This window comes from Xyrauchen texanus, chromosome 4 (assembly GCF_025860055.1).
Source record: "Xyrauchen texanus isolate HMW12.3.18 chromosome 4, RBS_HiC_50CHRs, whole genome shotgun sequence".
NCBI classification, from domain to species: Eukaryota; Metazoa; Chordata; class Actinopteri; order Cypriniformes; family Catostomidae; genus Xyrauchen; species Xyrauchen texanus.
The window spans coordinates 49,526,220-49,670,398 of NC_068279.1; the positions used below are offsets into that span (position 1 = coordinate 49,526,220).

At 39.8% G+C, this 144,179-nt stretch overlaps 1 protein-coding gene across 1 annotated transcript; it reads left to right on the forward strand.

The window, feature by feature from the left end:
• The first annotated feature begins 6,213 nt into the window (after positions 1-6,213).
• Positions 6,214-117,869, forward strand: LOC127638438 (disks large homolog 4-like). The gene is made up of 3 exons (XM_052119971.1): positions 6,214-6,328; positions 105,612-105,773; positions 117,659-117,869. The coding sequence occupies exons 1-3, from the start codon at positions 6,299-6,301 to the stop codon at positions 117,767-117,769; spliced, it is 303 nt and encodes a 100-aa protein (XP_051975931.1). The 5' UTR covers positions 6,214-6,298; the 3' UTR covers positions 117,770-117,869.
• Positions 117,870-144,179: the final 26,310 nt, after the last annotated feature.

A 144,179-nucleotide genomic window follows, 5' to 3' on the forward strand; every position in this document is an offset into this window, starting at 1 on the left:
AGTGTAACTGTTTGATGCTAAGGACCCACAAATATGATGAGACCCCTTTCCTAAAATATACAGGCAGCTATATGTATATTTGTATGTACAGTATAAAGACTCATTTATACTGTGTGAGAAACATATAATGTGTGACATTATATTGTAGACATTGTAGATGCAAAATCATTGGATTTGTTTAAATTATTATTGTACTAAATCTAAAAGAAAGTATTAAATATGATCTGAAATGGACCTTATTCACAGTATTTTACATTTTTTATGGGAATGACAATGAGGCTGTGAGGGATAGATATATAGTTCAATGTGTTGTGCTGTTGTTATAGCATTTTGTATCATTCTGCTAAAGAAACATTGAAATAAAAAATATCTGTTGTCCTTTTTCTTATTCTTTAGTTAAATTTTTCAGAAAGCAGAATGAATTTCTAATATTTTAATTATTATTATTATTATTATTTTGTTTCCTTTTTCAGTGGAAGACCTTCTAGCACCCTCTTGCTGTTCCTGAACCCCAGTTTGCTCGACAGACAGATAGGCCCAATTGCAATATCTCAAATGACCAGCAGATAGAGCAATTTCACCATAAAATGTATGTACCTACTCAAGGAAAATTGCCATCTCCTGCTGTTCTACAGCACACACATTTTATATATCTAAGTATGTATACTTATATAAATATTGTAACATATTTTAATGAATGTAGCACCTCAGTGTGTCATTTAATATGCAGACACCAATAGCCCTTTAAGATTGTAATTACATTACAATGTGAGTGTATAAATGTACAGTAGGCTACTGTGCGTGTGTGTGCGTGAAAATGCTTTTGAATGAATGTATGTGTTTTGGTATGTTCATGGCTGAGTTTGCATAGTTTTAATTATTAATGCCCCAAGCCCATCCAACAATTGTGTTTGTGCATGCATTTATGTATATGTCATTTTATTATTATAACTTGTGTAGTGCTGAGCTACTCACTCTTTTCATATAAAACTTCATACGTTAAAATCCAACTGAGACTCAACATCACTGCTCCACTCTAAAGCCACTGTATGTGTGTCTTTCTTTTATACACAGCCCCAAACACACACTATTGCATAGCCTACAAACAATTAGAACCACACATCAATGCATATGTTTATGCACAATCAAGCAAACGAATATACATATGTGCACATCGGAGCATACACAATTCAACAGACACACACACAGCCTTATGTAAGAGTGATGTAGGAGTGAAAATTTAAACAGGTCAACCTATTTATGGGTAGATTCCGACTAAACGAATAAAATAATTTCGTATTCCTTATTCATTGTCTCATTGCTTTTTTATTAACACCTGTTGTAATGAAAGCACACATCCTCTCTCCTAGCTCACTGCCAGCTTTCTCCCATCCCTTTCTTTTCTAGAATACACCCATTTCCCATTGTGTGCTCTTGCAACATGCATGAAAGTCATAGCCGCTCTACACGACACACTACTCTACAACTATAACTTGAGTACTTCATTAAATTCATGCTGTGTGGCAGACACAGATGGTTTGGCTTACAGTCAGTTCAGGAACACAAAAACTTGACATATCTTCTCCTCTACCACCCATCCACCCACTTATCCATTCATCTATCCACCCATCCATCATCCATCCATCAACCCACACACACCAACCCATCCGTCCATTCGTCCATCCGTCTCTCAGCTCTCACTGCAAACACAAACTGATGTTAGAGATAATTTCCCACAGGTGTCAATCATTACCGTTCTTCCTCTCGTGGCCTCGCTCTCCACAGATATCGCTCGGCCACGCCCCATCACCACATACCCCCATCGCCCAATTTAGGCCAGGGGAGCCTTACTTAACACCCATTTCTAGAGGGGACAGCCATCTGCGCCCCTGGCCTGTAGACCAAATCGAACTTAAAAGGCTGGAGAGCTACCGAAGGGTGAGGAGCACCCACTTGATGGTCAAACACTCCTTCTCTATCGTGCTGTACTTAAGTCTCCCTCAGTGAGAGTTTGTGACTAATGTACAGCACAGGGCACACCTCCCCCTCCACCACATGGGACAGTATCACTCCCAAACCCCTGTCCGATGTGTCTATCTTCAAGATAATAGGGAGAGAGAAGTCAGGAGAGTTCAATAACAGCCTGCCACAAAGTACAGCTTTCACCTGCGTGAACGCCTGTCCACTGGACCTGATCTGGTGCCCCCTTTTTAGTAAGATCAGTCAGTGGGCTGGTGATGGTTGAATAGTTAGGCACAAACCTATGATAATATCCAGCTAGCCCCAGGAACTATCTCACCTCCTTTTTGGTCTTAGGTCTCGGGCAGGCTGCAATTGCTGTGGTCTTATCAATTTGGGTCTGCACCAGTTCATGACCCAAGTGGAAGCCCAGATTCCATATTTCCACCCATCCAATTGCACAATTCTTAGGGTTTGCCATGAGTCCCACCCATCTCAACAACTTCAGGACAGCCCTCAGATGCTGCAGGTGCCGCTGCGGTGTAAGCAGCATGTGGTCTGAGGATTCTGCCCATGAGCCACTGAAACGTAGCCAGGGCCCTGAATAAACCGAAAGGAAGGTTACAAATTGGTGTGACAAATTGGTGTGAGCTAAACGGTGTGGAAAATGCAATTTTTTCATGGGACATGAGAGTTAAGGGGATCTTCCAACATCCCTTTATCAAATCCAGTGTCGAATAAAAGCGAGCGTACCTAATTGATCGCGCAGTTCATCAATCCAAGGCATTGGATACGCATCAAATTTAGACACTGTATTGACTTTTCTATAATCCACACAACTGGATCAAGCCATCACTCTTCGGAACCAGCACCACTGGGCTGGGTCCATCACTGTGGGATTCTTATATTACCCCCCATATTTAGCATGGCCTTTAATTCCTCCCGAACCACTTTTTTGTGTTTGGGTAATCGGTAGGAATGACTGCGTACTAATACCCCTGGGATGGTTTTGATATGGTGCTCTATATGATTCGAATGACCAGGAAGAGGCGAGAACACATCAGGTAATTCTCCTTGCAACCTGGCAACCTCCGTAATTTGTGACCGTGAGAGGTGGTCTCCGCAAGTGACCAGGGTGACTCGATCGGTGGCTTTTAAGTTCACCTCCTGTCCTTTGTGACCTCAAAGGGCCCTTGCCAATTGGCGAGTAATTTATAGCTCGATGTGGGGAGTAATAAAAGGTATTTATCTCCCGGAGCAAATTCCCATAGCCGAGGACCCCTATTATACAGCCGGCTTTGACGTTCTTGAGCCTGGAGCAAAATCTTCTGTGTTAATTGCTCCAGTGTGTTGAGTTTTGCTCTCAGGTCAAGAACGTATTGAATTTCATTTTTGCTGTTCACAATTTTCCTATAAGACGACAAGCACACTGTGTTGTCGATGCCCGTGCAATAATTCAAATGGGGAGAACCCAGTGGAGGCTTGCGGTACCTCTTGCTCTGCAAATAATAGGGGCTCGAGCCACTTGTCCCAATTCTGAGAGTCTTCATGCACGAACTTACGAATCATATTCTTTAGTGTCTGATGAAATAGTTTGACCAAGCCATCTGTTTGGGGGTGGTAAAAGCTGACATAAACATTGTGCCCTGATCAGTGAGGATTTCTTTCGGAATCCCCACTTGGGAGATTATTCTGAAGAGTGCGTCCTTAACACTATGTACTGAGATGTTGCATAGAGATACTGCTTTTGGATATCTCGTTGCGTTTCTGAAAGCGAACATCCCTGTGAATGCCTGGCCAATGGAAACGGGCCATCAGAGAGTCTAGTGTTTTTCCTTTCCCTAAATGACCCGCCATTTGGTACTAACAATTGGGTTGTATCCTCCTTTGTCTGAGCATCCTGCGTCACTCGATACATCCGTTCCTTAATAATTGAAAAATACAGATATGCGAGTGTAACGTCTGGCTGGAGGCACTGACCATCAAAGACCTTCACTTGATCAAAGGTGTGCCATAGGGTCTCGGCTCTTATCTGCTCCAGAGGGAAATCTACAACAGGGAATCCTCTAAGGGCTAGGAAAGATGAGAAATCCCCCACCCTTACATCCCACTGACGTGGATCCAGGCTTGAAATAGCAATAACACACTATTTGAGTAACATAACCCTATTTGTCAAATGTGTACTTTTGTGAGTTGCATGCTCACAGAGAATATTTAATCTGTGTTTGTGTACAAATATACAAACATGTACACAGCAGGCTGGTTGCTTGCCTGTTCTCTCCACCCTATGGAATGGGATTGCGTGCATCAATGAAAACAGCTTTATTGCAACACCACTGAATCCTGGTTGAGTGGAGTAACAGATTGCAGGGGTTGGGGTGGGGGTGTGTCCAGTCACAGCACTCCTGAATAAAACACTTTAAAAGCTTGGAAACACCCGTTAGCTGACTTTAATGGTACAGTCCACAGTTTTAAAGGCAAAAGCTGAGTTCGGATTGGCATACTACCATACGATGGCAGAATGCCATCCTGAACTCAGCAAAAGAGATTTGTTGTACACCTAAAATTACCAAAGTTTTAAAACACACTCAGTGTGCTTTTTGCTTATAAAATGAAATTAATTTGTACCTCATCCCACCATTTTCTATCCAACTTTGTGAGGATTTTAATGTATGCCTATTTGGACCATACTGTGTTAATAATAATAATAAGTGATAACAATACAAAGGCTTAAAAAGAAGCAAATAAGACGACAGCTTCACTAAAAATAGACTACTCTACTGAGTCTTTCACATTCCCTTTATCTTTCAATGCCTCTCTCTTTTTCCTCTTCTTTTAGTTCAGAGGAATGAAAATGAATGGACTGCCGTTTTCCTGACAGCCTTCCTGCTGTCTTACAATGGGTATGCTCAAAATGGCATCCATGATCTTTGCTAAATTATATTACTTGGTTGATTACAAGTATCAAGGCAGTTCCGATTTTAAATGACCACTGTGTGAGTTGAAGCAAGTCAAATATTCTCCCAAACAGATAAGGTTTCTCATAAAACTCAATCGTGTTTTACATCAACAAAACCTACCTACCTACCCTAAACATTAATACTAAAACCTAACCGATAGTGTCATATACTGTAAAGCAAATGGGTGATGTAAAACATGATTGCTGAAGCAACCACATAATGTAATGGCGCTTCTCTGACACTTTCGGCTCACATGTCGGTTTGCATGCTCTTCTGGACTAAACTGCATAAACTGATCCACGTAAAAATCATTTAGCAAAAAAAATATAGTATAGTAATGTGATTCTGTGAGATCAGGTTGATTTCTGCAGTACGTGGTATATGTATGCTGTGCCGATTTTCTGTATGCATGGAATACTACATTTGCCAAAATGTGCTGTATATAACCAAAGCACACTGTGTGAGATATTGCGTCAGATGTACACTATCCCACTACTGTGTAGTGTGCAGTACACAGTACATACTGTGTAGAAGTATGCTAGTATTCCATTCCGAACACAGCCTCTTGGCTCACTGATTTCACTGCTCTCTACAAAGCCACGTCCACATGACAACAGCCCGGCTATTTACACAGAAACAACTCTGCAGCATTGCCAAGGCAACGGTTACTGAAAGCCATGATATCCAGAGTACCCTTGTTATCATATTACACATCCTTCCTTTGTATGTCCATCTTTCATTCTTCTGTTTTTGTTTATTCCTATTAATTCACCAGTTCAGTCACTATCATTTAAACTGTTGATGACATTTAGTGAGTAATTTTGCTCTTTAGCTTGCATACTCCCTCTCTCTCTCTCTCTCTCTCTCTCTCTCTCACATCTTCACCTCGCCTTCCATCTTTTTATGTCCCCTCCCTCTGCATGCTCTCTCTCTTTCCACATCTTCTGCCGATTCAGTCATTCCCTCTTTCTTTCTCCCCCTCTTTGTCACCTCTCTTCTCTGCACTCATCCTTCCCTGCCCATCTCCTTATATTTGCTCATACACTCTCTTCCATCTCTCCGTTCCTTTTTTTGTATCTCCCATAGGTCTCTCTCTCCTCGTCCTTTCCAGGTTTGCTAAATCTTAAAGCCAGACCTCTCTTATTTTCTCTCTCTCTTCCTGTCTGTCCCTCCCCCTTCCTCTTTACGTTTCCCCCTCCCTCCATACTCTATGTTCCTCAATGCTTAAGTCAGTCAAAAGAGATACTCTGAAGAAACAAGGGGCTAACGGCGGGTGCTAAGAGAGTGATAGGAGAGGAGAGAAGGAGAAAAGCTGGAGGGAGAGAGGGGAGAGGGGGGAACGGGGGTTTGGATACATCTCCACCTGTCTTCACTCTGCCATGGACTGCCTCTGCATAGTGACCACAAAGGTAAGACTATTCAGCCAGGAAATATGTGGTTTGGATGCAAGGGAAAAAGTTTGTTCCTATCTATCGCTCGCTGACAGGCTTTTGTTTGCTAGTTAACCTCCTCCTGCCAGTTTGATGCATTAATGTGAAGGGAGCACGTTGTTCTAAGCCCCCTTTGGAGGGATATCTATTGGCTCAGCATTTATTTGCTCTTTTAACTGATTGTCAGAGCTCAGGTTGAAATTCCAGGTTGAAGAAGCAGCATGCATTTCAATCCCCTTCCCTCCCTGTGTGTTTTCTGTCAGTGTGAAACTGCAATTTGCATTTGTGTGTGCTGCGGTGCAGTGTCAGAAATGTACTTTTTTAAATGAGGATAAATATTTACCCCCTGCAATTTATAGCATATTGTTTTTCTAACCAAATCAACAAAAAACAAGTTGTTATTTCAAATAGTTCAATTCAATCAAATCAATGTCAAATACAAGTATCTTTATAAAGTGATAACTCTGACCTTGAATCCTGACTGGACGAGTTGCGTTCGAAGCCTTTGTAAAATACCAATTTCCTCACACTTGTGACCACACATTCTATTTTAATGTGCAAAGTTGCATACTTGGCAACCATAAACAGCCTACATTTAAAGAGCAGGCTAATGAACTGTATTACCTGGTGAAAGAATTGTTCATTATGATCATTGTTAATAATAAATTAGATGATGAAAAGCATTGAATAGCCAATAGGTGGCTTTAGAAATCTAAATATTGTTTGTTTTATATCCACATCATTGAATATATGTCTATCACTGGTCTGCAATCTATTTTATAATTGAGTTTGCCAATCTGGGTAGCTCAGTGGTAAAAGACGCTGGCTACCACCACTGGGGTTTGCTAGTTCGCTAGTTCAAATCCCAGGGCATGCTGGGTGACTCCAGCCAGGTCTCCTAAGCAACCAAATTAGCCCGGTTGCTAGGGAGGGTAGATTCACATGTGGTAACCTCCTCGTGATCTCTATAATGTGGTTCGTTATCAGTAGGGCGTGTGGTGAGTTGAGTGTGGATGGCATGAAGCTATGTGCTATGTCTCCATGGCAATGTGCTCAACAAGCTACGTGATAAGATGCGCAGGTTGACGGTCTCAGACACGGAGGCAACTGGGATTCGTCCTCCGCCACCTTGATCGAGGTGAATCACTACGCTACCACGAGGACTTAGAAGCACATTGGGAGAAAAAGGTAAAATAAATAAATAAATAAAATTAAAAAAAGGTTTGCCAATCTGTCAGCTGTTCTCACAGGATGTGTTTTTGCATTCCTATCACCACTATTTTTGTTGGTCTGTGTACACATGTATCAGATGGACACTTTTTCTCAATTTGTTTGCATCGCATCTCATTAATATTAATTGTCTTGCACAATTACTCCGCATTTTAGGATGCTATGACAAATTAAATGTAGAAAAACATGTCTCGAGAACCCACCCTTTAATTACGCTCTTACTTAAAGCTGTATGTGAACACAAGAATGCGTCCCGTGTCCTGAGGTTCCTCATTGTGCCTGTAGAGCTGGAGTTGTACAGACTGTCCCCTGCTGCTTGCTATTTGCAAAAACATAAAAGTGGTATTTCAAGCTTGAATTGCTCCAATGGTAGGGAAATTCCTTTTTATGCATAGTCAGGGGGCATGAGCACGGTGGCCCAGGGGCGCACAACAAAACCAAATAATAAAAGGAAATAAAAGCTGAAACCACAATGGAAATAAACCACAGCATTTTGTAAATACTGTGCTTCTTTTCAATCAATTTTGTTATGTTGTGCCTTAATTTAGTTGTGAAATGGCTTAATTTCATTGTGGTTAATTTCTGACCTTGCTGGCGGTTCAAAGTCCAGTGGTGCTGAAGGAAGAGAATAAGGAAGGGCTGAAAGAAATGAGAAGCAAAGGAGAGTAAAGAATAAGACAGATCTGTTAAATTATAGAGGGGAGGAATTGTACAGTATATGTGTGGGAGAGAGTGTTTAAGAGGTTGGCTAAGCTAAAGCTTTCATTAATAAACGTTCACATGCTTGTGTGATTTGTCATCTGAATGCAAAGCCTTGAGGGCAGTCTGTGTGTGTGTGTGTGTGTGTGGGTGTGTGGAGGTAAGACACATCCCACTGCTCCTGACGGTATGTGCCTCTTTGCCCATTTCATGTTGCTGGCACTCCGAATGGTTTATGTAACGTTGGCTGGTGCTTTCTCCCCTGCGCTGGTGTCTATTCTCTCACTTTTTCTCTCGCTCGACGTCTTCAGATTGGATTGACTCCCGCCTCGCATGCTCCTTCTCAACACTACTATGACCTCACTCCCAATAGACCAACTGCACAGAATGTATGAGTGAGACTTTGAGAGCTACAGGAAGACAAAGATGAGAAGAGAGAAATTAGCGCAGTGGCTTATGTGTGGGCTGAGATAGAAAAGCTGCACTGATCTTTGGATGTACGGTTAATAATGAGGAAAAGGATCATTTTTGGAAGTGTTTAAGCAAAAACTGGAACTCAGGAACTCACTGATCAGGAGAATTAATGTAGTTCTATGTTATTTTTGTCTATGGATCAACTTCCTTGGAAGTCCTTGGAAGAAATAAAATATACACAGTTGAGACTTTCAGTTAGAGTACATTAACGTGGACAGTATATATCTATGATTTGGTCTTGGAAGAATATGATGAAATGTGACTTCATCTTCATGCTGAAAATACCAGTTTCAAAACAGCCTACATTGGTTTGCTGGATTGGCATGTTTTGGCAGGTCTGGTTGGTTTTTGTTGGTCAAACTGGTATAGCTAAGTCTGTCCAGCTGACAAGTGCCTAACCCCCAGTCAAAACAGACCAGGTTTTGTCAATAGCGTCTGGCTGCAGACTTGCACTCTCAGACTTGCACGCTCAGACACGAGCGCTTCCGCTGCAAGTGACGTCACTTGCACGCTCAGACACTAGCGCTTCCGCTTCAGCGTAAACTATTGACTTCTTAAAAGTTTAAATAATGTAACTCTGTTTACTTTAAACGAAGCCTGGCTGTGTCGGATTGAGAACAGATCATTCAAAAATCGTTTAGTAAACATTATATATATATATATATATATATATATATATATATATATATATATATATATATATATATATGCTTTTCCGTTACATGATAAGATTTTTACATTTTACCTTAATATACGCTATTTTTTATCTCTGATACAAATAAAAATAAATTAATGTTATGCCTAACAACCACTCACGGTATTAAATACATAAAGGAAACTATTTAATAGAGTGCTATTACATGGTTTGCACGTTGAACCCAGTGTAGTTCAATAGCGTTTGGACCGTCCCGTCCTGTTTTAATGTCTACATTTTTCGTAAAATACGTACTGTAAAATACATGCAATATTCGGTCATTCGACCTTGCATCTCAGTTCAGTTCAGCACAGCTCATTACATTAGCGGAAGCGCTTGTGTCTGAGCGTGCAAGTCTGAGCGTGCAAGTCTGAGAGTGCAAGTCTGCAGCCAGACCCTTCTCGGTTTTGTTGCATTCTAACATTTCATTGCTAAATTTGGTATCATAAAATCTGAAGCTCTAGAGGAGACTTGATTACTCTGAGCCGTTTTTTCTCAGAAGAAAAATGAGAGAAGCTGGAGACTTAAGCAAAAGTAAATTTGCACCACTGAATCTCACTGCAGTCTATGCTTTCAGTGTCTGTGAAATGCTGTCCAAAAGCAATCAAACACTGTTAACATTATTATTATTATTATTATTATTATTATGCTATTCCCTCTTAAAGTTTTTCTAATGACTAATCTTCCCTCCTGGCTACACATTAAAGATGTCATGAAATCAAAGTTTTGTGGCTTTTAGTTCATGTCTGTTAGCTCTGAGCAATCTACTGTATATGCTAATGTAATCGTAAATGTTGCCTAAACTTACTTTTAGCCGATTTACTCATTTAAAAATAACAGTCTATCTCTTCCGGAAATACTGACCGTAAATATTGATGACTTAAGGCTACGATTTACTCAAGGCAGTTTTGCATTCTTCACTCAGAGCTAGAAAGATGGTCAAAACAGCTGAGCAATGGTATAGGGTAAAATGGGGCTAAAGTTACCCCTTTAGGAAATTTAGCTTTTTTTCTGGTCACAAATCAAGGTAAAACAAATATTTTTTTATTTTTTATTTTATATACTGTATTTGATGGAGCAACAGAATTTGTGTGACAAGAAATAATAATGGAAGTTTGTTTTGATTAAAATTCAGTTTGAAAAAAAAGGTGGAGAGGGAGCCTTTTACCCCATACCTTGGGTAAAAGGCTCCCTCACTTGGGGTAAAAGGCCCCTAGCAGGTTTAAAGTGATATTGTGTAGATACAGGGGCAATAGTTATTGTGCAAAATGTGTTAACTATTCCAAATAATTGAGACAGCAAGATGCTTTTTTGAGTAAGAAATTCTGATGATGCTCATTCAAAATAACTAAAACAAAATCAACCATTTCCTGTTAATTTCAAACATATAAGGCATATTAATATATCTCAAGTATTCTATAAACAAACTAATCTCTATTATGATTGGATAGTCAATGTGAGACCACTTTGAAAATGGTTCATAACAAATCTGTTCCCCCACTAAAGAAAAACAATGTGTAATAGGGACCTTTAGCCCCAGCAACAGGGGGTCTTTTTACCCCAAACATTATCCTTTCACTTATTGAACACTTAAGTTTTTGTTGCTATTTTGTGATTTGGGAGAAAATAAAATCAATGGAGCCTTTTACCAGATGGAGCCTTTAGTCCCGTTGTACCCTACTGTTTGTAAACATTTGGACACTGCCTACATTGCTAGCGCCAACATTTAAAGGAGCATTGAAATACGAGACACGCACAGTCAACAAACTATTTATAAAACATTATCCAATGCAACATCAAATGTGTTATCCGTGACTCAAAAAGTTTTATGTTAAAAGATGCTGTTTTAACCATTCGGTAATGATTTAAATATATGCAGTAGATTATGTTTAATTTGTCATGTTTACATTCTGCATTCATAGCACAAATGCTAATGCTAACATGCTCTAGTATGCACTGGTTACTATTTTTGTATTTTATAGAAATTCGTTTTACAGTGTTTAACAGTAAAATTCAATTTTTGGCCTAATGTCATTCGAAATGATGTCCCCCTGTTTTTTTTATTTTCCTAGAAGTATATTGGTCCCTTCACACTTCACTCACTCATTTTGTCCCATCAAATGCTCTCAAGAATGAGAATGGTCCTCCCCTACTATCTACTACTTCTGACTAGCAAGTAGCTAATGTTTGAAGTAAACTAAATGATATTGACTATTAAAAAAAGATGAACTGTTCTATATGTCCCACATGTTTCTGGATAAATAGGAAATATGTCAACAAAGGAAAGACATCTGTGCTCATCAAGCCAATTCACAGGGACTTTGCCAATTGAACTCAGTCTAACAAACTTACCAAACAAACTAACCAAATCTTATTTTCTTTATTATTCTATTTGTACACTTATTAGCATGCTACTAAACTCAACACTAATAATTGGCATACATGTCAAGCCATTTTTATTTGTATAGCGACTTTCACCACACACATTGTTTCAAAGCAGCTTTACAGAAAATCATGCATTAACAGAAGATAAAACTGTAATATCTATAAAGTCTATGAGTCATGATTGTGTAGTTTCATTGTGAAGTGTGTTTAAAAATATGTAATTACATAGTAATTGTGTTTATAACCCCAGTGAGTAGGCAAGTGGACTATGGCAAGGAACACAAAACTCCATAAGATGTTTGTTAATGGAGAAAAATAACCTTGGGAGAAACCAGACTCATTGTGTGGGCCAGTTCCTCTCTGGCTAACATCATGAATATAATGCCAACATGACTTATGTATAGGGCAAGTCTTGGTTTAAAATGATTAAACTAAATAAGTGTTTAAAACAAAGATTTTGTATGAACTAAGATTAATATCTATTGTCTTTGAAGTCCATCCTGGATTAGATGCAGAAGTTCACATAGATGCAATTGTCCTTTTTAGTTGGCTGATGAAGGGTTTTGTTGGCAATTAATTGATAGCCGATGTATTCTAGTTCAAGAGTGTAGTCCATTATCAGACCGAGTTGATGCAGGCAGAGATCAGTGAGGTGCATCGCAGTTCAACCTGGCCAGTAATTTCTGTGAGGTCTGTCCTAAGTCCAAGGTTCAGGCAATGGCATATGAAGTATCCCATGTCTTATGGTTGGAGTTGGCATCAGTTCATCCTCTGAATTCCATTGTAATAGACTGAAGTGATGTTTGGCTGGCACCGGCTTCTATTAGTCATCACCACACAGCGACACATAGCAGTGGAGTTCAACACAATGCAGGAATGGAGCTGGATCCAGCTGGTTCAGGAGTCCTAAGGTTGAGACAGGTAAACAAATAGAATGATATTAGCATAGATGCCATTCAATTTATTGCAGAGTTATAGATCATGATCAATGTTTATGGTTTCTGGTTCCGGCAGACCTAACTAAAGCAGCCTACTTGTGAGTTGATGGATAATTTAGGTGTATGCCTGGCTAAATAGATGAGTCTTTAGTCTAGACTTAAACTGAGTGAGTGTGTCTGTGTCCCGAACAGTGTTTGGGAGACTATTCCATAGTTTAGGAGCTAAATATGAAAATGATCTACCTCCTTTTGTGGATTTTAATATTCTGCGATCTAGAATTTTTGCAATGGACTATAGCATGGTAGAAGGTCACTTAAGTACTGCAGAGCTAGACCCTTCAAAGTTTTGTACGTAGTAAACAGATTAAAAAAATAATAAAAAATTTACCAGGTAGCCAATGTAATGATGATAAAATGGGACTAATATGATCAAATTTCTTGGTTCTCGTTAGCACTCTATAATCTAGTCTAGAGGTCATGAACGCATTAATTAGTTTTTCGGCATCAGCAACAGAGAGCATGTGCCGTAATTTAGCAATATTTCTTAGGTGGAAGAATGCTGTTCTACAAACACTGACAATTTGATTTTCAAAGGACAGATCGGTATATAACACCTAAGTTCTTCACTGTTGAAGATGATGTAACAGTACATCCATTGAGAGTCAGATTATATTTTAGCGGCTTATTTTTAGAGGTTTTTGGTCCAATAATTAGTACCTCTGTTTTGTCAGAATTGAGTAGAAGGAAATTTCTGGCCATTCAATCTTTTATTTCATTGATACACACTGCTAATTTGGAGAATTTTGAAATCTCATCAGGTTTTGAAGAAATATAAATTTGGGTATCATCGGTATAACAGTGGAAACATATTCCACAATTCTTGATAATGTCTCCCAGGGGAAGCATATATCAGTAGAAAAGCAGAGGCCCTAAAACTGATCCCTGTGGCACTCCATACTTTACTTTTGTTTGGTTTGATAATTCTTTATTTACAAAGACAAAGTGGTAGCAGTCTGCTAAATATGACTTAAACCATGCTAATGCAACTCCACAAATGCCAACATAATTCTCTAGCCTATTCAAGAGAATGTTGTGATCTGTCATGTCGAATGCAACACTAAGATCTAAAAGCTCTAGAAGTTAAATGCAGCTGCGATCAGATGATAAGAGCAAGTCATTTGTAACTCTGATAAGTGCAGTCTCTGTACTGTGATATATTTGGGAGGATACTACTTTTTCCTAGTATTTTCAACATAAACCGGGAGATTTGAAATCAGTCTATAATTAGCCAGTTCTTCAGGATCAAGTTATGGCTTCTTAATAAGCTGTTTGATATCTGCCATTTTAAAGTTTCTTGGGACATGTCCTAAGGATAGCGAGGAGTTAATAATATTAAGAAGAGGTTCTGAGATTACAGAGAATTCCTATTTTAAGAGCTTGGTTGGTCTTGGATCTAACAAATATGTTGTGGCTTTTGATGTATTGATAAGTTTTGTTAGCTCTTCATGACCTGTGACAGTGAAGGATTGAAGTTGCATATGAAGAAAATTATTAGACACCGTTTTCTGAGGTACTGTTACAGATGATTGCATAATTCCAATTTTATTTCTGATTATTTCAATTTTATCAGTAAAAATATTCATGGTCATTACTCTTGTGCTGTGATGGAATATCTGGTTCTGTTGAGGCTTTATTTCTAACCAATTCAGCCACAGTCCTAAAAATGTTTTGCTAAAATATGCTGACCTGGCAGCTTTTAGTGCAGACACTATCCTTCCTATACTTCATATCATTCCTATACACTATACATTTGATATATTGTATGGTACTGAATGATTAATTGCCACATATTCATAATGTAAAGGCTGAAAGAATACAGTGAAATTACCACAATACGTCTCCAAAAAACTTTGCTTTAGCATGGCACTTTTTTATTTTTAGTACAATAGCCCTGTGTCTTTCTGTAGGACTTAACACATGCTCTACACAACTGTTGCGAGGCGATGTGATTACTTTTTGTTGTATCTTTTTTTTGTGTTACACCTAGTTTGTAGTACGCTATGTTCCTGTGTTCTTGCCGAGTTATATTCTAGATGAGTTATGTCTTGTGGTTTAAATATAGGCATATTTTACGTTTCGTCAGCATGCATGCCTTATTTTATTGTGTTTTTTTGTTTTTGTGTGTATTAACTCATCTGCGGCCACAGATGTATGTGAATGTCACTCAGTTCTTGTTGGCTTTATTTGATTTAAGCCTGTTCCCTTGGCAACAGATGCGTGCGCCTGTTCGTCAGTTGACAGAAGCAGACAATATGAAGTGGGTGGAGAGATGAGCGAAAAGAAGGTTTTTACGTATTTGTAGAGGTATATACAGTGTGTGATAACTGATAATCTGTGTGTCTGTGTATAATTGCTTGTGAATGCTTTTGTTTGTTGGTGCGTATGAAGATGGCCCATTTGTGTGTGTGTGTTCACAGAAGTACTGTAGAGGTTTGCCCTTTGAAAGCCTCTTCAGTTGTACTGAAACTGGATCTCTCCCAGAGCCAAATCTGGCTCCACAGACACACAGTGACTAATAAATGTTCTCTTGCTGTATTAAAATGGTTACTTTTTGTTGCAAATGGAGTTTTACATGTATATATTTGGCAGACACTGTTAAAAGCAACTTGCAGTTGCAGAATTCCAACAAATCTGACTTCTTTAGATTCTGTAAGCAGAAATTTCTAGATCCCACAGTTAGTTTATTGTATGAATGAAAACAAACCTTTTCTATGTGGATTGTTCACCAATTTTGCACCGATATGATTATGCAAAGGTACTGCGAAGTCTGCTTTCTTAAACAAACATTTTTATCAAAGATTATTTGACATTATTATTATAAATTGTCAACCAAATCTAGAAACGAACACTGAGAAAATAAAGAATAAATTAAAATAAAATAAAATAAATAGCTAAATAAACATCAGTACTGTATGTTCAGTATCAGTCAGTTGCTGACTATTTTATACTGCCAGTCAATTCTGGGCAGGTTGTAAAACAAGAAGCATTTACACCTGCCGAGTCAAGAGATAAACAGCGGCAGCGGTGTTACACTTTATTCTGCTATACAAGTTCAGGGGAAACTTACAACAGTGGAAAACCAGACTTTTAAAAATGACTTTTTGTAAATGACTAGAATTGTTTGGTTGAAGGGAAACCAAACTGTGAATCCTGAACTAAACAGTTTGATGAATACATGTTTACACATTAGCTTCCACTCAGCTGACAAGCAATGGAAGTAGCTACGTTATTAGCTAGTTAGCTATAAGCTCATTGTCATGGAGAGTAATAAAGACTTTTATTTACTTTCCAAGATTGCATCTCATCAAATAGGTAAGAATGTAGTGTGAAATCAACACTCAACAGACACTATTCACCACTGCACCGTTGTCTGCTGAGGTGCAAAAATATGCTCTGATGTTTACCTTTCAATATGCAACGTTACTGACTGCACTGACAAACTATAGCTGGCTAACATTGCAAACAGATGTGATAAACATGAGTGACATGGTTGTCACTATATAACTATATACTAGTTATATTGAAAATGGAAAATGATGGGGTCATTGTTTAATAATTTTCCAGTATGTATTTCACGAACTAGTAAACAACTTACCATGAAGACACTGCTTAACTCTGCACCGCTTAACACAGCACCACTCCACACTGTCAGCAGAGCCATCGTCAACTCAGCTATCAGTCAGCGCGTGCTCTGCTGGACAAACTACATTATGACACCAACTCTAAATCAGCCCAAACATTGTTTTCAGCATTATGTTCTGAAAAAAAGTTTTCATATCTGCGCATATCGGAAAACCTATATGCTGTAGAGTATCCAGGTCAGGTTTGGGGAATGTACAATTAATTTTAAATGATCGTAATCAATGATTAATCATACGGTTTGAACCAGATAACAATACATACAAAAACGCCCCAAAAAGAGCTTATGTAGTCCAAGAGTCTGCTTCAAATATATATAGATCATTAAACACAACAAATTATAATTAATTAGGAATATACATTATATGCAGACAGGCTATATTAATTTTAATAACACCTTAATGGAATTGACCCGTAGGCTACCGCAATCAGTCAGTTCGTCCAGCGAACTGCTTTGCTAAATACTCCTGATCAATTCTCTTGAAGGTTTATTCTTAGTTATAAGCCTACTCATCAAAGCACGTTAACTTACTTTGATAATATCAGCTCATAGCTTTAGATCGCACATTAAAGAGGCTTTGTTTTATGACCAACAAACACAGACAATCACGCGTATAATTGGGTTTAATACAAGGAACTAGGATATATCACTACATTTAACATAGAATAAACATAAAATAAACAGAGTAAACACAGTAAGGGAAAATAAAGAATTATTAGAAGTATGGCAAACTTATTTCAGCAATTAACCCTTTGGAGCCAGCACGGAAATTACACACTGTAACGCCTTTGAATGTCAATGAAATAATACTTGCACAATGGACCTTTGTGTGTCTGAGCAAGACTGCGCTTATGTTGTGTCCTCGTGGCGTCCTTGAGATGGCTTGTGTTTCCAGAGCGTGGGTGGTTCGCGGAAAGTTCGACGCGTCTTAGAGGGTAACTGTTGAAGAGTCGACGGGTGTTCCGGAGGGTTGCAGAGGAGTCCAAGGGAGGAGAGTTGAAGGGTTGTTCCGAAGAGGTCCAGAAGAGGAAGAGGAGATGATAGAGGTGAAGTGGGGGCAGCAAAAGAGAGTGAGTCAAAGTTGGAGCTTGACTTTTAAGGCAGGGAGGTCACACCTCCTTTGGGAGAAGTGACCCAATGAGACCCCTCCGTTTTGGGCGCGAGTTGGTTTCTTTGTTCTGCCAAGGCTCTTCATTTGCATACTTATGACAGAGTCCTGGATGTGGTTTGAATCACTCAAACGATGGTAACACATAGCAGAATACGTTTTAATTGACCATATAGATATATTCAGCTAGGACAAGTAGTAAGGTTTAATTTGATACCAAGAAACGTGTATTTAGTACACTTAAAAGTGGATATACACTCTTAGGCTATTAAATATAAGGCCTCAGAGTTTAAACTACACAACTAAGCAGTCTTACTAGTTTGATCTAACAGCAGACATACACAAACATACGGGATTGAACATATTTACTTAAAAATAAACCTTTCTGGGTTTTACTTGAAAGACACACATTCTGTTGCCAACCTTTCACATGCCTGGCTCATATGGTACAGCCCGAGGATTTGGAGTGTAGATTTGAGTCACATGGAAAAGGGGGTTTGTCAATAGCGCATTATACTCCACAGACTAGCGGGCGCCATTTCAGTGATCTTACAAAGGGGTTCTTTGAATTCAGAATCGATGAGTTAATGATTATCCCTCATACTCTACAATGCCGATACGATATATCTGTGAAAGGCTAATATTGAAAAAAAAATCGGTCAGGCACTAATATATATAATTTAATATATAATTTGTTAAGGTGATTATTTTTATTGATAACCTACAGTATCTACATTTTCATATTGATTAACTTCATTCATTGATTAAATTGAAGTATTTGACCTAAAAGTATGACACTGTCATTTTTTAAGGTTACGGGAAAAATATTTTTCAGGGGACAATATTGCACCCTAATGGAGTTCATTCCTCCCAGTCTTGGTGAAAAAGCTTAATAATAAGGAAGTAGGATTAACAGTATTATTCCTAAACATCAGAACTAACAATAACAGTAAAATGTGTGAATGTTTCTCAACCCTTATGTTGTTCCTGGCTGTGTGAACTGGCTGTGTGATATCATTCTTAAGAATCCCAACATTAGGAAAAAGTGGCTAAAGCTTTTTTTAAAATATCCCTACTCATATCAGGATTAATTTAACAGTCGGAGCAGCACATTGCACTGCATATTGTTTTGTGAGCCTGTCACAATCTAATGCAGGCTTTGCAAAGAGGCTGTCATTGAAGGATGAGCCTTTGACACCTATGTGGGACCCGGCAGTAAACCTGCAGCTTGTGTGAGCGCAGTAATGTGCCATTTCTCATTATCACATGCAGTCATAGCAGCAAAAAAGCAAAACAAAAACAGCCATTTAATTTTAAGGGAATAAGATAGAGAGTGGAAAACTGTCAATGAAAAAATTAACTATGGCTGTTTGTGATTACATATAAAAAGACAGAGAAAATTATGAAAATATAAAAAAAACATTTGAACACAGCATGCTCCCTTTCAAGGAAAATAAAACACTTTTTATTATTAATATGTGTGAACAGGGCTGTCAAAATTATGAAATGATGATTAATTGTCAAACAAATAATTGCTATTATGTTCATTTTCTGTTTTAGGGCTGTGATGATTAATTGTCTCGTTAAGGGCTTTCACGATTAATTGTCATGTAAATTATAATATATTTTAAGGTGTAGTTTTTTTCTGCATGTGTGCTTCATGCACCTTAAGAAGTCATTTTTACATTTTTAAATCAAATATTAAAATAGGAATAAACTACAATTTCCTTTTAAGGCTTTAAATTCATGAATGAGATAAAATATATCAAAATATTCCTAAATACTTAAAATATGTCTCTCTATCTGGTAAAATTTAGTTTTTTTAATTTTACATTTACAGTAGTTTTTTTTAAATAAAAAATAAAATCTAATTTTTTTTAGATATTTTATTCGATTTAAATTATATATGTTTATTAAATTATGCAATATTAAAACATCTCTTCCCTAATTTCTCACTTTCACATGTTATTTTAATGGTCTGATTAACCCCTCAAACTCTTATTTGTCATAAAGCAAAACCTATGAGATTTCGTTCACTCCACAGACATGGTAAATCGTCTGCACTTACACTCACCTAAAGGATTATTAGGAACATCAGCCTTCAGAACTGCCTTAATTCTACGTGGCATTGATTCAACAAGGTGCTGAAAGCATTCTTTAGAAATGTTGGCCCATATTGATAGGATAGCATCTTGCAGTTGATGGAGATTTGTGGGATGCACATCCAGGGCACGAAGCTCCCGTTCCACCACATCCCAAAGATGCTCTGTTGGGTTGAGATCTAGTGATTGTGGGGGCCATTTTAGTACAGTGAACTCATTGTCATGTTCAAGAAACCAATTTGAAATGATTCAATCTTTGTGACATGGTGCATTATCCTGCTGGAAGTAGCCATCAGAGGATGGGTACATGGTGGCCATAAAGGGATGGACATGGTCAGAAACAATGCTCAGGTAGGCCGTGGCATTTAAACGATGCCCAATTGGCACTAAGGGGCCTAAAGTGTGCCAAGAAAACATCCCCCACACCATTACACCACCACCACCAGCCTGCACAGTGGTAACAAGGCATGATGGATCCATGTTCTCATTCTGTTTATGCCAAATTCTGACTCTACCATCTGAATGTCTCAACAGAAATTGAGACTCATCAGACCAGGCAACATTTTTCCAGTCTTCAACTGTCCAATTTTGGTGAGCTCTTGCAAATTGTAGCCTCTTTTTCCTATTTGTAGTGGAGATGAGTGGTACCCGGTGGGGTCTTCTGCTGTTGTAGCCCATCTGCCTCAAGGTTGTGCATGTTGTGGCTTCACAAATGCTTTGCTGCATACCTCGGTTGTAACGAGTGGTTATTTCAGGCAAAGTTGCTCTTCTATCAGCTTGAATCAGTCAGCCCATTCTCCTCTGACCTCTAGCATCAACAAGGCATTTTCAGCCCACAGGACTGCCGCATACTGGATGTTTTTCCCTTTTCACACCATTCTTTGTAAACCCTAGAAATGGTTGTGCGTGAAAATCCCAGTAACTGAGCAGATTGTGAAATACTCAGACCGGCCCGTCTGGCACCAACAACCATGCCACGCTCAAAATTGCTTAAATCACCTTTCTTTCCCATTCTGACATTCAGTTTGGAGTTCAGGAGATTGTCTTGACCAGGACCACACCCCTAAATGCATTGAAGCAACTGCCATGTGATTGGTTGATTAGATAATTGCATTAATGAGAAACTGAACAGGTGTTCCTAATAATCCTTTAGGTGAGTGTATATAGCGCCTTTTTTAACCATAGCAGCTACCAAAGCACTTTACACTGTGTCCCTCTTAGCTGTCCATCGTGTACGATGATGACGCTTGCTCTGGGGGTGGGGGTGGGAGGGGGGGTGGGTTTAGCGACCTTGTCGCTGGTGCCACTTCTCGTGGGCGTGGAGTCCGATCCTTGAGCCGCACACTCGTCCGCAGATGGAGCAAGGGAAACCAGATGCCAGGGGGGTACCAGCCGCCCACTGGTGTCTCTTGATGCGCCTCTCGGATCGTCGATCTTGGTTGGTTTGGTGTATTTGAGAGACTGCAGAGGCACAGGTGACCTGCCAGGCAGATCTGTCGAGTGCCAGTGATTCAAGCTGTGTGAGGGGGATGTTCGCTCGCTTTAGGATGTCCCTGGTGTAGTCCTTAAAGCGCCGCTTTTGCCCTCCAGCAGACCGTTTTGCGCCCATTAGTTGACTGTAGAGGACTTGGCGGGGCAGGCGGTGTTCAGGCATGCGTATGGTGTGCCCTATCCAGCGCAGATGTTTTTTGGCCACAGCTGCTTCCATACAGATTGAGTCAGTGTTGCTGAGGATGACTGTATGGGGAATTCGATCTTCCCAGGACAAACTGAGGATCTTCTGTAAGCAGCGGATATGGAAGGCCTCTAGGTTGATGATGTGCTGACGGTATGGGGTCCATGACTCTGCCCCATAAAGCAGAGTAGAGACACATACCGCGTTATAAACAGCGACCTTAGTACTGACCTTCAGGTTACGGTTTTCAAAAACCCTGCTGCGTAGGCGTCCAAAAGATGATGAGGCTTTATTTATCCGGCTGTGTATTTCTTTGTCGAGGGAGCAGAATGAGGACAAAATGGAGCCAAGATAGGTGAAGTGGTCCACTGTTTTAAGTGGAACACCGTTTATATGAAAACTGGGGGGTGTGAGGGCAGGGGTAGTGAGATGAGACATGACCTCGGTTTTTTGAATGTTGACCTGTAGGCCAAAGGATTGGTACAGACTGGATATTGTGTTAAGGGCGTGCTGCATAGAGTCCGGGCTGTGAGCTAAGATGGCACAGTCATCAGCATACTGAAGCTCACAGATTTGGCGGGTCCACATGGACACCGACTTCATGTCCCATGACACGGTGGAAGAGGCAGGTGATGGCAGAGAGAAGGATGTTAAAGAGCACCGGAGCCAAGACACAGCCTTGCTTCACCCCAGCTTTTACCTCGAAGGACTCTGACTGGAGTTCTCCCGTGAGTACTCTGGTGTGCATCCCATCATGCAGCTGCTGTAGGATGCAGAGAAACTTGGGTGGTACCCCAAGTTTGGAGAGGTGTTTCCAGAGCAGTTCACGGTTGATGGTATCAAAAGCTTTGCTGAGGTCGACGAAGGCAACGTAAAGGTCTTTGTGGTGTTCTCGGCTCTTCTCCATCAGCTGCCTCAAGACAAAAACCATATCTGTCGTGGATCTAGTCTTCCGGAAGCCACACTGCGTTTCCGGAAGCACAGCTTCCGAGATGTGCTCAACCAGTCTGTTGAGCATGATCTTGGCCAGGACTTTCCCTGCGATGGAGAGGAGAGATATCCCGCGGCTGTTGCCACAGGCTGCTCGGTCTCCTTTCTGTTTGTAAATGACCACGATGTTAGCATCCTTCCAGTCCTGTAGGAGGGTCCCATGTTCCCAGATGTTTTGGATCAGGAGGTGCAGGCGACGCGTGAGGATGTATCCTCCGTGTTTGAAAACCTCTGCAGGGATTCAATCGGGTCCAGCGCTTTTGTTGTTCTTCAGCCCCGCAATGGCTTGCCGGAGTTCTGAGTAAAGTGGTGGGGTGTCCAGGTGCATGGTAGGTGGCAGGTCTGGGAGATTATCCAGAATATGTGTGTCGACAGGGTTGATGTGGTTGAGGAGACTCTCAAAATGATTTGCCCAACGGGCAAGAATCTCGTGGCGGTCCTTGAAAAGGATGGCGCCGTCAGCTGATCGGACTGGGGCAATCACCTGCTTCCTGGGGCCATACAATGCTTTTATGGCATCGTAAAAGCCTTGAATGTTATTGCAGTCTGCCATGTTCTGGATTTCTTGCACCTTTTGCACCCACCAGGTGTCCTCCATAATTCTGAGGGCTCGCTGGGTTGCTGTTCTTGCAGCAAGGAAGGTAGTTTTAAGGGTGGGAGATCCTGGGCAGGACAGGAGAGCTTTGTGGGCCTCATGCTTGATTTTTAAAAGTGACTGTATCTCAGCTGAGTTACAGTCAAACAGTGTGTGTGTGTGTGTGACTTGGCACACAGGGCATGTGATGCGTCAGTGCAGCAGTGTTGGAGTAGTAGTGCTTGTAGCTAGTGCATGCTGCATGCTGCATGCTGCTTCTGCTTGTCACTCTCTGCTTTCAGCTACTGCCACCGGATAGCCTTCTGTTTTCAGGGGTGAAAAGTGGAGCCGAGTGTGTAAGCCTCCTCAGCCGGTACATAGCCTCTCCATTGCCAAGATCTCGTACACGCCTCCCCGTGGCACACATGGTAACTGGTCCCTTGAGGTTCCAGGCTAAGTTGTACGGGCTCTCGGAGCAGCAGTGGGCCCCAGAGATGCGGCATGCAGGCCCATCGGTGAGTGGAAATGCCCTGATGCCCGTCAACCTCTGTCCCAGTTGTGGGTAAATAGCCCCAGCTATGGGTAAATAGTGAAGACCCCAACGGTGATGCAGGCGGAAGATGGTGTTGTGAGAACCACCACAACGGCTGGCAAGGTGGAAGAGGGCAACCCCAGGCCACGTGGGTTAACTCGGGAGGGTACAGTGGCTAGGGGAGCAAACCCCGAAGACAAACCTGCACCTGGGGACAGGCACAGGCGGAGTCCAACTGACCGGACCACCGGCAGCCCCCTGCAACTCCTGCCAGACGAAGGTCATCATGGGTTCCCTCATGCCACTGGAGGTCATCTGGTTAGGAGTGAAGATGGTGGGAGTGAGGTCTGCGCAACCACACCCTCACCTTAATCCACACTTATGCGCAAGCTTCTTGCCCCCCAAAAAAGTCCTGTGGTGATGTGGAATGGTGGTGGGCACAGGCCAAGGATGTGGCTGGAAGTGTCTAGCCAAACCATGCACACAGGCGGCAATGGAGTGATGGTCGCTAGGACTGCGGGATGGAGCAGCGCGTCTTTTCGGCAGCTTCCACTGTGACTGAGCAGCCCCACACTGCTCACATCTGTGATGGGGAAGGACCTGGAAAAGGTGGTCCAAAAATTGTCTGCTTCCCACACTCCGGACGGTAAGCCGCAACCGTCGGAGCATCCCCCCTTGCGGTCGAAAAATCAAAGTGAAAAATAAGCTAAGCATTGCTTCGTGGAACGTTCGCACACTGCTGGACCTGGTCGAAACTCCTGGCAGGCCCCATCGCAGGACAGCACTGGTGGCCCTGGAGCTCGCCAAATATAATATCGATATAGCAGCTCTCAGCGAGACCAGATTACATGGGGAGGACTCCCTGGCAGAGGTTGGTGCTGGGTACACCTTCTTCTGGAAGGGGGTCCCCGAAGGCACTCGTCGTAACCATGGAGTTGGCTTTGCTGTAAAGTCCAAACTGCTGCAGCACATTCCGGAATCCCCCATCGGCATCAATGAAAGACTGATGACATGGCGCATTCCCCTGGCAAAGGAACGCTTTGCCACTCTCATCAGTGCATACGCTCCAACTCTTGATGCCGAGCACAACATCAAAGAGGATTTCTACAGAGCTCTTGATGCCATCTTACAGAAAACCCCGGCTACAGACAGGCTCATACTCATGGGAGATTTCAATGCTAGAGTGGGCACGGAGCACCTGGTATGGAATAAAGTCATTGGCCAGCATGGTGTGGGGAAAATTAACCACAACGGGCTCAGACTCCTCTCCCTCTGTGCAGAGCACCAGCTGGTCATTACTAACACCGTCTTCCAGATGAAAAACAGGCTTAAGACCACCTGGCAGCACCCCCGCTCAAAACACTGGCATCTTCTTGACTACGTGATTGTCCGTCAAAAGGACCGTCAAGATGTCCTCACCACCCGTGTTATGCGCAGAGCTGAGTGCTGGACTGACCACCTCATGATCAGATCCAAACTACTCATGAGCATTCAACCCCGTGGCCCGAGGACAGCTCCAAACAAGAAACTCAATTGTACAGCGCTGAATAGCCTCACCACCAAAGACAACCTCCGACGGCTGCTTGCTAAAAACCTCAACAAGATCCCGGAGGAATCAACCGACTGGCCAGCACTGCGCCAGGCTATTCATAGCGCAGCCTCAGAGGCACTCGGCCAATTAAGGAAACACCATCAGGACACTGTGTCCCATTCACACACACACACACACACACACACACACACACACACACACACACACACCAATGATGACAGAGCTGCCATGCAAGGCGCTAGCCTGTCATTGGGAGCAACTTGGGGTTCCTTGTCTTGCTCAAGGATATGGGGCCAGAATCGAACCGCCAACCCGCTCTACCACCTGAGCCACATCCACGTGCATCTCCTCCTCTTTGTCACTGCGTGTCATTAACACAGCGTGTATGAACCAGGAACATTTGACATTACACAATCCTTTAAACACCGGAGCACTTTGCGTTTACTATCAAAGTTTATACTTGCTAGTTTATATTTTTGCGGGAGTTTGGCACAAGCCTGTGCTAACAGCACGCGCATCAGAGCAATTCACAAGCTCTTCCGGACAGGAGCTATTTGACGTCTGCGGTGCGGCTCAGTGACGTTCGGACTGAGTTCAACTGAAAGGCACAAGAACGTGCTGTTCATGGCATTTATACAGTATATTCGCTTAAAATTTCCTTGTTTGGGCATTTAAATGATTGAAATTTGAATGGCCAATAACCGCGTTTATTTGAGACAACCGAGATTATTGGTTATTTAATAATCTTGACAGGCCTACTTGTGAATATGGTTGTAGGTGTTTGTTAGAACCATAATTTGCCCACCACTGAATAAACCTCAGCTTTTGAAGCAGAACACATTTTACTCAGCACCACCAAATTTCTGTTTAACAACTATTTTGAATCAGATTTCTTTACGTTTTCTTAAACAAGCGCCATTCTAACTGTTGCCTGAAGATTTTTATGCAAACAGGAGCAAAAAAAAGAGTAGACAGTGTGATTTGTTCACAGATTTTGTTGTTGGTAATGAAAGAGATTGTTTAAACAAGTGCTGCTTGTAATGGTGGCGGTTGGCTCTGTCTCTCATCCACAGCTGATTTGGTGCAAACAGCGAAATCCTGTTTTTTTCCTTAGCCATCACAAGGCAGATTTATTTCATGCTAATGACTGTGAGTGAGATTTGCTTGTTTTGAAACTAAATGATCGGTTCAGTTTGATTAACCCTGTGAAAGATAATTTAATGTATATTTCATGTAGCTCTCCATGTGTGTTCAAAATACACGCAAGAACATCTTTCCATAGTAAGGAAAAAATCACAAATGAGATCTCAACTGTAATATCTCAATTGTTTCTCCTAGACAGAAATGGTTCAATGGAGATTAAATGGGTAGCAAAGACAGACTTTTGCTTATGTTATCCTGCCTCCACAAAGACCCTAGTAGTCTCAGACGTCTCAGAGTTTCAGAATAGATCTCATCAATGTCTCAGAATATCTCAGATTTGCCAGATTTGTAGAATGGGTTCTTACCTTATGGGACACTGCATGCCTTACAAAGTATGTGAGGGTCCACAACCTAATGAGAGTCTCATTGGAGATGGTCAAACCCTTTGCTCTATCAGTCTGAACCATTTAGTCTTCATGGAAAAGCAGACATATTTACAGAAAAACTTTCCCCAGCTTTAAGCTTCCCAAGAATTGGAAACTATACTGAGTGCGTTCGTCGAATGATGTAGCGACATGTCCATCGAGTCATGCAGTGTATGATGAATCACAGTGGGGTTTAGAAATAAGTTATATTGCAAGTCTGTATGAGCATGTTATACAAGGGGTAGCAAATTAGTTGGAACATGACAACAACAACACAAACAGAAACACTGTCTGGAACATCTTCACAATCCCAGCAATCAGCGGCAGGGAGAGCGAGGAAAAATCTGTGAGGACACAGAGAGACATGATTGGGGCCTCCTTTGGAGTGAACAGTTCTGTGGAATCTAGTCCCCACTTCAAGGTGCCAACATCATCAGGAGCTCTTGCTCGGCTGAGAAGGAGCCTTTCCATTGGGAAAGAAGACTGAAAGCACAACTTTAAGCCACGGGCATGGGCGTTGAGGCCTGATTGCTGGCTCAATCTCTACTTCCAAGGGAGCCAGAGCGGACTGAGCAGACCTTGACAGGATGCTGCCCTGAGAAACAGTGTGAGCAAGTGGGATACTTAACAGAAAATTGTGTTTGAATGCTTGTGACTGCTTCTTAGCTGCCTGGAACCTCTCGGTGAAAGCTTCAATGGCATCATTGAAGAGGCCATGCTGTGACACTGGGGCATCAGGTAAAGTAGCTTTGTTCTTGTCATATATCTTGGTGAGGTTGAGCCTGAGATGGTGCTCTAAGGACACCAGGTGACCCATGGACCTGCTGATGGACTGGGCAGTTACCTTGGTTACGCATGAGCGCTCGTGCCCATCGGAGTTTGGGATATAATGCTTGCATGGTGCAAAAACATTTGCAAAATGCCATATTTAAAACGTTCTTGTGTAAACAGTTAAGAAGAAAATTATGGTGAAATGGCACTGTGCTCCCACTTCTGTGCCTGTAATGCGTGCATTGGGGGCAGAGCGCCAAGCGCCATCTGCCGCTGCATTAAAGTAACTGATTTGAAAGGGAACAAAATTTATTCACAGATATTGTTTTCTCAAAATAAAGTGTTATATAGGAGTGTAGATAATATGTGATGCCTGTGCTGTATGAATGAGAATAAAAATATTAGGAGAGGAGGTGTAACGCTTGAGTAACGAGGCAGACGAGGAGATGCGGATCCAAACGCAGTTTAAACTTTATTTAATTAACAAACAGGTAAACACAAAAGAACAACCCACAATGGGGAAATCAAACATAAAAACTGTTAACTAAACACCAGGCTAACATCAAACAACAATAGACAAGGACTGAACAAAGAAACAGGGTATAAATACATAAACATGGGAAAAAGGGGCCAATGAACGAACAGAACTCAAACAAGATAACAAGGTGATTAACAGAAGCAAAAGGCAAACTAATGAGGACAGGTGAAAACAATGACAGAAAACACGAACGCTAACAAGGGGACTATGGAGTTACATAAGGGACTACAAAAGTGACAAAAATGGCAAACAAAATGGCAACAGTGAAACAAGACAGGGTATACATAACAGGAGGGTAAGAATATCTTATTCTCTTGATCTTATTAAAGTGACTCAATTTAATTTATATCTTTATATCTTTATAGACATGACATGAGTGAATTCACTCAACCTGACTACATTGGCATATGCCTGAATTCTTTAGCTTTTATCAAGTGACATATGAAATTGTGCCAATATACCATAGAGTTTGATGCCAAAATATCATAGCGTTTGAATGGACACACAGCTTTTGATGTCATCAAATGATATGGGATGCATTTTCTCTTACCTTTTTAAAAGCTGACAAGGCTATTTACTTTGTTATCTTAACTACGCACGATTAAATGGTTAGTTTAATGTTATCATTTATATTAAGCTATGATTTTCCTGCTGTCCGTGACCCAATCAGAACAGACCTGCAACCCATTTTTGGGACGCAACAAACCAGGTGAGAACCATTATAGTAGATTTCAGGAAGACCTGGAAATCCTCTCATTCTGCCCTCTACATAAATGGAGAGGAGATGGGAAGGGAGTATCAAATTCCTGGGAATCTACATCACACAAGATATAACATGGTCCCTGAATACATCACGTTTAGTGAAGAGGGCCCAACAAAGACCGTTTTTCCTATGGAATTTAAGATGGGCCCACTTGCTGACCAAGTTACTCAGGAATTTTATTGCAGTACAATGGAGAGTACTGCATTCTTTCATACTGCATGACAGTGCGGTATACCAGCTACACTGCTTCCGACCGACGGGTAGTGACACGCGTAGTGAAGGCAGCACAGCAGGTCATTGGATCAGAGCTCACAAGCCTGGATGAGTTACATTCAAACAGACTCCTTAAGAAGACTTGGAGCATTAGAAGATCCAACTCATCCGGGACACCAACTGTTTGAGCTGTTGCCATTGGGAAGGCGGTTCAAAACAGTGGCAACACGGACTGAAAAACAGCTTTTTTTTTACAGGCTGTAAATTCCTTAATCTCCTGTAGATCTGTTATTGGGGGGAGCACCTCCACCTGTGCTGCTATAGATCAACCCCACCCATCACCATATATACTAGGACTGATCTATGATCTATGGGCACTTATTATTCTTTGCACTTTCCTAGGTGTAGGCACTTTGTGTGAGCTATTTGGAGGAGATGATGCTACTCAACATTTCATTGTAAAAGCAATATCAATCAATCAATCAATCAATCAATCAATCAATCAATCAACCAACCAATTACTCAAAAGCTCTCTTGAATTTCTTCTAGATCATCAGATGTGGCATTATGATGCCTTGGAGGCTGGCCTAAAACTATTTTACTGAAAAGGTACCTTCTGTTAAGCCAGTGACTGACAGCATTGTGATAGAGAGGCAGCCGGCTTCTGTTCCGGATGAATCCATTGGCATACCCAACTATGAAGAGGAGGATGTATGCAGTTCTGTGATGTGCTGCGGTAACAGAACTTTAAAATGATCTGAGACAGACTGAAGTGCGTTTCCATGAATATTCACCAGCGTTTTTTAAAAACTGTTAACATGTCTGTGAGAGTCAGAAAAGGCTGGAGATTGGCACAGAGTGTAATTTCATAGATAAAAATACCTGTGTGTGTTTGTCAGAAGACTGGCTGTGACAAGGCCAGTTTAGCTAACATACAAGAGGTAGATGCCCTATTTAAAATGGAATGGACTTTACCTTCTGGCTAAGTAAACTGATTTTCATCCTCCATTATTAGGTTCTAAAAACAGCCCATCAGATCCACACCCAGGATATCACATTTCACACACTAATATTAACATTTTGCCGAAACATTAGGGAATTTTGAAAATTGTGTTTTCCAGGCCAATAACATGTTAAAAGTCATGGAAATTTCTATAAAGAATAAAATAAAATCTAGTTATGCTCAGCTCTAAAATACTTCAGCTAAAAATAGCTTTTGGAATCAAGTTTTTTTACATACCTGGGGTATTCAGCAACCGGGCTTATATATCTAATATAAATGGTTCTACATAATGTCCAGATAGTGTAAAATTTTCAAATCATATTCAAGACAATTAGAAAAATATATAGGATAGTATATACAATACCATATTCTGTTATATTTTGCTGTATTATATTTCATAAATTAAGAGACTAAGATTCAACTTTATTGTCATTGTGCAGAGTACAGGTACAGGGCCAATGAAATGCAGTTGTTTTCGCATATCCCAACTAAGCTAGGGTCAGAGCGCAGGGTCAGCCATAAAACAGTGCCCCTGGAGCAGATAGGGTCAAGGGCCTTGCCCAAGGGCCCAACAGGGGTATCTTGGCGGTGCTGGGGCTTGAACCCCCGCCCTTTCGGTCAGTAACCCAGAGCCTTAACCGTTGTTCCCAAACAGCCACCACTGTTCCCAAATCAAAGAGATGATGGAATAAATGCAAGAACGGGATTCATTACTTCCATGCTGAAATTTTATGAGATGCAACTGGCTATCAAACACATGCTGAGCTACACTTAATTTACACTTATGTATTTTCACAGGCACAAATTGAGTCTAAATAGATGTACAATTTACAGAATTTCAGTAGTACACCCACATGGCAATAGGTCTATGGTTGACCCTTAATGGGATCAAGTACAAGAACTTACTAAATTATATCACCAAAAATAGAACGTATATGAATTTACATGACAAATACATTAATTGTTATCATTAAAACACATTTCACCTTGTCATCTGATTCTGGTCCCCATCCCCCACTGTTATTGGTATGGGGGGGCCCAATTTGGAAAATGTTGTTCCCCTGTCCATAAATCCTGATGGCGGCCCTGTGTGATAGTAAACTTATAAAGATATGAAACAATTATGAGGTGGTGGTCTAAAATATAACAAACCAGACTTTCTGGTCATCTGGCCTAATCAGTTTGGTTTCTGGTTTTAGAGGATTTGGACAATTGTCAGCTGGTCAGGCCAGGCTTTGAGACCAGCTAGCCAGCCAGCTAAACCAGCTACAGTAAACCAGCTTATACAAGCAAAGTAGCATAAGCTTGGTTTTTTAAACAATGTTATAATAAACATTTCTCTTGCTTCATCCACCATCATGAATGGATTTTTATTCCATGGAGTTTTTTGCAATGCATTCTGAGATTGACTTCTCTGTGAAATATTTAAGTGATGCTGCCTTTGGTTGGTTGTGTTCCCGGAGTATGGCAATTCTGCCTTGCACTTTTTACACACTGTTTTTGATTTATCCATGTATTGGCCAGGTCCATCAACCCAGAATCCAAAATGACTCCAAACAGTGCTTCCTTTGCCCTTTCCCCTAAGCTGTCCAATTTCGAAACACCATGCAAAACACCAGCTGCACAAATGTAGGGATGCCAGAGGTGACGATAACTTAATATTAAGTTGAGTAAATACTATATCACCCCCTTGTGGTCTCCCAAAGCAATTATGCCAGACTTCATTAAACGGAAGGCCAACTGACTGTGAGTGGGAAAGCATACAACTTTGTCTTTAATGGCAGCCAGTAATTCGATCAGCAATAGATTTATCGACATTTTATGATGTTCCTTAAAATGCAACCTCTGTCTAAATATTTCCCCCCTTTTTTTTCCATTAATATTCTTGCTACTCTCTCTTAGCATGCTCTCTCCCCCTCCCTTTCTCTCTCATTATAGCATGTTTAGATGAATAATACATGTTAGAGATGTAGTCGGTGAATGTCAGCATTTGTGCTGATCTGTGCTGTGTCCGCTCATATATTAGACAGCTTCGTTTAACCACTAAGCCAACTTGCACGCACAAAATTAGCCTACACTACATACCAATCCCAGTTTTGTTAGAATGAGAAGTATGGGTACATACTAAATCAAAATTTCTTAGGTACTGTAGCATACTGTAGCATGGTATATTTAGCTACCACCTCCAGTGTGTGAGTGTGTGTGTGTGTGTGTGTGTGTGTGTGTGTGTGTGTGTGTGTGTGTGTGTGTGTGTGTGTGTGTATGGTTATGTTCAGAATGTTAGCTTAATACTTACTGAATACTCAAAGTAAACTCTTTACTGCCAATATTTTTTATTGTATATTTATTGTGTTTTTTATCAATATTTAAATTGTAAAAGACTGCATTATATAATGATGCATGTTGCATGTGAATGGCACCCAGTTATCATATTATAAATCATCATAAATACAGCTATTTGGCATTTAGTTTTGTAATGTTTAGCAGTCCTATTGCATGCAGTGTGCTCTCTAATATACTGCACATTTTAGCAAATGTAATAGAACAGGTCATCAGGGTATTCCATGCACAGAGAAAATTTGCATACTGTGCACAGTACTATATTCTGCAGAAATAGTAGGATTACAATGTTAGTATGCTATTCTAAATATAGCCTGTATGTGTAAGAATGGGTACTGGAGCATAACATCTAACAGATACAATCACATAAGGACTGCAGCAAATCTTAGCCTTTCATCACACACACACACACACACACACACACACACACACAGTTGTGTTTCCATGTTTTATGGGGACTTTCCATAGACATAATGGTTTTTATACTGTACAAACTTTATATTCTATCCCCTAAACCTAACCCTACCCCTAAACCTAACCCTCACAGAAAACTTTCTGCATTTTTACATTTTCAAAAAACATAATTTAGTATGATTTATAAGCTGTTTTCCTCATGGGGACCGACAAAATGTCCCCACAAGGTCAAAAATTTCGGGTTTTACTATCCTTATGGGGACATTTGGTACCCACAAAGTGATAAATACACACACACACACACACACACACACACACACACACACACACACACACACACACACACACACACAATTAAATTGCATGGGCTAATTATTCATCTATACCTCCACAGCTCTCAGCTCAGTTTAGGTTTGCATGTGTGTCATGGAATACTGTGTCAGAGTTTTTCCACATGTGCGTATACTGTATAATAGGGCTTGTTTAAGTAGTATGTGTGTGGGTGAATGTGTGCGTGTGCTCGTGTGCATGCACTTGTAGGCAACATGGCCAAGTCTGTAGGCAGCAGTGTGTTGATTCACAGAGGAAAGTGTGTGCACGTTGAGATGGGCTTGCTGCTGCGTTTAGGGCGTAGTGAAATTGTAAAAAGGATCGAACATTAGCTCATGTATCAGGACACATGATATGGCTGTGAGTCAGATTGTGTGTGTTTGTTTGCATGTGTGACAGTAAGGCCTTCTTTTGTGCAAGATGTTTTCAGATGTGAGAAACCGACTCGTAACATTGGACAGCAGGGCAGTCAAAAGAGTTTTTTTACTTAAATATTACCAAAATTTGAATTCTATTTGTATTATATTATTATAGACATTATTGTAGTAAAAGCTGCAGAATATCAGTGATGACAAGGTATTTAAATAAACGTTGTCTACTAAGTCCACATGATGGTGCAATGAATACATTTGGGCACCATGCTATGTTGTACTATTGCAAAGAACATATTTAATAATAATGTTTTCTATTTTAAAAAACGTATATTAAGTAAAATGATAAAATCAAAGGACTTCTAACCAGTAGCCTACATATGCTCAAATTATAACCTGTTCACATGGCCCCGTTTTCTGGGCTCAGGCCTGAATTAGACATACTCAATAGTAATGGCTGTAGTTCATCACCTCTTTGTATTACAGTCATTATTGTGGTCTGTTTGTTGCCCAGATGCCAGAATTGATTAAAATTACAAAGAAAAACAGTTATAAAAGCTAAAATATATAGGAATTGACCTGGAAATTGTTTTCATAAATACATTTTATGAAAATATAAATGACACTGGCCTTATAAGCACCAAGAGACACAATGCAGTGCAAGCCACAAGTCTGATAATGTTGTATTCCATATCTGATTATGATAACTTTAAAACTCAAGAGTTTTATTAAACGTTGTTGTGCTTACTATGGTGATGGTTAGCATGCTAGTATTAGCTTAGCTCCATGACAGCAGCATGTGAACAATACAAATTAAACATAACATAAAGGCATATATCTTAGTTTCCATTATCATTGACTGGTTATAACAGCTTCTTTTACTGATCAGAATCAGATTTTATTGGCAAGTTACACACAAAAGGAATTTGTCATGTTGACAGAAGCTTCCAGTGCAAGAGAGTGCAACATATATACATACGTAGGTTCCATTATATGGCCGTGTCTCGTTTGGAAGTCTGCATCCTCCGGAGGTCACATTTGTCGGTCGCATACGTCAGAGGCTGTCTCGTTTCATAAAAGCGAGTAGGACACTTTGAATGCAGCCTTCGAATATGACCTTCTTTCACGGGAATTCGGAGGATTCATGAGGTGTATCCTTTGGGGCCACTCACAACCCACAATTCTTTACTTCAACAGAAAGGTCTAAAAAAATTACGCCAATTTTCCCGTAAATATGATGATCAAACGCAAGTAATGTTAATTACCAAGTTAAAGTACCTCAGTAGACGGGTTCAGAGAATATAATATGTATAATTATATTAATATAATTAAAATAAAGTCTCTTTACATCATTATAATTCTCCTAAAATTGACCTCATACATTCCCTTTCTAAAAGGATTTTTCTCCCTTCTCACTCAATGTGCTCGTGCTTATTAAAGAGTGGTGTGCTGTCATAGCAACCATGTTACGTTCCGCTTGTTCTACAAAGGCTGTCTCGTTTAACAAGGCTTGTTTAAAGGAGGACGCTCAGTATACTGCAGCCTTCAAAGGACGCATCCTACCTAGCACGCAGCTTTCCAAATGAGACACAAATATAGAATGAAACAAATATCAAAATATTTCTAGTAAAAGCAGCCTATAGCAAACAGCAGGTTCAGTGACAGATGCAGAATTCTTCAAGTATACAAAAATCCATAATCAAATTAAAATGCCAGTGAAAATATAGGCAAACCATATATTTTCATAATCTTCTATATATTTACGACTTATTTCACAAGTCTAAATATTATTATGATTTATACAGAGTTTTAATCCTACTATGGTGAGGGATGAGGGGCACCTGTCAAGTGATCTATGAGGTAGTAAATTATCTTCTTCTACACTCCATATATGGATCATATATTGCTTGCAGCTCTCTCTGTCTTCCTCGTTCAATAGAACACACACTATATAAGAATATTAGAGTGCTGTTGTGCTTCAAATTGCATAATTTTGGTAGAAAATGTACATGAATTGTGTTTTTTGGCTAAAGAAAAATTAGGAAAACATAAAAATCCATCATCATTTCTTCAAATGTGCACACTATTGTACTAAAAGATTTAATGGAGGTTGTTTAGTGAAGCCATAAAATGAAAGTACTATATACTGGATCTTACATGATTGGAGATGTGTTTGCAGAATTATTACATAATGTGGGATGTATCATACAAATGTTTTGATTTTCACTCTTTACTTAAATTATGGAAATATATTAGTTATAACCAGTGTTGGAGAGTAATGGAATACATGTAACGGGATTACGTATTTAAAATACAAAATTTAACTAACTGTATTCCTCTACAGTTACAATTCAAATCATTGGTAATTAGAATACTGTTGCATTCAAAAAGTAGTTTGATTACTGAAGAGATTACTTTGCATTTTATTGTCATTCATAATGCGAATCAAAGTGCATTTGAACAGCGGTGAAACACTTTCTAATGATGTTACATTCATACGAGCAGACAGAGAAGTAAGTTTGAAGAAAGTTTGGAGCAGAAGAATAGAAATAAAACTTGTGTAAATTGTCAGCTTTACGCCAAGCTGAAATGCTATCTCTAGCCATTTTACATACATAAGTTGTATAAACGGTAGTAATATTTCCAGGTAGTACAACTGACTTTACTCAGACCCTGCCTAACCAGGGTAACAGCATGCATTTGAGCCCAGTGCTGTAATGGGGGGTTTTCAAATATGATGCTAGGGAGAGCACAACAGAAAATCTCAGGGATGTCGGGACATGAGACAAGACAAATAAACGGTTTAGAACATTCTCTTCGACGCATCCAGTGTAGACAACCTCAAGCTGTTGCATCATGTTGCAGCAACGGACGCACCCGGTGTAGAGAGGCGTTATTGGACAGCATGCACATTTGTGTTTGGTGTAGGAGGAATCAAAAAAAGATTCAAAGATGCATCATGAGTTAGATCAATGATCCTGGAATCGCTCCTCAAATTTTTTTTATAGGATTTTTAAAATATTTTTTTGTACCTAAAGCAAAATCAGAGAGAGAACTGGTGTGTGATGCCATGTCGAAGAAAATCTGATAAAAATTGTGGTGTTTTTATTGTAGTGATTCAAAACATTTTGCCAGCGCAACCCTTCATGAAAACTTTTTTACCGCCTGTTTACTGTCATTGATGAGCATCCTATTTCCTGTCCAGTGAATGTGAATGTGAATGAACAATCAAAATTCATGTATGATTGTTTATTCACGTGCAGTTGCAGTAGTTTGTCGGTGTATGACACATTTAGTCATATCAGTTCCTTCCCTGGGATCTGAAGGAATTCTCTATTCTAGAACTTCTGCTGTGAATCGCTTCCCTCTCATTTATTTCACAGCAAATGTTTACTGATTTGGGGTAGGCCACTGTGTGCAAAAACGGCATGGGTGGCACATCTGCAGTGGTGTTAATGCCGTGAAAACACACGCTTACATTGTGCAAACAAACATAATTGGGATTCAGAGCAATTCACATAAATTTAACAGCCTAGGACAAAACGACTGAATATGCTTTTTTTGACTACATCTTGAGAAAACAGCCAACCAACCCTGTGCATCTTAAATATATGCGTCAAATTAATATCATTAGAACTTAAATTTGAATTCATGGTCTTGGAAAGTAAATATAATTCAATGTCATTATTCAACTGGTGGATTTCAGGTTGTGAAATTTAGGTCGCAATATTTAGACTGCTATATTTTTTCAAGAATGTCATCAAAGAATTCAACAGTGCACCATCTTAATTTGCCAAAGAGTTGTCGAAAATTTTAGATGCATGGAGAATTGTTTTAGAATTGGATTGTGACTCCCTAAATTAGAATCGATTCATGTGCTTGGGTATGAGTGAATGCAGCATATTCTTATAAGGTCTGTTCCAAAACCTTGTGAGCTTCCAATGGAGACAGCATTTCAAAGGCATCAAAGGAGCTCTCGAGATAAGTACTGTACGCTGTTACAAAAGGTAGGCTACTTAACTATGCTGCCTTCTAAGACACCTTGCTTTGGCCAAATTCTAAGAAAGCATAGCATGAATTTTTTTGTGACAAGCTCGGTAAATAAATAAATTCAAAGATGGCGGATGAGGCAAGAATATACATCATTCAATACCAAAACTATCAATGTAAAATAGTTCTGTTTGATCAAATATTGATTATTTAACCTAAAATGTGTGTGTGCTATGTACAGTATTGTTATTAGAGCTGTGGAAATTAACACGCTAAAGCACGCATTTGGTATATTTATTTATCATGAAAAAAAAAAAATAACGCGTTTAACATTTTACATTTACATTTTATGAGTGCTGAACACTGATTGGAATAGGATGGAAACTTTGTAATGTGTCCAGGGTCAATTACACTGACACACACACCACAAACACACACAATAGTCAACCATGTCAATGATCAAGTGATGAAGAAAGGACCCCTAACCATAAGGTTTGTTTAAAACAAAGCAGGATGGAACTTGTTGACTAGCCATATTCACATGACCCGCTGGTGTGAAGCATCATCATTTCACCAAGCAAGCGGTTTTCATGTCAAGTTCAAAGTGGAAAATCATGTAAATGAAGCTTCACGATTGCTGTAGCAAAGTGGATAGCCACTATTAATATTGTGGAGGATGAGGGTTTAAGAGATTTAATGCCCCAATAGTTTAACGCAAACTATTGGGACTAGATATTTCAATTAGTGAACCTCCCTCCCAAATTAAACAAAATCCTATGATTAATTGCAATTAAATATTTTATTCAACTAATAGCATAATTTTGGATGCTTATTAGATAATAGCATCAATTCCAAAATTCTTCTTTGTGCCTGCAACATGATCACAAGAAAAATAATTCAACCTCCTGTTACCAATTTTTTTGTGTGATTTGTCTAGTAACATGCTAATGGTAAATTCTATTGGAGCCAAGGTTTTGAAACAGACCCCATAATGTGTCTCTGATGTCAGCAGATAAAGTAGAGAGGTCATACAGTATTTGATCTCCACTCAAGGACACCTTTCTCTCTCTCGCTCTCTCTCTCTCTCTCTCTGACAAAATCTGAGAATCATCCTGCTAGTAGTGGCTCTGTATGTGTTCACGTGGAGCCATCTCTAAGCCTGGACCCCCACACTTCATTTTTTATGATTAGGTGTGCACACACATCACAGAGATTACACAGAAGTGCTCAAAACTCTAACGCTGCACTCAAATTCTCAGGAAGTCATACAAACGGAGTGATGTGCGATTTGGTATGAAAATAATGGAAATGTTGGGCAGTTTTGTATGTCTTTCTCTTTTTCAAATACACATCCATTACATGACCAAAAGCATGCGGACACCCCTTTCTAACGAACAGGTTGTTTGGCTAATTCCAATAATTCCAGTGAAGACTAATCTTAATGCTTTTCTGGCCATTTTCTGTCCAAGCATGGCAATACCTCTGTGCACAAAGCAAGGTCAATAAAGAAATTGGTTGATTGAGTCTGGTATAGAAGACCTTGACTAACTTACACAAGCCCAGACATTTTGGCTATTATATAGCTTATTATATAACTTAAATATATAAAATCCATCCCTCCTGAACTTTTGGCTTCTAGCCAGTGAGGAGGCTTTTCAAACAGAGAGATGCACAAGTGAGATGAACCCATAGGCAGGTAAGTTGGATATAGCACAGGGAGTGACAGTGTTACTTACTAGGATAATATATTTTGAACAAAAGGACCGAACAGTCACGTAATTTAGTGCATGAGCACGACACCAAACTGGAACGTGAGAATTGAGAGTCCATTTGTGTGCATTTATCTGCCACTCTGCAAAATCTACACAACGGCACAATCCGGTGCCAAATTTCAGGCCCTGTTAAACTATGGTTACTGTTGTAAAACAATGATTGTTATTTAAAGACAAACCTGTTGTGGTGTTTACCAACTAGATTATTATTTTTCTGAACAAATCAAAAACCATACCGAAACCGTGACCCTAAAACCGTGAAACAAACCAAACTGTGAGAAATTTGAACCACTACACCCCTAATGATAACATGCTAACATTCTTGCTGTCAAGCTCCAAAAAACTTGAAAGAATTCCAGATATCTCGGCACTATACACCAAGTCTTCTAAAGCCACACAATGCTCTGTGACTCAAATACATATGTCAAATGCAGAAGGTGGGTCCGATATTCTATGCATACCTACTGCATAAATAATAAGAATAGTATGCTAGTATGCTATTCTGGACATAGCATGCCACATTCACATGGTTACCTGTCAAACACATGCTAACACACACCTTATCTTTCTTGGGCAGTTCTCAATAGTGCTGTGTTTGTGTAATGAGCAGCTCCCACTCATCTAACAGCCCTTCTCTCCCTCATTTATTTCACTTATCTCTCACCCACCCATCATTTCTTTCTTCTCTGTGACTCTCCTACACGCATACATCAACCTTCAGTGCACACATTCACTGCAGAGGTGCATCCTCCATATTCACACACCACACACGCTCGCTTTAGACACATGATCAGTCTTCCTCACACTCTCTGCTGCAAGACTGATCACACATATAAAAGCATGTTAACAACAGTGCATTAAAACCATCAGTCTTACTTGCAGGCCTTGTAATACACTCTTAGAATTACTCACACACAGAAACAATGTTTAAAGTAAAGATAAAAAATAGATGTGAGTGGAGGCAAAATTCTGGACACTTATAAGAATATAAAGAACAAGGTTTGGCTGGTTAGCATGATCCAGTTGGCCCCTGCAGGTAGATGATATAACAACACCATTCTTGGGGTCAAAACATTAAGTGCAACAACCTGGTTTTGGAAGTAAAAATGCAAAAATATAATAAATAAAATGTATAGGGAAATTGATTACATTTATAAACTGAGGTTATTAATCAATGTCATATTCTTTTATTTAAGCTATCAGTCCGTGTTATAGCAATTTCCGTTTTAAAATATAGTGTTTAGTAGCGGAATTTCTTGTGTAGAACTACATTACCCATGATCATGTGACCACTCAGAGTCTTGGCCAACAAACCTTGGCAATTTGTTGTATAAATGTGCCTCGATTTGTTCCTGGCAGGGAGCAGATGCCCTAACCCCACTAACATCCCTAATCCTAACCATGTGGATCCTGTAATGCTGAGTAACCATCCAGGAACAACCTTAGGCACCTTTCTCGAGCTCAGCAGTGACCAACCACTCACATGACACACACACACTGTGAATGCGATTTTCAAGTTGGTCCCCCTACACCCTCAAACTACTTATATATTTATCTAAATATTTGTCAATAAACTTAAAATATATTGTTTATGTAAATTGTTTTATATTTTCCATTGCTTTTATTTTGTTTACAGCATTCACAATGCTTCATGAGATAATAGTTAATTCTCCCATTAAAGAAGTTAAGTGCACAGTCTTTTACCTTTGTCTTTGTGATTCACCATGATGCTGGTTGGTTTGCTTCCTCATTAAGAACTCTTTTATGAAGGATTTTATGAAATCCCTTTCCCTATGGAGAAAATCTATGGGAAAATACTTGAGGAACCAAGATGCCTGAAAAAGTGTGCATGCACCAGGGCCATTTCTGTATAGGCAACCTTGCAGTCGCCTAGGGCACCACCTTCTGGGGGAGCGCCAAAGAGGAGGCCACTGCCACTGCCACGCACCCCAACCCCACAGGGCACCTATGCTGATCTTGCCTAGGGTGCCCGAATGGTCTGAAACAGCCCTGGCATGCACTGTTGCACTCTATTGACGTTCATTCAAAAGCAGCCATGTATTTTGATTAAATAACTACTAATAATGGGAATAGTGCAGAACTTCACCACAAAGCATATACTACATCAATGCATGTGTATTTGTTTCTAAATAGATCTGTCTTTAAGAGTTACTGCTAAAAATCAGTTTTGTTTTTGAATGGCATTTACTTTTCCTCTATAGGTCTTGTAGCTATAGGTAGTGTAGCCATTATTAGCTGGCAGAACTCCAATCTTCCCTCTATGTATGTGATTAAACCACCAACAATTTAAGGCAGTACTAGAAGAAAATATACATTTGTTGAGTGTTTTTTATAGAACTGCACAACATACCAACATGGTAGCCAACATTGCATATGCATTATCTCCAGTGTAAAGAAAATGTAATTCTAAAATATTATGTGTGTGATCTTTTTTCTTTTTTTTGAAGGTCACGCTCTCTTCTCAATAGGCTTCAGTGTATGTTCTGTCTAGGCAAGGTGAGACAGGGCTCACTTTTTAACAATGCAAGCTGCCACTGTCATACCAGGTGCCCATCTGGACTTTCCTGTGATGAAGACTAGAAATGTATCAAAGGACAAAAAGATGAGGAAGACTTTGTCCTGATGCCTTTGAAGGTCAAATGCCAGTTATTAGTGGTGTTTGCAAAGGCAGGCATTGTAGCTGTCGCAGATAGTGTATTTTCTTGCTGAATATTCATCATCTTTTGAAAGTTTTTTGTTTTTGTTTGTTTTATAAATGTTGTGTAATACTTATTTGGGAATTGTATTTGATTTGCATGATAGTTTGGCAATAGTGACACCTACTGGAGAAAATTAGTGACATAAGACGTACTGGTCATGTGATTTGATTATTTGCGTGAACTCGGAGAAGAAGCTGAGAAACATGAGGTGTTGCACACGAATTAAGAGGTGTAAAATTGAGAAGAGTGTTTGATCAGAAAATGTCTCCTGAATCCTGATTGGAAGGCACACGGTATGTTTGTATATATTGGTTATCATTTATTTATAATTTAAGGTACTGTGTGTATTGATTTCAATTTAATAAGCTTTATATCGAACGACGTCATGGCAAAATCACTTCATCACGAATTTGATTGTAATTTTGGTTTATTTTCAGTTTTTTCACAGTGTCCATTTGATGTTTGTGATGTTGATTGTCCTGATTCTTGAGAGAAAGACATTAAATAAAGAAGACATCGAAGGCATCAGTTGAAGCGTGTTTTTTTCTGGTCTGGAGAAAACATTCAGGAGCCGTTATAGGCATCATTATCACTTTTGCTCATCCTTAAAGGTGCACTCAGTAATTGTTTCCACATTCAAAAACGTTTAACTCCTAAAGACATTACTTGAAATTTTGCAAAATATGCAGGAAATCATGAACACACATTAAAATGAAGACTCCAGTCATATCAGGTACCTTATAAAAGCTGTTTTATTCTACATAGAGAGGATCCGCACATGGGGCGGGCGGCCATGCTAGTCACATGACCAGCCAACTGCTCGCTTAATCTCAGTAACTGTCCTGTTATTTGAAGTAATTATGGCTGGGGAAGTGAGGACGCCATGCGAGAAGCAGACATGTGAGCGGCAGCTCTATGCACTTTCCTAATTTTTTTTATTGTTTCATGCTGTAATCCGGTGAAATTCGATACACCCAGCAACACATTTGCTTTTTGAGGTAATCATGGCAAAAAAAGTCAAAATCCTCAGCTCTGGAGACATTAAAAGACACTTACGTGTTCAAGATGATAGCTCTAATGGGCCTGTAGACTGGGGACTCGATTTGGATGGTGCAGCCAGGGAAATTCAACATCAACTGTCCAACATGTCAATGATGCTGACAAAGGGTGATGCTGACTTGGAGGATCTCGCTGTAATACGCCGATTGATTATGGCAATAGAAATACAATTCTCTGAGTTGTTAACAAGAGTGGCAGATGTTGAGAAACGGACTGATTATCTGGAGTCATTGGAAAGGGAATTATCCGCTAATCTGCCAAATAGATTTGGAAAACATTTTGGAAGAATTGGAAGATTTGGAATATAGGAGCCGAAGGAACAACGTACAGATTGTTGGAATTCCTGAGCATGAAGAAGGCAGAGATAAGGTGAAATTCCTGGACGAGCTCTTCCCGAGTCTGCTCGACATAACAGGCCATAAGCTGGAAATCGAGTGAGCTCACAGATCGGCTGAGGGATTTGTGGAGTATTTTGCAGGACATTGGTATGATTACATCATCTGCTGTGCTCATGGACAGCCGGCTCACTGAACACTTGTTTGTCTGTCCGAGGAAACTGAACAGCTTTATATCAGTTGGAATTTGTTTTGTGGAGGATCACACCTTCGAGACAAGTTTGTGAATGAACCTACACATTCTGTGTGTTTATTCTGCCTATTGGCTGGGTTTGTTTTACAAAGTATTTTCTGTTATGTAATTTTGCCTCACTAATTTGTGAGGCAAAATTGAGCAATCTGATGACAACGTTGTCGAGGGGGTTCTTGTAGGTGTACATGGACCTTTTGAGTTTAGAGGGATTGACACCGTCGTGCACGGGGTTAATGCGCACGTTTTTCTTTTTTCTGTTTGTTTGGTTTGGGGGGAAGTTCGGGGTTTGATTGTTGCACTAATGGGGAATGTGGTCTGTATAATCTTGTTTTTGACACACAATACATTTTTTCTAATATATGAAAACGTCAAATGTTAATATGAGTGGGTTATCTTTCTCCACATGGAATGTGAATGGGTTGGGGCACCCCATACAAAGAAGGTAGGTTATTTCTTTTCTAAAGCATTAGAAATATGATATTGTGTTTCTTCAAAGAAAAACACATTTCTCTGCAGGAAGTCATTATATTGTTAAATAAACATCTACAATTCAAATATCTAAAACAGATTAAAAGATAAATTAGGAAGAGTCATTATTGTTTTAGCAGAAATTCAGGGGTAAAGGTTGATTTTGGCTAATAATTACGTACCTAACGCTGATGATCAGGGCTTTTTTGTAGATCTTGAAGGGATGTTGCAAGCTGCAGGCACCGCTCATGATATGATATTGGGAGGTGACGTTAATCTTTTGATGGACTCAGTATGTAAAACCTTTAGAGCAACATTGACACTTCACAGGATGTGTAAAAATCTTGGTCTTGCAAATATTTGATAACTTTTGAACCCATTTTTTTTTATATCCAAGTCCCTCATTTCATCTGATTTCTCAATTGGAAATATCTTAGTCTCAGATCACACCCTGGTGAGTTTAGAGGTGTTGCCAAATACAGAGAAAAATAAATCATATATTTGGCACTTTAATGTATCCCTTTTTCAAAATCCTGATTTCCAACAAATGTTAAAGACTGAAATCAATGTTTATATGGAGATCAACTGGTCCTCAGTATCTTCTATGGGCGTGGCTTGGGAGGCACTTAAGGCGGTTCTTAGGGGTCGGATCATACAATATGCCTAATTTACCAAAAAATCCAAAGCCCGAGAACTTGTGGAGTTGGAATTGAATATTAAAAGTGCCGAAGCAGAGCTGAAGTGCAGAATGTCGTCTGATGGCCTCAGAGAATTGACTCGATTAAAATACAGATATAATACTATTTTGTCACGGAAAGTGGAGTTTTGGTTATTCAGGGCAAGCCAGTCAAGAGACAAAGCAGGGAAGCTTTTGGCTAGATATATAAAGCAGAGAGAGTCTTTTCCTACCGTATCCTCAGTGAAATCTGCTGGTGGTCAAATGTTTACCTCGGCCATTGATATTAATAATGACTTAAATCTTGATCTCTATAGTTCCATGTCTTTGTCTACTGATGAAGATTTTAGAACATTTGTGGAACCATTAGATCTCCCTAAATAGACGACTGAGAAAAGAAATTATCTTGATTCTGAAATAACTTTGGAGGAGCTTGAAGAGGTAATTAAGGCCTTACCTACATGCAAGGCTCCGTGGCCAGATGGCTGTGCTGCTGAATTTTTTAGATCTTATGCTACAGAATTGGCTCCACTATTGTTGGAAGTTTATACAGAATCATTAAAGAATGGAAAGCTTCCACCAAACATGACACCAGCCCGGATCAGTCTGATTCTTGTAAAGGACAAAGATCCAAGCAAGTGTAAAAGTTACCGTCCAATTTCCCTGATTCAGATAAATGTTAAAATGTTGTCAAATTTTGGCTAACCGGTTAAGTTAAGTTATAAAATCTCTTATACATATAGATCAGGTGGGTTTTATTCAGGGCCGCAGCTCTTCTGATAACATTAGGCGTTTCTTTAATATCATGTGGTCAGTAGCGAATGATCAGTCTCCATTTGCTGCCATCTCACTTGATGCTGAAAAGGCGTTTGATATGGTAGAATGGGATAATCTTTGTAAGATTTTGGAAATGTATGGGTTCAGGAGTATATATATTGGTTGGATTACGTTTCTTTATAGACACCCTGTAACAGCGGTACAAACAAATTGATTAATTTCAGATTATTTTACTATGTTGTTCTGTCTTGCCCTGGAACCATTAGCAGCCGCAATAAGAAAGGAGGATGACTTTCCAGGCGTGACGTCGGGAGGAGTGGCGCATAAGCTTCTACTTTACGCAGATGATATGTTGTTATTTGCCTCTGACCCTACTAGATCTATGTCTTGCCTTCACAGAATTATTCATTCCTTTTCCAAGTTCTCAGGGTACAAAGTAATTGGTCTAAATCCGAAGCTTTGATTCTGACAGTGTACTGTCCGTGTACTGTGGCCCAAACAGGGCATTAAGTAGATGGGGAAAATATTCCCAGAAAATTTGTCTGATTTAGTTAGTGTTAATTTTGACCCTTTAATAAAAAGTTTTTTGAGCGATGTGGGCAGGCGGGCTTCATTACATTTATCGATGATTGGGAAGGTTAATGTATTTACAGTAAAATTAATTGTATTCCAAAATGTAACTACCTAGTACAATCTCTCCCTGTAGATGTCTCTCTCTCTTATTGCAAACAATTTGATAGCATAGTGAAGTCCTTCATTTGAAATGGTAAGCGTCCCAGATTGCATTTCAATAAGTTACATTGGCTGATTGAGAAAGGTGGGCTAGGCTTATCCAATATTTTTTATTATTATGCATTCATTTTTAGACATTTGCTCATTGGTCTCTTCCACCTGAGAGAGCCCCTCCCTGGTTAGGAATTGAACAGGAAGTTCTTGTCCCTATTTCGCCACTGCAAAGCCTCTCTATCAAACTAATCTTTAAATTTAACTTAAAGTTAAGTCACACACTGTTATTTCACATGTACCCTCGGAATGGACAAAAGTGTACAGAATGTTTAAATCAGACATTTATTTAGGGTTGTGGGGTTTAAATGTTGATTGTATGTATGTATGTATGTATGTATGTATATATATATATGTTTTGCATTTCTTTGTTATTGTATGATTTAATAAAAAATATTAATTACAAAAATTAACTGTGAATACTACATTTCTACAATGGTATCCAGTGTTGGGCGGATTTCTTATTACAGGTACTTATAACAAATTACATGATAAAAAAATTTAATCAGTAACGTAATCTCATGGATTATATTTTTATAATCCATGAGATTATATTCTAATCAAATTACTTTTGGATTATTTTAAACCTAATTCTGCTTTGTTTTATTGTTTGAGTCGTGCTTCTGTCGACAAATTCAGAAACATTATTGCAAAAGTAAAAATATGAAGGAAGTTTTCATATTTTCCTGTGTTCCCCCGTGATATTGATAGAGGCCTAAACCTTCCATCAATGACAGACTCAAACATATTTAACAGGAGTTTAACAGGCATTTCTTATTGGAGTTTCGAAAATTATGGACAGGTTCCCAGGGGATGTTAACACAAATGTAGTCATGCAGTTTTTACATTTTACAAATGCCATCCACGTAGTAGAGATCAGACCAGCTATATTTGTGAATCAGCGTCACAAAAAGGTCTCAAATTTATTACTACACCAAAAGTGCATTCATTCGAGAATCAGATATGAATGCAATACATACAACCCTCCTCCACTTCCGAAAACACTTACTGAACGTATACCAGTGCTGTGCTGATTTAGAATGAAAAATGTAAAACATTGAGAAAAGAAAAATGATTAGCATGATCAATAAATTATTAACAATTTACTGCCATTGCCTTGTTAATATGTAATCATGTAATCAATAAGTAACTGTAGTCCGATTACGAGTATTTTAAAATCCAATTGAAGTACTTGATTTTTGTAATCTAATTAATGTGATGGTTTCTGAAACTGAAAACTATTGATTTTAAATTATGCTGCATCAATCCGCTAGGTGTCAGTGTAAGTCCAAGATGACAAAGACAAAAGTTACTGAGTGTGCCATTAAGGGTTAGAGATTTGAACAAATGAACCAAACTCCCATGCACAACTTATCCCGCACCGTTTCTATTATGCATATGATACCTCAGTGACACCTCAAGTTACGCGGTTTGTTTATGAGAAGTGTGAATTTACATTTCTAAGCAATCAGATTTAGGATTTAAGCCTAGCTTTGGAAGATGGATCCCGCAACTGAATTTAAAAAGACATAAAATAGGTAATTCTACCTAATTCTTGCAATTGCGAGGTATAAAGGGTTAGGCTTAGGGTTGCAATTGCAAAAATGAAGTAAAAATTGTGAGATATGAAGTCGCAGCTGTGACATAATGCTATTTTCCCTTAGAAATCCTATATTATAAATACTATAAAACTGTCCATTATCTCATTATAATGCAGCCAATATAATGCAGCCAAGTGCAGTCACTCCTTACATCCGACCAAAAGTTCAGTTTAGGTTGCAGATGATGTTTGGACCACTCAACATTTTTGGCAGACATGGGACACTGATAATCAGTACATAGATTCAGAATATATAATCTATAATTTTATTTTAACATGGTTGGCAATGATTGGATGATGCTGGCCATTACTTTGAATCAGAATTACTGATGCTAATTTCTAATCGGTAAGATGCTTCAGCACTAACTATCACTTGTTTATTTGACAGTGACAGACTCACACCCCAAAGATACACATACACAAAAATACACTAGAGACTGTTGTGTTGAATTAGATGGAGGGCGATGGGCCAGCCTTGAGCATTTTGCCGTTCGACTCTTGAGTGTTTTGAGACACCATACTGGTGTTGTATCGAAATGTGTTCCCCATCGGAATCTGTTTCTCCCTAGCCCCGATAGGGTATGTGTTTATGGTTATGGTTGAGGTAGTGTACGGTAGGGTAGGGAAGGGTTATGCTTAGGTTTGTGCATGAGGGAACGCATTCTGAAAGCGGAGAATGTTACCGTCAGATACTGTTCCCCCCATACAGATCTGCTGGGGGGAAACAGATCCCGACGGGGAAATGGAGCTTGACACAACACCGGCCATTATATGAGAATACATGGGCTGCTCTTTGAACATGCGGACGTCTTTTGCCGAGCCTAGGGCTGTTACAGGGACAGGTGTGATATTTCATGTCACCTTTTTCAGTGATATCTGACAGGTAAAAGGGACATTTTCAGCAAGTCATTTAATAAAAATGTATTTACAGCAACTTCTCTTTTTAGGTTGTTTCAAAACATTTCTCAACGTCTCCATACTAAACTGTGGTGTCTGTACAAGCCTATATTTCAAGCTCTGTGGTTATCTTGGGATTTGACATAACTTAATAGTGTAACGCTCAGCAATCACACACACACACACACACACACACACACACACATTCTAAGACCATAATTAAGAGATCAGTAGCATGTATGCTCGTGGAGTGAGTATGCAAAGATACTGCTGTATTGCTGAGTCACGCACTGCCACTCAGTGGTCCTGTACAGAACTGTAGCATCAGCAAGCTTCGGACCACAATCAGTAATGTCTCTCCACTGATTAAAACAACTCATTGCTGCTTCTTATAGGGGAAGATGGGGGATATTTCCCTCCTGAAGAACAAAGTGCATTTACTTTTAAATTGCAAAAAAGTTCAATATGTAATCAACATAGTACGATGGTACAAACAATCACTAATTTACTTATATATAAAATAATAATAAAAACGTGCATTTATTTACATTTGTTTTTGTTTTTTGTTTTTACAAATAAGGACATTTCCAAATGTCTCCAATGTCAGATGTCAGATTAAGTTACATTTTGGTAACAAATTAACTATAACTATAAATAAGTTCCCTAAACTATAAATAAGTATGCACACACATTTAAATAGGTATGAATACATCTATCATTGTGAGGACTTTCCATTGAATTTGTTTAATCTTTTTAATGAGCTAATTATATTTTCTATGTCCTATCTCTGATAGAAACCTTTCTGCATTTTAGACTTTTTATTTATTAAGATGGTTTCCTTGCAGGGATTGTTGGCCGGTCACCATAATGTAAGAAATTTCAGGTTTTACTGTCCTTGTGGGGACATTTAGTCCACACAATTTCATCAAAACCAGACCTAAACACACAAACAGTACACCAATAACGAGAAAACCATCCTTTGATTTACATAGTTTGTTTGTTTCTGACTTTTTATGATCTTGTTGCTTTTATGGGTGATGTGAGTTGCCTAGCAACCAAGCCCTCGGGTCCTGAAACATACACAGAAAGAAACAGGAGGAGAATTCAATGAGTTCCAGGAAATAGCAAGACAGGGGAGCTTCAAATTTACATACAATCACATCTCAGCCACGTGGGAGTGAATAATCCCAAATGAGATCTCAACTGTTTCTTAATTGTTAGACAGCAATGAGATTAAATGGAGAGCAAATGGAAAAATTAGCATTTTCTTTTCCTGATTTCACATGTTTCTCCTCTAGTCTTTCAGAAGAGATCTCAACAATGTCTCAAACTGTGCTCAGATTTGTGTCAAGATACCAAAGTTTGGAGGCGAGTCACATGATTGCTTGAAGTCGTCAGCCTGTTGGCACATTAAAAAGCTCTTACGTTCTCAAACGTTGGACGCCTCGCAGGATAAAGATGGCAGAGATCCAGTTGATAGTGACAGTAAGCTTCATGATGTAGTTCAGCATCTCAAACATTTATGCAGCACTAACGAAATCTCTAATGAAATCTCGACTGACATGTAGGGCCTCGCAGAATTACATTGAGTTACATTTGAATTACATCTATGGAAGCAAGACTTTCCACCCTGATCACAAGAATGAATGATTTTGAAATACTGGTCGAGTTTCTTGAGTCATCCAAAAGATAGCTACAGGCTGGCCCGCCTGCTTCCGAGGCTGATGTGGAACAAGTGTGGGAAAAACTAGAGAATATGGAATATTGGAGCTGACGTAATAATGTGCATTTCATTGGAATCCTTGAAGGAAAGGATGGTCAAAATATGGTGAGATTTTTGAAAGGGCTTATTCAAAATTTGATCGACACAGCGGGCCAATGGCTCAAGATTGAGTGAGCGGACAGAGCTCTCGGTCAGCTTCTCAGGGCGGGTGACAGACCCCAATCCATCCTGGCAAGATTCTTGTGGTTGGCAGACAGAGACTTTGTTCTATGTGTTGTGAGGTATAAAGGCAAGTTGTGCTGGGAGGACCACAATATCATGGTTTTCTGGACTTTGCTAGAGCGTCCCAAGCAAAGCAAGACGGTCTCAAAGAGTGTAAAAATTACTGGACCAACAGAAGGTAAGCTTCACAGTGCTTTTTTAATTTTCATCACTAAATAACTTTGAAATATTTTTTTTCCTTGCTACAGTCACTTCAGCTTGATCTCTGGGTGCTTTAAGACATAAAGGCTTGATTTTCTATAAAGCTGCCTGGAAACAACGTGTATTGTGAAAAGTGATATACAAATATAAATGACTTGAGTGTAGACAAACATTTATTTCTGAAGAAAAGCTTAAAAGTTCATATTAGATTTTCTCATTACAAACAAGAAGAATAAATGCAGTGCTATTGTTTACATTACTTAATTATGGAGATCTGCTTTTTATTGCCAATGTCAGACACTGCTGTGTCATTTATTATTTAAAAGACATTCATGTTGAATTCTTGAATAAGTTTGAGAGAAACATTTCTGGGCACTGTTTTTTAGTTGTCATATTATATATATATATATATGTGTGTGTGTGTGTGTGTGTGTGTGTGTGTGTGTGTGTATATGTCAAAATAACCAGACTTGATCTGAAATCGTGTGCCTGCATGGACCGTCGGATTTCTGAGCGATGGACACCAGTTGGGACTGTTATGAGCGAGGTTGAAATGCATTATTTTTCTGTTCTGTTTAGCCTTGGGAACACAATTTCTCTTTGCATGTCAATATGTCACTCTTTAATATAAGTAAAATATTTCTCTCCATGTGGAATGTTATTGGGCTGGGGCACCCTTAAAAGTAAAAAAATTTATATAGTGTTCCTTTAAGAAATGCACCTTTCTCCACAGGAAGCTGAAAAACTTGGCAGGGCATGGGATGGGCACATGTTTTGTAGTGCTGTTTCGAGTAAGAGCAGGGGAGTCATCACACTGATAAGTAAGCATTTACAATTTAAATGTCTAAAACAGATCAAAGATAATTTAGAAAAAGTAAAATATTGTTTTGGCTGAAATACAGGTGTTATGAATGCAGACGAGGGCAGACAAGGAGTGGGATCTAAGTGCGGGTTCTTTATTTTTAATCAAAGTGAAAACAAACAAGCAGGAACAAAAGAAACATCCAGGGGGGGAAAACTGAAACTAAAACACGAACACATCGGAGGAACACGGAACTGGGAAAACACGGCAGGATGAACACGGCTGGACGGGTAACGGAGTAAACGTGGGAACATCAAAAACATCCAAACAGCGAAACATTAAACACATGAGAAACATTCAACAATCGACAGGGGAATGGAGAAACAGCAGGGTTTAAATACACAGGAGACATGATGATGACAAACGACAATCAGGTGAGAACAATGACACAGGGTGGCAGTGATGAGGGCCGGGAATCATGGGAAGTGTAGTTTTTTACAAAGGGAATAGGAGTTTGAGACAAAGACTAGTGAAACACAGGGCAGACAACAAGGGAATCGTAACAACAGGGGCAAAATCTTATTTTGGCAAATATAAATGCACCCAATGCTGATGATCAGAACTTTTTCATAGATCTTGAGGAAAATTACAAGATGCTGGGATCCTTCATGATATTGTTTGGGGTGGAGACTTCAATATTTTAATGGACCCAGTCATTGATCATAGTGATGCAAAGGTATAAACCCTTTAGAGCAAAGTTGACACTACAGAGGATGTGTAAAACTCTTGGTCTTACAAAAATTTGGAGACTCCTGAATCCATCTGGGAGGGACTACACCTTTTTTTCATCAGTTCATAAGATTTACTTTAGAATAGATTTTTTTTTTAGATATATATATTGTGAAGTTACCTATTACATCTGCCACAGACAGCTCAATTGGGAATATTTTAGTTTCAGATCATGATTTGGTGTTTTTAGAGCTGTTGCCGCATATAGAGAAAAAAAAATCATATAGATGCAGCTTTGATATATCCCTTCTACAGGACCCAGCATTTCAACAAGTACAAATGGGTCCCATTATTTCACACTTTCATTCGGTATGAACAAATGCTTCCCATATGTTCAATTTTTATACTTACCTAAATATGTCCTCAAGCATATGTCTGAACATCAAATTGTGTATAAACAAGTCCCCATTTTGCTGGAAAGAATGGATTGAGAGGGATGTTGCTACACTTGGTGACCTTTATGAAAATGGAGCTTTGAGATCATTTGAATATATAACAGCAATTTGGGATTTCTAGGTCTCTATTTTTCAAGTATTTACAGTTGCACCATTTACTTTCTACTATTTTTAGGGGTAGTACACAAATCCCTAAAGCTGCAGACACCCTCTGTATAGTGTTCACAGCCTTTGGAAAGGGGCATGAAGTGTCAGTACATTATTCCTTGTTGATTTAGAGTCTTGGTGACGGTCCTTAACAGCTCTTAAGAGGTTATGTGAAAGAGATTTGAACTTGGTATTGGAGGATGGGGAGTGGGATTTTTTTTTTTTGTATAATGTTAAAACCATGTCTAGAGTACACCTTAAGATTTTGCATTGTTTCTACTAGACTTCCTCTAGATTGTTTAGGCTAGATTTAAAAGACACACCAACCTGCTGGCGATGACAGCTGGAGGATGGAGACATTGCCCATGCTCTGTGGTTTTGCACTAAGATTCAAGAATTATGGGTAAGATTCCAGAATTGTATCTAAGGTTTTAGATACTCAAATTTCATTCAGCCCCAGAATATGTACTGTATATTGGGTGATGGGACGCTGATAAAAGTAGGTGATAAATATACAAAAAGTTGGGTCCAAACTAGTGTAATGATTGGCAGACAGATAATTCTTAGACGAAGGAAGTCAAATATTCAATCTCATTTCAAGATTTAGGCAGGGTGGCGGCATTTGAAAGGATGTTGTATAAACAGTTTGACAGATTGGACTTGTTTGGTAAGAAATTGGACAGGTATTTGTCCTTTCTGGAAGGCTCTCAATGAGGATCATGTGGAGGGAGAAAAAACTGTGTTAGTAGTTGTTGATTCTGTTATTTGTGGATTTCTTTCTTTTCTTGTCTCTTTGTTTTTTTATTTTTATGTTTTTGATTATCTCAAATTTCTTTTGTTTGTTTACTTTCTTTTTTGTCCTTACCACCCAGCAAAAACTCATTGAAAAGTCCATTTTGGCTGACGTCTCTATAATGTTGACATTTGGTTGAAAAGTGAAAGATGAAAAGCTGTCTTTTTCTAATCGTTGATTATAAAGATGTCCCTCTACGTCTAAATTTGGTTGCAAAGTTAATGTTTAAAAGACAACTTTTTCAGGCTGTTTCAATGACTTGAATTCAGTCATGAATTCATGATTATATATTATATTCATAATATTATTATGTCATCATATTATATTCATAATTACTCTCAAAATAATAATTAACACAAAAGTACAAATAAAACATTTATTCACGCTTATTCAACTGTCCAGGGGCATCTTATTGTATTTACAATAAAAAATAAAAAAATACCTCAAAATATTCTCTGAGCATGTCTTGAGTAGTCACAGCCAGTGACTAGAAGAGTTGGAGCACTCCCTTATAGAGCTAGACTAAACCAAAGGAGACAGGAAAATGCTTAGATATGTACTGAACTAAGAATAAATTGCTCCATTAAAATGGACTAACTTCACACTACAAACCCAGCTGCCTCAGAAATCCAGTTTAATTACAATGAGAAAGCTAGGCTAACATGGTGCTATAGCTGCTAACAGAAACCTAGCTTCTTCAGCTTAACTTGCAACTGATTATCTAGACTAAAGTTCAGTCAAACACGCATTTCTGTATTATCCAAATAAATTATAATTACTTAATTCAGTTCAACGTGTCTGTGTTTCCATCTCCTTCCTTCTCTGTTTCATAATGTACATTAGAGAGTAAGAGTCTTGCCCACCTTTTTTCACTACCCCTGCCCTTCTACCCCTCCACGCCCACCTGTAACTATTTTGAATTTTGAGTGACCAATCAGTCAAAACAAGCCACTCTGGCGTTCTGTACTGCTGTTACCCAAAATTCATATCCTCTGTGTGTCTGCGTGCATGCGTGCGTGTCACATTTCATATTTCATAACGACGCTCCACATTTCATTTCATAATAATAAGCAGTAACGTTATGTTATTTGTATGGCATGTTTTAAACAAATTTATATTTATATAAATATATGTACGTTTTTGAACACCAGTAATTATGTAAAAAAAAACTAATTTTTGTTTAGTGTACACAACACAACACTCTTTATCGAGGTATAATCCCCCACTTGCTGCAATGTGATCTTATTTTGATGGCAGTTTTAAGGCTATATGTGGTCTGAAAAAAAAATTCCATCTTGAGTTAAAATTGGACCAAATTAGACAGACTAAACAAAGCCCAATTTTCAATGACTATTTTTTGGGCTAACTTAAGGCCATGATGGGCCGACCAGATTTTGCCCAAAAAACATCGTCCGTATGATGTCTGGTGCTTGGTGGGTATGAATCCCATCTCATCCCATCTGATGATCCCATCCTATTACATTCTGTCCCATCATGGGCTGTTCAGTGCTGAGCATTGCTGTATGGATCTGTTGTTTTTTCAATGTGGAAAATGTTGGAGGCAGAGTCATGGGCCGCAGGGCGTTAGGCCTGTCTCAGTGTTTGTTTATCCTCAGTTGGTTTTGAATTGTTTACTTTGCCTTCTGTGAGTGTTTAACACTGTTTATGTGGTTGACTTTGTTTACAGAGGTGGTCATTAGTTATCACCCCCACTGACAGGCCACTCAGAATCATTAGACCCCCGCAAATACACACACACATGCACAGAATGAAAGAAAAAAGAAAAATGCTTATTTGTTTTCATCATTTGAATTGTTAAATTCTGTTTACATCTATCCATGCTCACCTGAGTTGTATTTATTTTCCAAAGGTCTCAAAGGACATATCTACATATTCAAATGTAAGTCTGTCCATCTTACAAATTTCATTTTCAGTTTCCATACGGTTTTTGTAGGAGGGTGTTGTTTTGGTCATTGTCATGTAATATCGAACTTACAAGCTGCTGGTGATATACATACTTAGTTTTGAACATACATAAATTTTGCAACAAGTTTGAATGAATAGATGAGTTCAAGGAGGTTCTTATGAGGTATGCAGGATAGTAGTTGCATCTCTTTTCAGAATTAATGTATAATTGGATATGTCCAAAGGTAAAGGTCAGCCATTGGTGTTTGACATAATCTCCAACGAAGCTGTTAGTATAAAGTAGCAACTAGTGTTCTATGTGTAACCCAGTTACAAAATAAAAGAGTTTAATATATAAAAAGAGAAAGTTATAAAAAAAATACATGTTTCTCACACTCTAAGCCAATCAGAATGCACTAGAGCACAAGGTTCCGCCTTCTGAAGCCAATGATAGGTTGTGCCAGCTAGGTTGTGTGAGACTGCACAGATCACGCTAGAGAGCAAGTATAGGGCTGAGTTTGGAACTGCATACCACCATACTACTCATGTACTACTCAGAAGTAGTATAGTATACCATTTCAAACTCATCCTAGGTCTCTGCAGAACAGTAATGGGTGTTTTCACATCTGTGTGCATTTTCAAACCGAGATGGGCGTTTCTAAACTATCCAAAGAAAGTAGGGAATCTCAGTGTAGAAATTAGAAGGCATTTCCAAACCAGGATGGGCGTTTCTAAACTATCCAATGAAAGTAGGGAATCTCAGTGTAGAAATCAGAGGGCATTTCCAAACTAGGATGGGCGTTTCTAAACTAAACAATGAAAGTAGTGATTCTCAATGGTTTGAAAATGCCCACTGATTGGGAAAAGCCCATTTTTGTTCTGCAGAGATAGAAATCTCCTAGAGAGAGCATGTGTGATTGCTGGTTGGCAGGTGTGAGAGAGATGTGGTTGAAATTGTGAAAAGTCTTGTCTATTAATTGAAGATTACAGCAGATCAATGTTTGATTGTTCATTCACTTAATGGACAAAGTTTCCTGTATTTCTTTGTGAGTTGACATTTTGAGTATTTGTCATGATAAGTGATTTGTTTTATCGAATTAGTTTTACTGGCTAAACGATGTGCCATCGACCACACGTCTCAAGAGCTGATCAATATTACATGACTAAAGTCACAATATCTTTATAATTACTATATTTCCAAGTTACAAGTACCTCAATCCCAAGGAGCCGTATTGCTGAAAGATGGACACCTGCATGTCAAAAGGCCTTTGAAACAATCATTCAAAAGTTAACATCCTCTCCAGTTTTGGGATTTGCTGATCCAGAGTTACCTTATACTTTGCACATAGATGCCAGTACAACTGGACTCGGGGCAGCATTATACCAAATCAAGATGGACAGAATCGTGTCATTGCATATGCAAGTAGGGGCCTGTCGCAGATTGAAGCATGATATCCAGCACATAAATTGGAGTTTTTAGCCCTAAAAAGGGCTGTCACAGGCTACTTGTATGGCAATGTATTCGCTGTTGTAACTGACAACAAACCACTAAGTTGGATACTGTGAGTTATCTCTGCTCTTTTTTTTTTACATTTACATTTGATATCAAATATAGAGCTGGTAAGCAAAACCAGGATGCGGATGGTCTTTTGTATAGGCCACATGGTGAGTTGGAGAATGACATGCATTCTCAAGAGGAGAGTTCTAGGATACATGAGTTTACCTCTCATCATCTTACTCCTAGTCTCTGTCCTGTTGAAGCAGTCCAGGCAAACTGTCAGAAGCACATCATCACAAATGAATGTGAAGGTGCACCACCTTGTTTAGTAGAGTCTCTGGCTATGCACTAGTGTTGTCACAGTACCAAAATTTCAGTAGTCGGTACCAATACCAGTGAAATATCATGGTACTCGATACCATTTTCGGTACCAAAGCAAAACACTAAAACAGGTTACTAAACAACCCTCTTTTAATAACAAAGTCTACAAAACATTAGCAGCAGAACTAAGAACAAAAATATGCCATTGAGCAACACTTTAATATATTTTTAATTATAACAAAACTGAATAATGTATGCTTAAAGTATTTTTGAACACTTATATAAGATTTGCTTCAACTTTTAACACAAACTTTTTACCAAGTACTATAAAACAAAACCTAAATAAACAAGCATACAATAGAATGAATAAAAAACTATTTCCAAACTAATGTGCAAAGTGCTCTCTTATTAATAAAGCTGCATTTTGCCATTTTGCTTCATGATAAGAAATGCATAAGGACACACATATATATATATATATATATATATATATATATATATATATATATATATATATATATATATATACACTCACCTAAAGGATTATTAGGAACACCTGTTCAATTTCTCATTAATGCAATTATCTAATCAACCAATCACATGGCAGTTGCTTCAATGCATTTAGGGGTGTGGTCCTGGTCAAGACAATCTCCTGAACTCCAAACTGAATGTCAGAATGGGAAAGAAAGGTGATTTAAGCAATTTTAAGCGTGGCATGGTTGTTGGTGCCAGACGGGCCGGTCTGAGTATTTCACAATCTGCTCAGTTACTGGGATTTTCACGCACAACCATAGGGTTTTCAAAGAATGGTGTGAAAAGGGAAAAACATCCAGTATGCGGCAGTCCTGTGGGCGAAAATGCCTTGTTGATGCTAGAGGTGAGAGGAGAATGGGCCGACTGATTCAAGCTGATAGAAGAGCAACTTTGCCTGAAATAACCACTCGTTACAACCGAGGTATGCAGCAAAGCATTTGTGAAGCCACAACACGCACAACCTAGAGGCGGATGGGCTACAACAGCAGAAGACCCCACCGGGTACCACTCATCTCCACTCCAAATAGGAAAAAGAGGCTACAATTTGCAAGAGCTCACCAAAATTGGACAGTTGAAGACTGGAAAAATGTTGCCTGGTCTGATGAGTCTCGATTTCTGTTGAGACATTCAGATGGTAGAGTCAGAATTTGGCGTAAACAGAATGAGAACATGGATCCATCATGCCTTGTTACCACTGTGCAGGCTGGTGGTGGTGGTGTAATGGTGTGGGGGATGTTTTCTTGGCACACTTTAGGCCCTTAGTGCCAATTGGTCATCGTTTAAATGCCACGGCCTACCTGAGCATTGTTTCTGACCACGTCCATCCCTTTATGGCCACCATGTACCCATCCTCTGATGGCTACTTCCAGCAGGATAATGCACCATGTCACAAAGCTCAAATCATTTCAAATTGGTTTCTTGAACCTGACAATGAGTTCACTGTACTAAAATGGCCCCCACAGTCACCAGATCTCAACCCAATAGAGCATCTTTGGGATGTGGTGGAACGGGAGCTTCGTGCCCTGGATGTGCATCCCACAAATCTCCATCAACTGCAAGATGCTATCCTATCAGTATGGGCCAACATTTCTAAAGAATGCTTTCAGCACCTTGTTGAATCAATGCCACGTAGAATTAAGGCAGTTCTGAAGGCGAAAGGGGGTCAAACACAGTATTAGTATGGTGTTCCTAATAATCCTTTAGGTGAGTGTATATATATAGATATTATGATTAAATAAGTTCTAATCTAGCTGCATTGAGCGTGCACGCTTGAGGGATGAGTGTCCCCGAGGTAGAGTCTTTCTCAGCCGGGTGCAGTTTCAGTATCTCCCCCTTAGATTGGGACATTCGCGCAACTTATAGAAGAGGCACAGACCACACAGAGAAATGCCAGTTTCTGAGTTTATAGTTATTAACATGATCTGCTTCTGTATAATTTGAACTTTGATAAAGCTATAACGCCGAGATGTTTCCTTTAAAGAGCTCCACCTCCGCTTATTCCACAAAGGTACATGCTTCTGAATGTACTTTTTTTTTTTATAATTCCCTAATACTTGTGGGATCTACATAAAATAAACTGTGAAAGTTTAGAGAGCATCTGGACTGATCTGTGTAATTCTTCCTCCATCAGGCGTGAACTGCAGTGCTGCTCTCACGCGTCATCGTTACAGTTTATTGTGATTTCATGTTACTTTAAATGAGATCAAATGACTATTCAACAACGAACATTTTTCTTGTCAATTTTGTATTTTCGACGATGTCGATAATGTCGACTAAACGTTTCAGCCCTAATGCAAATGATAATATGCTTTTAAACTCACCTGCTTTAGTTACTTGAATAAATCCGGGTGTCTGTCTTTCATGTGTTTTTAAGTTTGATGTGTTTCCTCCTTTCGTCAGAAAACTGCGAAAGCAGCGTTTACAAATAGGTTTTTGCTGATCTATTATGTTTCCCTAACCTATGAATTTCCAAACCTGGCTTTTTCCAATTTTCTGAAATTTTGAACTAAGGGATCTCAAGATGTGTTTTAAGTAATTTTATGTTTATGATGCAACGTACCCGAGACGCTACACAAGCATCTGTCTGACGTAGATGTACATTGACGGGTCCTTAAACAAGCCCTCATAATAAATCTCGAACTGATTGACAAATTCACTTGTGAAATGGATTGCTGTGAACTGTATGCAAACGATTGGCTTATGTCCAATAATATGGTAGCAGGGCTTGAATTTCGGTGCGGGAATGCGGGGATTGCGCATAATTTAAGCCATTCCCGCAATGTTAGCTTTTGTAGTGCGAGAAATTCCCGCACAAATATATTTGCTTCATCTCAGAGCAAATGATTAAAAAATAAATTCACAGATGCGAGAAAAAAGATGTCAAACTGTATTTTATTTTCGAATTTAATACCTCAATCAGCGCTGGACCGGCATTCTCTTCCGCTGAGCCCTGGCTGTTACAGACAGATCACGTTTCACGCTGTCAATGCAGTGGTCTGCGTTGCGCTGATCTTATCCACACTGTCGAGTGTAGGTACAGCATTCTAACATTTTGAGTCATAATGAGCTGTTTGTGAAGAAATTATCCACTTCCAAATAATGTCATTTTAATCACGCAATTGAAACATTAAAAACCATTTTGCTTTTTATGGTGTGCGAGTGATAGAGCGCGGCAGCAACGAACCAACTGATCAGCTTACAGCGTAACAACACTGAATTCTCGGCCGAACAGCTGATCATGATAGCTGTACAGGGCGCCTTATTATTCATCTCCATAAATATATCTAGTAGTAAAGCAAGGGCTAGAAATCAATTAATCTTTTGCTGATACTTCCTTGTCATCATGGAGAGCGCAGTTCATGGTTGCATAGCAACGACAGACACCACGGGAGAGCACGCGCTTGTGGAAAGGAGACAGCGCCGCGCCCGCGCTTTCCACTTGTATTTACACATCTAGAGCGATGTTGTTGATTGTTTGAGCATGTGACTGCGCGTTTCTCCTTGTTTTCTTGTGTTATGCGCAGCATATTTCCCGCGCGCACAAACACGGCCACAGACAATGAATTGTCCTTTCAGCAGTTTGCAGAGACTGTGTTAAGTGAACATAGTCATGTTTTCACTGAAATGGAGAAACTCATTCAGACAGCCATGGTCATACCAGTTGCCAGTGTGTCGTGTGAACGTGGATTCAGCACACAAAACAGGATCAAAACCAAATTCAGAAATTCACTGAATAATACATGTCTCACAAATCTAATGATCATTTCAGAGCTTGGACCTTCCCTTGAGCAGTTTGACTTCAACAGAGCCATCATCAAATGGAAAGAGATGAAGAGGAGGAGACAGATGAGAAACTTAGAATAAGTCCCATGAAAAAAGTAACAAGAAATGGAAAAAAGTGACTGAAATTGAACTGAAATACATTAAAAGACTCTGAAACTGATAGACATAAATACATATAGTTTAAACTGAGTTCTTAATACCAATTTGAAGGAGAGCATGGCGTATTTTGTATGAAGTTTAAAAAAAAAAGCAAAGAATTGAACTGAACTGAAACACATGAACGACACTGAAATAGAGAGACATTAATATATAGCCCTAGGCCTAGTTTAAACTGAGGTCTTAATGTCAATTTGAAGAAGAGCATGGTGTATTTTGTATAAAGTTTTTTTGTTGTTGTTGTTATTAACCGTTTTGAGAACTGGAAATGCACAATTCATGCATACAAATCTGTATATATTAATAAATGAAGATGATGAAATTAGCAATGCATCAAAAGTTACCCCCCATAATATTTAGATCCCCCCCCCATGTGACCCATGTAAGGGGAATTCCCCCAGTTTAAAAAAAACGAAATTCAGGCCCTGTGGTAGTAAACAATACATTGTATTCTAAAGCCACTTTTTGTATTGTCTTATCAATGATTAACTATTCTGCCACAAGAATGTAATGCATTTTAGTTATCTGAATATCTTTTTATTGATATATATATATATATATATATACACATACACACACACACACACACACACACACACGCACGCATATAAGAAGGGACCCAAGTTTTCAATTTCTATTCATCTTATGCAAGAAACTTGTGTGCAGCCATCTTGAAATTGTTGTTTTTTAACTTCCAATATAGCGGTTGCTGTGGTGTAAATGTCAAAGTGTCATTAGCTAGCGAAGTGCAATTACAGGTTGTCGAGTTGCCAGAAGTTATCCTGAGTAGATTAATGTGTTCTGCCAGAAGATGCCATAACAACTGGAAGAACAGGGAGAAGATTTTGAAACAGGATTGCTTAATACATCCAAAGAGTTTGGCTGTGGCTCAAAGCACCATCAACTCAACCCTGCATTCCAAATGGGATAAATCCACCTCTGAAGGGCACTTCTAAGGAAGAGAATAGAGTCATTCCAACCGACGTGCTTAAAAATACAACATAGTGTCATAGAATGAACGTTACTATAATTAAATGACAAAACTGAATCTTACGTGCCAAGTTTTGCTGCAGTTTCCTGGTGAAACAAACACTAGAGGCTGCAAAACAACAACTGTGTGTTTTGTTCACTGTCACACAAATCATGAGTGCAATGGCTGATTGTGACTTTATAAACACTTACTTTTCACTCCATTACTCATACACTGCTATGTTATGATATCGAAACACATATACTATAATGCATAATTTTAAAACTATTAATTGTAATGCATTTATTACAGACCCACCTACATTTACATGCGTATTGCAATGTGATTAGCTTCCGAGGTAACTCACCTCATAGCGGGTTGTACTTTAAACTTGGAAGACCGCGGTTCAAGCTCAGTTAATAATGCCCAAAGCGAAAGTGAAAGTAAAGCCAAAGATCAAAGTTCATTATGGTAGTCTTTACACTAGGTTCCAGTTATATTTAGAATTGATTTTAAAGTACTATTGCTCATTTATAAATCACTCAATAGCCTAGGACCTAAATATATTTCAGATATGCTTGTTGAACATAAACCTAACAGACCACTCAGATCATTAGGATCAAGTCAGTTAAATCAGTTTAGCATGGCTGGAAAGCTGCATTGACCAATCAGCATCCAGGACTGGAATACTTGCATATATAATGTTTATAAAGCAACACCAAGAAATCTGTTAATCTCCAAAGAACCCTATAGCCAACTCAAGAACCTGTAAATATTGTTCTCAACCAGAAGAGGGTTCCTTGCTTCACCTAAGGAAATTGAAACCATGAAGCTTCATTTTAGCCTGTAAACAGAATGTATGAAGGGGAAATCTTCCAGAAAGCATAGGTGGTATCCAGTGACGTGCGGTGATGTCTTAAAGAGGCTAAGCACTGAGTTATGAAAGCCAGATTACCTGATTTATTGTTTAAGCTAATAATACGTAATAACAGTGAACGTTACACACAAGCGCGGCATATCAAGAAATGTACAAATCAGGATGTATATCCAGGGGCGTCGGACTGGGGGGGCCTCTTAGAAGTCAGTTTTCTATACATACATATTTGGTACGGGGGCCCAGCAAGATGGTTTGTACCCAGGGCCCAAATTTTGGTGCTACGCCCCTGTGTATATCGTGTACTCTCTCTCTCTCTCTCTCTCTCTCTCACGCACGCACACACACACACACACACACACACACACACACAAGTGCGTAAACAGTGAACGTTATGCATTTATCAGATCCTTCAAAACCTCTCGGTTTTCCTTTACCTTTTCATTGTGGTAGGTTATATTCAGCTTCCTTTGCTCGTCAAGTGCAAGGTCGAGCCGAGATTTTCCAAAGGTTTTCAGTGTAATTTGACACTGGATGTGAGCTGACGACTTTTCATGCTTGGTTAAAGCTGCGGGCAGGTTGTTCAAATCACAATATCCCGCTGAAGTCCAAACAGTCTGACTGGTTGAAAAAAGCAGGCAGGGATAGCAGTACAGCCGCTGATTGTTAGCGCAGCCACATAGCCAATCTTTTTTTACATGCCAATCAGTTTGAAATGATCGGATACTTTTTGGGCCCTTTTGCTGTACTAGTCCATCTAAGGCTAGCGTAGACCTCCCTCTTGCAATTAACTCCTATTTGGAATTAAATCGAGTTTGGAAAAATTTCTTAATTCCGTGATTACGGCTGGTGCTGTCTGTGGCAGCGGGGGCGTGGTCAAGCGCCCGTCCGGGAGAGAGAAGCGGTAAGGGCGCTCACACCTGGGCCAAATTATGACTAACACCTGTCTCTAATTGCAGTAGAGTGAGGAGAGCGGTTAAGAAGCCAGCAGCCTCAGAGCAGAGGGAGCCCCCGACCAGAACAAACCAACCCAGTGCGCTTGTGTTATTATATGTTTGGTGTGTAAATTGTTGGAAGAGATACGGCAATTAAAGCCTTACCCTTTTTGTTAAAACCTTTGTTTCCTGTCCTGCTTCCCGTGAGAGTCTCACACTGGTGCCGAAACCCGGGATATTAAATTAATAATGGAACAGAGTCGCCCCATAGAGTCCTCCCAGCTGGCTGAAGTCCTCCAGTCCCTCGCGACACTCCACCAGAGCCACCAACAATCCCTGCTTGAGCTCCGGCAAGACCAGGATCGCCGTTTTTTCGAAATCATGCGGGCTCAAGCAGAGGATCGGCATGCCATCCGGAGCCTCCTCAGCCAGGAGGCCGCTCCAGCCGCAGCCGCGACCCCGGACACCAGCGCCACATTGCCCCCACCCGCGTTACAGAAAATGGGGCCGGCGGACGACCCAGAGGCCTTCATCGACCTCTTCGAGAGGACGGCGGAGATTTGGGGGTGGCCCCAAGACCAGTGGGCAGCCCGATTAGTCCCTCTCCTGTCCGGGGAAGCACAACTCGCGGCCCAACAACTGCCGGCAACAAGCCTCCTGGCTTACAACGATCTGCGAAGAGCCATCCTGCAACGGGTTGGTCGGTCCCCAGAGGAAAGTCGCCAACTCTTCCGGGCCTTAAAACTGGAGAAATCCGACCGCCCGTTCGCGTTCGCCCAACGGCTCCGTGATGCGTGTCGGAGGTGGCTGCTTGCGCGGGACCGCGGCGTCGAGGAGCTCGTCGACCAGGTGGTACTGGAGCAGTTTGTCCAGCGTTTGCCCCGGAAGACGGCCGAGTGGGTCCAGTGCCACCGCCCGGCGTCGCTGGAGGAAGCCGTCCGGCTCGCGGAGGACCACATGGCGGCGATTCCGAGGGCGGATGAGCCCTCTCTGTCTGTCTCCCCTTCCCCTGTGTCTTCCCCTGTTTTTTTCCCTCCCCTCTTCCCTCTCGCTCTGCTCTCTCCCCAGGGTCCGTTCCTGCCCCCCGCAGGCGTGGAGCGTTCGCGCGCCCAGCTCCCCGGTCTTGGGAACACCCACCAAGCCCTTCTCCATCCTTCAGCCGCTCTCCTCCTCAGGTGGGGCGCCCGCCAGCACGGGTGCGGCCGCAGCGTCTGGGCCGGTCTGCTGGAGGTGCGGAGACCCGGACCACTTCCGGGATCAGTGTCCGCTGATGGAAATAGGGGCGGTGGTACGGGTCTCCGATGTTCCACAGACTGCCCCGATCGAGCTGGAGCGTATCGGATTCCGGTAAGAATCCAGGGGTACATACCAAGCTTTGTTGGATACCGGCTGTAACCAGACCACCATCCACCAACGCTTGGTTCAACCCGAGGCTTTGGGCTCAGCTAAACTGGTGAGGGTAAGGTGTGTGCACGGGGATATTCACAAATATCCCGTGGTGACTTTGGCGATCAAATTCAGGGGAGAAAAGCATAGTGTAGAGGCAGCGGTTAGTCCCCGCCTCACCCATCCGCTAATTCTGGGTACAGATTGGCCAAATTTTAGGAAATTATTGGAGGGAGTTTGCGCGGATGGGTCCTGCGTGAAAGTGAAGGGGTGTGTGATGTGCGAGGCTTTGGCGGGGAGGCGGAGCCAGGGCCGTCCTCTGCTGCTCCGAGTGACGTGGGAAGGGGCGAGGTGGACGCTCCTCCCCTCGGGAGTTCCCGGAGGGGACTTCCCTTGGAGCAGTCGCGGGATGAAACCCTTAAGCACGCCTTTGACCAAGTGAGAGTAATCGATGGTCAACAACTCCGGCCGGGTGTCGCCGTCTCATATCCGTACTTTTCGCTGATCAATGATCGCTTATACAGGGTGACGCAGGACGCCCAGACAAAGGAAAAAGTAACTCAATTGTTGATTCCACGGAGCCGTCGGGAAATGGTTTTCCAGGCGGCTCACTATAATCCTATGGCCGGTCACCTAGGGGAACGAAAAACACTTCTCCGTCTAATAGCCCGTTTCTATTGGCCGGGCATTGGCGGTGACGTCCGCAGGTGGTGTGCGGCGTGCCGTGAATGTCAGCTGGTAAACCCACCGGCCACCCCAAAAGCGCCATTGCGCCCTCTACCATTAATCGAGGTCCCCTTCGAAAGAATTGGGATGGACCTCGTCGGGCCATTAGAACGGTCGGCACGCGGACATCGCTTCGTGTTAGTCCTAGTGGATTACGCGACGCGGTATCCGGAAGCAGTGCCTCTGAGCAACATCTCCGCACGCAGTGTTGCAGGGGCACTCTTCAAGATAATCTCCCGGGTGGGGATCCCGAAAGAGATCCTCACCGACCAGGGCACAACGTTTATGTCACGAACACTTCGCGAACTTTACGAGCTCTTGGGCATCAAATCGATTCGCACTAGCGTTTACCATCCTCAGACAGATGGCCTAGTGGAACGGTTTAATAAAACGCTCAAGAACATGATTCGTAAATTGCGTACACGATGACGCTAGAAATTGGGATAAGTGGCTAGACCCCCTGTTATTTGCAGTACGAGAGGTCCCGCAAGCCTCCACCGGGTTCTCCCCGTTTGAGTTGTTGTACGGACGACGCCCACGCGGGGTCCTCGATGTCATCCGTGAAAATTGGGAGGAGGGACCTTCTAATGCCAAAAATGAAATTCAATACGTTCTTGATCTTCGAGCAAAGCTCCACACACTGGGGCGATTAACACAAGAGCATTTGCTCCAGGCTCAAGAATGCCAACGCCGGCTGTATGACAGGGGTGCTCAGCTACGGGAATTTGCACCGGGAGATAAAGTGCTTGTATTACTCCCAACATCGAGCTCAAAATTACTCGCCAAGTGGCAAGGACCGTTTGAGGTCACACGACGAGTAGGGGATCTCGATTATGAAGTCAAACGTACCGATAGAGGGGCGCGCGTCAAATATATCACCTCAACCTCCTGAAATTGTGGAGGGAGGAGGCGGCCTCTGTGACGTTGGCCACGGTAGTTCCGGAGAGGGCGGAGCTCGGACCGGAGGTAAACAAAAACTACAATCTTAACACTCCGGTCACTTGTGGGGACCAGCTCTCACCGCGGCAGCTCACAGAGGTTTCCGAGTTACAAAAAGAGTTTGCGGACGTGTTTTCCCTCTCCCGGGCCGTACGAACCTCATACAGCACCACATCGAGACCGAGCCGGGCGCGGTGGTGCGTTGCCGCCTATCGCTTACCCGAACATAAAAAGAAAGTCGTTCGGGGAGAATTAGATGCAATGCTCGATATGGGCGTAATAGAGGAATCCCACAGTGATTGGTCCAGCCCGGTTGTTCTTGTTCCCAAGAGTGATGGGTCGGTTCGGTTCTGTGTGGATTACAGGAAAGTCAACGCGGTGTCTAAATTTGACGCGTACCCAATGCCCCGTGTTGATGAACTGCTCGATCGGTTAGGTACTGCTCGATTTTACTCGACCCTGGATTTAACAAAGGGCTATTGGCAGATCCCCTTGACACCAATGTCCCGCGAGAAAACAGCCTTCACCACGCCGTTTGGATTACACCAATTTGTGACGCTTCCTTTCGGTTTGTTCGGGGCCCCAGCCACGTTCCAGCGACTCATGGATCGGATCCTCAGACCGCATACCGCGTACGCCGCTGCCTATTTGGATGACATTATCATCTATAGCAATGATTGGCAGCGGCACATGCATCATCTGAGGGCCGTCCTGAGATCGCTGCGACGGGCGGGGCTCACGGCAAACCCTAAGAAGTGTGCGGTTGGGCGTGTGGAGGTACGGTATCTGGGGTTCCACTTGGGTCATGGCCAGGTGCGTCCCCAAATTGAAAAGACTGCGGCGATTGCGACTTGCCCTAGACCTAAGACCAAAAAGGGGTGAGACAGTTCCTGGGGCTGGCTGGCTATTACAGAAGATTTGTGCCTAATTATTCGGACGTCACCAGCCCGCTGACTGATCTCACTAAAAGGGGGCTCCAGATCCGGTCCAATGGTCGGAGCAGTGTCAACAGGCGTTTACGCAGATTAAAGCTGCACTTTGTGGGGGCCGCTTTTACATGCACCTGATTTTTCTCTCCCTTTTATTTTGCAGACGGACGCTTCAGACAGAGGGCTGGGGGCCGTACTCTCGCAGCTGGTGGAGGGGAGGAGCGCCCGGTGCTGTACATTAGTCGGAAGCTCTCCTTAAGGGAGACTAAGTACAGCACCGTGGAAAAGGAGTGTTTGGCCATCAAGTGGGCGGTCCTCACCCTCCGTTACTACCTGCTGGGGCGGGCCTTCACCCTCTGTTCGGATCATGCCCCACTCCAGTGGCTCCACCGCATGAAGGATACTAACGCCCGGATCACCCGTTGGTATCTCGCTCTCCAGCCTTTTAAATTCAAGGTGATCCACAGACCGGGGTGCAGATGGCTGCCGCCGACTTCCTCTCCAGAAATGGGGGAGTGGTAGGCAGGCCGGATGACGCCCGGCCTGAGTCGGGCGGTGGGGGTATGTGGCAGCGGGGGCGTGGTCAAGCGCCCGTCCGGGAGAGAGAAGCGGTAAGGGCGCTCACACCTGGGCCAAATTATGACTAACACCTGTCTCTAATTGCAGTAGAGTGAGGAGAGCGGTTAAGAAGCCAGCAGCCTCAGAGCAGAGGGAGCCCCCGACCAGAACAAACCAACCCAGTGCGCTTGTGTTATTATATGTTTGGTGTGTAAATTGTTGGAAGAGATACGGCAATTAAAGCCTTACCCTTTTTGTTAAAACCTTTGTTTCCTGTCCTGCTTCCCGTGAGAGTCTCACACTGTCATTTTGAATTTTGCGGGGATTAGGCATGTACGCTAGCTGTGGTGTAATGACGTTAGCTACGCAAATGTCCAGGAATATCTCGATTTTAATTGGTCCATGTCTGATACGTAACGGATTTGATTACGGGCATAACATATTTACGTCAAAAGGCACTGCAGATTTGTGCTTTTTGCCGTACATGTTAAAGAATACAGGATCGAAGTGCGCATGCGCAACATGGGTTTTCCGCTTGTCGTCTGCAATGAATGGACCGTGAAAGCACTGCTTATTCTACCATTTGTTTTTAGTTGATTATGCGTAACTGCTACATTTGTCATCATAACGTCTAAACAGTTGGAATAACACACATATTGCATGACAAATCACAAGAATAAAAAGTAAAAATCCAAATACAAGTTTATTATTTAATAAACATTTTATTTCTGAATTTTGGCAGGGTAGGCAGTGCCTAGTTTGCCTACCCAGACCGCACGTCAGTGGTGGTATCGTCTCTCATATCCCTCCCATCATCTTTCCCTCCCTCTCTGCTTTATTCTCTCTGTCACAAACCTGTTCAGTGACACAGAGGTAGAGCATTCTGCCAGATTTCCAGGCTAGACCTACATCTACTCTCTCTCTCTCTCTCTCTCTCTCTCTACCACTTCACCCCCTCCCTTTCCCACTTGTCCAGCCACTGTCTCCCCTCCTGTCTCTTTCCCTCACTTTTCATCCCTCCTTTCGCCCCCTCACTGCGGGCGTTTTGGGCTGTTGTTTGTGTCTGATGAGGGCTCGTGCAAAGCTTCCTCTTCTGTGCTCATGTGTGGTACGTACATTTTTTCGTCAAAACGTCTTATGGTGCAGGGCTGCTGTTGTTCGTGTTGTTTATATCTTGACTGCGTGAATCTACAGTATGTGTGTCTGACTAACTGCCACTTGATTTATGATGTTGGAGCATGCATGTGTGTGCGTGCGTGCGTGTCAGGAAGAGCATGACTATTTACATGTGTGCATACGCGTGTGTGTGTTTATATGCTCTGGATAAATGTAAAAACAACTGTGGACTGGGTCACAGTGTACAAATCTGTTGTCACAGTATGCACGAATATCTAAGTGCATATGGGTAGCTGACACGTATCATGACCATTAGAGAGGTTTTGAACACTTGTTTAGTGTTTCAGCAGGGAACCCTTACAATATTGACATATTATGGTATTTGGGCAGTTGATGCATGACATGTCCATGGACTATTTTTTCTTTTCTTATTTTAAATCAAATTCATTAAATGTACTCATTTTGAATCACCTTTTGCATTCACTAGTTCATTTTAAATGGCCTTGCAGTGTTAAAAGTACAAATATTTCATTTAATCTCTCGAGGACATTAATAAAATGCATGTAAATAATAACACTTTTTAAAGAATTAGCAAAATGCTGTCACACCACAGGACACTTTTCAGAAGTATTTCATGTCATCTACCCACCCATACATGACGAGTATATTGTGCAATATGTGTGTGTGCCTGTGTGTATATGCTCTTGGAATCCGTAAGTTTGCAGATCTTGATTTTACCGAACAGACATTATTTAAAGGGACAGTTCGCCTCAAAATCATTTACTCACTGTAAATATGTGTTTGGCTTTCTTTCTTCAGTAGAACACAAACGAAGATTTTTAGAACTATATTTCAGTTCTGTGGGTCCATACAATGCAAGTGGATGATGATTAGCACTCGAGAAACAGATCAACATTTAAGTCCTTTTCACTCTAATCCTATACTTCTGGTCTCTCCAATGCACGTCCATGAGGGGATGTCCAGAAGTGCAGCTCGGTTTATTTTCAACAGAACACTGTTATCAAGCTTCATTGGTTTTGCTTTCTTTTGAACATGCCAACGCACTTGACTTACGTCACTGAGTCCCCTCATGGACGTGCGTTGGAGAGCGACCAGAAGCAATTATATTATATTATATTATAAACAATTATAGTTTTCTAACCCAAAGAGATCGTATCGCTTCAGAACACATTCATTTAACCACTGGAGTCGTGTGGATTATTTTTATTTTTCCTTTATGTGATTTTTGAAGCTTAAAATTTCTGGTCATCATTCACTTGTATTTTATGGACCTACAGAGCTGAAATATTCCTCTTTAAATCTTCAATTGTGTTCTGCTGAAGAAAGAAAGTCATACACATATGGGATGGCATGAGGGTGAGTAGATGAGAGAATTACAATTTTTGGGCGAACTATCCCTTTAACAACTTATTGGATATTCATGCTTGTGTGTGTGTGTGTGTGTGTGTGTGTGTGTGTGTGTGTGTGTGTGTTCTAGACAGTCTAAGTCTGTGTCTCTCTTTGTATCCCTCTCAATTATGAATGTGTTTTGTGCATGTGTTTAAGTGAATACATGGACGATTTGACTGACAAGAAACCATATGCTTGTAAATAAGAGACCATATGCCTGTAAAGATAAATAGATTGATCTGAATATATTGCTATGCCAATGTAAGTTATCTTAAAGGGACATAAATATGTTTGTATGACAGCTCAGAGGGGTGAGGGGTGATATCCATGAAACTCTAAAGCTCCCAACCCTTAGAAATTTTTCTGATAAAATAGCATCACTAATGTGTGCATAATATAATATTCATTGGGCTCCTCATTACTGCTGCAGAATGATGTAAAAGTACTGAGAGAAAGACAGAGAGAGAGAGAGACATTTTGTGCACTTAGCTGTATGCTTATTATTATTATTATTATTATTAATATTTTATTATTTGACTTTTTCATGTATGCAATACATGTTTTTATTCTTAGTTTTTTTTGTTAATGAATGCTTTGGTAACATTGTACATTGTATACGGTCATACCAATAATGCTTATTTGAATTGAATTGAAAGGTAGAGATAGAGAGAGAGAGAGAGAGAGAGAGAGAGAGAGAGAGAGAGAGAGAGAGAGAGAGAATTTGAATTTTAAAAATACTTTTATTACAATTTATTCTTTGTAAAGGGATCAATGGAAAGGAGGAGGCGAGAAACCAGCTTTTCAATATAAATAATAGTTTTAATGAAAAACTCAAAAGACCACATAAACACACACATGACGGACATGTCCATAAACGATCTCTCTCTCACGCACGATACTCTGCAGTCAACCTCGGAGGCTTGAATAGCCTAATACGGGACCGGGTGTGTATGATCACGACCCGGTCCCGCCCTCCCACATTCTTCAATTATAACATTAAAAAATAGAAACAAACACACATCCCCCAAATAAATAAATACAATTGTAATAATTAGACAATTTGTGCAAAAAAAAGCTCATTCTCAACAACACAGCACAATGCCCCCTCATGACACCAAATATCTTCGAATGTTGCTAAACAAGCAATTGTTTTATAAAAGCGAAAATCGATTAGTAGTCTTGACTTTATCATAGCACTAAAAACAGATACAACACTGAAATCATGATCTTGTTGAACTTTGTCTTTTCTGGTCATATATATTGCCATTTTAGCTTTGCCTACAACAAAATTTAACAATTGACATTCCCTCTGTCGTCTCAATGTATACTTAAAACCAAAAAAAAGGATTTGCATTGAAAATTCTTCATTAAAACACTTAAACAGTTTGTGTAAGACATCAACCAATGGTTTAAGTCTGCAACAGTACATGAAAGCATGAAAGACAATTTCTCTCTGAGAACAAAAAGGGCAATCTTGTTTAACATCTGGGTTCAATACAGATATAAAAAGCATTTACAGCAATAATACAATGTAAAATTCTCCACTGTAAATCTCCATTTTTTTTGTAAGTGGTGGCTTATAAAGAGCTCTCCATTGTGGTTTTACATCTTTGTTCAGCCCTAGAACAGTGCACCAAGGAGAATCAACTTTTCTATCCAATGCTTTCTTATTAAAATATTTTACAAATTATTTATATATCTTCTTACCATTAGTTTCTTTAAAATCCATATCCATTAAATTTTCTGACTCCAATATAATTCATCTAAATTAGGTGATATCAGCAACTTTGGAAAGCAGTCTTTATCATTAGGAATAAGTTTTCCCACACAATATTCCCTAAGCATATTTTTTTCCTCTAATGCAAGAAAATTTTTTGTAGTAACTTTGCAATCACCCGAGTGGATCTAACTCCTAAAAAAGCTGCCACTTTATCCACTTGTCCAAAATTTGGTCCTGCCAATCTGATTAAATGACCAAGTGTTGTTATTTTGGCATTAATAAAAGCTTCAGTCAAAGAAACACATGTCTCACTTACATCTAATCTTGCACCATACACCAGAGGTTCTTTAAGAAGCCAATATAAGGATGTTGTGTTACTTGTCCTTTGAAATTGAAAAAGGTTCCAGACTTTGAAAAGGTTTCGGTAACAGGCAATTTAGCTGTGTTGAAGGTTCCAGAGTTCATTAAAAACAGTGATTTGTCCAATCTCATGCCTCCAACAGTCTTTAAAATAGCACTGGCCACTGGTCTCCAATTTACGAACTCTGGTCCTGTCAGAAAACGCTGTATAAATTGTGTTCGAAATGTAGCAGTCCTACTCTGCAAATTCACAAAAGTCCTTGACCACCTTCCTCTTTAGAAAGATACAAAACATCATGCATAACCCAGTGCATTTTATCCCAAAAGAAGTCTTTAAGCATTGATTACATTTTTCCAAGTAAAAGTGTTGGTGGGTCAACGCAAGTAAGTCTATGCCAAAGGGAGGAAGCAACAAGATTATTGATAATCAGGGTTCGGCCACTGTAAGACAATGTTGGTTTGATCCACTTCCATTTATCCAGACGTCCATTCAGCTTTTCAAATATCCCTTCCCAGTTCTTTGACTGAAATGTTTCATCACCCAGATAGACTCCTAAATATTTGAAGCCCTTTCTTGTCCATGTCAGTCCATCTGGAAGTTTAGGGACCCCAGTTGTCCACTTCCCCACCAGGACTGCTTCACTCTTCTTCCAATTAACTTTTGCAGCTGAAATCATTTTAAAATCTTCCAACGTTTTCCATAAAATATCTACATCAGCTTGTTTCTTAGTTATTACAACAATATCATCAGCATAGGCTGACAAACAGAGGGTATTTTCACAGTCATTCAAAGAAATGCCTTTTAAAACTTTTCTTAACCTGTGCAGAAGTGGTTCTATTGCCAAAGTATAAAGCATCCCTGATAATTAGCATCCTTGTCTCACCCCACGCTGAACTTTGAAAGGAGCACATAAGCCACCATTAACTTTCAATAAACTCTCAATGTCACAATACAATACTTTAATATAATTTATAAAATCCGAATTAAAACCAAAAGCATCTAGAGTTTCCAACAAATAATTATGCTCCACTCGGTCAAACGCCTTTTCCTAATCAATGGAAATCAAGCCAAAATCTAAATCACCAATCTTTGAAAAATCCATTAAGTCTCGAATTAAATGAATGTTATCAAAGATAGATCTACCAGGCACACAATATGATTGGTCAGGATTGACAATGTCTTCCAAGACTTTCCCTAGTCTAATTGCTTAAACTTTAGAAATAATTTTATAATCGGAGCACAATAACGAAACAGGTCTCCAGTTTATAATGTCACTTAAGTCTCTTTTTTTGGGTAAAAGAGTAATAACTGCCATCCGACTACTCAGTGGTAGAAGCCCTCTTGCTAAACTATCACTAATAACTTCAAGCAGATCTTCACCAATAATAGCCCAATATACCTTATAGAATTCAAAAGGGATACATCTATCCCTGGAACCTTCCCATTATCCATACTTTGTAAAGCTTTATGAAGTTCTTCAAAGCTTCTAAGCCTTACTAAGTTTAGCATTATCTTTTTCAGATATTTTTGGAAGCTCTTCAAAAAAAGATCTGACCAATGCCCCTTGCGTTTTCATTCTATATAATTCAGACAAAGCAGATCTTTTTGAGATGAGAGACTCTATGTGGTCATGATTTCCAGATGTCTGAATTAAACTGTCTGAGTTAATTGTTTTGTGACATTTTGAGTAAATTGTTGACATAGTTGCTTAATTTGCACTTTGCCAATATCCCACCATTCCTGTATAGAAACAAAATTAACTTTTTCTTCTCTAAAATTCTTCCAGTAAAACTCAAAAACACCTTTAAACTGTATATCACTCAACAAAGTTTTATTGAAATGCCAATAAGCACTGTTTAATTTTACAGAACTTAAAGTTATTGTACATATAACTAAGCTATGGTCAGAAAAGCCTACTGGAACAATAGAACAATAATAAAAAAAAAAATGATACTTGATACAAAAGAAACATTTGAACCAAAAAAGAAAAGAATCAAAGGAAAAGCTCTTTTTTGCCACAGCGGGCAAAAAAAAAAAACAAGCACTCACCAAACGCACACTCCACTCACTCAACAAACGCTCGCACATGCGCACAGACAGAGAGAGAGAGAGAGAGAGAGATGTTTTTCTACACCACACACATATGCGAAGGGGACAGTTTGGAAGGAACAAAAGGTTAAAGATAAAAAGTATTGTACATTGTGCTAACAATCTTGTTTTAAAGTTCCTTATGTGAAGTCAGTGTTCCAGGCTGGTTTGTGCTGGTTTGTGAATGTCAAACCAGTGGTCCAGTAAAGATATTAGTCAAGGTAGAAGGTGTATTTCAATTTCAGGATTGAAAATTAAGCATTCAGAGATATTTTAAATTATATTGAACCTTTTAAACAATACATTTTGTACTGAATGAACTATAACTACATTGATACATTTATCTCGATTCTATCCACCATCTTGGATAAAAAAACTTTTTCTTCTCTGTAGGATACCTTGAAGGATACCTCAGAATTTGGTTAAACAAGGTATCTTTTGCACCAGCCTTCACATTGGGAGCACACCTAAATGCCTTAAAATGCTGCCTAGGTGAGCAGTTCACTAGGTAACCCTCAAGATGGCCACCTTTTGTTGTCTTTATAATGTACCAGTTTAAACTCTTAATGACGGGTGGTTAAAAAACTGTCCATTTGCGTATTTATTTACATTTAATGCATGTATAATCTGTGACATTTTAAACCAATATTGACATCCAATATATCATTTGAAAGATCTGGGTCTCAAGATTTTATAATTTAAAGAGATTTTGATGATCGCAAAGTTATGACAATAAGATTTTATTAAACTTGTCAAGAGTGAAATTCAAAACACTGAAAATGAAACCGGAAGTTCTGACATTTATTGTCTTCCAGCTAAACAGAATTGAGCACAATCCTCCAAATTTCATTATGCTTTTCATTGCAAGAGTCCAATAAATAAAATCCATTAGAGATTTTAGTCCAAACGTTTACAAATATGAAGAAATATTGATCAATCTGTGTTTATCCAGGTTTTACTTATTCAACATGTTATCATTTATGTCCATTCTCTGCTAAATCTTGCACTCCGTTTAGTGTGTCAGTAGCAAAACACCCACAAATTATATTTGGGAGGCTCTTATGACAGAAATTAGACCTCTCTTAGTTTTTTCTGTGCAGTTGTGTTTGGGTAGTGACTCAAAATGGTCAAACAGAACAGTCGACATGAGTAATGTAAAGATTTGCATCATCCATGTTTGTCTCTGGATAAAGCCGGCCACTGAAAAGCTAGATAATTTTTGACTGATGGGTCAGGTAGATAATGATAAGATGAAAACAACAATATGAGGGTTGTATATATCCCTGATGCCAATTCACGAAGTTTCGGGGAGGAAAATCGTGGACTGTGTTTGTTTCTGTTTGCGCTTTATGCACGGTGTGCAGTTATAGCTGTTACTGCCATACTGTCGACAAAGAACTCGGCTTTTGTATCCGCGATCTGATCCACCCTCCTATGCTTCAGTCACTATCAATGAGGGTTTGGTGAACATGCTCCTAACTGCATTTTTTCATCAAACCCCCTATTCAACTGCACATCCATGGGGCTCGAACATGTCATTCAAGCTGAGGTGAGCCACCCTGCCTGGCTTCGCTCACCATGAGTTAGACCCTAGGCCTTTAGCTTTTGCTTCAAGCCAAGAGGTGCTACCCTGCTTGCTTCAGTCACAATCACAGAGGGCCTGGAGTACATTTAAATGGCTCAGTTTTGCTGACATGCTTGTTTTTTTGAAGCACGCTGCAAGAGTTTTCACTGAAACCCACCTCCACAGGCCTAGATCTGCTTCATGGGGATTATTTGTAATATCTATTTGTGCAGCATAAATTAATAAATGCTGTATGCAGCTGTCATGACAACTAGTAGAGTATGGTGCTAGCTACACCAAATGGGGTCAGTTTCCAAGGGAGATATATATTGATAAAATGTTTAACTTGAATGCACTGTGAGTCGCAAGTTTGGCCTATAAGAGGTAAAAAAATACTCAATAGTTTATGCTTTGATTCACGAGACTGAATGCAAGAAGGTAGAAAAGAAAATACTGAATGTGCAGTGATGACTAGCAAGACTAGCAAAATCTGCATGTCCTATTTTAGAGGTGGTTTTGAGCCAGTAAGCTTGAGCAGTGCAACAGTGGTCTGAGCTCCATCTGTAGCAGGCCGAAGAAGATGAGGGTGAGGAGTTATGTTGGTTTTAAGGTAAAGTCAATGCTCATCAATGTGGTGCAGCTTCAAAAAAGCTATGCTGGAAGGGTTGATGCCAAAAGAATCGCTAAAACAAACAAACAGCTAAAACAAGCCTGGTCTGGATGGTAAGTTGGAGTTGTATTCACTCTTCAAGGGACTTTTGAGGTTTTGAATGATCAGACAGCACTTCTTTGGATTACATAACCAACTACATTTACAACCTTGTTCAAGGAAGATCAATTTGTGCAGCTGTTCTACATCTAGACGATCGGATAAGGTGCTTGTCGCTAAAAATGCTAGAAGTTCGTCAAAGTTATAGACTACACACAACTAGCCAACTGAATCATACCTTTAGGAAGAATCAGTAGTCTAACTAGCTATCCAGCTAATATGATATAATTTTGTACTGAACAAGACAGCACTGACAATGCAGTATACAGCTATCAACTGAACACAAACGCAACTCTGATATCAACACCATTGCTTTTTAATTATGTACTATTTAGTTAAACGTTTTATCATGATCCATAGTGCTGTCAAAGGCAAGAAGTGTTTCTTCTTTTTGTTATGTTTAATGCAGCTTATAGTGCATTACCGCCACATACTGAGCTGGAGTGTGGAGTGTCACAAGAAAGTCTTTTGAAGTCAAACATCTGCTGAAGATGAAGAAATTGGCCAAATTTAATTGAAAAAGAGCTCACAAAACTTACTTAAAAGGTAGCTTACCCTCTGGCCTTTACTTGTAAACAAACAAGTTATGTTAACATTCAATCTTGAGGTCTAAAATGTGGAATGCATTTCCTCCCACATTAATAGTATGAAATGTGTACCATGATAATTACCGATATGGAACGATATATGGCCATACTGCCCAGCCATACAAGACATGGACACATAATGATGTGGCTTAGTGATGTTACGTTCGTGAACGAATCGTTCTTTTTGAACGAATCTTTTAGGTGAACGAATCATTCTCGTTCACGTTATCCATTGACTCATATTTCTCGTTCACTGAAATTCCTCCCTCCACCACTGCGCGCCGCTATTGCGCGCATGCGCAGCTCAATGAACCGTGTAGCTCTGTGGACCGTTTCATCTGTCAAAGACAAAGAGTGACTAAACCTCGAGCCAATAGCCTTCGAGTATGATACGAGGACGGAGCATGTGATTTGTTGAATCTAGTGAACGAATACGCCCTTTATTGAGTTGCTTTGAGTTTGAACGAGTCAAATGAACTGTTACATACATCTCGTTCGTGAATAAAAATGAATATAAAAATATATATGTTTGAGTCATGTCATGCACTTTTGTTTGTTTAAAAACTGTAAAACATAAAAAAAATTTAGAGTATTGATTATTTGCGTCACGTCATTCCATCTCATTTGCGTCACGTGACTCACGTCAGCTAATAGCATTTCAGCTCGGGCTTAGAAGGGGCATGTAATTGGTTGGATCTACTCTGCTGAATGAATATCATATTGCTCTGTTTTGAGTCTGAACGAGAGAGAGATCTCCCGTTCGTGAACGAATTGAACGAACTGGTTGCTATACCCAGTTCGTGTACCAGGTCGGCCATTCTGTCAATCTAGTTCATCAATCAGCAGAAAGTGAATGCAAAGCGCAGGTATCCGTACTGTGCACGCGCAATTCATATCTTACATACAGAACATAACTCCTCGTTTAACTCGTTCTGACCAAACAAATAAAATGTTAACTAGTCTGCCTAGTATGCAAACAAATTAAAAAACACATGTGATTTGGTCATCCGAAAAGAGTGTAATTTAAAAGATAAAAAGAGTGTAAAGACTTTGATCACTTATTTAGACTTATTTTATCCATTTAATGAGTAGGGCACCATTTTTAATAAAGTCAAATCAGTTTTTATTTTGTAACAAGTAAATACGTTAGTTGAACAACACATTTTGCCGCACCTGCTGCTGACGTATTTGTGTAATATGGAAAAAAAAAACTGAACGAATCAGTGAACGAATCTGAACGAATCATTTTGGTGAACGAACTAAAAACGAGTCTCTTGAAAGAATCAAAATTTCCACCACTAATGTGGCTGCGTTTTTCCTCTCAAATTTGTTTTTAGAACACTATCGGTTAGGTTTAAGGTTACTGTCATACAATGTGCACATGTAAATGTGGCTTTATACCTTTAAGGGCATTCTGCTACGTCCCTACAGGGGGCGTTCCCCTAAGTGAAGTAAAAACAACTGTGTAGAGTTACGTTGAGCGTTTTCCTATATGTTACATGCAGGTTGTTTAACAATACAAGGTGTTCATAGAAATCACAGTGTGGACGTTTGAATTATTTACAGTTACGGTTTAGGGTGGTAGGTTTTTGTTGTTTTAAAACTTGAACATTCCTTTTTAAACCTCTGTGTGGAAGAACATTTAACTTGCTTTTAATGCTACACTGTGGACATTTCTCCCATGATGCGAAACAAGTAATGAACCACGTAACCACGTAATTTTGCACAAATTTTGCGACAGTCACATAATTTTCATGAAATCAGTTGACCAGCAAGGCATGTGTTAAAGCTATCACTTCATTACAGAATATTTTCACTGTCGACCTCTCAAACAAATCATGCTAATATGCTGTGATGGTACTATGCGCACCGCCAAAGCTATCCCTGTTTACCTAATGGAGCAACAGACTGAATAGACTTTATCAATCACTGAAGAACAATTTAAAGGCAGAACAAATAGTTGTTCAGAAATAGGCAAATTGTGCCAAAGATTGTGGCAACTAGGGATGGGATGATATATCGATGTATTACAAACCATATCGAGACAAAACTTGATATTTCAAGTTTTCTTTCTATGTGATCGTAAATGAAATAACCCATCAAACACCATAATCTCCCTGTTGCTTGATTTTACACCTACTGCACTTTTTTCTACAATGAAAAAGAGTTCTTGAAGTGCTTAAAGAGTCTGAATTTAGCTTTTAGAAATTTAAGAACTGGAATACCTGAAAAATCGTCTTGTTTCGTTGAAAAGTGCTTGAGATTAAAATAGAACATTTCTTCCGTGTAATATGTATCCATCGAAGATGAGATCCCTCAAGCCACTTGCGTTGAATAATGTGTTTTTTAACATCCTTTCTGGTCTTTAAAGTCAGATAAAAAAGTTAAAAGAAATATAATTTTAACAATAGCATGGATGCGCTAAGAAACCGAGACCTTGCTATTGTTAATGAATGAACAGAAAAATCTGTTTGTATGTGAGATGCACATTAAGCTCTTAAAGTGACAGTACTAATATCCATCCATCCATCCATCCACGTCAACCACTTATCCTGTGTACTGGGTCGCAGGGGGCTGGAACCTATCCCAGCTAACATTGGGCGAAAGGCAGGGGACACCCTGGACAGGTCGCCAGTCCATCGCAGGGCCACACATAGACAGACATACACTCACACTCACCTCCACACCTAGGGCAATTTGTTTTGGAGACACCAATTAACCTAGCCTGCATGTCTTTTTGGATGGTGGGAGGAAGCCGGAGTATCCGGAGAGAACCCACGCAGACACGGGGAGAATATGCAAACTCCACACAGAAAGGCCAGGGCAACCAGGGTTTGAACCCACGACCTTCTTGCTGTGAGGCGACAGTGCTAACCGCTGCTTCAAACTTCAAACATTGACAGCTCATATCATTATTACATATGCGATTTCAATAGAATGTATATTTTTTTAAGTTAAAATGTGATTATAATAATCAAGACAAAACAAAATATATAAAAAATGTAAAATTTTCACATACTTTTTCATGACAGGTTGTGTTCAGTTTTATTGCTTGTTCTGCACCTGATCAGCCTGAATATAGTCTTATTTGTTAAATTGATCTTTTCTTATAGTGAAAGGTATATGAGGAACTCTATTAATTCAAATTTGAGCAATTAAATTGTGTATTAAAAAACGTTAATTTGATGAGACATTAGAATGTGCGTTTTACACAAGCAATTAAAAAAATATATTTTACAAAATTGTCTGCCATACCTTGTCATTTAAGTGTTATCATATCGAATTGAGATAATATCGAGTTACCCTAGTGACAACCTTAGCAAAATGCTTACATTTTTAGACTTGGTGCTTTGGTTCTGCAGTATTTTTTCTTCAGATGCAGCATCTATGCCATCTTCGCAATGAAAAGATATTGAAGACATACTGCATTTACATAGAAGCATGTATAGATTCTATTGAGTCACTTAATATATAGTATTTCTCATACTGCCACTGGAATAAGTATTTACTTAACATTTATGGGTCTTTAATTCAGAGGAGTTTTTTTTAAGCATAAAACATCTTCTTTCAATAATCATGTTGCTATTTTAGTCTTTCATGTTTTGCTTGTTGCTCATTTCCTGTAGCTGCAGTCTGCCATTAAATATTTAAAAGATTTAGTTAAATTTTGTTGGAATTTAATAGAACTAGATAAGAAAATGCAAATTTCTAAGAATGTGGAATTAATGAATATTTCAGCAGTTTTCAAATGGAACGCAGTTTTAGTGTGTATATGTTTGTAGTTCCATTAAAAATGAGTAAAAGACTGTTTTATTGCTTAGATATGGGTCTTTGATTGTACAATATATATAATTTTTAATCTCGCTCTCTCTCTCTCTCTTTCGGTGCAGAATTTCGGTGTGCTATTCTGCAAAATCTTTTCTTATAATGACAGATTCACATACAGTATATACACACAAACACATACCTAAACATATAGCCAGCCAAATCACCAACCAATAGGGAATCCCCACCCCTGCAGATGTTACTATGGAAACGCTTTCTGGACTAGGGAGGGACTCCCTCTTTTATGGCTCTTTCAGTTGGATTGGAAATATATTTACTGCCAGATGCAGAGTGCTCTGACCTGCAGCAAGGCATTACAGGACAGTAAGTAAGTCAATGTACATGAAATATACAGGACAATATACAGCAATTCTGAGCTCAACATTAAGCAATATGGTTATAGTCGCAAAAATGTAACTTTTTCTACAGCAAAACCTAAAATTGTGGCAGTGAGAGAGACTGAAAACAATTTACAACATATTGTAACAGGAGTTCTGCACAGAAATGAGATCTGGAAATATCAGGGAATTTTAAAACTGTCTGATTTCATGGAAATTAATCAAATCTTAAAGAGACGATGAAGTCAAATTTGGAGTTTCATTTGTTTGTTAGATTTGAGTCTATATCCAACTCATAAAGGTTGACAAAAAAATGTGAATGCCTTTAAGATTTATAGTCTGTCTCTTCTGGGTAAACAGACCAAAAATAAATTGCAACAGTCCCATTCAAAATACAAACTCCCATTCATTTTTTCAATAGGTGAGTTGATTTTTAAAGATAACTTACTAATTGGTATTTGGTATACGCTTCTAATTAAGCCATCAGTCTGCGTTATTTCAAAATCACGTTTTTAAAATACTTGTTTAATAGCAGAATTCTGGTGTTAGAAGAAATACATTACCCATGATACTGAAAAGAATGATGCACCAATTATAGAATCACAGCCAACAAGGTTGCCAAAAGAGCTCTGCAGCGACCGCACTCTCACATGACACACTGTGAATGGCACAATCGAGTCGGTCTTCCTTAAAATGATACCCGAACTCCACCTGTACCAGAGACCATGGGTCTGTTCCAAAACTTCCTTGCTGTCTCCTGCCCAGGCAGCTGTCTTCTATGACAGCAATCTAACTGAAATGATGCCTCATAAGTGACCGAATTGGAACATTCTACAGATCTGCGGCAGATCTGTACATAATTTAAATAGCGCCCCTCACGCACAGCGCATGGGACACTAAACTCGCAACTGACTTCAGTACAGATGATGCGAGAGAAGCTACACGATCCTCTAATGAGCATAACATTCACAGCATACACACATTTTGGGTAAAATAATCAGTTTTGTGTCATATTAACCTGTTATTTATCGATACTTTTCAGTATTAAATGGATTCTAAGTATTTTTATAGTCTAAATTTCTATCGCTTCATCCACCATCTTGGATATATTGTTCCACCGAGCTCATCAAGTTGCATTCTAGGATCGCCTACCCAGGGAAGGATACATGCGATGCTACCTTAGAATTTGGCCAAAACGAGATTCTGGCAGGGCGGAGGGCGGGGCTGGGTCGTGATTCTACACACCCGGTCCCGTATCAGGCTCATCAAGCCTCCGAGAGGGATAAAGGTTGACTGCGGAGGATCGTGCGAGAGAGAGAGATTGTTTACGGACATGTCCGTCATGTGTGTGTTTGTTTAAGTTTTATATTAAAAATATTATTTCTATTATCAAGCCGGTTCTCGCCTCCTCCTTTCCATTAAACCTCTTTACAGAGATATCTTAAGAGTCAGCATATTCAAGATACCTACCATTTGAAACAGCCTTCCCATCGAGAGCGTACCTATGATGTCTTAAAATGCTGCCTCCAGAGGACGCTCACTAGGTTTTGGAACAGACCCCATGTGACCCAACCCTACCCGACCTGACAGATTTTAAGCCAGAGTCCGACCCGAACCAGAAATCTTTCACTCTCTCTCACAGCAGAATTTTTTCATAACTCTTCAGCGTCGTTTACAAAACTTAAACAAAACTGAGCTATTAAAAACTGTGCCGATTAATTATGCAGGAAATATTAAACATGATCATATACTGTATCTGTGATTATAAAAAGAAACTGATTGGAATATCTGGCTAAATACTACAGAACACGACAACTTGCACAGGATTAATATTACCAGGGGTTAATATTAAAGGGCGTATGTTATTTTTACCAGCGCGAGAACGCATACTACGTAAAAATCCAGAAAAATTACTGACATGACCGATTCGCAAGGGATTAAAATAACTGGTAATGTAATAACTGGTAATTATTACATTACCCACATCCCCATATAAAACTAATCCCATCAGAATAGGGCTTTAAACTGATTGTATATTTAAAAATCCTAGTTTTTAATGTTGTGATTCACATACTTTGGAACCAAAACAGATGAAAAAATGTGCAGACACTGTTGCGCTCTATCGATGACTCATGAGTCATATCGATGACTGTATCGATGACTCATCAGGACTCATTTTTGATAAATCACATGTGCTATTAAATGAGAATGTTCCTTCTGATTATACCAACTTCTGACTAGCAATAGCAAGTGTCAAATCATGCTTCATTTCTGTGACGTAAAAAAAAAAAATCCATTCTATGTATCCTGCTCCAACTTCCTTTATCAACAGGAAATTAGTCAAAACACAGTGATGAAGTAAGCCTATAATAAATTACATATTATTTGATGCAAATGCATAATTTTCTGTATAGAAATGCTTTTTTATTGTCACCGAACACACAAAATGATAAGACTTTGTAACACTGTTTCATTTGTTAAGGGTTTATGCAGTTGTTTATCAGTGACTAAGCCCGTTAAAATGCACTGTAAATCATTGACATGAAGAAAAAGGCGACTTTAATGCAATACTTTCCAAACAGTGAGCATTTAAACTCACATGTAATAAATAAGGGTATTTATTCATTTAAAAACATACAATTCTAATTCATTATTATTGTCACAATGTAGCAGAAATAGACTATGATAGTGAGATTAAAAGGAGTGATTAAATCATTTTGCCACAGTCCGCTTTGTGTTTAATGAATTACTGTAATGCTTTGACTCACTTGTAATGTATTTTTCCTTGTCACATTGATGTCAAAAGAATGGTGATCTAACTAACCAATAATCCTAGTTAACTAAAGTCCTCTGCAAAAACTTTTTTTAAGGCATTCACAGCATGTGATAATGCCTTATGGCCATTAAATCATACTGAAATTGATATGCGGGTGTCATATTCCCTGTTGTCTTTTGTTTTTGTACTTTTATGTTGAAATTCTTGTTTAGTCCCTGTTTCCTGTTAGTTTTGTAGTCCTTTGTAGTTTTATTCCTTGATTGGTTCTCCCTGATTATATCTCATTCCCTGATTGTTTTCACAGGTGTTCTTCATTCCCTTGTTTTTTTTCCCTGTTTCCTGTGTCAGTTCTTGCATGTATGAATGTTTTTGTCTATGTGCTGTGCCAGGTTCCCAGGTTTTTCAGTTTAATAAAGCTGCGTTTAGATCCTTATTCTATGCCTGCCTCGTCACAGACCTCTGTGACCTTATAAATATTTTTTTATGAATTATTTGTCATTTATGCACCATGTTATAAGCCTTATCAAAGGGAACCTTAACGTAAAGTGTTACCCACAAAATGTGTCTTCGTGACGCAAATGGTAGCCTTTATAGTCATGGTCTGATGTACGATTCCCAGTATATTAAAGGGATAGTTCCCCCAAAAATGAAAATGTTATCATTTACTCATACTCATGGCATCGCAGATGAGTATGACTATCTTTCTTCAGCAGAACACAAACAAAAATATTTAGAAGAATATCTCAGCTCTGTTGGTCTATATAATGCAAGTGAATGGTGATTAGACCTTTGTTGCTCCAAAAATCATTACATTAAAGTAACATAAAAATAATCCATATGACTCCAGTGGTTAAATCCATGTCTTCAGAAGCAATATAATAGCTATGGGTAAGAAACAGATATTTAAGTCCCTTTTTACTTTAACTATCCACTTTCACATTCACTTTCAGATATAAAAGTGAAACTAACCAGGCGCCACATGTGACTTTCAGATGTAAAAGTGAAAGTGGAGATTTAGAGTTCAAAAAGACATAATTTTTTTATCTGTTTCTCACCCACACTTGTTATATTGCTTCTGGAGATCATATAGATTATATGATATAGCTAAACAGTGGAGTCATATAGATTACTGTGGCAGGGCGGAGGGCGGGGCCGGGTTGTGATTATACACACCCGGTCCCTTATCAGGCTAATCAAGCCTCCGAGAGGGATAAAGGCAGACTGCGGAGGATTGTGCGGGAGAGAGAGATGTCCGTCGTGTGTGTTTGTGTCTTTTAAGTTATTCATTAAAATATTATTAATATTATTTATATTATCAAGCCGGTTCTCACCTCCTCCTTTCCATTGAACCCCTTTACACTGGTGCCCTGCCACAATTCCTTTTAGGTTTCTTTTATAGGATTTTCGGAGCTATAAATTCTAAACAACATTCACTTGTATGGTATGGACATGCAGAGCTGAGATGAACTATTCCTTTAATATCCATGGAAGCGGAGTGTTCCATTGGAAAGATCCATGCCATTAACATACACTTGCACAAAGCGTACTACAGTATACCTCTATCTACAATTACCGAGATTTTACCCCACATAAAAATGTATGAATTTCATTGCATTAGACAAAAAAATAAAAAACAAGTGGCATTATTGTAAAAATATATAGCACACTTTTCAGGTAAAATATTTCAACAAGAAATGATTGGGGTTTAAATGACAACTATATATTTTATTGGTTTGCCATTTTCATATTATTGCAATTGAAGTCATATAATAATAATAAGTGTGACTTAAGTGTTAAATTACATTTTGAGGCTGCTTATTTTGTGATTTTATTTATTACTGCTTGTGTGTGTGATAGAGGTGTAAAGGAACAATTGGATGTCCTCGTGTAACCGCAGACACTGGAGCTGTCTTTTGTGCACTTACGTCACCAACGAGCAGAAGTCTCGCGCCGCAGTCGCTCCTGAGATGAATGCACAATGCTGTCACCTGGCTCCCGAGCGCCGCCAAACGTTGTTGAAAAAAAAAAACCTGTTACAACTCGCTTCTTAGTGCTTAGTAATGGTTTATGAACGAGCCTGAATCAGACCAAATTTGTCCAGTGGTTACATTATGCATCAAAAGCCAGGTTCGATGCTAAGAGCGCTTAAAAACTTATTTTTGTGTGGGTCATGTTTCGGTTCTAGTCATACCACCTGAATTGTCAATGAATAGTGAAGGGTTCGTGTTTTTACTGCGTTTCCGTGTTTTAAGGAGCTCAAGAGCAATGGAGATACTGAAAGGGGCGCGCTGGTCTTGCGTGGTCACGCAAAAGATCACTAAACACTTGTCTTTCAGCACCACGGACAGTTCACAACGTATTTCTGTCAGCAGAGGGCGCTCTAGACACACGGCACGCATCGATAGTCAGATCAGACCTCTAAATCTGCATTGTTTGGGGAAATTTTGTGTAGATGAATTAAAGACAGATTCTTTCACCTATTCCAGACCACTCCTTACACCGGAGTAACCATAATTTCCACCAAAGAAGTACCACAAATATCTCCTTTATAACAGTGTAATAAAATGTTATGATGGCAGTGGTGGCTAATACTAGGCAGTTTTACAGTAGGCCTAATAGCAATAACTAAAGTAGGCTAACTATGGTATATTTGGGATTTGAGACTAGTTAAAAAAAGAGAGAAAACTCAAAAATCTACAAATATACATGCTAATGTATCTATTCTAAACCCAGCTGAAAGGAACAGAAACATCAACATATAGTATGTGATGTTTTGACTAATAAATGGGCAAACAATTCTACACAAATGTTTTCATTTTTTCACAAGTTTGCAGAAAGATTCAAGATTTATATGAATACTTTGTTAGTAACCTTTTCGAAGTAGCTGTGGCTATATTTAACACTTATTGTGCTTCTGGCGTCATCTCAAATTATTTTGTAGACATAATTTCCACAATTTGGAACTGGTCATTTTGGGATGTAATAAGAGTCATCTATTGTAGGAATCACTGCAAAAAATGATTTAGCCTTAAAATGTAGATTTAGATTAACTGCCCTGGATTGATCTTGTTGAGATAACTCCATTATCCGAGTTTTTGTTAAAATTGTGATAAGTTATTGAACTTAGAAAAACTATTGAGCTGAAATTAAAAACGACTCTTATCAAAGCTCACGTATTAGAATTCCAAATATGCACTACGGCATGAATATATTATGGACATTGCAGTATGACTGTCTTGCCTTTTAGTTTTTCTGTTTGCTACTTATGCTGGTTTGTTGTTGTTGTATTTGTCACTTTCAGTTATTTGTCGTGTAGCAATAATTCAAAGCTCATCTCTTTACTCGGTTATGTGTTTGATGATTGTCACCATCATTGTGATTTGCGTGTAAAGTGTTGAGGGCCAGACATGCCTTCCCTAAGGTTTAGTTTGATAAAGGAATCAGTTCTTAAGCTCATTTAGAATTTATAATGATTTAAGTCAACTTTTTGTTCAGTTTAAACAACATTTAAGGCAGCACAAACACTTACTTTTTAGATAAAATGCCAAGATTTTTTTTTTAAAGTGTACTGGATGAACTAAAATACCAGTTTATTTTCAGTGAGTTTCAGTTTATAGGATCTTGTTTGATTTTGAATTAGTATAGGCCTATATATATATATATATATATATATATATATATATATATATATATATATATATATATATATAAATTTATTTATTATTTTATTTTTACAAGTGTCTTTGAATCTGAGAGAGACTGAAGAACAGCCAATCGATTTCACACCACTGGTCGTCAGTCTTGAGTTAGTGCGCTTAGTCAGTGGCGTTTATCCAGACAAGCTCGTCAGCACACGTCACCGTTGAAACCTCCCACTCAGCATCAGCAGCACTGAGTATGAAAGAGTTCAGAACTTCTTCCGCTTTTTGAATGCATCGCGGTTCACGCAGACCGTCGCTTGACACATCACGGTGCTTCTTTGGCCTCGCGCTGAGCGGTGTTCGGCGTGTATCGTGTCTATGGGTATCGACGTGATGTCACCTCCTCTGAGGAACCTCAAGTGCTTTTCTCCGGTGATGTGCCAGTGTAAACTTATATGTAGCAAACGGACGCTTTCGCTCATGTTCGGCTGTAAGGTAAGCTTGGAGCGCGCGCACCCGTACGTTCCTGTTTTCGTGTGGAAATGGGATGTTAGAAAGGTGATACAAATAATTACGCTTGGTGATATAATTATCTCCACGCGTCGACCCAAATTATGTAAACAGTGTTTAGGAGGAGAAAGAATGATATACAGAAAGGAAAAATGTATAATAATAATAATAATAATAAAACAATAATAATAATAATTAAAAAAACAAACAAAAAAAAAAACACAAGACTTTGACAATACTGTAAGCCTACATCATCGGTTTCGATGGACTGATAAAATTATTATTTTTTTTAAATCTTGATTCCACATTCAATGCAACAGCGTTGTAAAGAACCAACCTATTAATAGCTTTTTGTTCGGTAGGATTCCACTGAAAGCCACCTGCCTCTCTAAAGCTGCATATAGCCGCTGCTGTTGCAATATGGCTCTCTATTCTTCAGTACACCATAAAGAGCCCTATCTCACAGCTGAATAACCCATACAAGCAGATCTGAACGATTTAGTGTGACACAATCATTTTTGCCCAGACTAAAAAGAAAGTCTAAAGATTTATGCATTTCAATTCTAAAACAAAATTCCATCAAATTGAATTGATTAATCTTTAAGAAAATGAAATAAAAAAACGAAATATTTAAAAAAAATTAAAAACAGTCTAATATATATATGTACACACAAACACACACACAAATTTGAGAAGAATGTGAATTTATATTGAAATATGAAATACTTCCTGAAGAAAAACAGCCATATTCTGTAGTATAACTTCAGTAAAAATGTAATCTAAGACATTTAACGGCCTTTCGACATTATCATAACAGAATTAGAAAACACAAAACAATGAAACAGCAAAAAATTTACAAACATATTATACAAAAAATTATGGATAAGGTATGCTGCAGTTTTCTTCAGTGTCAGAGTACTGTGCTTTGAACAGGGTTGATACTTCCTGTGTGAAATAGATTGAGACACAGATAGTGGCTGAGATGATGACCTTGGGAAACTGAGGATGTGGAGAGGGTCACGTTACTGAAAAGCACTGACAAAGAGAGAGTTGAAGAATTCTGACTATTGCCTTTAACTATGTTGTAATGCATGCATTTATCTTATAGTTCATATCTCACTTTCCTTTCACTTCTTTTTCCATTTCACATTTTGTGCATATCACTATATTCACAAGACGTTTATTGTCATACTGATTTTCTATTTCTTGGTGCAATTTTAGGACACTAATTCATTGAAAGTACACAATCAACCAAAAGGTTTGGGCACCTCTCATAATCTGAAAAACCTTTTGATCCAAAGGTGTATGCTTATAGGGATTGTTCACCCAAAAATGAAAATTCTCTCATCATTTACTCACCCTCATGCCATCCCAGATGTGTATGAATTTCTTTCTTTCGCAGAACAAAACCAAATAATTTTTAGAGGAATATTTCAGCTCTGGTGGTCCTTACAATGCAAGTGAGTGGTGACCATAGCTTTGAAGCACCAAAAAGCACATAAAGGCAGCATAAAAGTAGCCCATACATTGGATATTAAACCACTCCAGTGATTTAATCCATATCTTCAGAAGCGATATGATAGGTGTGGGTGAGAAACAGATCAATATTTAAAGGAATAGTTCACCCAAAAATGAAAATTCTCTCATTATTCACATACCCTGATGCCGCCCCTGATGTGTATGACTGTCTTTCTTCATCAGAACACAGATTAAGATTTTTAGAAGAAGATAGAGCTCTGTCAGGTTCTTATAATGCAAGTAAACGGGTGCCAGCACTTTGATGGTCCAAAAGCAATATTAAGGCAGCATAAAAGTAATACACGCGACTGCAGTTGATCAATGTCTTCTGAAGTAAATCGTTATGTTTGTGTAAAAAATAAATTGATCATTAAAATGTTATTAACTTTTAAAAAGCACTTCCTGCCAGCAGTTGACGCATCACGTATCTGTTGTGTGACGTAAGCGCGTTGGCGAGTTCACGTGAGAATTCGGAAGTGGCGCTTATTTACAACCGAAGAACGATCGTCACACGAGAGTTCGGCCATTTCAAACAGCATCACAACCCTAGACGTAAGCGCTGATTTAAAGTTAAAAACGTTTTAATTATCGACTTAATTATTCGTACAGAAACCTATTGATTTGCTTCAGAAGACATTAATTGATTTACTGGAGTCGTGTGGATTACTTTTATGCTGCTTTAATGTGACTTTTGGACCATCAAAGTGCCTGTTTACTTTTGAGGACCTAGAAAGCTCTATCTTCTTCTAAAAATCTTTATTTGTGTTCTGCTAAATAAATTAAGTCATACACATCTGCGATGGCAGCAGGGCAATAACTGAATAACAATAGAATTTTCATATTTGGGTGAACTATCCCTTTAAGTCCTTTTTGACTATACATTCTCCTCCATGCCCAGTAGGTGGTGATATTCACGAAGAATGCAAAAACAAAAGAAGCCCAATGTGAATGTGAAAGTGGTGATTTATAGTAAAAAATGACTTTAATATTGATCTGTTTCTCATCCACACATATTATATCACTTCTGAAGATATAGATTTAACCATCAATACATGAAGTCATATGGATTACTTTTATGCTGCCTTTATGTGATTTTTGGAGCTTAAACATTTAGTCACCATTCAATTGCATTGTGTGGACCTACAGAGCTGAGATATTCTTCTAAATATCTTCATTTGTGTTCTGCAGAAGAAAGAAAGTCATACACATCTGGGATGGCATGAGGGTGAGTAAATTATGAAAGATTTACATTTTTGGGTGAACTATCATTTTAAATGCTTGAAATCAGTTTTATAGAAACTAATTTTGTCTCTTTCCACAGTTTTAATTGAGCTCATCTCTCTTTGGCTGATGGGTAGTGGCTTCAGTTTAGTCAAATACAGCCAAACATCTATGCATGTCTGTGCTAACATATTGAGTAATCATTCATGAAGTGTTACTTAATTGGGTCTTAATTCTGAGTAAAAGAATGATTTAAATGATTGGCAAAGAAAGGACACAATGGAATATAAAGAAAGAGTAGAAAAAACATAAACTAAAAGAAAGTGGCAGAAAATAGTATAGCGTGTTAGACTGAACATGCTAAAAACTAGAATAGAGATCTGATACATTGCCTCTTATTGATATATAAATTGATAATGATTAAACCTATATTGATATATACAGTTCCAAAAGAAAGTGTTCACCCATCAATTATTTTTCAGTCTGTTGTGTTGCAGACTCTAAAGCATAATTAAATCAGATGTGTTTTTGGCAACATAGTTTCGTGACAGTTCATAATAATTTGTACGAGACGGTGAAATCGATAGGTACAACTATTATTCCCATCGAGACCATCCAATCAACAAGCTGAATTTCAAATCGATACAATTCAGGTGTCAAATTTGATCTATCCTCCTATGCAATACAAATGACTGATATATGTCCATAACATATGTCCAAAATATAGGAGATTTGTTACCAGGCACAACAGCCAGATATACAGTTCCGAGGTCAAATGAATCAATCAGGATCAAGTATTCCAGAGAGTCGTGTAATACTACTAATGCTTCATCCGAAATCGCGTAGTGTCAGATTATGTACAGCATTTGATTACTTCTCGGCTGATAACAAAGTACATTCTTCAGATATGCAGGCGTGTGGTATGAACACATTCCGGACATACTTCATCTGGAAACGTGGGCGTTGCATCATGACCCGAATACATGAAATAAATACAACAACCATGAAAATGATCTATTCTGGTTTTGTTAAACAAGCACAATTAAATATTTGGTATACAACTTTATTGGTATATATAGCACTTACAGTTAAAAAGAGCCATACGAATCGCAGTCCTTTGCCTTCTTTTTACAGTATCTTCAGCATTTTGAATGTGACGTCTCCTCGGCTGCAATGGGATTATGGGATAGTAAAGTGTCCTGTCAATGTGCACTTCAGAATCATGCCAAGCTGGTCACCCTTGCTGTAGATTGTTGAAGATTCTGACATATGACTCCATTGGCATACTGTTTCTGGCATACTCTATAGTCGTGAAGTATGCATATTTGGATAAACTCAATATTTTGAGCATTTCATGCACATTTCTATAAACATATTTCATAGAGAGTGATATGTGTGCTGTTTTTAACCAAAAATATCAAATTTTCACTCATGACATGAACACTTAAGAGAAAAAAAAACAATAAAGTATTTGAAAATGAGAGGCATAGACCTCAACAATTGGTTAATGAAACAATCAACAAATTGATAACGTTATTAGGGATACAAACTCACCCTGAAATCGCAAAAGAACAAGTTACCTACAGTGACAGATAAATCAACAACAACAATGTAAATAAAACTGCAAATAACCAAACAATGCAACCATATTATTCATGCCCCAGTGCATGCTGGGAAGAGTGTAAATGGGACTGAACCACATAAACATTTTGTATTGGCCAATTATCAAATATAATCTAACTCGCTGCTGTGCTTGTTTGCTTGACTTAGTATGTTGGAATTGAAAAGCTGCATTGAGATGCATTACTTGAGTTCCTAAAAGTTGGTGTTGGTGCAGCTATCCTTATGAGGACTCTCCATAGACATAATGATTTTTATACTGAACGAACTATAGATTCTACCCACTAACCCTACCCTTAAACCTAAACTTAATCCTAAAAAAAAAACGTTCCGCAACATCCTTTAGTATGTTTTTTTTTTTTTTAAGCGATTTGAATAATGGGACACTAGAAATGTCCTTGTAAGAGGGATTAGATGGGCAGCTGCAAGTAATTCTATCTCTCTCGAACTGTCATCCTCGGCCGCCGTTATCCCTCGCACACCCCATCAGGCTGATTGGGGACCACACGTGCGCTGTTCCATCCTGGCCCCGCCCTCCTCTGCTCTACAGTCCTCATTAACCACATTTATAGCATAATTCCCTTGCAATTACCAGTTTGTAACCTAAAAAAAAGTCCTTGTTAACCACCCAAATCCGCCCCCCACACACACACATAAATCGAGAGAGCAGAATCAGGTTTCCCATGAATAATGAATGATGTTGGATGAGTAAGTGATATCTATGTCTATCCCTCTGTCTGCCAGCGTTTATATTCCACAAAGTAGGCTACAGTTATGAAGGCTGTATACTCTTGCTGTTAGTATTAAAAGAGCTTTGTCTGTTAAGAAATTAACAAGGAAATCAAAATGAGAGTTAATAGAGTAGGAGAGAGACAGCTCGATATTTACAATGCTGTAACTCACATGCTAAAGCAAAAAAGATCTGACTGTAACCTTCTTAAACATATGAACAGCTGTAGACACATTATAAACCCATCTCTTTACTGGTCAACCCTTACAGGAGCGTTGTTTGAACATGCTGCTACGATAGTGATACCATGTGTTGTGGTGTGTAATCTGTGTTGTGATCTTGTGGAAATTAGTTTTCCAGAGACTATAATGACACTCAACAGAATGATGCAAACAGAGTGTTATGAAATGCATACAGTGCACAGTTTAGGACAGACAACCTTTAAATGATGGAATGGGTTGTATTTGGTGGCATATTCTTATTGAACTACTGATCCATTGATCATTTTTTAAGAATTGATCAGATGATGTGTATTGTAAACCAGTGGTTCAAAAATGGTTGTTTTTATTAGGTCATCAACAGTATGGGGGAAAAAAACATGCTAAATCGAATAATAAACCATATAATAAAAATAAACAAGATGCAAATGCATCTACCACTTGTCAATTGGCCCTAGCCAAATTAAACAAATGCCAACTGGATGGGTCACATGACACCCCCTCATCCTCAAAAACTATGACCAAAACCACATGAGGATAAAAATACCATTGAAATTAATATGTTTTTAAGAAAAAATGTTTTACTATGTTGGTTCACCACTTAATGTCCAATGTAAAATCTGGGTCCTGAGGCAAAACCAGTTGAGAATGACCGATTAAAACCACGGTGATGCTGTCTCTTTTCTTATGTGTATTACATGTGTTCAGCTTCACTGGTGTTTTTGGAGTCTTTTGAAGTCAGTGGCTAATAGTAAAATGTTAAATAGTTTTTGCCATGATCTGCTAACTTAGACAGGAAGAGCAACTACAGTTCTTGCTGCTTTTATATATGCTGTTTAGGGGCAGGGTCAAACAGAAAAATTGCAAATGTGTGAAAACTTTGTATTCAGAAACCTTGTATCTTGCAAACGTTGGACTTTGAATGGCAGAATGGTAAAAACCTGTGCACTCCCACCCTCCTGAAGCTGTGTAAAGCAAGCCAATTAGATTAGAGCTTGCCAGATTGAGAAAGCACATTTTGTGTGCTATATGCATGCATCAGATGGTCAGTGAACGGGCCGTGCATCGGTTTCAGCATGTTTACATTACCTTGTGGCACAACCGGAAGCGCACTTTTACTCCACTGATGGTTAGGTTTAGGTTTGGGGTTAAGGGTTGGATACACGGTTCTTAAAATATTCATTACTCTTCATTGCATCACATCCTGTACAGTTGAAAACAACTCGCTTCACAACTCTGTTTCGCTGCTCCTTCATGGATATTTCACCTGGAAAATGGAGCTCACACGAGCCTATGTGGCCAAAAACAGTTTCCACTTTGGCCACTGGGGGCAGTGTTTGGCATTTTGGTAAGCACAGACTGCTTTTAGCTAATGAAAAGTCAACCTATTGTTTCCGATTTCATTGGGAGATCAATCTATTGAAACAGACCCTGTGAAATGATCAAACAGTTTAGTGATATTTTCTTTGTGTTGTGCTCTTCTTTTAGCATTTTTAGCATCCCTGTTTCCTCTCTCTGATTAAATTAAATTTTAAATTACACAGTCCTCTGTCACCTCTCCCCCGCCCTTTCTGGTGAATGCTGGGAGTGTGTGTGTGTGTGTGTGTGTGTGTGTGTGTGTGTGTGTGTGTGTGTGTGTGTGTGTCAGACAGTGTATTGCAGACTGTTTGGTGTCACTCTTGATGCTGTGATGCATTTTTTTTTATTGTGTTTTCCACATTTCAGTTATTTAGTACACAAAAGGGTTTTGTTTTTGTGTACAACACAGTACCCACCAAAGTAGTTAGATGCTGTCATAGCATCTGTCCCTGTAGGGATAATACTGCTCCTATCGCTCCACGATGGGTGTGGGTGTATGCCAGTGGTGTGTGTTTTTATTGTGTTCCTATTGATCATCTGACCTGGGTTTCCCAATTATGTTCATGCTCTTAAAGGTATAGTAGAGCCAAATAAATTAATAAATAAATATTAAATTCTGTCAAAATATTCTCACTTTTGTGGTGTTGTTGTAAGTCATACAGGTTTGGAACAAATGAGGCTTAGTTTATGATCGATGCCTTTTTAGTGTTGGGTGAACTATCTTTTTAACAAATGTTGTAAAGGATCAAAGAAAGAAACACAATGGATTTACCTGTGGTCCGAGCCTCTCATTAATCAATATACATTTGTACATGCTACTTAGATAAGGATGCTTTTGGGAAATGTGACATAGAAATGAAATACTTGTGCTTCGGGAAACCCAACAATTTTAACTGAAACATTATTCAGTCATGCAGTTGAAAGTTTAAAGTGAAAAGTTTTAGATATTTTTGGAAAACATGACCATTTTAAAACAGCTAGTATAAATTATCAAGGGATGGACTGTGTGCAAATTCATATTTATTTTTCAGCTGTATGCCTTAGCTAGCACAGTGATATGCTATCTTGGGATAGCAGTCATTACGGGCATTGCAGATGACTGTAGAAGAGATGGCTTCTGTTGAAAGCTTGCTGTGGACTTCTACTCTAATTTATATGTGTTGGGAACTCCTGAGAGACTCGCTGAACACAGAAGAATAAATCATAGAAACTGTCACATCCAAAAACTCTAGAAACTGAGCTCACCCTTCAGGAGTTGACAGCAAAGGTACTAAGAAACTCTCCTCAGGCTGTGCCTCAGGAATGGATGGACTTTTTCTGAATTCTATTATTCCAAAGTGTCATTGGTGCAAAATAATATAGAGGTGTTGCTGGAATTCAGGTAGGATTAGTGTTGGTAACTTAGCGACTTTGTTGCTAGATTTAGCGACTAGCGACAAATCTAGTGACTTTTTGGAGAAACCTTAGCTACTTTCGTAGAAGAAAGTCGTCAGTACTGCCCCGTGAGCACGTGGACTTGCTTTCCTTCCCAGACTCGGAGGCACACCTCTCTCTTTGTCTACTCTGTTCAGTACGGCAGCTGAGTTAGACGTGAATGAGCTGCATGTGCAAACAGCGTTGTCAAGGACCAATCACAAATCTGTATTGTTTGGTCCCCTTTAGTTTTACATTTAAAGAGTTTAATTTGACCGTTTATTTTCATTCTTTTCATGCACTTAATCACTGGAGATTTTTAGATGGTTGTTCATTCCTGTTTCTGACCTCTGAATGCAGACATTTACTTAGACAACTCTGTACATTGTACTTTATTCAAACACGTAACCAAATTTACATTTTGCTACATCTGTATATAGGGAATTAATAGGGTATTACAGTATGTATGGTAAGCACAGGGAAGCAAACACATGTAATGGGCGGACACTATGCAAAATACAAAATGGTGACGCGGTGACGTCACAAATGTTAATTAGCGTATGACGTCATCTAGCAACATTTAGCAACTTTTTGAGCAGGCTTTAGCTCCTTTCCATTGAAACAAGTTGGCATCACTGGGAAGGATCACTTCCCAGGAGCTACAAACGTGCAATTCTGACACTGCTACACAGGAAGGGTGACTTAGCACTTTTGAAAAATTTGAGATCTGTTACAGTTTTGAGCATTGATTACAAAATCTTGAACAAATGTCTTGCTAACAGATTGGACAATATCTCAAATACAGTTACATCCAAAAGTCAACTGTATGGTGTCAAAGCAGGTCATGAGTTTATTGTAACTGGAACAAGAAAAAGCTTTTGACCAGGACTATCAAAAGCGCTGAGAAGCGTATTTTGAAATCTCCACTTGATATTATAAAAATGTAATTATATTCAAATTATATTTTAATTTTAAAGAGATTATTTCAGTTAGGGAAGAAGCTACAGGACATCAGCGATCACCAGATTTTTTAATTGCCATTGTTTCCTAAGCCCATAGAGAGGGCACGATATAGACATTTATACCAAGAAACATCATATTATTTTGTATTATTGCAAAGAACATACCTAATAAAATACATTCCATTTTAAACTAAAGTGCATAAAAATGTGCCTCGTCTAAGTTTTGCCGCAGTTTTCTGGTGAAATCAACACTAGAGGCGCTACAACAACTGTGCGTTTTATTCACCTTCACAAAAATCAAATGTACAATTGCTGATAATGACTTAATTAACACTTATTTTTCATCCTATGACTCACAAATTGCTTTAAGATATCATAACTGTTTTACTCAAACAAATATTTTGACACTTGTACATTACATTTTGTACATTATATTACACTACATTTACAGGGCATGCAGAGGACGCAAACTGGCACGTGAGACAAAAATGTCATAGTAGTGACGCGAATGACATGGTTACTTCAGAAAATGTGCTTTTCATGTTGTTTATGCTTTTACAACACTTTCAGTTAGGTTTTGGCATTCAACGGTAAGGTTGCCTGTTTTTTTTACTTCTCATGTGCTTTAAGAACCCTAATGGGTGGCTAACACTTTGCTTTAGAGATCATAAATTAGACACTAATTAGTGACTAATAATTTGACTCATAAGGGACTAGTTATGGACTTGTTTGGAATTAAAAGGTATTTATTAGTGCTTTGATTTCTTACCCTTGCCTAATAGCCTCTTTACATTTGTTTTTTCCTTGCTATTAACTTATTAGAAATAAAGAATAGACACTAATAGCTATTAAGGTGAGAAATACATCTTTCATATGTTCTCATTACACTATGTGTATATGCAGCTTATAAATATGAAATAAATATTGAAGGCAGAGACTTTTGATGCTTAGTGTTAATAGCAACATAAAAAACATCCTCTTTGCACTAAGGGCAAATAGTGTTAGATGCTATTTGCACCCCTAAATAAAAACTACCATGCAGTATATAGGCATCACAGCAGCATGTTTATTGTGTTTATTTAGAGTCCCACAAACACCCCACCCCAACCTCATGCACCTAAACCGAACCTTAACCTTCCCTGCGTTGTTGAAATACTGTATGCATTCTATGTGTATTTCATATTTATGCCGCACATTCCCACATAGTACTGAGAACCTATAAAGGATGTATTTTGTATCATACTAGCTATTGATATGTTTTGTTTTTAGCTAAGAAATTCATTGTTATGACAAAAGCAAATATAAAGGGGTTATAAAGCAAGAATTCAAAACCAGCCAATAAAAGCTTAATAAATATTTTATAATGACAAACAAGTCCATAAATAGTCACTTACAGGTGTAATTATTAGTCATGAATTACTCTCTAATTTCTGATACCTAAATGAAGTGTTACCCACTATGGTTTAGGTGTATGCTAAAGTTTTAGGTAATGGAAGTACGCTTTACTAATTAAAACAAAAATTCACCTTAAAAACCTTGTCTAATTACAACATAATTTTACTCATTTTTGATTACCATAACAGGGCTGCCCTAAATGGTCTGCACTTATATAGCGCCCTTTTAGCCTTAACGGTATTCAAAGCGCTATACACTGTGACTCATTCACCCATTCAAACACAGATTCACACACCAATGATGGCAGAGCTGCCATGCAAAGCGCTAGCCTGCCATTGGGAGCAACTTGGTGTTCAGTGTCTTGCCTAAGGACACTTCAGCATGTGGAGTCGTGTGGGCCAGGAATCGAACCACCAACCCTGCGATTAGTTGCCAACCCGCTCTACAACTTGAGCCACAGCCGCCTATCTGAGTCAACTGCACTGCATAGTTATTGAACCTCTGTGCTGTAGGTGATGCAGGCAGAGATCAGGGATGTGCATCGTAGTTCAACCTGCAGGTCATTTCGATGAGGTTTGGTGGGGTCCATCCTAAGTCCAAGGTTCAGGCAGTGGAAAATTAAATTTCCCATGTCTTACTGTTGGAGTTGGAATTAGTTCATCCTCTGAAGTCAAAATACTGAAGTGATGTGTAGCTGGCACTGGCTTGTAGTTTCTCATCATCTTTCAGCAACACGTAGCAGTGGAGTCCAACACAAAGAATGAACAGTGCTGGATCTGGCTGGCTCTGGTAACCTTGGGATATGAATCCCAAGGTTGAGAAATGGAAATAAATTTTTTTTTATCTGCATTGATGTCATTCTATTTTATGCAGAGTTATAGATCATGATGGATGTTGCTGGTTCCAGTCATGAATGCATTAATTAGTTCTTCGGCATTGGCAACAGAGAGCATTTGTTGTAATTTAGCAATATTTATCAGGTGGAAGAATGCTGCTCTACAAACATTGGAAATGTGTTATTCAACCATTGATTTTCAAAGGACGGATTGGTATCAAATATAACACCGAAGTTCTTTGCTGTAGAAGACAACATAACAGTACATCCATTGAGAGTCAAATTATATTTTAGCTGCTTATTATAGGTTTTTTGTATATTAGAGTTTTTCTATATAATAGAGGTCATTAGTACCTCTGTTTTGTCGGAATTGAGTAGAAGGAAATTTCTGGCCATCCAATGTTTGATTTCATTGATACACTCTGCTAATTTGGAGAATTGTCAATATTCATTGGCTTTAGAATAAATATAAAATTGGGTATTGTCGGCATAACATTGGAAACTTATCCCATGATTCCTGATAATATTTCCCAGGAGAAGCATGTATAAGGAGGGGGGCAGAGCATATTACACTGTCTGACATCGTTTTTCAGAGTTCACACATCTCTTTAACATTATCTCTAGTGATCTCTGACTGGTGAAGCTGGATATCATTAGTTCCAACCCTGAAAATCTACATTAATCGTTAGCCAGAACTTGTAAATTTGATCTGATGTCAGATCCTCTGGCACCCGAAATGCATTTAACAATAGTGGCTGGAGTCTCTATTTCCACGTTCCACAAGCAATCGTGCAGCATGCTGTCAGGAACAGGACAGGAAGTGATGAGACATGATAAGCTTGTGTATCTTGTATGTGGTTGTTGTCAAATATTCAAAAGAGGTCAAAATGTTTTAACTGTTCTTTGAATGTCATTTTTTGGATTGTGAATCATATAATCAAAATGGTGAAGTCAGTTAAACAAGGAAATATAAATCTGAGAAAAAAATGGTGATAGATGCCAAAGTGATTTCAAAACAACAATCTAAAGAATGCTTTACTTAACTTCTTTTGGACAACAGGAAACTAAATTTGTTTGCGCTGTGTGAACGTGAAAACTATGTTTCCTATAAGCTCTGGCTCTACCAAAGGTCTTTGCTCAGTGGTACGGTTTGGTGTCTGTATTTGCATAAAGCATGATGTAGCTATCATCAATTGCTGCAGAACAATCAGCCAATCAATACTGTTATGCACCAAGCCTATAGTTTAGATGAGCATGTTGAGCTTCTTAGGCAGGAGATTTTGTGTGTGTGTGTATGTGTGTGTGTGTGTGTGTGTGCGTGCGTTTGTTGTCACATGCTCAGCTGTGAATGAGGGGTATTTTCCTACTTTAAAAGCTTAATAGATGCCAACACACACAAGCCTCTTTAGGGATGGACTGTACTTTGATTTATATTATGTATTTAGACAATATGTACAATATATCATCTTCTCAGCTTATCTGTTTCTCTATTTTCAGTGTGTGTTCATATTAAGCAAGCCACATGTTTAAAACAGTGGCAGGAAAAAAAAATCTTTAATTGAAAGGACAATGTCCAATTAACAATCTGATGCTTTTTCCAATGCGAATAGCACTCATGATGCTCCCATAGACCTCTAGTGAAGCACAATAACTGGGCAGGACCAACATGACTTGCCTCTTGTCCAGAAAACATTGATCTTTGCTCCATTGCAGTATAATGTAATGGTATCTAGACTTCGATTAAAGCATAGCTTCAGTAGGGCTTTATGGGCCATGTGCCCAATGACTTCAATAGACATTATCATGTAGTATAAAAGCAGATCACGTTACTTGAAGAAACAGCGTGATAGTGACTTTTTTGTGATGTTTGAAACTTTTATTCAATATAATAGTGAAATGCACCCAGAGTGAAATGTAATATATACATTAGGTTACATTATTTATATTTCAAATATTAAATACATAATTTGTCTTAAAGCTGATGTGTGTAATTTTTCTTTTATCCCAGCGTTTCTTGATTGATTTCACCAAAAACATTTACGCTATGGCTATGAGGTTCTTTTAAAGGAATAGTTCACCCAAAACTGATAATTCTCTCATTATTTATGCTGTTAAACTTCTATGAATTTCTTTGTTCTGCCAAACATAAATGAAGATTTTTTTCATAGATGTGACATGTTTATTATATCCATGCAATGCAAGTTCATACGGTCCAAAACTTCCATGTTCCAGAAAGGACATAAAGGCAGTATAAATGTAATCCATACATTTTGAGCGGTTCAAACCACGTTGTGGTATGATCGGTTTTGGATGAGTAACAGACTAGAGGTCTGCACGGCCCTTAAAATTATTGCCCACTAACTTTATTATTGCTTCTCCTAGCAAGTACTGTTGCAATAGGCTGTATTTTATAAAATCATATAGGCAACATTCGTAACAGTATTAAAACAGTAAACATACACAGTTTTAACAAGGCACCGCAGCTCCTCAGTACACTAGAGCAGAAGGGAAAAGACATTGCTTTACTGTTTGTGTGCTGAAACTCTGCTTGGTGCAGAACAATCTGGAATATTGTTAAACAATGCAACAGTACTCTCTATGCAGCCTGAACTTGTTTAGTACATTGACAGTGTAATGAATGAAACAGAGTGCATGTTCCTCTACATGCATTTTAGAAAATTTTAAGATTATCTAAAATGTGCCTGTCCTGCACGAGAGGCTGAAGAAACAGCGAGATGCGGTGCGACATTCATCCTACATGTGTTTACATAGGAAAACAGAATAGCCACATGCAAAAACAGGTTCTGTGTGAACATCTCCTAAATCGTTTGTTCGTGTGTGCCTGAGAGTGAGAGCATGTGAGGAAAACAAGCTTGGTAGGCCGGTTTATTTTTTCATTAATTACAAACCCAATCCCAACCGAACCCAAAGTCCTACTTGAAAAACTGACTTGACCCGGCTTGAAACCTTTCGGAAAATTGTATGTCTTTTTTATTCCTCATAGAGGTGAGGTTCAACACTGGTGTTAGATTTCCAAATATTGACTCATATCATTTTCCTTTTCTCATGCTGCAGATGATTTCTCATAAATGCTATTTATCACACACAACACTGTTTGACACTGTTCAACAAAACCTCATAAAACTACATGTTATCTTATGATTTTAGGATGATTGAAAAACTGTTGTGACAGGATTAGGATAACAGTTTAAGATTAAGGTTAGGGTTCATATTTCCACATTGCATGGACACATTTTGCAATACTTCTTGCAAGATTTATTTATCTTTGCTTTTTGCACTAGTCTCTTGCATTTTCTCTCTCTCTCTATCTCTATCTCTATCTCTCTCATTCGCTCAGTAGTGCTGGCTATTGGTAATGTGAGCTTGTTGACTGTTATCTACCCCCAAATCCTCTCTTCACTCTCCTCTTTCCTGGTTGGATTGAAGGATCCTATTCTATCTGTTCTAGACACGAGTCCTTCTAAGGCCTCGTTTACACCTGGTATATTTGGCCATTTTGAGCGATTTCCTTTTGAAATGGGACTTCACTAAGACAGGTGTAAACAGGGTCCAAAACATTTGAGATGTTCTAACTTTATCCACATTTGGAGGTGGTTGAAAAGGCATGGGACCACATTGGGCTCGAAGTGTAAACACTCAAATTTTTCCTGTTACGTGCCGTTTTTAAAGGAAATAACCATTCATAGACTGACGTAATGATTGATGTACAGCATGTTGTCATAAAATCAGAAACCCTACCCTCGAAATCCAAACAAAAGTGCTAAAAAAGACACATATTACGACCAGGTGTTTATAGTGATGTGTCTTGATCATCCACTTGTGATCAGATCTCCCAAAATGAGGTGTGAACAGGGTGTAAAACATGTCAGTTTACTTGCTGGCCATCTTGGTAACACCTCAAGTCAGCTATCTCGTACAAGTACAGCTACTTGAATGAAGGCAGACTGAAATCTCCAAAAACGTTTTCTGAGCTTATTAATCAAATCACCAATAAAATCTGATGTTGTTATTATTTTTGTCCAAGTCTCACCAAATTTGGCTTCAAAGATTTTTAGACCATGCCAGACAAAAGTTACAAACTGGGTTTCAAAAAGCTGTAGGATGTGTTGCACAGGGGGTTAAGCAAGAGACTTGTTAGCCTCAAAATGGACCACATGTATTAAAATGAGTGGGAGAAATTGGAATGAAAGTAACTATGAGGAAGTCCTGCCTTATAGGTAAAAGAGCCAATCACCTTGAAGTTACATACATCGCCTTTTAGTTAACTTGAAATGAACATGAACATGAGCTGCCTGAAAAACAGTTTTTTTTTTGTTTGTTTTTTATGTAATCAGAGCTAAAGAGGGACAATTTATAATACCATTGTATTAAGATTTTACTGCTGATTTAAAAAAAGAAATTCATCATAATCTTGACTAAACGTTTTGAAAATTTTGTTCTTTCCCCAGTGTATTTTTATATTGTTTACATGGAGCATTTCCAAGATGGCCGCCAAAAGAGAGTTTGCTAAATCTCTGTGGTGAAAACCCAAAGTTTGTTGGCTCGAATCCCACATGAGTTGATCAGAAAGTGGCACCTCTGTTGTCCTAGACTCCTTGTATTCACTTAATGAAATGGTTGTGCTTGACTGCTTCTTGCAGCTACTCTATATTCAGTTTACATCTTTTTACCTTGTATTTAAATATGTCCACATTTTTTCACCTTATTTCACCCTTTCTGTGGACTTTCATTGTAGGAAGTCTTCTAATGTTTGCTTAATCTCCTTCTATCTCCTTTTGATGTATCTAGTGCCAAATAAATGTTTTTGTGAACTTTACATCTTTTCATTTGCAAAGCTGCAGAATGTGTTTTTGAGTGCATTCTCTCTATTTCTCTCCTCGTTGTAGAAATATCGATATCAGGATGAAGAGACTCCGCCCCTGGAGCATAGCCCCGCCCACCTGGCTCACAGTAAAAGCGCTGAGATGCTTCACATGAGTGATAAGAATCTGGCTGCCATGGATTCCTTGCACAGTTATGCCCCCCACACACACATCTCTCCAATAAAGGTATGGATACTCACACACACAAAGACTAGTTGTTGGCGCTATGGTATTGTGAAGACAATTCGCTATCTCGTAAATATGTTCTAAGAGCAGTGTATGCAGTGAGGTCATCACTATCACAGAGCTCTGTGAGCTGTATACAGTTTACATTTGCAACAGTATTATTTTTGCAGTATTCAGTCGCAAAATTAACAAAAGGCTCTGGGGAAATGTATCTATTTTATCATTTTTTTAATTCCCTTTTCTCCCCAATTTTGGAATGCCCAGTTCCCACTACTTACTAGGTCCTCATGGTGTCACGGTTACTCACTTCAATCCAGGTGGCAGAGGACAAGTCTCAGTCGCCTCCGCTTCTGAGACCGTCAATCCGTGCATCTTATCACGTGGCTTGCTGTGCATGACACTGCAGAGACTCCCAGCATGCTCATGCTATTGTCTGCGATCCACGCACAACTTACCACACGCCCCATTGAGAGAGAGAACCGCTAATTGCAACCACGAGGAGGTTACCCCATGCGACTGTACCCTCAGTTTGGTTGCTTAGGAGACCTGGCTGGAGTCACTCAGCACACAGGATTTGAACTTGCAACTCCAGGGGTGGTAGTCAGCGTCAATACTCACTGAGCTACCAAGGCTATGCTATTTCAATGGCATTAATCCGCGTGTGTTATTGACGCTCGTACGCTCAATAGAAAAGCCACTCGAGGAAAAGGAAGAACTTGCGTGCACGTTGTAAACCCTTGCGTGCATTATTGACATTTGCGCACAGTAGTTCATTGCCACTGAGGAAACGGGAAGATCCGGGAAGAAACGGGATTTCCTCAAAGTCTCCTGCTCTTTCTAATCTCATCTAAACTTTCAAAACAGCTTCAGGTGATACCAAATAATCATTAGTTGCAGCCCTAGTGTGTTTGTGTGTGTGTGTGTGGACACACACACACACACATATTGGTGCAGCTATCATTATGAGGACTCTCTATAGACCAGGGGTTTTCAAATTGAGTGAGCCTCCCCCTAGATAACTTGAAAATAGCTGTGCCCCCCAATGCACCCCCCCAACACCTCCACACAACCACTACTTATGCTATTATTATTGGTATTACTAGGCTACAACTATTAGGAGTAGTAGTAATAGTAATACTATTATTAGTATTGCTAAGCTATGTTCCACTTAATTTATTTAATCAATATACATAATTTGTTTTAGTAAGATATACTTTTTTATTAAGCTATCATCATTCCATTTTAAATTCGGATATAATTTTGAAATAGGTTATATTTTTTCAAAACATTTCAAACACGTTTGTCTTTCTTTTTAAAACATATTGTGAACACATAATTTGCAACACATTTTTACGACATAAAGTATTCTCAACAGCCCTATAAACCTAAGAGCCAAAAAAATCTGCCATTCTGATCACTGAACAGATAACCCTCGACTGTCAAATAACTAAACTGGAAAAATGTTCATTAACAACCACAGGCTATTCAATTATCTCAATTAAATAAGAGATATTTTGTAGATTTTAGGCTACTTAAGCCAATTCAACTTTGAAAACATCAACATCAGACATCAAACAACATCAGCAAGATATGCGCTGTTTTGTCACAGTATCAAATGCATAAAAATCATTTGCAGATAGGCCTACGTTAAGCAAAAAAGAAAAGAAAAAAATTGGATTGCAGATTTTGCCTCTTCATTTTCATCGCCCCTACATCAGTGGGAACAATGAGTCCGACTATTTAATGCATACAGGTGATCGATGCGGGGCTGCGCGGTAAAAAGGAATAAACATAAATCGTCCTCCACCTGCAACCTTGATTGGTATTTGCTTTTAAGCAGGTCAAAGCGGAATACCCGCACTCACATAATTAAGTGGAGGTGAAGGGGATGAGGACTTTCATAGCTTTTCAAGAGAGGTGGGGAAACGCAGTCCTATACGTAAAGCAATGCTATATGATGCTTCAGTTGCCTTAGTATTAACAGAATATTATTTTACTCTCCTATATTCCAGTACATGATACACATATAACATGCATTACAGAATGATTAATAATAATAATAATAATACTATTAATTTATTGTTATTAATGCAAATTGTCACCATTCACCACCATGTTGTTCCGAACCCATATGACTTCTTTCTTCCATACATCAAATTAAAGGGATATTTCACCAAAAAATTAATTCAAAGCTCATTTCCTCACCCTCATGCCATCCTGGATGTGTATGAGTTTCTTTCTTCTGCAGAACACAAATCATTTTTAGAAGAATATCTCAGCTCTGTTGGTCCATACGATGCAAGTGAATGGTTTGAACGTTGAAGCTCCAAAAAGCACATAGAGGTAGCATAAAAGTAGTTTATAGGACTCAGAAGCAATATGATAGGTGTGGATGAGAAACAAATATCCATCCATCCATCCATCGTCAACCGCTTATCCTGTGTACAGGGTCACAGGGAGCTGGAGCCTATCCCAGCAAACATTGGGCGAAAGGCGGGGGACACCCTGGACAGGTCACGAATCCATCGCAGGGCCACACATACACTCACACTCACCTCCACATCCACACCTAGGGCAATTTTTTTGGAGACACCAATTAACCTAGCCTGCATGTCTTTTGGATGGTGGGAGGAAGCCAGAGTATCCGGAGAGAACCCATGCAGACACGGGGAGAATATGCAAACTCCACACAGAAAGGCCGGGGCAACCAGGGTTTGAACCCACGACTTTCTTGCTGTGAGGCGACAGTGCTAACCGCTGCACCACCATACCGCCCTGATATGCACAAAGAATTGAATCACCAAAAGCATTTATTAGTTAAAAAGGATTTGATCTGTTTGTCACCCACACTTATCATATTCCTTCTGAAGACAGATTGAACCAGTGTCATTTGAATTCCTTTAATGCTGCCTTTATGTGCTTTCTGAGCTTCAAGGTTTTGGTACCCATTCACTTGCATTCTAGTGTAAACTAACAGAGCTGAGATATTCTTCTAAATATATTTGGATGGGATGGGATGAGGTTGAGTAAAGGACGTGAGAATTTTCCATTTTGGAAAAATTATATATGGAGATGTTAGACATAATATTTAAACTTAATAATTATTTACTTACACTGCATGTTTTTTCCTCTCCATATTTTGAAAGGGAATAGTGACTGAGACTATCAGTCCATAAAATTCTGTCTTTTGAGTGCTACAGAATACAGAATGTTTCACGGGTTGGAAGAACATGAGGTCAGGGCAATTATTATATAATATTAATTAAAGGCTGAACTATCACTTTAAGGATGCTTTTCAGATACAATCGTGATAGGCAGGGAAAAACATTTGAACTTAACGCAGATGTTTACAAGGATTTATACAGTAGGCACTGATATGTTGCAGCGCTGATATAAAAATGCAAACTTAGAAACTGAGGTCATAAGAGCCCATAAGTACAGATTCATAGGCTGAATAGGTTTACATGCTTTAATGTTCAAAGAACACATTATTTTCACCCTCTGTCTGAAACACTCTTGCTCCTGTCTCTTTAAAGCCCCCCTTTTCGAAAAGCCCAGTCTGCTCTGATTGGTCAGCTGGCCCAATCTGTTTTAATTGGTCAACTGCTTATAGCATGTATCAGAAATGTAACGCCCCTTACCATAACCGAGTTTCAGCTCCCGAGGCTTCCTGAGCAGCGCATTCCTGAGGTGGCCATTATGCAAATGTGATACATTGTAATGTAGCTATGCCACAGAAGCCATGGCTGGACGGTAAACCAGGTGTTTCAGGCAGTTTAGGAGCAGTGTTTTCTGTGGGACAGAGTAGTTCCCTTTGGCGTGGACTTTGTGCTTTGTAACATTGCAGACCCTTTACATGCACAAACAGCTATATTACACACTAACTGAAAGGTAAAATCCCAAAAAGCATGATAAAGCCTCTTTAAAACAGGACTGAAAAGCAGAATCATATATAAATTCAACTCAACGAATGAGCGGAGGGTGGAGTAGCTGTGAACATATTGAAGATGAGCAGATGTTAGATTGGATGGGGCGCTTCATTCATTTATAATTATTTCTCTTTATCATCTGCAGATTGACAAGTTCTGGGTGTTATTCGTGATCGGAAAGATTATATCGCATTAGTTGTCAAGACAGGATTTTAAATATTTGCCTCCCCAGAAAATGTCCTCATGGATTGCCACTGCGTGTGACAACCAGCCCCGTCTCCCTTATCTATAATCAACATTTCTCCTGCTTTATCTGTGACCATGTATGATTTTTTCCCCACTGAGCTCGTCGCAATGCATTCTGGGATTGCCTTCATCTTAAAGGATACATGCAGTGCTGCCTTAAAATTTTGCCAAAAGAAGGTGTCTTAAGAGGCAGCATATTCATGCTATACTGTATATGTTCACTCATGTTAGTATGTATTCTGTAAAAGCATTATAGCATGAAGCTCATTTACTGTACATGCTAGTGTTAGCTGTGTTCAGTGTGTCAAGGGCGTTTGGCTGCATGTGAAGGTCAGTAACCAAATGCCGCCTCCTCCACCCAGCTTCTCTCTCTCTCTCTCTCTCTGTGACACCATCTGTCTTCATGTGAAACATGCCTGTGAAAAACAACACACAAACATGCATACCACTGTGGTTACCTTTACTGTACTGATTTTATAGCATATTTATTTTGTCAGATAGTAAAGAAAATCTCTAAATATCTAAATTATAATATAGATGAGTTTAAATATTTGCTCTGACAATGATTTGATTAAAATTGTTTATGACTTGATATTACATGACTATCACTAAATTATATTCCTTAGTAATTATTTCAGAAATTGTTTACTTTGAAATTTGGTCAAGCCTGGGTTAAATTGGATTCGACAATTTATTTGTTGTTATTTGTTTTCAAAATATGCTGAAGACACAAATATAGGGGACAATTTAATGTAGTCGTGCTGGAAGTAGATTGGGCATCAGGATTTGGTGTATTGTCAGAAAATTTCAAATAGGTCAAGAATTGTATTTTTGATCAGAAATTAAAGTGTAATAAATAGATTATTAAGTTTCACACCTCTTATCATTATTTACAGTATTTGTACCCATGGCAATGGCTGTAGAACTGTGACCATTGCTGTAAAATTGAAAACATTTTTAAGCAACCATTATGTGTATGCTGTAGGTAATACGATCTTGATATATTGTATTTGTTATTTATGTATTTTTGTCTTTTTTCTTGCACTTGTCCTTAATGCACATATGTGACATTACATACACTACATGCAGTACACTTTGCTTGCAACACACACACACACACACACACACACACACATATACACATACACACACACACACACACACATAAATACACACACACATATATACACACACACACACACACACACATGTTGGTCTACCGATCATTATGAGGACTTTCCATAGACATAATGATTTTTATACTGTACACACTATAGATTCTGTCCCCTAAACTTAACACAACCCCTAAACCTAACCCTCACAAAAAAGTTCTGCATTTTTACATTTTCAATAAAACATTGTTTAGTATGATTTTTATGCGATTTAATTTATGGGGACACTAGAAATGTTCTCATAAACCACATTGAGAGCATAATAACATTGTAATTACCAGTTTGTAACTTAAAAAATTGTCCTCGTAAATCACATAAACATGCCCACACACATACACACACACACACATACACACGCACACACACATACACCCACACGCACACACATATACACCCACACACACACACATACACACACACACACACACACACACACACACACACACACACACACACACACACACACACACACACACACACATACACAATAATTCAGAACCTCTAAAAGTATGAAGGTAGATATGTAGCAAAACTTGAGTGCTTGCATATTTGGATTTGAAAACTTGTACAATACATATTTGTACTCATGAGTTGAAATTTACACTCACCACACCAATGTGAAAAAAATGGTCTCACAGACAATTCAAAGCTTGTGTTCACAATTGCAGACAAGTAGTCACAAATGTGTAAAATTACATTCACATAAATACAACTACAGACACAAACTTGTCTACACATTAACCTTTGTGCTTTAATTCATTTTCGCAGTACAACCACAAATCTGCACTTACAACTTCTCAAATCTGGCACTGCAACTTTAGATCTTCACACTTTGACTTTTGCAACTACTTTTGCAAGAAACCATAGCAGAACTCACTTGTGCACTTGTAAATACTCATGCGAGAGAGCAAGACCATTGCTTGGCAGGGGAGGGGGAGGGGGAGGGGAGGGGTCAATGAAGTCGATTTATTAGTTGATGCCTAGCCAATGAAACGGGACATTATGATACGATGATGTCATGCCAAAGTGGTATGTTTTATTTATAAATAATTCATTAAAAGTATTAAAAGAAGTTTTGTAAAACTCCCACACTTATCAATAAATTTTCCTTCACAGATATACTCAGCGTGATAATAAAAGACTGCTTCACATTGGGGGTCTGGCTAATGACCGGCTGACTGTAAATCTTCCCTTAATTACTGATCATCATTAGCGAACTTGCTTCAGCTAAAAAATAATGAATGTTGGTTAGTTAGACTTCACACTAATGGACAACTACCTGTGCAATACTTGGATGCCTGGTAAAACTTTACATTGTGAAAAGTGGTTTTCATCAACAATATACATTAGTATATCAGTAAAGGAAATCATATTGATAAGTGTGAAAGTTATACAAAACTTTTTTTGAATACTATTTGATAATTATCAAAAAAACATACCCTCGGATGTTAGATCTCTCCATCGCGATGACCAGCTCTGCTTTGCCCTTACACATATTTTTTTTAATTGAAGAAAAAAAGGTTCAAATGAAAAAGTGCAATAAAGGAGTATCAATGCAGACTTGTATATTTGTAGCTAAATAATTTACATCACTTGTACACTTGCATCACAAAACGTAATGGGAAAAAAGGAAATAGAAAGGAGAAGAAAACTAATTCACATCAAAAATCTTATCAGAACAGGCAATAAAAGAAATACATTTTTTATCACTAATAAATCTCTTAACATCTATTAAGCACTTAACAAGCACTTAAAAAAATAATTTTTTTTGTATTTTGTGTATTTAAAATTTTGCAACCAGAATAAAAAAAAATTGACAGTGTTTTCCAGAGATCTGTTTTCGTTATATAATATATAATATAATGTATTTGACAAAAATATATATATATATATACAGTGAGGAAAATAAGTATTTGAACACCCTGCTATTTTGCAAGTTCTCCCACTTGGAAATCATGAAGGGGTCTGAAATTGTCATCGTAGGTGCATGTCCACTGTGAGAGACATAATCTATAAAAAAAAATCCAGAAATCACAATGTATGATTTTTTATCTATTTATTTGTATGATACAGCTGCAAATAAGTATTTGAACACCTGAGAAAATCCATGTTAATATTTGGTACAGTAGCCTTTGTTTGCAATTACAGAGGTCAAACGTTCTGTGTCACACACTGCAGGAGGGATTTTGGCCCACTCCTCCACACAGATCTTCTCTAGATCAGTAAGGTTTCTGGGCTGTCGCTGAGAAACACATAGTTTGAGCTCCCTCCAAAGATTCTCTATTGGGTTTAGGTCTGGAGACTGGCTAGGCCACGCCAGAACCTTGATATGCTTCTTATAGAGCCACTCCTTGGTTATCCTGGCTGTGTGCTTCGGGTCATTGTCATGTTGGAAGACCCAGCCTCGACCCATCTTCAATGCTCTAACTGAGGGAAGGAGGTTGTTCCCCAAAATCTCGCAATACATGGCCCCGGTCATCCTCTCCTTAATACAGTGCAGTCGCCCTGTCCCATGTGCAGAAAAACACCCCCAAAGCATGATGCTACCACCCCCATGCTTCACAGTAGGGATGGTGTTCTTGGGATGGTACTCATCGTTCTTCTTCCTCCAAACACGGTTAGTGGAATTATGACCAAAAAGTTCTATTTTGGTCTCATCTGACCACATGACTTTCTCCCATGACTCCTCTGGATCATCCAAATGGTCATTGGCAAACTTAAGACGGGCCTTGTCATGTGCTGGTTTAAGCAGGGGAACCTTCCGTGCCATGCATGATTTCAAACCATGACGCCTTAGTGTATTACCAACAGTAACCTTGGAAACGGTGGTCCCAGCTCTTTTCAGGTCATTGACCAGCTCCTCCCGTGTAGTTCTGGGCTGATTTCTCACCTTTCTTAGGATCATTGAGACCCCACGAGGTGAGATCTTGCATGGAGCCCCAGTCCAAGGGAGATTGACAGTCATGTTTAGCTTCTTCCATTTTCTAATGATTGCTCCAACAGTGGACCTTTTTTCACCAAGCTGCTTGGCAATTTCCCGTAGCCCTTTCCAGCCTTGTGGAGGTGTACAATTTTGTCTCTAGTGTCTTTGGACAGCTCTTTGGTCTTGGCCATGTTAGCAGTTGGATTCTTACTGATTGTATGGGGTGGACAGGTGTCTTTATGCAGCTAACAACCTCAAACAGGTGCATCTAATTTAGGATAATAAATGGAGTGGAGGTGGACATTTTAAAGGCAGACTAACAGGTCTTTGAGGGTCAGAATTCTAGCTGATAGACAGGTGTTCAAATACTTATTTACAGCTGAATCATACAAATAAATAGTTAAAAAATCATACATTGTGATTTCTGGATTTTTTTTTATAGATTATGTCTCTCACAGTGGACATGCACCTACGATGACAATTTCAGACCCCTTCATGATTTTCAAGTGGGAGAACTTGCAAAATAGCAGGGTGTTCAAATACTTATTTTCCTCACTGTATATATATTTTAACTTTAACTTAAATAATGGAGACTCATGGAGATCATTCCAAAAAGCAGATACAAGATCACAAAATAAAAACATATGATCAAGAGTTTCACTCTTGTTCCCACTAAAGGTACATGAGTTATTTACATCAGAATACTTCTATACAATTTATATTTATGTATACACAATATGTATTAGGTATCAACCATGTTTTCCTCCAATTTCTGTTATTAATGATAGAGTTCCAGAAGAATTTTCCTCATGTGGAAATATAATTTTGTGATTGTAGTAGTTGAAGAATACATTTTTACAGGTTTTACTCAGTAATGAAACTCCTTCACTTTGCCATAACAGACAGTTTTTACATCGGTGCTGTGAGTGTAAATTTCAACTTACGAGTACAAATATTTATTGCACAAGTTCTCAAATCCAAATACTTAAGCTCTCGAGTTTTGCTACTGATTTATCTTCATATAAAGGGGACAATCAGCCTTTGTGGTCAAATATGTTCAAAATATTTTAAGAAATATTCTGGGTTTAATACATATTTGTGGCGTAATATTGATAACTAATCTAAAACTTATTGAGTTTTGTTAAAACGAATGTCTTATTTGAGCTATAACATTGTTTAAATTGTCATTTTTACAGTTGCTTGACAGTTTACAGCTTTACCTATCTATCTATCTGTCTATCTATCTATCTATCTATCTATCTATCTATCTATCTATCTATCTATCTATCTATCTATCTATCTATCTATCTATCTGTCTGTCTGTCTGTCTGTCTGTCTGTCTGTCTGTCTGTCTGTCTGTCTGTCTGTCTGTCTGTCTAATCTGTCTGTCTGTCTATCTATCTATCTAGTCTGTCTGTCTGTCTGTCTGTCATCTATCTATCTATCTATCTATCTATCTATCTGTCTGTCTGTCTGTCTGTCTGTCTGTCATCTATCTGTCTGTCTGTCTGTCTGTCTGTCTATCTATCTTTCTGTCTGTCTGTCTGTCGTCTGTCTGTCTGTCTGTCATCTATCTGTCTGTCTATATATCTATCTGTCTGTCTGTCTGTCTGTCTGTCATCTATCTATCATTCTTTTTTATCTTTCTATCAGTCCATCACACACATACACACACACACACACACACACACACACACACACACACACACACACACACACACACACACACACATATATGTTGATATATATATATATATATATATATATATATATATATATATATATATTACCCTTATGATCTACTTTTACACAGCAGGTTCTGTAAAGATGTGATAGAGTGTGATAAGTAATATTTGTATGTAGTTCTTCAACAATTTAAATTTAAGTTTTTGATGTATTTATACATTTATGAGTAAAGGAGCAGGGTAGGCTAGAAAATAAGAGAGACGTTCCTGAAGGAATCTTTCAATCATCAAATTCTCAGTATGGATTTGGGTCATGGGTTTAGAAAGAGCTCAAGACGGTTAGCAACTGTCCTACAGCTTCAGGGAATATGTAGTGCGAGTGGTCTTATCTTCACAGTTTCCTATTTATTTTTGGAAACCACACCATGTCTTACATGTGATGGATTTGTCATGCTGAGGAGCAATAGCTGAGGTGATATAATGGCTCAAAAGTTGGACTGAACAACATCGCCACCTGCTGTTAATACATAGAACTGCGGATGTAGCTCAGGACCATGGACAGCTCCAGGCTAGAGCATTAGTTTTGTTTTTTCACTCTAAAGGGGCGTTTGTTTATCAGGCAAACACACACAAATGATACAGACTGTGCTCTTGCATTCTTTTGTTTTAATCTTCTGGGCACATGCTCCTCAGTTTCAATTATCAGTTCCTCTCTTCGCTTTTCTACCCTGATCAGTTTTCTTGCTCACACACCCATTAATTTAATCTGTATCCTTTTCGGCCTGTTAAAGCCAATGTAAAAAAATCTGTTCATTTACATAATGTGACATGTTTCTAAGTCAAACAGGATATTCAATAAGTAAAAAAGTAGAGTGAGACTTTATTTTATCATCAGGAATTGAGAAAAGTGGGCATTACATACGAGAATGAAGCTAGGTGTTTGGAGAGGAGGGGCTGAAAAACAAGAGGGCTTGGTGATGCCAGATGACAAGGAAAGTCATTTCAGAGGTGGAGGAAGTTATACAAATTTTACAAAAGATTATTACAAACATAAGATTAGAAATGTGCAATAAAAAAGTAAATAGGTAAATTCATGTTGACTCTTTTTACTGTAAGTGAAAGCCCTAAAATGACCTACTGAAAAAAATGGCTTCAGCTCTTCAGTATTTTTAAACCATTTTATACTTATCTAAGACTTCTGCTACCATTCCTAATCCAATTTACAACCATTACAATAATTAGATACATAAACAGGTCTTCGGTTAGTACCTGCTGGACTTGTTTATCTCCTGTTTGCCCTTAACAGTTATTTTCCATATCTGTTTTCCCTCCCCTGTCCAAAGTCTTTGATGGAATGTAGCAATTATATTATTATTGAGCTTAGAATAGTTTCTGAACACTAATTAGGAATTTCTTTAAACTCTCAGTAAAGTTTGCTCACAGATTTGCAGGAAATATTCTTATATCATAGCAATCTATATGGTAAACATTCACAGCTTATAAAACAAATGCATGGGTATACAAAAGTTTGATCTGACAATGATTAACATTCTTGCACTCGATGAAACAATTCATAATGAAATCTGAATTTTCATTGGGTTTGTTTCAATTTGATGATTTTTTGCATGATTCATAATAATGTTACTCATGAAAATAGGTCACTAATTTGTAAATGAATGCGTCATACATTGGGTTTTGTCACAGCAATAAAAATCAGTTATTCAATTCCTTAATCGATGCATTGATTTTTCATTGTTACATATGAGATGCAATGCATTCATAATGTATTGTGATGCATAAATGCATTGTACACCCCTGTGCGTATAAATCAAAGACTTTGTTTTGATGTTTTCTGTTATCCTATAAGTTTATAATTTGCTACTTTTCCAGCTGTTGAGTTTTCCTTCCTCCTATGCTATTTTTTTCACAGCCAGTGTTGCTGTCCTCTGGTCAAACCCCTATGTACACCTCTGCAGTCTCCACACTGGTAAGAGCACTTTTACTTTGCTGCCCCTGCTGTCCAGGAGGCAGAACTCCATAGGTGGGCTCTTATCACTAACTGGTTGTGTATGCGATCATTTTCATTGTATTTATGGCAATTCATCAATGACTGCCTTATGACATCATTATTAGAATGTGTCATTTTTGTGTCTTCTCCATCGTGTTGACTCAATCCACATCAGGGGTGGGGATCTTAAGGAAATCTGATCGATTCCACTAAACGGTTCTAGTTCTTTAATTGATCAATTAATGATTCATTTAGTTACTTGAAGAATAATTCTTCCATATACCAACAAAAAAGATACTACTTTTTATTGACAAATGTAAATATTTTTTTTGTACTTTAATTTAAATTAATTCCACTGATTTGTAAGTCTCATAAGCCTTCAGTAAAAATAACATAGTAACAGTGCTCGGTTCATTTTGAGTTGGACATGACAAAAGTATTGTTTTGCAGACTAGTCAAGGACCACTCCGACCGATAAAGTGAGAGAATAATTAAGACCAATTTATACTTCTACGGCGAACCTACGCCACAGGCTCCGCATAGTGGAACGGAGTCAGGAACTGCGTTTGTGAACCGATAATCTGTCATTTACATGTGATTTGTGTTAAAGTGAATAAAAGTCATAGTTGTTTAGTACCTCTAGTGTTCACCTCACCAGGAAGCTTCTGCAATACATACAAAGAGCCACACAAAAAACATTTAGCAAAAATTTAGGTATAATAACATGTTTCTGTGAGTCCATTGGCACCATTGGCATCAAAGCACTCTTTGCTTGTTTTTGCATGCAACCAGCGAAGACAGCGCAAAAGAAAGACTAGCCGTCTTATTTATTGTCTTTGTATTATTTTGTAGTGCACAGTCTTTATCTCTCAACATCACATTTAGTTCAGATCGCAAGCTCACATCTCTAAAACATCATTTACGTCAGAGTATTTTGGTATTGTGTTTCTCCTTTGTGACATTGTCCTTAACAGTGACATCCTCATGAAATCATGATTCTGGTTGCCACGGTTCTTCCTTAGCATATGACTTGTTTGATTGTCATTATCTTTGTAATTATCCATTCATTTCCTGTGTTGATGCATCATTTTGTGCTCTCGTTCTGTATTTGTCTCCATTGCATTGATGTCAGGTTGTTTTTACAGTGCTTTCTCAATGGTATTTCTGTCACCTGAAGTCATCATTTTATCTGTACTGTCATATCCACTGCAGCAATATCAGCAAACTCATCGCTTTGCTGCAGAGTATCAACTTTAAACCACACACACACACACACACACACACACACACACACACACACACACACACACACACACACACACACACACACACACACACACACACACACAGCTGTATCCAAACAGGTACACTATATTCTTTCTGAAGTTTTATCTTATTATTTTTGACAGCACATAGCTCGCCCTGAACAATGTTGTTTCCTTCTATTTCTGCTTAGTGTCACTCTGACTTGTGATCTGAGAGCTTCAGTGTTGACTTGGACATTATTGTCAAAACAAGTGTTAAACTGCTGAATGTGCTTATTATTTCAGTATTTATTTTAAAGATTGAAAATGAAGTAGCTTAAGATAACCTGCATGTAGAAGAGAGACAATTTTGTGTGTGAACATGTCTTTCTCTTTAAATTAGGCTTGCTTCTGTTTAATGAATACATGCAAATTATAATGTTAATGTAATGCATTAACACCTCCTGTACAGGACATTGTGTTGTCAGCAGTTTCATGCCTGGAGCTCTACAGCCAAATGCTCTGATGTCAACAGAAAATGATCAGCCAATCACATGAATCCCTCTCTAGCACACAGTTAGAGCTCCTCCCCCTAGAGGGGAGTCTTCAAACTTAAAAGCAGAGGTGGATAGTAACGAATTACAGCTACTCTCGTTACAGTACTTGAGTACATTTCTTTAATTTTTCTAGTATTTTAAGAATAAATAAATAATAGTACTTTGAGTGGATTAAAACGCTTTTTTGAGAAGAAGAAATTGGCAAGTTATAAGTGCTAAATCTGTTTATGAACTAAAACGCGCTGTGCACGGCACAACGGAAGCCCGCAAGACCTGCGCCCCTGAGTCTTCTCTTTTCGGTATTGTAATCCTGCAATAAATTCCATAACCGTTCGACCCTTTTGTTCAAAATAAACTATCCTAGGGGGTAACACTCTCGCTCATGGTGCTCTACTGTATTTCCCCACCCTGTGCTGCTGTTCATCTGTCTGGAAAGCCTCACCCGCTAAAGGCCAAAAGTGCGCAAGGGATGGATGTTATATAAAGAAGGTATGAGAAATCACAAAACTTAATGTAAACAAATGCTACAATTTACTTAATAATAATATCTCAAAATGTTAAATAACCATAATCTTAATTAAGACTTTATTATTACAATTGTAATACAATAATACATATACAGAACAACCACTTTTAGTGTTTATATCTGGATAATTGCTGCAATACGATACATTTCTTCCTCTATGATATTGCATTATTTTAGTTTTGTACAGTATGTTAACATAATTGACTTGGACATACGTGAATGAAAATAAACCTGAAATGGAAATGTGTTTCAATCACAATGCACATTATGTAGTTTAGAGACGATTTAGAGACATTTAGAATGTTACAAATGGCAATTACTATTTAAATAAATATTGTATGCTTAAAATGTTCTGTTTGTCCAAGAATCCTCTAGCAGCAATGCAGGTCTTTGGCATTTAGAAGCTGTTAGTTTTGGACCTGGTAGGAGTCTGTTTCTCAAACTAGAGACTGATTTACTTGTATTTTTGATGTGCATCTGGCTGTCCACTTCCCTCTCTATCCTGCTTAGAGATTCTTTTTTCAAAACATTAATGCATGGAATAGCCTTTATCTCTCTCTAAAAAATAGAAATTCAGGAGACAATTCAGGTTTCTTTTTGCCTATTTTTAAAACCAAAATTGACTTGCAAGTGTAAAGCAACTTGTAAGATCTCAATACCTTGGCAAATGTGGAAAAAAGCCACTGTATTGTGATTTCTGCATGGAACATTTTCAATTGTTCTAATAATAAGAACATTTTCTTGAGTACCAAATTAGCATTTTACAATGCTTTTGAAAGGAATAGGTGACACGATATATGTTTGCCATCACAGGTATAGAACAAATGCAATAAATACCACTTAAAACAATTATTTCAAATTAATAATTTTGATCAATTTAATGCATCCTTGGTGAAAGGACGCATCTTTGTGTTTTAAAAATAGAAGCATATATACTATATATAATATAATTTTCATAAAGAACTGGTAACGTAATTACTTGAATCATAATATTTCTCAGTATTCTACTTATTTCTTCAGTAGCAGTGCTTTTACTTCAGTAAAAAATCAGTGCTCCTTCCACCACTGGTTAAAAGTATGTTAAAAACATGTGTAACGCCTGCTCTGGGATCCTAATAGGGAAACCTGGGGCCAGAGAAGATGCCTTAGTATGCTAATAAACTGCTTTTGCATGAATTGGAGAATTTTTATTCAAACACAGTCTTGGTTATGTTGCATTGAGTTTTCAACTTGATTTCAGATGTTAAAATTAAAAAAGTTTACATTACAGAGTTAATGTGAATAATTTTAAAGAGATAATTTTTAGAGATATAGAGACAATGTGAATAAAATGTATGTGGATAACAAAACATCTAGGTTACTGTTGTAACCCCCGTTCCCTGATGGAGGGAACGAGACGTTGTGTCGATTGAAGCGACACTAGAGTTCCTACTTGAAGGCCTCTGAACTTGAGAAAAGACCAAAGATAAACTGGCAGACAGAATTTGCATGTCTCTCAAAAGAGCGCACGTGTGGAGGGGAAGGGCGCTATGTGCAAGTGGAACACCCGGTCAGCCGCCACGCATTACCGAGTTCTACGTGCTCAGACCTGAGAAAATACGGGACAAGACTGACTCAACCCTGAGATTGGAAAATCTCGTAAAGGTATTGGGAGTTGCCCAGCCTGCCGCTCTGCAGATGTCTGCTAGGGATGGTGCCCCATCCCTGAGAAAGAAGGTACCTTCTCAGGGGAGAGTCTCAGGGAGGTGCTGTCGCGAGGAGCGTAAGATCCAAGAACCAAGTCCGAGTGGGCCAATAGGAGGCCACTAGGGTGACTTGTTCCTCGTCCTCCCTGACCTTGCACAGCACCTGTGTACACTGCCTTGACGATTTATGTACGCCACCGTCATGGTGCTGTCTGAACGGATCAAGACGTGTTTGCCCTGGATCAGCGGGAGAGACCTCTGCAGGCCAAGAAGTACAGCCAACATCTCTAGGCAGTTGATGTTCCAACGTAGGCGCGGTCCTGTCCAGGAGCCAGCGGCTGCGTGCCCATTGCACACGGCGGCCCAACCCAGTTGGCACTTACCTTGCTTCTCATACTCGGTTGAGGGCGGGAAAGTGACTGAGGAGGAGGTCCTATGGACCTCTACTCTCAAAGGCGTGGAGGCAAGGGGACCATGTCCATGGGGCCGTGACTGTAGGTGTGAGAACGGCATGTGGGGGCACCGGTTAGGTGACCGAAGGAGTGAGGAAACTGCTCTCTTTTTCAAGAGATTTCCCTCCCGGCCCTCCACCGGGGGATGGAGTGGTCTAGATACCAACTCCATAGCGGCCATCTCACTCCTTGGTTTAATCGTCTCAGGAATGCTTGGGAGCCTTCTGGGTAGTGGTTCGTGAGACGGGGGCATCAGCTTCCTGCAGGGAGCTTTACGCAGGGGCTGAGAGCTGGGCACAGGTTGAAGCAGAGTTGCCTGTTGTTTAGAATTGTTTAGGGGATGCCCTCGGAGGGCAGACAGAGCACAGCTCACGATGGAACGGTGGTGAGGCATGATGTGGGATATCCGTTCGCTTCCTCACTGCCGAAGACAGTCCCGTGCTCACGGCGGCCCGGGCAAGCATAGCGGACATCAGACTCAGGCTGGACGAGCAGACCCGAAGTTGGCAGCCCAGTCGAGTCATCAGCATCAGCCGCCGCTGTGACGCTCTCCGATGCAGCGGCAAAATCATCATCCAGCTCGTGGGGTCCGAGGGAGACATCAGACTGGCCGTGGGGCGAGCCAGTCTTGCGTCGGACCCGGACAGAAGCAAACGAACGTGCTGAGGGTGGGTGGTTCGTGGGGATTTACCCAGTGAAACCGAGCCCGGTGCAATCCCCAAATCACCTTCATCGCCAATCCCGACATGGATTTAAGCACCAGAGTCATCTGGAGTACTTTTATGTTTCCTTTATGTGGATTTTGGAGCTTCAAAATGTTCACTTGCATTATATGGACCTACAGAGCTGAAATATTGTTCTAAAAATCTTAATTTGTGTTCTGTTGAAGAAAGAAAGTCATACGCTGGGATGGCATGAAGGTGAGTATTTTCATTTTGGGGTGAACTATTCCTTTAAGCAACTGTCTCCTTTCACCCTCTATTTAATCTTATTGCTGCTTAGGAGAAACAATTGAGATACTAAAGAGATCTTATTTAGGATTTTTCTTTTCTACGAACACACACATGCGCACCAACACACATATACTCTAAACAGGACGTTGAGACTGTGAAATTTTGGTCACCATAACAATGTGACTGCTGCTGATGAAATTAACACGTTTCAGGAGTGCCAAAGGGGTGAATGATTGTAATCCTCTATGCTTTCTCTATTTTCTAATGCTATATGACAGGCTGTGGGATGAGACATTGTGTGATAAGGAGAGCACACACACACACACACACACACACACACACACACATACATGTAGACATCTATCGAGTCACAGCAGGAAACTGAAGAAATTGAAGAGTAATCCATAGAGAACATGGATGGATAGATAGACATAATGTGTCGTACTTATGTTTCTGGAACATTAGCTTGAAATATAAAATAGGAAAACTGTTTTGCTTATGAAAATGACTGTGTGAGAGTCTGTGGGTGTTGTTATTGCTACATTAAATAGTATAAGGACAGATGCATCTCTGTTGTGTAATTGAAGTTCTGTTATGTGCTACTGCTGAGACTGAAGCTCTTATTGGCTGCTGGGTTTGATAATTTGCATATGTGTATTAAAGTAATGGTACACAACAAAATGCTTTGCACAAACCGACCTAAAAAAACAATGTTGGCCTCACATACACATCCATTGAGCTTCTACAGTGTACTCATCCTGCAACAAATAGTGAGTTATGTAATCAGTTAGCTAGTTGATTAAAAAAAACAGGCTAGCAGTGGTGTTGAGCAACTATTAAGATTGCTCATAGACAGGGTTGTGGTAGAAGTGGACCCTATTGGATAGCTGATTCTGATAACTAAGGCAGTGGAAAAGGCAGATAACTGATTTTATTGCCCAATAGTTTTTAAAATCGATTTATTGAATGTTAAAAAAATATCTAAAAAAAATCTCTTTCCTTACTGTGGCAGACAGAGTCTATAAGGTGCTTTTCCACTATTATATATTATATAAAACAGACATTTTTCTTTTCTCTAGGGACACCATCAGACAAAAAATCAAACTGAACTAAAGGTTATACAAATATAAATGTTCAATGATGTCTACTGCATGTTTCTTTTTTATCACTAATGCAATTGTGCCAGGCTCCGAAGCTGTACTCCTCTGCTAGCACATAAAACACGGTAAAGTGTACAGTGTACTCACGAGAGTGCATTTGCTACTAATGGTATGGTTAGGATGAAACTCGTGAGAGTTTTGCAGATTCAGGTTTACGCATGTTGAACTGGTGCACACACCTGAATGTTTTCCATATGTTGTGGTTGTAAAGAGACATATTCCAAGACAATTTTACTGTGTACGTTTTCACTGGCAGACGATTAAATGTTAAGAAATCCCTTAGGCTCACTGAAAGAGACATATTTACCAGAATATTATACATTAGCATGTGATCTTCTGACTTGGGCCAAGAAAGTAACCACTTGGCAACCATCCAAAACACCCAAGCATCCATATAGCATGCACTAACAACCACTTTAGAATACTTTAGCAACACAGGATGGAGTGAAGGATGTAGGTGAAAATGAATCCATTAGGAAATTGAGCAAGTTAATAACAGCCTCTTATTTATACACCACTGATACATTAGATCAATGTTTGTAGCTGAATTTCTTGATGTGATTATACTCAGTAGCACAGGCGTGTAGCAAGTACTTTGGCTAAAATTTTTATATCAACATTCAGAAGAGAAATTTGGCAATGAGAGCTACAACAGTAATGGTCTTTGTCTTTTTTTAAGAATTAAAGAGATGAAAGTTTCTCTAAAAGATGGGAGGGAGAATATATATACATATTCAACTTAATAGGTTCAAGCTTAGCCAAAAATGGACTTTTCCTGCTTTGCATAGATGATAAAACCTGAAATACCTCTTCACATGATATTGGACTATCCAGAATACGCACCATGTATGGTCTTGTCTGAGGTATATTAAATGTTGAAAATACTGTACATTTTAACAATCTTTAAGATTATCCCTTTGTTCAGAAAAATATAGCCTCTGATTGAATTCTCTTATTGTATAATTAATTTATTGGTAGTAATGGGAGAGACCATTGGTTGTCCTATTTTCAAAAATGATATGGGATGCAGCGGATTGTCTGAGCTGCTATGCGAGAAGCCTACTTGCCTTTTCACCAAATTCTTAAGAAGTGTTCCGTGATTTAAGCAGCCTTACTTTAAAGTCAATACTCTCTCAGCTGTATATCGAGGTCTGAAATATTATATGATAATGTGCAAGAGACTTTGCATGCTGTTTCTTCTCAAAAATTGACTGCGAAATTATTTGACCCATCATAAAGGCCTTAGGGTGTGTTCACACTTGGCAGGTTTGGTTCGATTAAAACAAACTCTGGTGCGATTTCTCTGTTAGTACAGTTCATTTGAACAAGTGTGAACGCTGTCACCCGAACCTTGGTGCACACTAAACAAGTGAACAGTGACCACCTGAAAAGTGGGTCTCGGTCCACTTCCAAACGAACTCTGGTACGGTTCGATTGATTTATGAATGCAGCAAGAACCAAAGATGTCTAAACGGACCAAAAACAGGAAGTAATTTGCCTAATACTGACCTCAAGCATACCTGGTTCTTCTCATCATAGGAGCCATGTTGCCCATTATAGTTCGGTACTGGTGTTGGAACCGCCGTCAGATGTCCTTGCAGCATATCTTCGTTTGTGTGTACAGCGGAGGAATTCCTGGTGTTGTTTTGACTCCTTTACACATTTTATTAACTCATAATTTTTTCTTAGCTGGTATAAATGCTACCATATATATACATCCATCAAGCGTATTTCGCCAGCATTGTTTTGGATGTTCGGTAAGTTCCGTCAAAAAATATATGTCATAAAAGCTGTCCAATCAGCTTGTGACTTTTCCCTGATGCCTTTGGTTTTGTATCGTAAGGTTCATGTTAAAAATGCCAGTGTGAATGCTAAATGAACCAGCACTAAATGTATCATTTTCATTTTATGTCCGGGCCAAGAGGACCAAGAGAACCGAACTACAAGTGTGAACACACCCTTAGAAGCTTCTGAAAAGGTGCTATGAGATGTGTCCTTGTTGGTATTGACACTCATCAGGGACTATAATGGTTCAAAGAATGAAAATCGAAAATGAAAGGATTTTTGACAGAATGTAAACGTAAATAATGTGATTTTCAATTGTTCCGGAGTGAAAACGTTATTTATAAATACTGATTACCGGTTATAACTGGTTAATTTTGTTCCAATATTTTTTTCATGAAACCAAAGGCCAAAGGGTTTATTGTAGTACATTTTTGGAACTGCACCACTTCGTTTTGCCCAAAGAAATTAAACATGTGCTTTGATCCTAAAGGAAACTGACGCATCACACATTTATCTTCCTATTGCTCGTTGTGAATGTTGCATTCTGTGAATGAAGACATTTTAAACAACTATATATATACATACTGTATACTGTACATGCACGTCTAATCCAGATACAAGGAAAAAATTAAAGTTAGAGTTAAAAAGTACATTTCTCAGTTGTTTCCAAGTCTTAAATTAATTATTGTTTGATATTGAGGCTGCCGGGTCTTGACTGAGAATCAGATTTGTAGTTAAAATGATACTTATCTGTTAATTAACTGTATGCTTGTTATGAAGTCTGTGCTGATAAATCCATCACACAGGAAAACAATTTAATAGGTTTGTTTTTGTTGCTTATTTTGGTGAAGCAAGTGGCTTATTTTGAGCTTGTTTTTCCAGACCAGGTTGCTTGTTTCTATTGCAAGATCTGACAAAACTACAATTGGTATTTCACCCACCCCTTAGCAACATCAGCCTGCAACCTCTCACTGCTGCTTTAATTTTAGCGCATATGTCTGCTTTTAGTAATTGCGCAATCTGTCTTATTGGTCAATTTACCCTTCCCTGCCATTAACTTACAGCCTTAGGATCCTAAGCAAAGTTAGAAAATCATATTAAAATAGCTTATATAACGAAATTTGTACAAAAAAGGTCTGTTTACGAATTGAAATCGCAAACATGTCTACATCTACGAGCTACCCAAATGTGGCTCATTCAATCAGACTTCAGAGCTGAAACAATACATATCTATTTTCTTTAATCGCTGAAGTTGCAAATGCACTTGTGGCACATTGAACTGTGATTAAGCACGGAAAGTTATAAAAAAAAAATATTAAACAAGTAACTTGGCCTTTACAACTGGGCATTAATAAGGCCTGTCCCTCTAAATGTGTGTCACATATGGAGTGCCCAGGTGGTTAAAAGATTGCGTCTGGGCATCAGTGTGTACTGTATGTGTTCGCCAGCATGGATGTCTGTGTGGCAGTGGGGGGCACTGAAGGGACGCTGCTTTCCATAATGCTTGCATGGGCATCACCAGTGCCTCAAGATGTAAAGAGAGAGAGAGAGAGAGAGAGAGAGAGAGAGAGAGAGTGAGTGTACTGTAGTACATTTTTGCCCTTATGGTTTCATGATTGAACAAATGCAGATCCGTTACATTTTCAGATCCTATTTTAGCTTTGGATGTGTTGGAATATGTCTGGAAAATCTGTGTTGAAAACTGCCCAAATAGATATGATGTATTCGTTCAAAACTATGAGCGCGAAATGAGAAATATCGACAGTTTTAGTCCCAAATGCCTGCTACTTTACTAGTTTTGATGGTTATTAATGAGGAAGTAAATTCACAAAACCAACAACCTTACACACTTTCTTCAGAGCTTCGTTAAAATTCAAGAGTGCCTTCTCCCTTCAAATACAATCCATTGAAAGCAAATTGAAATTTCATCACAACTGCCACTAGGGGGAAAATTTTGACTTTTGTATACAGAGGTCAAAGATAATAAAAAGCAGCTCTTTTGAACAAACCCCTAATCCTGCGTACAATGTACAATTTTTGCGCAAAACCCGACCTGCACTGTTGGATCCACAGACGTGAATGATAGCCTACCTCATATAATGCAGTTTAATGAGAAGAGGTTTACTTTAACTTTTATTAGCAATTGGACTTTTTAGTTCACCTGGTAGACAATAGCATGAATGAAACTATACCATAGGTTTACATTAAAGGAGGGACCCAAGCCATTTATGAACAAGAATACCATAGAGACTTGGTGCTGAGCTTTTTTGACTTGGACCAGTAGCAACCGCCATGAACACCCTAGTAACCACCAAGAAAAACCCTAGCAGCCACCATGAACACTCTAGCATTTATTAGACTAAATGTACACCTGTAAAATCTATTTTCTTTTCTCTTTACATCATTATAACTCCTCAATTTTACCTTATACATTCCCTTCTAAAGGGACTTTGTTCCATCTCACTCAAAGTGCTCGTGCTTGTTAAAGAGTGGCATGCTGTCATGGCAACCACGTTCCGTTCCGTTTCTGTTTGTCCTACAAAGGCCGTCTCATTTAAACGAGGCTTGTTTAAAGGAGGACACTCTGTATACTGCAGCCTTCAAAGGATGCATCCTACCTAGCATGCAGCCTTCCAAACGAGACACAGCCTGTGAATGGAATCCACATGAGATCAGTAAAAGAAGCTTTTATAATCACTCGATGATAATTGAAAGTAAGATCTTTGCAGTAGATAATGTGTAAATTTGTAATGTTTACATACTACATTTATGTCACTAGTTCTAATGCTAGTACGCTAACCTTGGCCATAGTATGCATCTGTTACCCTCTTTTATTGTATTTTATGATGGAATGTGTGAAAATAGTCCACATTATATCATGAAAAAAAAAATGTATACATGTTTTATTAAAGAAAGACATTTATTACTACTGCAAAGATTGGTCTTGGGTGACATTTACAAGTAAATGAGTTTTACTATGGCAGACAGATAGGAGGATTTGTCAATTGACATTGGAATTAAAAGAATTAGAATGAAGAATTGGAGGCACATCAATGTGTCACAAGTGTGAATGGTTTTATAGACTGCTGATCCGTCCAAAAATGAACATTTCTAGCATTCTCCGTGTGTTACAAACTAGATAAATCAGCCTCCAAAGGGCACTTTGAAGTAGGGTTGGCACCCATCCTTTAAAATACTAGATTGTCCCATATTTAAAGATGAAATGATGCATCCTGTATCGAATCACTGTTTGTCCTGTATTTAAGCCTGGTCAGATGCCGTCATAGTGAAATTGTTCCAGATCGCTAATTAAATGTTTATATTAGTTGAAAACATTTTCTAGGGTGTAATATGTGTATATTTTAATCACATTTAAGCCTCTTAAAAATGTGGGGTTAAAAAATGTATTTCCTTTTAATGTCACAAACTTGTATGTAAAATAATTCGAGCTGTCCTGTTTAAAATTTCATGTCAAATACAAATTTTCACACAAAATATTAACAAGTAGATACCTAAAAATTAAGCAGAATTACATGTATAACATTTAAATGCTTGTATCATGAAAAGGTGCAGTGTGTCATAGCTGATGTAATCTGCCAGGTCCAATTTACTTCCGTGGGTGTCGGAAAAAACGAACATTTACTGTGTCAGAAAAAAACACCTCACGAGCATTTTCATGTAGTAAAGGGTCACGTTGAGTTAACCTCCTCGTGGTCAATATAATGTGTTCTCGCTCTTAGTGGGGCAGGTGGTGAGTTGTGCGTAGATGCTGCGGAAAATAGCGCAAAGCCTCCACACGCGCTAGGTCTCCGCGGTACGTGATAAGATGTGTGGATTGATGGTCTCTGACGTGGAGGCAACTGAGACTCGTCCTCCGCCACCCGGATTGAGTAACTACACCAGCACAAGGACTTAGAGCACATTGGGAATTGGGCATTCCAAATTGGGGAGAAAAAAACCCCAGAAGGTTAGATGACAAAATTCGAAAGAGCAGAGCGCGGAAAAGGGGCAGCCCTGAATAAGGTGAATAGTGCACCGGCTACCGTGAAATAGGGAGGAATACTCCTGCTTGGACGGCTATTTTTCCACAGAGAAAATAAGATGCATTTGGCAAAAATGACATTATATTCAGAAAGCTGAGTAACACACTACAGCATCTTTCCTTTAGAGTGGCAACAGAGACAAGCGATCGCACACTCTCCATCTCTCTTTCTATCTCTCTCTCTCACACACACACACACATACATACATCCTTGTTTCTTCAATGACTTGTTAGAAACAGCACAAGCCGTGATACTAGTTCTAAAATGACATTTTTGAGAGGCTTTGACGTATCATTTGGTTTGAACCAGCAATGGCAGATTCTGATCCGTCGCATAAGAAATTAATTCCATGCACAAATGCGTTTTTTGTGACCATACACAGTTTTTCCTCATTTAAATAAACTTGTTCATAAAACTGTTGAATATAAGCAATATCACACTCTCAATCATGCTATATGGCCTTGGAGCGTGTGTATAACACAGAGGAGTATTATGGTCCGATTGACGTGTACATGCTGGACGGAACCGAGCTACAACCCCATTATCTAGGTCTGTTCGATTTCGCAAAAAATGGACTAGCAACCACAGAACACTAGCATCATTCTACTTTTGCAAAATAAATAAATATATTTTTAAAAGTTGAATTTGTATGCAAATTTAATTTGAATCAAAATTAACACGTTTTTGCGATTAATTTAAAAAGTTTTATGCCTTACACTGGCTGTAAGGGTGGAACCTTGGTGATGTGTCTGCCCGAAGCCAATACACTGACCACAATACACCACAACAAATAAAACAGCAAATCTGTGTTAATGATAAAGCTATTTGATGTACAAAATGTTCCCAGATGGAACTTGTGACATAAAAGTATTTTTCAGCCTATGTAAGGTGCATTTTATTTACCACAGAAGTACGTCAAGTCTTAACTGTCACCAAAACGCGGAATGGGACATTTTTGTCTGCAAGCATTTGTCCTGTGGAGTTCAAAGTGGAGCTTGATGCTGTGATGCGAATCATGAACACGGCTTCATGATTGCTGTAGCAAAGCATATAGCCACAGTCTGCTGACAGATTAATATTGTGGAGGATGAGCCTTTATGAGAATTAATGTCCATTGCAATGCATACTTAATCTATAGGGACTAATTCTTTCAATAGTCAACCTACCACTTAGACTTTGGGAAACGTTTAATGTTACTTGAATTGGTGTTATTTTAGTGCATTTCTATCTTTATACTCTGGAATGCTTTGTTTGGAAAATATTAATAAAACATTATATTGTTGCATATTTCAGCACTTTCAAAATCTGCGATAAATCCCGATGAACTATGAAGAATTATGTGATTAAACGCGATTAACAATTTAAACAAATTTAGGGTTAGAGGATAGAACCTTTAGTTCGTACAGTACAAAAATCATTATGTCTATGGAGAATCCTCATAAGGATAGCCACACCAACATGTGTGTGTGTGTGTGTGTGTGTGTGTGTGTGTGTGTGTGTGTGTGTGTGTGTGTGTGTGTGTGTGTGTGAGCGTGTATTTATCACTTTGTGGGGACCAAATGTCCCCATAAGGATAGTAAAACCCGAAATTTTTGACCTTATGGGGACATTTTGTTGGTCCCCATGAGGAAAACAGCTTATAAATCATACTAAATTATGTTTTTTGAAAATGTAAAAATGCAGAAAGTTTTCTGTGAGGGTTAGGTTTAGGGGTAGGGTTAGGTTTAGGGAATAGAATATAAAGTTTGTACAGTATAAAAACCATTATGTCTATGGAAAGTCCCCATAAAACATGGAAACACAACATGTGTGTGTGTGTGTGTGTGTGTGTGTGTGTGTGTGTGTGTGTGTGTGTGTGTGTGTGTGTGTGTGTGTGTGTGTGTGTGTGTTTATACTACATTGTGGGGACCAAATGTCCATGGAAGTACATGGAAGTTAACGGAGAGTCCCCAAAATGATATAAAAACAAGTTTGTGTGTGTGTGTTTTAGGCTTCTATCTTTATTCAGAGGTTCTTGCTCACTAATGAATATTTAAAGTTATCCCTGCAGCTCTGAGGTAATTACTGAACAGACATTTTTTTGAGACAAATGGTCTGGGGGATCCAATGCAATACAGAGAGAGAGAGAGAGAGAGAGAGAGAGAGAGAGAGAGAGAGAGAGAGAGTATGCTAGAGATGAAATGCAGGAGAATGTTGGACTAAGCAAAAGAAAGGGGGATGAGAAAAAAGATAGATCATGTGAGTTCTCATTTAGGTGAGTCTTTCAACTTGGAGTGTCTTACATAGTACCTATGTACACACGTTGGATGAGAGTTTCACAGTAAAGCATTGTGAGGCATTTGTGTTTGTATATCCAACTAAATCCAGGTCATATATTTAGTTCCCCTTCTGTCGCTCTCTCCACATTGTGTCAGAGAAGCGACACTAGGGGTCTCTCTTGAGCGCCGATATTCACCTCTGGACTATGAAAAAAGGCCAATGAGAGTTTCCAACCAGTATTTGCATGTCCCGCCCCCGGACATCTGGGTATTTAAGCGGCGCAAATACGGGAGTTCATTCAGAAAATTTCTTCGGAGCCGATGGTCGTGCATGAACTCTGCTGCGAGTTACACACCAAGTTCCTGTTTTATCCTCTGACGCTCTGCATGCTGTTGGATCTGACGGCGCATAACAGCGGCTTTCTCCTTCGTGCACGGCTGTGCATTCTTGCCCCTGGGTGCTTCGACAGCGCAGACAACTCGAAAGAGTTATTCTAAAAGAGTAATTTCGCTCTAAAGAGCAAAACACAGCGGCGTTGAACGTCCTTCTCAGGACGCGTCTTTTTAAAGACGATATTTCCGCCCCTGTGTAGTTTCTGGATGTGGTTGATGTCTCCCCACCTCTGATGGTCATAAAAACTGCCTTGCATTCCTGGGTTGCGATCACACGCAGGCAACGTTTTTATGAATGGTCTATGTTTTCAGTGTGAGAACATAGCCATGGCAGCATTGCGGTCGTAGGCTTTCTCTTGTAGTGAGAGAAACCGCTTCAGCCGCCCCCCCCGCACCACGGCTCCTTCCCACGGGATTGAGGCAGGCGCTGCGGTGATGAAAACGATCTGGGGACAATGACGGGCTCCGTTTCGCCGGGTGAACCCCCTCGAAACCCCCCGCCTCCCCAGCACGCTTGCTTGTTTCTGTCCGAGCTCGGGATGAGCATTCTCTCCAATGGGTTATGTTTTCAGTGTGAGAACATAGCCGCCGCAGCGTTGCAATCTCTGCTTTCTCTTGTAGTGAGAGAGAGCCATCTCAGCCGCCCCCCGCGCCTCGCATCCTTCCTATGGGATTGAGGCAGGCGCCGCGGGCGATGGAGAACGATCTGGGGAGAATAACGGGACGCTTTCGCGGGGTAAATCCCCCCGAAAACCTCCCGCCTCCCCGGCACGCTTGCCTGCTTCCCTCGAGCTCAGGATTAGTGCGGTCCGCTTAACGGCCTACCGTCCGGTCCCTCGAGCTCCCCAGCATTGGATGATGACATCACAACTGCATCGGAGAGCGTAACAGTGGCGTCGATGCGGATAACTCGCCTGGGCCGCCACCTTCGGGTCTCCGCCCAGTCTGAGCCTGACGCAAGAAGGCCGCTATGCTTCCCGGGCTTAATTGGTTCCGCGGGCATGTGCGCCGCTCACAGCCGCGCCCCCCCCCCGGATTCCTTCCCGGACGTGCATGACGAGCTGAGCAAGCCCAGCTTCCTCGCTCCTCCGCTCTCGCTACCCTCGGTGGTAGAACGGTCCCAGACCGCTCCCCCCTGCACGCCATGGCCCCCTCCTGCAAGTCCACCGGGCCAGGGCACTTCAAAATCTGCACTTGGGTAGTCCTGTTCTTGATGTGCTGCAGGAACTGCACTCGAACAGGCGATGGCCACTCCGTGGTCCAGAAACGCAACGATGGACAGGCAGTACGGGAGGCAGACAAAGCACGCTTTCTCAAATGCCCCCGTCTCCCAGCTCCGTCCATTCGGCGACACCACTTGACGACTTCGCCCAGCAGTCCTCTGTGGTGAAGAAACAGATGAAGGCTATTTTCAAGCAAAGAAAGCATCCTGCCCTGCCGCAAACCTGCTGCCAGGGGCCATGCCCTGTCTGCTCGCCGAGGGCGTCCTCCTGCGGCTTTCAAGAAAGAAAGAAAGTGGTGCTCCGCCCCAACTAACAAGTGAGTGGGCCCAGCTCTCAGCCCCAGCGTTGAGCCCCCCGCAGAAGTTGGACGCCCATCGTCTCACGGACCCCCTTGAGGACCCAGAAGGCTCCCAGGCGCTCCTGAGATGACAGACCCAGAGACCGAGACGTTAGCACCGGAGCTGGTAAGACCACTCCGTTCCCCGGTGGAGGGCTGGGAGGATAATTTTTTGTTAAATTCGTTACAGTCTATAGAGCTATTTCCTTGTTGTCTCTGGGGTCACCTTGCCCGCAAATGCCGTTCTCACGGCACTCTGCTTTCAGGCCTCAACAGTCCCGGCTCCATGGACGCGGTGTCCCCACCTTCAGCCTCACGACTTTTCCCCGGCCGGCCGGTTCAGACGAGTCCAGAGGACGCCAGCATCAGACCTCCTCCTCAGTCACGAACCCGCCCCCTGCCGGGTGCGCGGAGCAAGGTAAGTGCTTTGAGTTTATTCTCAGCACCGGAGCCTCGGGACGCCACGTTGCCTCCTGACGCCGTACCCAAGAAAGGCGGCGGCTTACGACCGATCTTGGACCTGCGAGTTTTCAATCGGACCTTGTCCAAACTCCTGTTCAAAATGCTCACCCAGAAACAAATTCTATCTGGCGTCCGGCATCTAGATTGGTTCGCAGCGGTAGACCTGAAGGACGCGTACTTCCACGTCTCAATTTGCCCTCGACATCGACCCTTCCTACGGTTCGCGTTCGACGGCCAGGCGTATCAGTACAAAGTCCTCCCCTTCGGCCTGTCTCTGTCCCCTCGCATCTTCACGAAAGTCGCAGAGGCAGCTCTTGCCCCGCTCCGAGTAGCCGGCATACGCATACTCAATTACCTCGGTGACTGGCTCATACTGGCTCACTCTCGAGAGTTACTATGCGCACAAAGAGACCAAGTGCTCAGGCACCTCAGCCGTTTGGGGCTTCAGGTCAACTGGGAAAAGAGCAAGCTCTCCCCGGTCCAGAGCATCTCTTTTCTTGGTCTGGAGTTAGACACGGTCTCAATGACAGCACATCTCTCCAACGAGCGTGCTCAGTCAGTGCTGAAATGCCTCGCTTCCTTCAAAGCCAGGCGCCGTGGTCCCGCTAAAACGTTTCCAACAGCTCCTGGGGCATATGGCATCCTCCGCAGTGGCCGCGCCGCTGGGGTTGATGCATATGAGACCACTTCAGCACTGGCTCCGGACTCGAGTCCCGAGATGAGCATGGCGCCGCGGCACGCACAACGTAAAAGTTACCTCTGCCTGCCGCCAGACCTTCAAACCCTGGACAGACCTTTGCTTTCTAAGGGCTAGAGTACCCTTGCAGCAGGTGTCCCAACGCGTTCTGGTCACGACCGACGCCTCCAAATTGGGTTGGGGCGCCGTGTGCAACGGGCGCGCAGCCGCAGGCCGGTGGAACCGAGGCCTGCTGCGCTGGCACATCAACTGCCTAGAGCTGCTGGCTGTTTTTCTGGCCCTGCAGAAGTTTCTTCCGTTAATTCAGCACAAACACGTCTTAGTCAGGACAGACAGCACCACGGTCATAGCCTACGTAAACCGCCAAGGCGGAGTACGCTCCCTCCACATGTCACAGCTCGCCCGTCGTCTCCTCCTATGGAGTCAGCAGCGACTGGAGTCACTGCGCGCCACTCACATCCCCGGCAACCTCAATGTGATGGTGGACGTGCTGATGTGTTTGCCTCCCAAGAAACCTCCCACTGCCCGCTCTGGTATGCCCGGACAGAGGCTCCCCTCGGGGCAGATGCGCTGGCACACAGCTGGCCCACGGGGCTGCGCAAGTACGCATTTCCCTAGTGAGCCTTCTTGCACAGGTGCTATGCAAGGTCAGGGAGGACGAGGAGCAAGTTATTCTGGTAGCCCCCTACTGGCCTACCCGGTCTTGGTTTTCGGACCTCACACTCCTCACGACAGCCCCTCCCTGGCGAATTCCCCTGAGGAAGGACCTTCTTTCTCAGGGACGGGGCACGCTCTGGCACCCGCACCCAGACCTCTGGAACCTCCACGTCTGGCCCCTGGACAGGATGCGGAAGATCTAGCCGGTCTACCATCTGCCGTCATAGATGTAATCAATCAAGCCAGAGCCCCCTCTACCAGGCATCTTTACACCCTAAAGTGGCGTCTGTTCGCAGACTGGTGTTATTCCCGAGCCGAAGACCCACAGAAGTGCGCAGTTAGGTCAGTGCTCGTGTTTCTTCAGGAGAGGCTGGAGAGGAGGCTGTCCCCCTCCACCCTCAAGGTGTATGTCGCCGCCATCGCGGCCCACCACAACACGGTAGACGGAAAGTCTCTTGGTAAGCACGACTTAATCGTCAGGTTCCTAAAAGGTGCCCGGAGGATAGCTCCCTCCCGGCCTAACCTGTTCCCCTCCTGGGATCTCTCGGTCATCCGTACGGGACTCCAGAGACCCCCCTTCGAGCCGCTTGACTCAGTTGGACTCAGGGCCCTCTCTCTCAAGACTGCCCTGCTGATCGCGCTCGCTTCCATCAAGAGGGTCGGGGACCTGCATGCGTTCTCTGTCAGCGACGCTTGCCTGGAGTTCGGTCCGGCAGACACTTTCGTGATCCTAAGACCACGACCGGGCTATGTGCCCAAGGTTCCTACCACACCCTTCAGGGATCAGGAAGTGAACCTGCAAGCGCTGCCCCGGGAGGAGGCAGATCCAGCCCTTTCACTGCTGTGTCCAGTACGTGCCTTACGTATCTACCTGGACCGCACACAGAGCATTAGACGCTCTGAGCAGCTCTTCGTCTGCTTTGGGGGACAGCAGAAAGGGAATGCTGTCTCCAAGCAGAGACTCGCCCACTGGGTTGTTGACGCCATTTCCCTGGCTTATCACACCCAGGCCGTGCCCCCCCTTGCGGGTCTGAGCCCACTCCACCAGGAGTGTTGCGTCCTCATGGGCACTGGCTAGGGGCACTGCCCTAGCAGACATTTGTAGAGCAGCGGGCTGGGCAACACCTAACACTTTCACGAGATTCTACAATCTCCGAGTTGAGTCAGTATCGTCCCGTGTTCTCTCAGGTACCGAGCCCGTAGAACTCGGTGGCACGCCCAGGATCTGACCGAGTGAATCGCTTGCATCTAGCGCCCTTCCCCCTAACCAGAGGAAACAGTGCGCCTTCATTCCCAGGAGATCTCAGGTTTGGGACACTGGTTGATTCCTCCCTAGCCCTCGTGGGTCGCAGTTCAGCGGAGGAACTCGCCGACCCAAGCCACTGTGGGTACCGCAAGCTACCCTGCACTGGTATAGGTGCTCCACAGGTAAGGCCTCCTTTGGACTCCCCCTGTGTGTAACGCCACGGTTCTGTCCCCTCTGGCGAGTGCACTCCCGTGCTTCCCCTAGGCAGTCACGGCTGCCTCGGTTGCTGTGCTGTATGTTCCCCCTATATAGGCTGGATCCACCACCGCACCGACTTTTCCACATAGGCCCTAAGTCAGGCCTCTGATGGTTTTGCCACTTAAACTTGCCTCCCCTCTCGGGTAGGCGTGGCCTCCGCAGGGTCTTCTCCGCCCTGAATAAGGGCTAAGACCCCCTTCCCTCAATGTGTGTAAGGGCCCCGGCCTAAGTTGCTCTATGCGAGAAACATAGAGAGAAAAGAGGCCCGGCCAGGCTTGGCCCGTTCCCAGGTTGGCGGCCAGCACCTTGTTCCCCTTCAGGGTAACGATAAGGAATCCTGATGGCTTAAATGGGGCATTGGGGAAGGGTACGTGCAGCCTGATACAGTTGGTCGTCCTGCACGTAAGAATACCTGCTCGCTCCTGTATCAGCAGTTCACGTACACGGCTCAGCGCATGGCGCTTTTATAAGTGGACCCCTAGTGTCGCTTCTCTGACACAACGTGGAGAGAGCGACAGAAGGGGAACGTCTAGGTTACGTATGTAACCTCCGTTCCCCGATGGAGGGAACGAGACGTTGTGTCTCCCCTGCCACGTCGCTGAGCCGAGCCACTGTTGTGGCCGGACCATTTCGGCTCCTCAGAAAAATCTTGAATGAACTCCCGTATTTGCGCCGCTTAAATACCCGTATGTCCGGGGGCGGGACATGCAAATACTGGTTGCCAACTCTCATTGGCCTTTTTTCATAGTCCAGAGGTGAATATCGGCGCTCAAGAGAGACCCCTAGTGTCGCTTCTCTGACACAACGTCTTGTTCCCTCCATCGGGGAACGGAGGTTACATACGTAACCTAGACGATTACAGCAGTTAAGATGGAATGCTATTTTAACAATAGCGGTTAGAACCTATAGTTCGTACAGTATAAAAATAATTATGTCTATGCAGAGTCCTCATACAGATAGCTGCACCAACACGTGTGTTTGTGTGTGTGTGTGTGTGTGTGTGTGTGTACATGTTTATACTACATTATATGCCCAATCATGATGCCCAATAAAAACTGAGCTTGAAACCACTGCAGAGAGGATTTCTAAATGAAAATCAATATGAAGTTCTATTCTGAAAATGTAACAAAATAGATATGCATGTGTTCCTACTATCTGCTAATGAGTTGAGTTTGGAGTGTTAAATAAGAGAGACAAGCAAAATGTTGAGCGTTGAGGGTACTCCAGGACCAGGATTGGGAAACACTGGTGTAGGCTAAATAAAGCTCTAAGACTATGAATGGGATTTGGGGATAATATCGCGAGAATAGCGCCCCTGCGATTTTAGATCGGTGGGAGATTTTAGATCAGTGTGTTTGTAGTTCTGGGGGAGAGAGAAGCATAAGACGCACACTTTAATCCGGTGGGATAATTCACAATGTTCACCTCTGATCGTTGAATAAAATGAGTGATCCGATCACAAGAACTCCTCGTCTGTTGAGTTGTGGTGATCAGAATAAGCCAAGAGCCCATGATAAAGTGCTTGTTAAGAACTGTAAAGTGCTCGTTGTGATGTTAAACTTATTACTTCATTAAACCATGCAATACACTAGTAATACAAATTTATATTTATTCAATAGTAATTGCATTATATTTGAACAATATCTCACATATGTGATGCTCTGTTAAGCAGCACTTAATTTGACAAAAAATATGTATATTTTCATTTAATAATATTTATAAATCATTCATTTATTTAGACACCATTTTGATGATTCAGTTGAAATAAAGGCCCTATTTTAAAAGGGCTAGTGCAAAGTGCAGTGCTTTTGCTTTAATTCATAAGTGCAAAGTCATGGCCATGAAGTTTTGTGCAAGCATGCGCTTAGTCTTGGCACAAGTGGTTTTGGCGAAATTGCATGCACAAAGCGCTAATGGGCCGAGTCAAGTGCAATTTAAATCTGAGGTTCCTCTCCAGTAATTGCACTGTCTGTGTTCTATTATATAGTCCACAGACAGTGGATATAGACATAGACAGCACATTTATAAGAAGTTGTATTGTAAATGGGCTGTATGCTATGAATTAGAACAATAGAAATATGGATTTACGTTCTTGTGTGCAATAAATGTGTCCTTGTTGATTGTCAGGCATATTTCTGACAGTGACATGATTCTTTAATACACGTGGAAAATTTGTTTCTTGTCAGGATTTGAATTTATTCTCCATTAAATGTATTAATCATTTTCATCTAATGACACACAAATCAGGGCTAGTATGAACAGTGATTGTATTGGACTACACCCACATTCTGTGCACATACACCCACAGATAGCACAAACACTTGCGCTTTACACGGACACAAAAATTGTATATCTTTATCGGCGAGTACCGAAAAGGAAGTATCTGTACTTGTACTTGTAAATAAAATGGTATCGGGACATCCCTACTGCATTTAAACCCCTGACATAACAATACTTTAGAGATATACACAACAAGGAACTTTTAACAATTCTTAAATGCCAATTCTGATCATTTACACAAACTAACCATTACACATAATATAAAAAATAATTCTGGTTATTTTGGCAATGAGATAAATAGTTTATTTTGTAATAAAATTTGGTGAGTAATGTTTATTTGTTGGGAGCCTTTACTAAAATTATTTATTGCTTGTCATATTTTTAGCCAAGGTTTTGTGTGTTGCAGTAATGAGAATTTATCTGGACATGCTCCAGAAATTAAATGTAAACAAAATAGTACAATATTACTTGATTTTTCTGTTTACAATGGTTGGGGTCTGACAGGGAGGAAGGGCAGCCGGTGGACTTTTTGGAGTCCCGCTTGGGTAAGATGGGGCCCCACTGTGGTTGGTGTTGTCACATGACCTAACTACTTTGCATGTCAAGTCATTAGTCAAGTCATTTTAATTTGTAAAGTGCTTTTCACAACACGTTTCAAAGCAGCTTTAGAGTAAGTCATGCTTTAACAGAACATTTCACTGTAATATCTATAAAGTCTTCATTGTCAATGAGTCATCATTGTGTAATTGAAAATTGTGTATAAACATAAATAATTAAATTGTTAAATAATAAATGTATTTAGAACCCCATTGAGCAAGCCAATGGCGACTCACATTAATGAACATAACATTAAATAACATTAATTAAATATGTAAATTATATTACATTTTATGTAAAAAGGTTGCAACTTTTGGCAGTGTGATCAAGTAATCATTGAAGAGGAATTTGTAAAAAAAACATAAGCTGTTGATATCACTTCTGATTCTTTAGTGGAAGTGCATAAGAGTGGAGCATTGCATTGCGGAATACAGTATTTCATTATGTGTGCTCTGGTTGTGAAATTAAGCTCTCAAACAATGTCATAATTGTAAACATATTACTTGACACTGAGCCACTGAAAATATGATACATGAAGTGTGATTTGTTCTGCTAATACTCAAGCATTTTTTTCATCATAACCTTCCACTATTTGAGCAACTTGAATGTATAAGTGAATGGAGTTAAAAACAGGACATTTTCATAGGCCTTATTTCCCAAAGGAGATTCCTATTGTGCAGTGCCAAGCTGCGCAGGATAATTTAATGTTCTCGTGAAATGCTGTGTGTTTTGAGGATAGTGAATGGTAACATTGCCAGGTTATAAAGCAGCATGTGTAGTATTCTGAAGTACATTGAATTTTTAGCCAGAAATACACAAGAGATGGCATGAAGTGGTAATATCATGGTACATTGATGTACAACAGTTCATACCATGGTATTTGTGTGTTACTCTGAGGTACTTCAAAGAATACAATTGAATTACCATGGTACATGTCCAACAACATGGTATGTATTTGTCTTCAATTCATTAAAACAGCACCCCAAGACACTCCCATTTATATTACCATATTCATATACCATGGTATTTACATGGTACTGTACTTAAAATAAAACCATGGTACCATGTCCAAATAAAAATAAAAATAAAAAAGTAATAGAATGGTAGAATGTTTTTTGTTAATGTGCCTTTTTTCTGTGCGGTTTTTAATTGCGCTGATAAAATGTGTATATTGCTCTCTCTCTCTCTCTCTCTCTCTCTCTCTCTCTCTCTCTCTCTGGTGCATGCTGTGAGTGTGGGTAAGGAGTGAGCAAGTTGCTGAGAGTGAGTTCGACAAAGTTTAGTGTTTTCTTGATTCTTTGTATGCGTTTCTTGTCTTTCCCCCTTGTTATTAAGTCTAAAATAAAGTTGGGAAATAAAGCTCCATAGCATGGCCGCGGTTTCAGACAACGGAATGGGTACAATATCACCTCGAAATGGGTACAGGACAGGTGTGTACCAGAGCCTAGAGTGACAATGGAGGAGATGCTCTTGGTTTTAGAGGAACAAGTGGGGTGTGAGAACATATTTCAGCCTCTCGAATGAACAAAGTGGTTGTTTTCTTGAAATCTGAATCACTGATCAATCAGTTGACTGTGATTGGATTATGGGTGAAAGAAATTTTCATTTCGGTTACCAGCACTGGAAATCCCCATCTCTAATGTTCAGGCCCGCCGTCAGGGGGGTCAAAGGGTACAGATGACCCCGGGCCCAAGGCTCAGGGGGGCCCATGCAAAGGACTATAGTTGACCCTTAATGGGATCAAGTACAACAATTTACTTACTGACTTATGTCACCGAAAATAGAATGCATATGTATTTACATGATAAATACATTTATTATTATCATTAAAACACATTTTAACTTGTCATCTGATTCTGATACCCCATCCCCCCGCTGTTATTGTGAAAATGGTTCGGTTGAAACACCTGATCAATCAGATGTGCGGAACACACATGATGTGCATTGTGCTAAGCGGGGACTGACTAGAGAGTCAAAATGGGGCACAAAAAAGAAAAGAGAGCAAACAGAGAGCAAAAGAGAACGAAAGAAGCAGAGAGGCAATGGCCAAGCATGAAGCACACAGGCGAAGCTGAATGTGGCAAAAGCTGTTGCTACTCTAGAAAGAACATATTATCATATATTGATAATATATTTGTATCAATTATTTAATATAATATACCGATAAGGAGTATCGATCAGAGTAATAGTATTGATAAAATCCTAACGATACCCATCCCTACTTATAAGGCAATTATATTGCAACCTGCTGGAATTACTAAAGCTTGCAATTAGCTCATTGTTAGGCCTGAAGTCAGCAAGAAAATAATCAGATCCTTCCTATGATATCACCCTCTATCAGAAACCGAGGGAGAGACGAGCATCCCCACTATGCAGAGCAGGTCCACTGAGGGAGAGACTAGCATCCCTAAACAGTGAGTGAATAACACAAGGATGGGTGTGTGGTGGTGGACGGTGCTGGAGTGGGTGTGGATGAGGGCAGTGCCGCAGTAAGTAGGGGTTGCTGTATTTTATTTTATTTTTTTTTCAAAAATCATTAAGAGTAAGAAAACACTCTTTATTAGAATATTCATTTTTCATATTCAGGTTGGCAATGAGCATGTACAAGCAGCGTACAAGCACTTCACACAGTCAGAGTCTGTCGCATCTCTGTAGCATTGGGATGGGGGGGGGTCCAATTTGGAAAATTTTGTCCCCCTGTTCATAGATCCTGATTAGCCCTGCTAATGTTCCACCTTTTGTCTGTAATGGCACTATCATGAAAGAGCTGCAAAGTTTTACATGTCCGCATAAAGATGACCAGCGGCTGTCTACGTTATGTGGAGATGTAAACAATGCGAATCAATGGGGCCTGGGTAGCTCAGCGAGTATTGACGCTGACCATCACACCTGGAGTTGCGAGTTCGATTCCAGGGAGGGCTGAGTGACTCCAGCCAGGTCTCCTAAGCAACTAAATTGGCCTGGTTGCTAGGGAGGGTACAGTTACATTGGATTACCTCCTCATGGTCGCAATAAGTGGTTCTCGCTCTCAATGGGGTGCGTAGTAATTTGTGTGTGGGTCGTGGAGAGTAGCATAAGCCTACACATGCTGTGAGTCTCCGCAGTGTCATGCAAAGCGAGCCACGTGATAAGATGTGTGGATTGACGTCTCAGAAGCGGAGGCAACTAAGACTTGTTCTCCATCACCTGGATTGAGGTGAGTAACCATGCCACCACAAGGACCTACTAAGTAGTGGAAATTGGGCATTCCAAATTGGGGAGAAAAAAAGGTGATCAAAACAAAATTTTAAAAAGCAATGCAAAACAACATCAAATACAGAAAACAATGAACTGAGATGCAGGAGAAAGGAGCTACAGAGGAGGTGAGTGATGATAATAAAAATGCTGGGAGTAGTGAGCAACCTGCATGCAGTTCTGTTCCCGAAATAGCTGAGACTGTAATTGATGTTACTGATAAGAGTGAGGCTCAGAGTGGTATTGAAGAGGTGGACAGGCAGGAGTTTTAGAAGATAACACAGCTGATGACTTAGATGGGTTGTCTCAATGTACTAATGATGGAATGAGTATTTAAGAGCAGTGGTCAGATGTGTCTGATATGGCAAGAGTGGCTGAAAATTATATATATATATA

Bases quoted from the DNA above. Each gene is read 5' to 3' on its own strand.
- LOC127638438 (XM_052119971.1), top strand. From the start codon at position 6,299: ATGGACTGCCTCTGCATAGTGACCACAAAG. The intron at 6,329-105,611 runs GTAAGACTATTC...TCCTCGTTGTAG, and splicing joins TCTGCATAGTGACCACAAAG to AAATATCGATATCAGGATGA. The intron at 105,774-117,658 runs GTATGGATACTC...TTTTTTTCACAG, and splicing joins CACACATCTCTCCAATAAAG to CCAGTGTTGCTGTCCTCTGG.